General features: G+C 34.5%; 5 protein-coding genes, 2 long non-coding RNA genes and 2 pseudogenes across 11 annotated transcripts; all 9 read left to right on the forward strand.

Moving 5' to 3' along the window:
• The first annotated feature begins 9509 nt into the window (after window positions 1–9509).
• On the forward strand, window positions 9510–12978 carry LOC132803234 ((+)-neomenthol dehydrogenase-like). The gene is made up of 5 exons (XM_060815630.1): window positions 9510–9667; window positions 9792–10038; window positions 10695–10769; window positions 11607–11774; window positions 12413–12978. Exons 1-5 carry the CDS (start codon window positions 9645–9647, stop codon window positions 12788–12790), a joined length of 891 nt encoding a protein of 296 aa, XP_060671613.1. The 5' UTR covers window positions 9510–9644; the 3' UTR covers window positions 12791–12978.
• Window positions 12979–14643: 1665 nt separating this feature from the next.
• LOC132803344 (uncharacterized) lies at window positions 14644–15311 on the forward strand. Its single transcript, XR_009638494.1, has 2 exons — window positions 14644–15038; window positions 15129–15311. It is a non-coding gene; the product is annotated as an uncharacterized LOC132803344 (long non-coding RNA).
• A 2447-nt stretch (window positions 15312–17758) lies between these two features.
• On the forward strand, window positions 17759–31146 carry LOC107434738 (uncharacterized). The gene is made up of 21 exons (XM_060815460.1): window positions 17759–17913; window positions 18076–18322; window positions 18975–19049; window positions 19561–19728; window positions 20350–20724; window positions 20818–20892; window positions 20980–21030; window positions 21147–21219; window positions 21699–21750; window positions 21924–22170; window positions 22827–22892; window positions 23437–23604; window positions 24144–24518; window positions 25105–25120; window positions 25220–25365; window positions 25857–26024; window positions 27600–27697; window positions 27840–28086; window positions 29182–29256; window positions 29763–29930; window positions 30611–31146. Exons 1-21 carry the CDS (start codon window positions 17891–17893, stop codon window positions 30986–30988), a joined length of 3291 nt encoding a protein of 1096 aa, XP_060671443.1. The 5' UTR covers window positions 17759–17890; the 3' UTR covers window positions 30989–31146.
• Window positions 31147–37654: 6508 nt separating this feature from the next.
• Window positions 37655–44240, forward strand: LOC125423493 (uncharacterized). Its single transcript, XR_007242171.2, has 3 exons — window positions 37655–38353; window positions 39058–43218; window positions 43298–44240. It is a non-coding gene; the product is annotated as an uncharacterized LOC125423493 (long non-coding RNA).
• A 3936-nt stretch (window positions 44241–48176) lies between these two features.
• Window positions 48177–66627, forward strand: LOC107434737 (uncharacterized; annotated as a pseudogene).
• Window positions 66628–70500: 3873 nt separating this feature from the next.
• LOC107405162 ((+)-neomenthol dehydrogenase-like) lies at window positions 70501–73565 on the forward strand. Of its 2 annotated transcripts, none has more exons than XM_060815948.1 (5): window positions 70501–70743; window positions 70903–71107; window positions 71972–72046; window positions 72283–72453; window positions 73031–73565. In XM_060815948.1, the coding sequence occupies exons 1-5, from the start codon at window positions 70724–70726 to the stop codon at window positions 73406–73408; spliced, it is 849 nt and encodes a 282-aa protein (XP_060671931.1). In that variant the 5' UTR covers window positions 70501–70723; the 3' UTR covers window positions 73409–73565. The 2 variants fall into 2 exon arrangements, with proteins under 2 accessions (XP_060671931.1, XP_048332957.2); XM_048477000.2 differs by having other exon boundaries at window positions 70506–70743; window positions 70903–71149.
• Window positions 73566–81747: 8182 nt separating this feature from the next.
• LOC107423543 ((+)-neomenthol dehydrogenase-like) lies at window positions 81748–83602 on the forward strand. Its single transcript, XM_060815949.1, has 5 exons — window positions 81748–81821; window positions 81956–82202; window positions 82305–82379; window positions 82612–82779; window positions 83069–83602. The coding sequence occupies exons 1-5, from the start codon at window positions 81802–81804 to the stop codon at window positions 83444–83446; spliced, it is 888 nt and encodes a 295-aa protein (XP_060671932.1). The 5' UTR covers window positions 81748–81801; the 3' UTR covers window positions 83447–83602.
• Window positions 83603–84801: 1199 nt separating this feature from the next.
• LOC107423562 (DNA-directed RNA polymerases II and V subunit 8A) lies at window positions 84802–87180 on the forward strand. Of its 4 annotated transcripts, none has more exons than XM_048477892.2 (5): window positions 84802–84937; window positions 85651–85777; window positions 86007–86164; window positions 86713–86807; window positions 86904–87180. In XM_048477892.2, the coding sequence occupies exons 2-5, from the start codon at window positions 85702–85704 to the stop codon at window positions 87016–87018; spliced, it is 444 nt and encodes a 147-aa protein (XP_048333849.1). In that variant the 5' UTR covers window positions 84802–84937; window positions 85651–85701; the 3' UTR covers window positions 87019–87180. The 4 variants fall into 4 exon arrangements, with proteins under 4 accessions (XP_048333849.1, XP_048333847.1, XP_048333846.1 ...); XM_048477890.2 differs by having other exon boundaries at window positions 84802–84933; XM_048477889.2 differs by having other exon boundaries at window positions 84846–84933; window positions 85657–85777.
• Window positions 87181–117433: 30253 nt separating this feature from the next.
• On the forward strand, window positions 117434–120835 carry LOC107423546 ((+)-neomenthol dehydrogenase-like; annotated as a pseudogene).
• The last annotated feature ends 8121 nt before the right edge of the window (window positions 120836–128956 follow it).

The following is a 128956-nucleotide window of genomic DNA, read 5'->3' on the forward strand; positions in this document are numbered from 1 at the left end:
ACACGTTGATATTTATTGATAATTGGTTTCATATTACATATATATAGAACTATAAAGCATTAATTAGTCATGGATTTCTTGTACTTTAATAAAACTACTTAAATGTTATATCCTTCCCAAAAATATGATGCTATGTTCTGTTTGCTGTGTCCTGTTATTGTGGAATGGAAATTGAAAATGGTGACATTTTAAACAGCAAAATCTCAGTCAGCCATTATAGTATTAACTGAAATAAATAAATAAATAAATAAACACAGAAGAAGAAGAAAGAACGGTTATCTTTATATAAGCATTATTTTTAATTGGGTTATAAGCTCTGCTTTTTTAAGAAAACTATCAAAAAGAGAGAAATTATATCAGAGGTCCTTATAATTTCTGTAACAACTATTCTTACCATTATTGAATATGTGATGTAGGAGCTTTCAATTAAACAAGAAAAATGAATTTACCATTCACAAACAACCAGCAAAGGAAGCTGCTGGAAACTTAGCTTGGTCACTAAGCTATTTCATATGTTGGAGAAGATTAAAAAAAAATTGTCTACCCAAAAGGTGGCAAACTATTACATATATAAACCTAAAATGAAAATGGTGCATTTTAAACAATTATTCTAGAAAGATCAAAATGGTGCTGTTGTTGAGCTACTGTGTCACTGCCGAGCTACCAAGCTATGTTGCTACCATGTTGTCGAGCTGCCGAGCTATCTTGCCAAGCTGCCGAACTATGTTGCTGCCGAGTTGCCGAGCTACCGAGCTGCTGAGCTGCCGAGCTATGTTGCAGAGCTGCCAAACTATGTTGCTATTGCTCCTCCATCAATTCCTCCCCAGTGTCAGGAAACTCGTCCTGGAGTTGCAAAGAAAGAGTAGGTGAATTATCTGGTGTAAGGTATGGGCTGAGGTCTGAAACATTAAATACAGGAGAGATATGAAGGTCATCAGGGAGTTCCACATGGTATGCATTGTCTCCCACATGTTTGGTGATAGTAAAAGGACCAAGCTTGCGGGGTTGTAACTTGTTATAGGTACCAGCTGAGAATTGTTCTTTCCTCAAGTAAACCATAACCAAATCACCTTCTTTATATGTTTTTTGGCGACGGTGAGCATCTGCAGCAGCTTTATACCGAAGGTTGGCTTGTTCAATTTGGTTTTGAACATCCTAGTGAAACTGAGCATAGTTTTCGGCGAAGGTAGCAGCTCCTTGGTGATGGGGAAGTGGGAGAGACACAAGATCAATGGTGTTATTGGGCACCTTTGTGTAGACAATAGCAAAAGGTTGAAGACCAGTAGAACGGTTGACCATACTATTATAGGCAAATTCCACTTGTGGTAACATGGAATCCCATTGTTTTGGCTTATCCGAGGCCAGGCTACGAAGCATATTGCCAAAATTGTGGTTGATTACTTCAGTTTGGCCATCGGTCTATGGGTGGTATGGATTGCTGAATTGAAGCTTCGTGTCAAATTTCTTCCAGAGAACCCTCCAGAAATAGCTAACAAATTTAACATCATGATCAAATGTTATTGATTTTGGAATGCCATGCAGACGGACTATTTCACGAAAGAACAAGTGGGCAACGTAACTTGCATCAAACGCTTTCTTGCAAGGAAGAAAATGAGCCATCTTGAAGAAACGGTCAACCACAACAAAAATGGAGTCAACACGGCGGACCATCATTGGAAGGCCTAGAACAAAATCCATGGAGAGGTCTTCCCAGATGGTGGCAGGGGCTAGCAAAGGGGTGTACAGACCTGTATCTTGAGATTGGCCTTTGGTAATTTGACACATAGGGCAACGGGCAACATAGGAGGCAATTTGACCTTTCATCTTTGGCCAAAAGAAACGGTGAGTGGCAGCTGCAATTGTTTTGTCACGACCGGCATGGGCACCTAGATCGCCTAAATGAAGGTCATGTATGATGAAATCACGCAGAGAAGTTCGGCGAATGCAAAGTTGGTCTCCCTTAAACAGAAATCGCTCGGTGATGTGGTAATCCTCCATGGCATTGTGTAATTGATACTATTCCTAGATGAAAGAGAAATCTTCATCTCTTGCATACAAGTCTTTGAGATGAGCAAAATCTTCCAAATTGAACTTAAGAACAATGAGCAAGGTATATTTACAAATAAGAGCATCAGCAACTATGTTTCGATGACCTGCTTTATGGTGAAAAGGATAGTGGAATTTTTGAAGAAGTTCAAGCCAATGGGCATGTAAATCATTGAGCTTCTTTTGGAAGTTGAGATACTTAAAGGGATGGTGATCACTATGTAAAATAAAGTCTTTTTGAATCAGGTAATGTTCCCAGTGATCAAAAGCTCTAATGACAGCATACAATTCTTGCTCATAAGTGGACCATTTTTGTCTGGCAGGGCAAAGCTTCTCACTAAAGAATTCAAGTGGGTGTCCCTCTTGAGTTAGGACAGCTCCAATACCCACTTTAGATGCATCGGTCTCAACTTCAAAGATTTTATTAAAGTTTGGGAGTGCCAAAACAGGAGCATTAGTGAGCTTCTTTTTTAGCAAATTGAAACTGTCTTGCTGGGGCTGCTCCCATCGAAAGTCATTCTTATTGAGGCTAGCTGTTAGAGGAGCTGCTATGTCACTAAAATTTCGGATGAACCTCCTACAGAAAGTAGCAAGGCCATGGAAGTTGCGAAGTTCAGTGACATTTTGGGGTTAAGGCCAATCAAGAATAGCTTGAAACTTCTTTGGATCGGTGTGTATGCCTTCTTTACTTATAATGAAACCCAAAAAGAGGAGTTTATCAATGAAGAATTCACATTTTTGTATACTAAGGTACAGCTTGTTATCTCTAAGTGTTTGGAAAACTTGCTTCAGCTGAGACAAATGATCTTCCTCGGAGCAGCTATAGATTAGGATATCGTCAAAGTAGACGACCACAAAATGACCAATGAAAGGCTTTAGGACTTGATTCATGAGGCGCATGAAAGTGCTTGGGGCATTACAAAGACCAAATGGCATGACCTGCCATTCATATAAGCCTTCCTTAGTTCTGAAGGTTGTCTTCCATTCATCCCCCGCACGTATCCTTACTTGATCGTAGCCACTTTTGAGGTTAAGACGAGGGAAAATTGTGGAGACCTTAAGCTTATCTAACATATCTTCCAACCATGGGATGGGAAACCTGTATTTGATATTAATTTTATTGATTGCTCGGCTATCCACACACATCCACCATGTTTTGTCTTTCTTTGGGACCAAAAGGGTTGGAATAGCTCATGGACTAAAGCTAGGCCTGATCAAGTTCTTAGTTAGCAGATCATCCACAATTTCTTGAAGAATAGCATGCTTTTTAGGATTCATACGGTAGTGTGACAGATTTGGTAATCCAACTCCAAGTATGAGATCAATATTATGTTGAATATCTCTTAAAGGTGGCAGCTCATTTGGTAATTCATCAGGAGATAAATCACTATACTCTGTTAAGAGAGCTTGAACAGCCGGAGGAACCAGGTTGGTATTGGGAGTCTAGATATCTTTGAGGATGAGGGCTAGGATTGGAGTGGTGTGGTTGATGTGGCTTGGAAAATGGTCAACACCAGCAGTGAGGATGTGGTCTCGGGAAGGGTGGTTGGATGGTTGTTTGGCGTTGTGTTTCTTTGTAGAATTCTCAGCTTGGGAAGAAGGTGGCAAGAGAATAATCTTTTTATTATGCCAAATAAAAGAGTAAGTATTTTTCCTCCCATTATGTTGTACATCTCTATCGAACAACCATGGTCTTCTCAACAGCAAGTGACAAGCATCCATCTTAATCACATCACAATGTATGGTGTCTATGTAGTTGTTTCCAATGGAGAAAGTCAAATTGCACATTTCTTGAACCTTAATGTCTGAATCTTGCTTGACCCATCTAATTTTGTATGGCTCTGGATGTGGTTTAGTAGGTAGGTTCAAAACAGCAACCAAAGCCTTAGAAACAACATTTTCGATGATTCCCCCATCTATTATAACCTCACATATCTTGCCATTTATGGCACATTTAGTTTTAAAAAGAGTGTGTGTTTGAGTAGGAGTGTACCTTTCGGCTAAGTAGAGAATTTTCTGTAAAATGCATACAATTGGATCCCCATCAATATCTGTCCCACTAACTTTTTCAATGACCTCAATCAATTCAGCCCTGTCATGTTCATCTTCACCCCCATAATCATCCACTTCTTCATGCATGTGCATAAGTTTCTTTAGAGGACATTCACTTGACCGATGCCCCACCTGATTGCATTTGAAGCACTTAATGGGATATGGTCTAGCATATGGGTTGGTCGTTGGGTAATTGGAAGGCTTGACGGGATGGGTATTGTATGTTGGAGTCATAGGTGCCTTCCCTGCAACTTTGGCATTATAATCTTGGTGTTGTTTAAAAATGGGATTGGTAGAATTTGACACCTTAGGATGAGGGTGGTACTGCTTGGGCTTATCAGTGTAGAAGTCAGAAACTGGTTTTCAGTTGTGTGGGGGTTTGGTAGCTGAGTCTGGCACTGTCATTTGTTTCTCTACTCAGTTGGCCAAATTAACAGCAGAATTGAGGTTGGCAATTGGGCTTAGATATAGCTTTTCTTTAATTGGCTTTTGAAGACCATGTATGTACCTAGCTACTTGCTGCCTCTTTGTTTCCTGTAAATTATTGCATGAGCTAAGCCGAAAGAACTCTGTTGTATATTCATTCACTGTTCTAGTGCCTTGTTGACAACTATGATGTTGCTCATAAAGTATTTGATCATAGTCCTTAGGTAAGAAACGAGCCTTCAAGAGTTGTTTCATCCTATGCCAAGATCTAATGGGTTCCTTCCCTTCTTTCCTTCAATTAGCTTGTAATTGCTCCCACCAAGCAGAGGCACCTCCCTTGAGCTTATAAGCCACCAATTTGACCTATTGTGTCTTTGAGATATTCATGTAATCCAAGAAGGACTCAACATTGTGGATCCAATCCAAGAAACTTTCTATTTTAACTTGCCCATCAAACGTTGGTTGATCAATTTTAATTTTATAATCTGTTTCTCGGTTCAAATTGTACCTGGGTGGTTGTGGTGGTCCTGGATGACCGAAATGGTGGTTTGGAAGGAAGTCTCTAGGTCGTCGGCGAGGATTGTCAAAAAGAGTGGCTTCAATATCATCATCGAAGTCAACATTTTGTAGAGGCAACTGAAAATGATGATAATTTGCTGGAGAGTGAGGTGGTGGTGGCAGATTTGTGACTAAGGGAAATTCTGGTCGCAGTGGTGGGTGTTGTGTGGTTGGAGTTTGGTGAGCCACTGGAGGGTGACGAGCTAACTCTCTATCCCTAGATCCAGCGATGGGTGGAGTCATGGATGGCGGTGTTGAATGTTGAAGCAAGGTTTGTTGAATTACCTTCGTCAGATTTTCGATCTGCTATTCAACACCCCGTATTGCTGTCAATACAGCTTTGGTATTTTGGTCTTCACAGGTGGTCCGACTACTTCCTTCTTCAGAATTAGCCATGGCATATTTCCCGGCGATCTCGGAGCTCTGATACCAATTTGATGTAGGAGCTTTCAATTAAACAAGAAAAATGAATTTACCATTCACAAACAACCAGCAAAGGAAGCTGCTGGAAACTTAGTTTGGTCACCAAGCTATTTCATATGTTGGAGAAGATAAAAAAAAAAAATTGTCTACCCGAAAGGTGGCAAACTATTACATATATAAACCTAAAATGAAAATAGTGCATTTTAAACAATTCTTCTAGAAAGATCAAAATAGTGTTGTTGCTTAGTTACTGTGTTGCTGCCGAGCTATGTTGCTGCGGAGTTGCCGAGCTGCCGAGCTATATTGCCGAGCTGCTGAACTATGTTGCTGCCGAGTTGCCGAGCTATGTTGCCGAACTATGTTGCTGTTGTTCCTCCATCAATATGTATATCAAATTTTGAAGATTACTTGACGTCGTAAAATTATATTAGTTGACAAATTAATATAATCAAAATATTAATTTTGCTATCATTGGCATTTTAACTAGATGACATCGCCTAACATAGATAAGTAAAAAAGCTAAAATAATGACATGTATATTGGCAAATGACATCGCCTAACATAGATAAGTAAAAAAACTAAAACAATGACATGTATATTGGCACATAAAATTGGCAAATAAAGTTGATGAGTCAAGTAAACGATATAATGATTTTGTAATAGTGTTATAGAAACATAAAAAAAATAAAAATAATAAATAAATAAAAAAGAAGAAGAAGAAGAAGAAGATGTGGTTGTATCATCTATTTATACAAAGTTCTTTTGTTAAAATTTTGATAAGTGACAAATGGATGATTGGGATTTCAAAATAGCTAAATCAATTTTCCCCTGTTTAATGTTTTACTCTTTGTCTTTGCCACATAAAAATTCCTAAGATTAAAAATTTTTCCCCAGTTAAATGTTTGATATTTGTTTTTATTTTTTCCATGTAAAACTTTTTCTCCATTTATTTATTTTTAGTTAAATGCTTGAATTTTTCCCTTAAAGAAAAAGTGTGAATTTGTTTCCAATTTTCGCTAAGTTAAAATTGCTTTGCATTTAATTTTTTTCCCCCAATTTAGTTTTTGGATGATTTTATTTACACTACAAATTTTGATACTCACCTGCACTTTTAATTACTTTTTAATATTTTAAAAATATCCTTGGTTAAAACATCACAAATACCCTAAGTACATAAATGGAATAAAAATAAATTGTGGCATATAGTACAATAGAGTTTTAGAAAGGGGGTGTGTGTTGGGGTGGGAACATAAATATGGAAACAATGAAGTGTACCAATCAAGAAGGAAAAATCGACAAAAATAATTAGCAAATCGTTCACTTTAATCTTAAAAAATAACTATTTAGCTTTTTTTTTTTATTGTTTATTTGCATTTTATGTAATTTTTTTAATCTAGTTTCTTATTTTTGTTTGATCTTCATTCTATCTGTTTTTCCAATCCATTCTTTTCATCGTATATACTTTGAGGTTATTTGATATATGTACCTCAAATGGTTTGATCATGTCCAAGTTCTATATATAAAAGAAAATTATTATTTAAATGATTTCTAATATTATCTGGTATATATAGCTTAGACGAGTTAAGCACATTTAGGTTATCTATATTTGACAAAAATATAGGTTATATAATCTAAATTGAAATAACAAAATACATGAAATTGTCCGATATATATTAATTCGGACAAAATTATATCTATTCAGATTACGTATATAGGACTACCTAGTCATATTTAAATGTTATGTAATTTGAATGGAATGAAACCATCTGGTATATATAACCAGGATGAATATAATTCGTTCGGGTTAAATATACCAAATTATGCAGTTATATATAAGTTATATAATTTGGATGGAAGCACATTCGTCTGGATTAAAATAAGAAGATGATAAATTTAAACAAAAAATGAAAAAAAAAGAGAAAAAAAATAAATACATTTTGTAGATGATCTAATCTAAAAGAGATCGTTGAAGATGAAGAACACATAAACTAGTTAAACAGCTTTCTCCCACTTAAATTTATTGATGTTTTTGTAGTAAAATTGGACGGAAAAAAAAAAGAAAAAGGAAAAAGAAGAAGCAGGAAATTAACCAGTGGAGAACAAAGGAACAAGTTGATCAGTGAAAATTATTGTTCAAACTGCATAAAAAAAGAAATATTAATAAGAATTGTTGAAGATGGAGGAGATTTGGGAATTAGAACTGCAGTGTAATGTATGGATTTAATTTAAAAGATAATTAAAGGTAATCAAATGTGGTGTTTGTATTTAATTATTTGGGATAAATTAGGTATAACTGATTAGTATAAATAGTAAAAACAAAAATAAAAATTAGTTTATGCAGAATATAGTGTGGATATTTAGATCGTCACATATTAATATTTTATTAGTTAATATATTATTATAACATAATTATGAAAATGTGAATTTTGAAGTAATAAATGTAATTAAATATAAGATAATCAAACATTAACATATGACATTTGATATATATCTTCTTTTTTTTTTTTTTTTTTAAATTGACACTTGATACATATCTTGATATCTCTAATATTATTCATAAATATTACTAACCTTAGTTTTTTTTTTTTTTTTGAATTTTTTCCATTCTTAACACATCAAAATAATTTTTTTTCCAATTTAATATATGATTCTTCTATTTTGTTTTTCCCAGTTAACTGTTTGAATTTCTTTCCTTTTTGAAAAAAATAAATGTTTGAATTTTGTCCCATTTTTGCCATGTAAAAATTGCTGTCCTTTTAAATTTTTTCCCTAATTGGTTTTTTTTTTTTAAAAAAACATTTTTTCCATTCTTACCACATCAAATTAATCTTTTCCCAATTTTGTATATGATTCTTCTATTTTATTTTCCCCCAATTTAATATTTTTCCCTAATACAGTATTATTTTTTTTTTGAAGAGAATCATTTTATTTTTTCAAATTTAATTTTGCTATTTTAAAATCTCAATTAGCTATGTTTTGCTAGTTATCAATAATTTAATGAAAGGTGATCCCAAGACTGCATACTATTTTTTTTTTCCACCAAAATATTTGTCAAAAACATTTAAAAAACCACACTTGATGATATATTATTGGTTGTTATATTAATATAATTTAAATATAGATAAAAATAAATCAATTAAATATTACTATATCAATAGTCACATCATTTACTAAATAAATTTGATAAATATTTTAATTTGTTACTTTTAATAAAAGCAGATTTGGTATATGAAATACAATTAGGAATATAATAGCTATTCTATATATGTTTAACTGTTTCTTTGTCTGGTAAATTTTCAATCCAAAAAAAAAAAAATCTATTACATAGGAATACATATTATCCTATTTCAAAGATTAACCATTGCTTTTAAAAAAATCAAAATTTATATTCTTTCATTTTAAAGGTAAATATAATTATTATATTTAACATATATTTAAATTTGGATTGATTATTACATGTTAAAAATACATAAATAATCATGAAACTTCTCTTTTAATTAATATTACCAAATTTTATTTTTTAAAGAAAAATTATTTATAAATATTAAATATGAAATCTAATTCAATATATTCAATATAATAACTGAATAAATAAATAAGAATAACTATTGATTTTTCTTTTTTTAATTTTGATGAATTGGTATTTCTATTTTATACTAAATAATCTTTTGTATTCCGAATGTGCTCTAATTTTTTTTATTTGGTTTGTTTCTTTTGTTTAGCTTTCATTATTATTTTTCAAATTAGGAATTTAAAGTTAATATTATTTAATTAAAATTTTTAAAATCTTTTATGAATTTAAAAATTTAATAAAATTTTTAAAAACTCTATAAAAATTTTAAAATATTCAATGTAGATTTTTAAAAATTTTAAAAAAATCTATAAAATAGGAAAACGATATTTGAGTGTCACAATCGAAGAGTACTGCAAGCATGAAGTTTGGTTTGCACTTACGGAGACGGTTAATAAACCAGAAGAAATAAATAATAAAGATTTTGATTAAATTATTATTGGTCTCTTGCTTATGCCAACATCAACAACAAAATAAAACTTCTCTTGGCAAGCTAAGGAAAGGAAACCTCAAACTCTCTCTAGACATTCTTTTTGTTCCTCAAACGATTTAAACAACCCAATCATCAATGTCGGAAGTTTCAAAACAGAGGTTCTACTTTCTTACTCCAATGCTTCATGTTGTTTGCTTTTAACATTTCATTTTCCCCTGTTTGATTTTCCGGCTTTTCTTTTAGTTGTTAATTTGTTATTATATACTTATGGTTGGTCTTCAGGTATGCAGTAGTAACAGGGGCAAATAAGGGGATTGGATTGGAAACTGTGAAGCAGTTGGCCTCCAATGGAATCACTGTGGTATTAACAGCCAGAAATGAAAAAAGGGGTCTTGAAGCTGTTGAGAAATTGAAAGATTTTGACCTCTCTGGTCAAGTGCTTTTTCATCAGCTTGATGTTACTGACCCTGCTAGTATTGCTTCGCTGGCGCATTTCATCAAGACCCAGTTTGGGAAACTTGATATCTTGGTATATATGTTTTTTTTTTTTTTTTTTCCTTCATTGGACTTTTCTGTTTCTTGGATTTTATCTGTTCTTCGCACTCTATCATTGCATTTAATATCTATGAGAAAGAAAAAAGAAAATAAAAAATCAAATTTGATTGGTTTGTAATGTGTAAAAAAACCCCAGAACTGGTAATTTAGAGTCTATTATTGGGTATGTAAAGGCTACTTGTTCAATTATGCAACATTCTGGTTTGAGAGTTTTAATCCTAGGGCTAACATTTCTCTGTATTGGGGTTCTCTGTGATATCTGATATAAACCCACTTAATGCAACTTTAGAACTCCAAGAATCTGATATAATAAAACTAACATCTTTTGGAGTTTTGAAAACTGTAGGCTTGCTCTTTTACATGTCGTTTATGTCGCAAAATTGTTTTAAGTCTGTGTAGAGTTCTGAAATGTTAAAAGTTCCAAGCAAGATGATGCATTGAACTTGTCTAGTTTACCTATTTGGTTTCTGAACAGTAATGGTGATTGCTACAAATACGACAGCGGTTGGAAACATAACTATGGTTCTCTTATTGTCACGTTATTGTTAGATAAATGATATCTTCTGAGTTTCTATGTTTTTGTTAATATGATAAAACAAAATGATGAAATGCTGGTGGAACTCTGAACAGGTGAGCAATGCAGGGGTTGGTGGAGTGGAAGTAGATGTTGATGCATTTGTAGCATTATCCAAAGAAAATGCTGGAGTGAGTTTTTGACGATCGATTTATGCTTTAAACTTGTGATTAACATCATAAATTTTTTTTTTTTTTTTTCAAGTTTGCTATCAAGAGCTAGTAACTTGAAGGCTGCAAATTTAAAGGATGTATTCAATTTAGAATTTGAAAGATTTTAAAAATGTTTAAAAGTTTGGAGGTATTCGATTTAGATTTTAAAAGAGTGTATACAAGTTCAATGATATTCAATTCAGATTTTAATGGATTTTATAAAAATCCATTAAAATCGAAATATATTCGAATTAGAATTTTGTAGAATTCTTTTAAAGTTGAATGATATTCAAAAAATCATTGATTTTAAAAGATTTTATAAAATGATGGATTTTAATGGATTTGAAAATATTTTAACAGTGAAATTGCAAAGAAAATTGTCAATATGAAATCCAACCTTAATTTCAAAGATTTTGTTGAATTCTGATAAATTTTGATGAAATCTATGAAATTCTATTACAATCTATCAAATTTTTTAAAATCTGAATTTTTTTGTTTAGTTCTATTTTCCTTTTTTGGGCCAAGAGAATGGTTTCTTGGAAATTGAATACCATGCTAGGCATTTTAGGTTTGGGGTTATAACTAATGGCCTCGCCATAAAATGAGATTCATCCGATGGTTTATAACATCAAAATGGATTAGAACTCCCAAAAACTGTTTAAGTTTAATATACGTTTAATCAAGTATAAGCATCAATTCATGGTCGGATAAGAAAATTGGAAGGCTTTGATAGTTTATCAAAAAGGTATGTCAAATTCCTTTGTACATGTGTATATTCTCCATACTGTAATAACCTATAATCCTCTTGCTATCCAGGAGGCTCAATGGAGTAAAACAATTACTGAAACTTATGAGTTGGCAGAAGAATGCTTGCAAATAAATTATTATGGTGCAAAAAGGACAGCTGAAGCACTTATTCCTCTCCTCCAGTTTTCTGATTCTCCAAGAATTGTTTATGTTTCCTCTTCCATGGGCCAATTGCAGGTATATATGAGAATTACTTAGCATTTATTAAATAAATTATCAGTATGCCATTAACCTACTTATGCTTGAATGAATTGGATTTGAACTTTAAACCTTGAGTTGGGAATAAAGCAGATGATCTATTAAAATGTTACTGTTTCCCAGTCCTTTCAATGGTTTCCCAATTTAAATGTTATCGTACTATTATAAATTCTTTAAATGTACGCATCATTTTAATCCCCTGGACTAATCCATTTTGCTCTTTGCATTCCAAACTATAGAAACTGTTAACCAAACTATAGAAACTGTTAATACTGCCCCCATGAACTGTTGTTTATTTGTCACATTAGTCCCTGCTATGCAACTTTGTCTCATGAAGTTCACAAATTTTTTTCTTTGGTAGCACTGCTTCATATTTGTGTAATTAATTTTCTCAAATTCATCTGCTAAAATGTATGATTGGGTCGATGTGACATGGAAATAATGGTTCAACGGGGTAATGCCATAGTTTTCGTAGTTTTTAGAGCAAACTGTGTAAAAAATGCATGGGGACAAAGTGTTGTACAAAATACTCTATAAAATTGAAGATATATTTGGAACGATAAGTGTAGGAGCTGATTTAGTTTTATTTTCCTCTCATTTTTTGTTGTTTTGGCCAGCACATAAAAAATGATGAGTTAAAAGGAGTATTTAGTGATGTTGAAAGCCTTACAGAGGAGATATTAGATGAACTTTTGGCCGAGTTTCTAAAAGATTTCAAGGAGGGTTCACTAGAAGGCAAAAAATGGCCAACTTTTATGTCTGCCTATAGACTCTCAAAAGCAGCCATGAATGCCTATACAAGGATTTTGGCAAACAAGTATCCCAGCTTCCTAGTCAACTGTGTCTGCCCTGGCTATGTTAAAACCGACATAAACTTCAATGCCGGAATCTTGCCCGTAGAAGAAGGCGCTGCGAGTCCTGTGAAGTTAGCCTTGCTGCCAAATGATGGTCCTTCTGGCCTCTTCTTTCTTCGGACAGAAGTGGCATCATTTTGATATTTGGAGTCCTTTCTTAGACACATTATGTTGTTTGTGGAAGAGGGACTTTCTGATGTTGTTTTAGGCAGTATTATGAATTCACTATAGAATAAAGCATTCACAAACTTTATTATTACTGCAGCACTGCAGCAACCCAACGACAAGTCGTCTGGCTTTTTATATGTATTGTGATTGGTTTCGTATTATTTGTATGTTGGGAACCACAAAGCATTAATCATGGATTTTTTGTAATTTAATTGGGTTGAGCTCTGGTTTTTAGAAAAGAAAAACGAAAAACAAACAAACGAGAAAAAGAAAATGGTTATATCTCTATAACGATTACTTTTAATTGGGTTGAGCTCTGGTCTTTAAAGATCAATGGCAACATGACAATACCAAAAAAACTAGAGAAATTATAGAAAAAGAGTTTTAAAAGTTTTTGCACCAAGTACTCATAGGATGTTGAGTACGTACTTATAAATTTTAAAAAATGAAACTTTCACATAAATTTTGCTAGAATTTCCATTTTTCAAAGGGTGGATAGGTATTTTAGTTTCAAATGAAAATGGATAAAATTTTCAAAATTTTCACTAATATTTTTACAAAATTTTTATCAAAATTTCATCAAATATCCATATCAATCCATCTATAATTTTGTTAAAAAATCTATAATTTTTATGAAAATTTTTAAAACTTTTATGAAAATTTCTATTTAATTTATTTATGTAAAATTAATTTATCAAAAAATTAATAAATATTATTGATGTTTAACTGTCTACCTGTCTATAAATATTATAAAGTTGATACATATTATAATATAGATAAAAATATAAATATGCTTGTGAAGTAAATAATAAATATTATATTATAAATATTATGAAGTAGATAAATGTTATAAAGATGCATAAAAAATATATTTTTTGTAAATGTAGCTAAATGAATTGATAAAACATTTATCAAATGTCATCAACTAATAATTGGTAGATACTATCTCCAACTCAATCATTGATGAATAAAAATTTTTTATACAGTCAACCAATATTATATAGTGATTATTAACATAGATAAAGATGTTTCATACAAGATCCATATATTGACATACTAACAATTATATGTAAAATTATCAAGGAAATACAACTTTTAATAATTACTTTTCATATTTTGGATTTTAAAATGAAAATGAAGAAAATATCAAAAATTTTCAACAATCTAAAAAAATTATATGGTATTGAAATAACATTTTATGACATATAATATAATTCTAGTAATTATTTTGTATATCTTAATTAATAAATATTTTTATCAAATATATATTTTTTGCATTTTTTTTATTGATTATGATATATTTATAATCATTAACACTTATACATATCATTGACTAAGAAAAATATAAATTTCATTTAATACTTTTGCAATTTTTATAATTAATTTTATAACTAATTGATTGAATAAGCTAATCCAAACGTCTTAATAAAAATTTCTATTTTTTAAAATAAATTTTTATTATTTTTTATAAATTTTTATATATATTCAATAATTTTTAATATTTTCGTGAATATTTTCATATTTTGTATTCTTAATATTTCTATCGATATTAAGTTTTTGAATATTACTTGCACATAGTGTTGTAATAGTTGATAAATTAGCATAATCTAAATATACACACACACACATATATATATATATATATGATCAAGCTTCAATAAAGATGCTAATTTAAAAATATATGAATGTAGATCAAGCAACATTTTATGTGATATACATCAGCACAATATCCTTAAATTAATATTCTCATTGGAGCCTGATTATATATACTAGAGAGAGAATAGTTATTCAATCAAGATATCTTAATTTTATTTAACATCTTTAGGGATGTCAATTTGCCCCGCCCATCCCCGAAACCGCGGTGCACCGCCCCTAACGGGGCGGTTTTTCCCCGCAAAAACGGGGTGACGGGGCGGGCTTGGGCTTACTCTCTTAGACCCGAAGCGGGGATGGGCCGGGACCGGGTATTAAAGACCCCGGCCCGAACCCGGCCCGTATATATTACTTTTTTTTTTAATATTTTGAAAATTAAAATTAAACTTATTCGATTGGTTATGGGCTGAAATTAATGGTATGAAAAATTAAATTTTATATTTTTTTGTGTTTAATAATTTTTGTATTTATTGTTAACTAATTAATCTCAATTTTGTTAGCTTCATCTTCTTCACTGTATGTTGGAGCTTGTTCTTCTACTATGAGTGACATAGAAATTGATGAGGAGGTAAATTGAATTTATTTATTACAAAAAATGTTTATATTAAATTGTTTAAAATTTTTTGATATTATTTAATATTTTTGTCTATTTTTGTAGCAATTAACTCTTACGGAACATTCTTTCATGGAGACTTAAGGAAATGAGAAGTAAAACTTTATTATGTGTGCATGTGTATTTTTATAAATTTTATGTTTATGTATTTGGATTATATTATATTGTATTTTTTGAGAATGTATGTTATTAAAATTATAAATTTGAATTTTGATATCTTTTATTGTATTTTTATTATATTTTTGGTCATTTTATTTATATTTTGCTTATAGAAGAAATTTTTTTAATATAAATTTATCAAAAAAAATTATATCAATTATATGAAAAAAAACAAATGGGGAAACCGTCCCCGCACCGCCACCGATTGGGGAATCTCCGTCCCCGCCCCGCTTCTAAAAAAACGGAAAAAATTACGGGGATGGGATGAAAAATCCCATACGGGGATGGGGACGGGATTTTAAAAACCGGCCCGCCCCACCCCGTTGACATCCCTAAACATCTTCAATAACTTCCTTTGTTGTTTCTTTTGTTTACTTTTCAGTTATTATTTTTCAAATTAGAAAATTTATTATTTTATGGCAATTGGAGCTACAAAATAAATATTCTTTGGCACATAAAAGTTGATGACTCTAATAAATGCTAGAATGAATTAGTAGCAGTGCCACGGCCATCAAATAATAAAAAATCATGTGGTGTTGGTATCACTGATTTTTACAGAGACCTTCCACTAAAATTTTGATAAATGACAAAAGGAATAATATTAGACATACTAAATAAATATATTAAAATATGTAACAAATATCATATATTAATATTTAATTAATATATATTGAATTATATTTTTTTATTTAAAAATTCACTTATCTAAATTATAATAATATATTAAAATATATAACAAATATCATATATTAATATTTAATTAATATATATTGAATTATATTTTTTTATTTAAAAATTCACTTATCTATAGCTAAATTACAATAATATATTAAAATATATAACAAATATCATATATTAATATTTAATTAATATATATTGAATTATACTTCCCTATTTTAAAAATACATTTATCAGTAACCAAATTATAATAATATAATAAATAATAAAATATTAACATACGATACTTAGCATATTTCTTAGTATATTTATGTACTATCCTTAAGTTTACTTGTGACAAAAATAATTAACAGAGATTTCAAAATAACTAAATCAAATTTCCCAATTTATTTTTTTTTCCTTTTTTGCCACATAAAGATTCCTACGATAAATTTTCTTTTCCCAGTTAAATGTTCAATTTTTTTTATTCATTTTTTCCACATAAAGCTTTCTTCCCGTTAAATTTTTTTGCCAGTTAAATGTTTGAATTTCTTTCCTTTCCCAAAAAAAAAAAAAAAATGTTTGAATTTTTTTTCCCATTTTTGCCATGTAAAAATTGCTCTCCGTTTAATTTTTTTTCCCTAATTAGTTTTTTTTTCTTTGGAAAATTTTCCATTCTTACCACGTCAAAATAATCTTTTCCCAATCTTATAAATGATTCTTCTATTTTATATTTCCCCAGTTTAATATTTTTCCCTAATAAAATAATTTCTCTATTTTTTTTTTGAAGAGAATAATTTTAATTTTATTAAATTTAATTTGGCTATTTTAAAATCTCCATCAGCTATATTTTGCTAGTTATCAATAATTTAATGAAATGTGATCCCAGGACTGCATGCTTTTTTTGTTTTTTTTTCATCAAAATATTTGTCAAAGACATTTACAAAATGATACTTGATAATATATTATATGTTGTTCTATTTAATATAATTTAAATATAGATAAAAATAAATCAATTAAAAATTATATAAATAATCAAATAATTTGCTAAGTAAATTTGATTAAAATTTTAATTTATTATTTTAATAAAGGTAGGTTAAATACAAGTAAGAATAGAATAGCTATTCCATATATTTAACTGTTTCTTTGTGTCGTAAATTTTCAAATCCAAAAAAATCTATTATATAGGAATACATATTATTCTATTTTAAAGATAAACCATTGCTTTTAAAAAATTAAATATTTGTATTCTTTCAGGTAAATATATTTATCATATTTAAAATATATTTAAATTTAGAATGATTATCTATATCAAAATTATATAAATAACTATAAAATTTCTCTTTTAATTAATATTTACCAAATTTTATTTTTTTAAAGAAAAATATTTATAAATATTAAATATCAATTCTAATTCAATATTCAATATAATAATTAAATAAATCAATCAGAATAACTATTGTTTTTTTTTTCTTTTTTTTTTAAATTTCGGTGAATTGATATTCCTATTTTATACTAAATGATCTTTTGAATACCGAATGTGCTCTAAATTTTTTTGTTTAGTTTTCATTATTATTTTTGAAATTAGGAATTTTATGTTAAAGGATGTGTTTAATTAAAATCTTTAAAGACTTTAATCAATTTAAAAATTTAATAAAATTGTTAAAAACTCTGTAACAATTTTAAAATATTCAACGTAGATTTTTAAAAACTTAAAAAAAAATCTATAAAAGTAGGAAAACGATATTTGAGTGTCATAAATCGAGGAGTACTGCAAACGTGTGGTTTCGTTTGCACTTACCGATACTGTTAACAAACCAGAAAAAAAAAAAAATGATAAAGATTTTGATTAAATTATTATTAGTTTCTCTTACCTATGTCAACATCAACGACAAAATAAAACTTCTTTTGGTTGAGCCAAGGAAAGGAAACCTCAAACTCTCTCTAGACATTCTTTTGTTTCCTCAAACAATTCAAACAACCAATCATCAATGTCGGAAGCTTCAAAACAAAGGTTCTAATTTTTTACTCCAATGGTTCATGTTGTTTGCTTTTAGCATTTCATCAATTCCTTTAGCCATATTTGTAATACCCATCTTTCATTTTCCCCTGTTAGATTTTCCTGCTTTTCTTTTTGTTATTAATTTGTTATTATATACTTATGGCTGGTCTTCAGGTATGCAGTAGTAACAGGGGCAAATAAGGGGATTGGATTGGAAACTGTGAAGCAGTTGGCCTCCAATGGAATCACCGTGGTATTAACTGCCAGAGATGGAAAAAGGGGTCTTGAAGCAGTTGAGAAATTGAAAGAGTTTGACCTCTCTGGTCAAGTGCTTTTTCATCAGCTTGATGTTACTGACCCTGCTGGTATTGCTTCATTGGCGCATTTCATCAAGACCCGGTTTGGGAAACTTGATATCTTGGTATATATGATTTTTGAGTTTTTATTTATTTATTTATTTTTTCAATGAACTTTTCTGTTTCTTGGATTTTATCTGTTCTTCTCACTCTATCATTACAGTTGATATCTATGAAAAAGAAAAAAGAAAATAAAAAATCAGATTTGGTTGGTTCATAATGTGTAAAAAACCCCAAAATGGTAATTTAGAGTCTATTATTGGGTAAGGAAAGGCTACTTGTTTAATTATGCAACATTCTGGTTTGAGAGTTTTAATCCTAGGGCTAACATTTCTGTGTTGGGTTCTCTTTCATGTCTGATATAATCCCACTTAATGCAACTTTAGAACGCCAAGAATCTGATTTAATAAAACTAGCATCTTTTGGAGTTTTGAAAACTCTGGGCTTGCTCTTTTACATGTCGTTTATGTCACAACATTGTTTTTAGTCTGTGTATTGTTCGGAAATATTAAAAGTTCCAAGCAAGATTATGCATTGAACTTGTTTAGTTTACCTATTTGGTTTCTGTACAGTAATAGTGATTGCTACAAATGCAACAGCGGTTTGAAACATAACTATGGTTCTCTTATTGTCACGTTATGGTTATAAAGGATATCTTCTATGTTATTATTAATATGATAAAACAAAATGATGAAATATTGTTGGAACTTTGAACAGGTAAACAATGCAGGGGTTGGTGGAGTGGAAGTAGATCTTGATGCGTTTTTAGCATTATCCAAAGAAAATGCTGGAGTAAGTTTTTGACGAGCGATTTATGCTTTAAACTTGTGATTAATATCATATACTCTTTTTTTTTGTTTTTTTTTTTTTTTGGGTGCTTTTACCTTAGTTGGAAATCATAATTAACGTTATTCATATCAAAAGCAAGTAACTTGAATGCTGCAAGTTAAGTGCAAATGTTCTGAATTTTTCTGTTTAGTTCTGTTTTTCTTTTTCTGGCCACGGGAATGGTTTCTGGGAAATTGAATACCATGCTAGGCATTTTAGGTTTTGAGGTTATAACAAATGGCCTTGCCATTAATGAGATTCATCCGACGGTTTATAACTGTTTTATTTCAAAATGGATTAGAACTCCCAATAACTGTTTAAGTTTAATATACGTTTAATCAAGTATAAGCATCAATTCACGGTTGGATAAGAAAATTGAAAGGCTATGATAGTTTATCAAAAAGGTATGTCAAATTCCTTTGTACATGGGTACATTCTCCATACTGTAATAACGTATAATCCTCTTGCTGTCCAGGAAGCTCAATGGAGTAAAACAATGACTGAAACTTATGAGTTGGCGGAAGAATGCTTGCAAATAAACTATTATGGTGCTAAAAGGACAGCTGAAGCACTTATTCCTCTCCTCCAGTTTTCTGATTCTCCAAGAATTGTTAATGTTTCCTCTTCCATGGGCCAGTTGCAGGTATATATGAAAGTTACTTAGCATTTATTAAATAAATTATCAGTATGCCACTAACCTACTTACGCTTGAATGAAGTGGATTTTAACTTTGAACCTTGAGTTGGGAATAAAGCGGATGATCTACTAAAATGTTATTTTTTCTCAGTCCTTTTAATGGTTTCCCAATTTAAATGTTATTGGACTATGATTAATTTTTTAAATGTACGCATCACTTTAATCCCCTGGACTTTTAATCCATTTTGCTCTTTGCATTCCAAACTATAGAAACTGTTATACTGCCTCCATGAACCCTTGTTTATTTGTCACATTAGTCCCTGCTATGCAATTTTGTCTTATGAAGTTCACAAAATTTTTTCTTAGGAAAAGCACTGCTTCATATTTGTGTGATTAATTTGATCAAATTCATCTGCTAAATGTGTATGATTGGACGGCTGTGGCATGGAAATAATGGTTCAACAGGGTAATGCCATAGTTTTCGTAGTTTTGAGAGCAAAATGTGTAAAAATGCATGGGGACAAAGTGTTGTACAAAATACTCTGTAAAATTGAAGATATATTTGGAATGATAAGTGTAGGAGCTGATTTAGTTTTATTTTCCTCTCATTTTTTGTTGTTCTGGTCAGCACATAAAAAATGATGAGTTAAAAGGAGTTTTTAGTGATGTTGAAAGCCTTACAGAGGAGAGATTAGATGAACTTTTGGCAGAGTTTCTAAAAGATTTCAAGGAGGGTTCACTAGAAGGTAAAAAATGGCCAACTTTTATGTCTGCCTATAGACTCTCAAAAGCAGCCATGAATGCCTATACAAGGATTTTGGCAAACAAGTATCCCAGCTTCCGAATCAACTGTGTCTGCCCTGGCTTTGTTAAAACCGACGTAAACTTCAATACCGGAGTCTTGCCAGTCGAAGAAGGCGCTGCGAGTCCTGTGAAGTTAGCCTTGCTGCCAAATGATGGTCCTTCTGGCCTCTTCTTTCTTCGGACAGAAGAGGCATCATTTTGATCTTTGGAGTCCTTTCTTAGACACATTATGTTGTTTGTGGAAGAGGGACTTTCTGATGTTGTTTTAGGCTGTATTCTGATTTCACTGAAGAATAAAGCATTCACAAACTTTATTGTCACTACAGCACTGCTGCCACCCAACGACAAGTCGTCTAGCCGTTTATATGTATTGTGATTAGTTTCATGTTATATGTATGTGAAGAACCACAAAGCACTAATCATGGATTTTTTGTAATTTAATAAAACTTTTTAGGGGATGTATTTTCATGGAATTGAAATCGAAATTCATCAGCCAAAATTAATGGTATGTGAATTTGTGATTGATTATCATCTATAAAAATAAAATAAAAAAACGAAACACAACAAAAAGCAACAGAAAATTGTTATCTCTTTATAACCATTATTTTTATTTTTAGTTAGGCTGAGCTCTGGTTTTTGAAGATTAATAGTAACATGAGACAGCCGGAAAAGTGTGAAATTGTAGAAAAAGAAGGTTTTTATAGTTTCTGTACCAAGTACTCTTATATATGGGATTTTCAATGCGCATTGTAGTACTTAAATTTTTATTTTTCATTTTGGGGTGTGCACATACTAGTAGCTTAATAGTTGATAAATTAACATAATCTGAAGTATATATGAATAAAATATTTAGTAAAACGGTGAAGCAAATTTGGTATCTAAAATTTTACAAATAAGTCCGATCAAGCTAGTAACTTCCTGGCTGACATAATCAAGCAAGAAAAAAACAAGAAAAAGAAAATGAAAAAACAAAAAAAGGGTGTAATACAGAGTTATTTAACATCGTCAATAATTTTATATTGCCTGTTTCTTTTGTTTACTTTTTACTCTTGGTTCTTAGCAGGAGGCCCATTTTTTTATCCACCAAAAAAAAAAAAAAAAAAAATTCGTGTTAATGCATTTAGCTGCACAATGCTACAACATAGATCTCCTTTCAGTTTAACTGAGGAAAAGAAAACCTCAAAACACGAACAGCCCAATCATCAATGGCGGAGGCTACACAAAGGTTGTACTTTTTTTTTACTCTAATGGTCTATTTCAGTTTGCATTTTTAACATCTCAATCACTCTCTTAGGACATGTCTATTAACACCCATCTTTCATTTCCCCTGTTTGGTTCTCCTACTCCTTTTTTATTTATTTATTTTTTATTTTGTCATTATTTTGGTTCGTCTGTCAGGTATGCAGTAGTAACAGGGGCAAACAAGGGGATTGGATTGGAAGCTGTGAAGCAGTTGGCCTCCAATGGAATCACTGTGGTTTTAACAGCTAGAGACGAAAAGAGGGGTCTTGAAGCTGTTGACAAGTTGAAAGAGTTTGAGCTTTCTGGTCAAGTTCTTTTTCATCAGCTTGATGTTGCTGACCCAGCCAGCGTTGCTTCTTTGGCAGATTTCATCAAAACCCAGTTTGGGAAACTTGATATATTGGTAATGATTTTTTTAGGGTTGTTATTTTATTTTCTCACATCCATTGAAGTTTTCTGTTTTTGGATTTTATCTTTTCTTCTCACACTCCCAGTACGGACAATATCTATGAAAAAAAAAAAAATTGCAAATTTGATTGGTTTCTAATATGTAAACAAACCCAAAATCCAGTTTTTCCCTTATTAAGTTCTCTTTTGTTTGTTTTGGTAATTTAAAATTATTAGAGTCTATTGTTGGGTATGTAAAAGGCGATTTGTTCAATTGTTTAACATTCTGGTTTGAAAGTTTAATCTTAGGGCTATCATTTCTATCTGGGGTTCTCTATCCTATCTCATATAATCCCACTAAATGCAACTTCAGAACCCCAAGAATCTGATTTAGCAATGATAAGACTTTTGGCTTGCTCTTTGACATGCTACTCATTCCCCAATAATTTATTTATTTGCTTATTTTTTGTTGTCTCTGTAAGAGAATTCTATTGAACTTGTTATTAGTTTCTGTCTAGCAATAGTGCTAGAAACGCAAACATATTTTGAATCACAACTGTGGTTTTGTCTGTCTCTTATCCCCATATGTTTAGTTGAATTGAATTTTATGGTTATAACGTATGAATTTCTATGTTTGCTAATATGACGAAATGTTGTTGGAATTCTGAACAGGTGAACAATGCAGGGGTTGCTGGAGTCAAAGTAGATGTTTCATTGTCGTCGAAAGGAGATGCTGGAGTAAGTTTTTGGCAAGTGATTGTATGTTGAACTTGCAATGAAGATCATATGTTTCTTACTTGTTTTTGGTTGCACTGGTAATCATAATTTAGATAATTCATGTCAAGAGCAAGCAACTTGAAGGCTGCAAATTAGGCGCCAATGTGCTGAATTGTTCTGTTCAGTTCCACTTTTTTTCTTTTTTTCTTTTTTCTTTTTTTTTTTTTTTTTTTTTTTTTTTTTTTTTTTGTGTCTGTGTGTGTCTGTGTGTGTTTTGGTTTTTTTGTGGGGGGGGGGGGTGGTGTGGTTCTCATGGGGATTGAATACCATGCTAGGCATTGCAAGTTTGGGGTTCTAACTAACAGGCCTGTTCCCTGGACAAGGGAATTTTGCCAACATTTTTGATAAATCATTCAAGCTATTAATTAAGGATAAGCATCTTTTTGTGGTTGGATAAGAAAAGTGAAAGGCTATGATGGTTTATCAAAAAGGTATGTCAAATTCCTTTGTACATGGAATATTCTTTACGGCTATAATAAGATATAATTCTCTTCTTACTGTTCAGGAAGGTCACTGGAGTAAAACGATGGCTCAAACTTATGAGGTAGCAGAAGAATGCTTGGAAATAAACTATTATGGTGCTAAAAGGACAGCTCAAGCACTTATTCCTCTGCTCCAGTTTTCTGATTCTCCAAGAATTGTTAATGTCTCCTCTTCCTTTGGGCAGTTACAGGTATGAAAGTTACTTAGCCTTCCTTTAGAAATAAATTATCAGGGTGCTGTAAACCTTCTTATGCTTGAATCAAGTTACTGAATTGGATTGGATTTGAACTTTGAACCTTGAGTTGGGAAGCAAGCAGATTAACCGAGTTATAAAACTCCATAAATTTTATTTTCAATCCTCCCAAATTGGCTGACCAATTTGAGTCTTATCAAACTACTAATAATTTTAAGTTAAACAACACTTTAATCCCCTGAACTTTCATACATTTTGCACTTTGCCGTCCAACCTATAGAAACTGTCACATTGTCCCATCATCCATTGTATTTTTGTCACATTGATCCAATTATATTTGTATATTAAATCTCATCAAAATTGAGGTGAGAGTTTGGGAGCAAAATGTGTAACAAAGCATGGGGTTAAAGTGTTTATTTACCCTAGTTTTTTTGTCAGCCTTATTGAAAAATATTAACCCTTTATAAAATCGGAGCTATGTTTGGAATAAGTCGTTAGAGCTGATTCATTTTCTTTTCCTCTCATTGTTTGATCAGCACATAAAAAATGATCGGTTAAAAGGAGTTTTCAGTGATGCTGATAACCTTACAGAGGAGAGAATAGATGAGATTTTGAGAGAGTTTCTAAAAGATTTCAAGGAAGGTTCACTAGAAAGCAGAAGTTGGCCTACTTTTATGTCTGCCTATACACTCTCAAAAGCAGCCTTGAATGCCTATACAAGGGTTCTAGCCAACAAGTATCCCAGCTTCCGAATCAACTGTGTCTGCCCTGGCTATGTTAAGACCGACTTAAACTTCAATTCCGGAATCTTGCCCGTCGAAGAAGGTGCTGCAAGTCCTGTAAAGTTAGCCTTGTTGCCAAATGATGGCCCTTCTGGCCTGTTCTATATCCGGTTGGAAATGTCATCATTTTGAAATTTTGGAATCCATTTTTGAAAACATTTTTTCTATGTGGAACTTTCTGTGAATTCTCTGACAATGTTGTTTTAGGCAGTTTTCTGAAGTAGATGAGCATGTAAACCTTATGTTTATTTTCTTTTCCTTTTTTTTTTTTTTTTTTTGTTTTTTTCCCGAACTTTTATGAGGAGACTCAGATTTCAGAACAGGTTGTTTCTTAAAGGGGAGACATATATATTCTGACCTAGATTTGAACAAAACAGCAGACCAAATGCATTTTTACAAGTAATTATTGGAAGTCACGAATACTTATACAAGGTATCTAGCCAGGAAGTATCCCAGCTTCCGAATCAACTGTGTCTGCCCTGGCTATGTCAAGACCGACATCAACTTCAATTCCGGCATCTGGTCTGTCAAAGAAGGTGCTGCAAGTCCTGTGAAGTTAGCCTTGCTGCCAAAATAATGGCCCTTCTGGCCTGTACTTTATTCAGTCAGACGTGACACCATTTTGATCTTTGGAATCTGTTGTTCCATAGAATTTTTTGTTTTGTGGGAGGGATTTTCTGATAAATTTTCTCTGATGTTGTTGTGTTTTGGGCAGTATGCTGTATCTCTATGTAATTTTAGCATTTACAAACTTTATGTTGCACAAGAAAAATTTTATGTCATTTATAGCCATATGTTTACTTGAGGTGAACTCTGTGGTTATATATTAGGGAGAAAAAAATCTTCAACCGACTACTGTTACAGTTCTGTCTTTGTTAATATGCTGAAATATTGTGGGAATTCTGAGCTGGTGAACAATGCAGGGGTTAGTGGTGTGAAAGTAGATGTTTCATCATCGTTGAAAGCAGATGCTGGAGTAGGTTTTCGAAGAATGATGTAAGCGTTAAACATCATATCTTTTTCTTGTTTGCTCTTGGTTTAACTGGTAATCATAATACATATGATTCATGTCAAGAGCAAGCAACTTGAAGGCTGCAAATTAAGCTCCAATATGCTGAATTATTCTGTTCAGTTCTGTTTTTTTTCTTTCTTTTTTCCCCTTTTTTTTTTTTTTTTTTTTTTTTTTTTTTGGGTGGTCCAAGAGAATGGTCTCTTGGGAATCTAATACCATGCTAAACGTTGCAGGTTTTGGGGTTCTAACTAACAGGCCTCTTCCCTGGACAAGGGAATTTCACTAACATTTTTGATAAATCATTCAAGCTATTACTTAAGGATAAGCATCTATTCGTGGTTGGATAAGAAAATTGAAAGGCTATGATGGTTTATCAAAAAGGTATGTCAAATTCCTTTGTACATGGAGTGTTCTTTACAGCTATAATAAGATATAATTCTCTTCTTACTGTTCAGGAAGGTCATTGGAGTAAAACCATGGCTCAAACCTATGAGGTAGCGGAAGAATGCTTGCAAATAAACTATTATGGTGCTAAAAAGACAGCTGAAGCACTTATTCCTCTGATCCGGTTTTCTTATTCTCCAAGAATTGTTAATGTCTTGTCTTCCTTCGGGCAGTTACAGGTATGAAAGTTACTTAGCCTTCCTTTTGAAGTAAATTATCGGTATGCCATAAAACCTATTTATGCTTGAGTCAAGTTACTGATTTGGATTGTGTTTCAACCTTGAACCTTCAGTTGGGGAGAAAGCAGATGATCTAAGTTACAAAACACAATAAAATTTATTTCCAGTCCTCTCAATGGTTGACCAATTTGAGTCTTATCAAACTACTAATAATTTTTAAGTTAAACAGCACTTTAATCCCCTGAACTTATCACACATTTTGCTCTTTGCCTTTCTACCTAGGAAACTGTCACATTGTCCCATGAACCATTTTTTTGGGTCACATTAATCCAACTGTGTTTATTAATTTCATCAAAATTAAGATGAGAGAGTTTTTATAGGTTTGGTAGCAAAATGTGTAACAATGATTGGGGTTAAAGTGTTTATTTATCCTAATTGTTTTGTTGGGTCAGCCGTATAGAAAATTATTAACCCTACATAAAATGGGAGCTGTATTTGGAATAAGTAGTTGGAGCTTATTCGTTTTCTATTCCTCTCATGCTGGTTGTTTGACCAGCACATAAAAAATGATTGGTTAAAAGGAGTTTCAAGTGAGGTATGGAGAGAGTTTCTAAAAGATTTCAAGGAACGTTCACTAGAAAGAAAAACTGGCCTGCTTTTATGTCTGCCTATACACTTTCTAAAGCAGCCATGAATGCCTATACAAGAGTTCTAGCCACAAGTATCCCAGCTTCTGAATCAACTGTGTCTGCTCTGGCTATGTTAAGACCGATTTAAACTTCAATTCCGGAATCTTGCCTGTCAAAGAGGGTGCTGCAAGTCCTGTAAAGTTAGCCTTGCTACCAAATGATGGTCCTTCTGTCTCCAGAAAACATATGACTTTCAATATTTTTTATTATCATTTTGAAATTAGGAAATACACACACACACACAAAAAGTAATATTTTTCATTATCATTTATGAAATTATGCACAAAAAAATTCTCCGTAAATAACTAAAGGTAGTATCCAATAAAATTTTAAAATATAATAATTATTATTATTTTTCAAAACACAAAGTAGTCTCTTTCCTTGGTATGAATCATGGCATATAATATAAATCTTGCCTACGTGCAAGTGGGTGTCTTCTATTTATTTATTTTTTTTTTTTTTTTTTAAGGAGAAAAAGAAGAAGCAAATTTAATATAAATTGTCTTCAGAAAACAAAATGGAAAATTCAGTTTTCTTAACAATTCCATTGTCTCCAGAAACGTCACTTTCAAAAAATTTCTATTGTTTACTTTTTGTTGTCATTCTTTACACCAAAAAGTAAACAAAAGAAAGCAAATCTTGACGTGTACAAATCATTTTATACGTTTACTAGAAGGAAAACAATAATTGGATGTTAAAATCTTGACGCGTACAAATCATTTTATGGTGAGCAAGCACTTGCATAGAGAGCCTCCCAACCACAGAAAATAAGTAAATAAGACAAAACAAAAATAATATTTAAATATAATATAATTTTTTTTTTTCTTATACTATGTTTAAAAGAATATAAAATCTAAGGAAAAGAAACCTCAAACTCTAAATATAGTTATTCCTGATCCTTGAAACAATCCAAACTGTAAGCCAAATTCATTTAAAAAAAATCGAAACTATAACCCAAGCAACGATGTCGGGAGCTACACAGAGGTTTGTACTTTCTTGTTATTACACTGGCCCAATAACTCTCTTTAGCCATGTTTATAACACCCATCTTTTCATTCCCTTTGTTTGATTTCTTGCATTTTGGTTTTGTTTTGTTTTTAATTTCGTTATTATTCTGGTCTGTCAGGTTTGCAGTGGTAACAGGGGCAAATAAAGGGGTGGGATTGGAAGCTGTGAAGCAGTTGGCCACCAATGGAATCACCGTGGTTTTAACAGCTAGAGATGAAAAGAGAGGTCTTGAAGCTGTTGAGAAGTTGAAGGAGTTTGAGCTTTCAGGTCAAGTGCTTTTTCATCGGCTTGATGTGACTGACCCTGCTAGTGTTGCTTCTTTGGCACATTTCATCAAGACCCAATTTGGGAAACTTGATATCTTGGTATGATTTTTGAGCGGTTTTTCTTCTATTGAATGTTTCTGTTTCATGTATCTTTTCTTCTCTCTCTTTCACATGCATATAGAATCTCAAGAAAAAGAACAAATAACTGTTGATACAAAAAATCAAACGGTGAATTTGGCATCCTGTAGATCTAGCAAATAGATGACTTCATTAAAAAGCTTTTGGATGCTGATGTGGCCCTGCTCAAAGACTCTAAGTTAGAAGAGAAAATTTGGATGCCAAAGCTATTAAGGTTGTGATATCGTGCATGCCATCGTACCTTAATTGAGATGCATTATTATGAGGTTTTTCTTGAATGATCAGGAAACTGGTCCCAAACTTTAATGGGCTGAATCACAGGGTCAAATAAGGAAATTACGGGAATGATTTAATACACTCCACAATAACAACACAGATTTGATGGTCTGTAATATGCAAACAAACCCAAAATCAAGTTTTCCCTTTTAAGGGTCTCTTTTTTGTCTCTTTTTGGTAACTTTTAAATTTATTATATGGTACAAAGGCCAGTTGTTTGGTTGTTCCACGTTCTGTTGTGAAATTAAATAATTTCTGTCCTGTGTTCTCGTATATATCTGATTTACTCCCACAAGCTGCAACATCATAACCCAAGAATTTGACATGATAAAAATGATAGGATTTTGGAGTTTTGAAAACTGTAGGCGGGCCTTCTCTTTGGCTTCCAAGAAAGAAGGTTTCAACTTTAAAGGCGTATATATAGCCCATCAATTATATGCAAGATGTTAATATACATCTGAATTTTATTTTACTTTACTTTGTATGTCTTAAAGTTTTGCACTCTATTGTTTCCTCAGGTTGGAGAAACAGTTGTTTATAATGTTTTATTTCTGGTATAAGATCACTTGACATACATGTTTGTGAAACCATGTTTGATTTGGTTTTAGCTAATAACTAATTCACTAAACATTTGTTGTTGTACCATCTACTCTCGAATATTACTGAATTGTTAGATGGAAGTGTGGCTCTGCAGATTTCATTGTATTTATTAATTGTCTAATCTACTATGTTTTGTTAATATGATAAAATAATAATGATGCGTTGGAAATTCTGGAACAGGTGAACAATGCAGGGGTTTTGGGAGTGAGCGTAGATGTCGATGCATATTTATCATTGATGAAAGGAGATAATAGAGTAAGTGTTTGTTGACTGATTTAATTGACGGTATAGTTTTTGTTGTTTGAATGCAATTTGTTTGTGAATCCGTATTAACACAGTTCTAACCAAGAGTAGCAATTTCAATGCTGCAAAGTGGAAATGTGCTGACTTCTTCTGTTTTTGTTGCGTTTTTGCCAAGAGACTGGTCTCTTGGAATATGAAAACCATGCTAGGCATTGAAGGTTTTAGGGTTAGAGGTTTATAACTATAATGAGATATAATAAGAATGGTCTCTTTGGAATTAAATACCATCCTAGGCTTGAAGGTTTTTGGGTTCTAACTAACAGGCTTGTTCCATGGACATGGGAATTTCACAGACATTTTTGATAAATCATTCAGGCTATTAATGTAAACGTCCATTCACTGTTGGAGAAGAAAATTGAAAGGTTACGATGGTTTATCAAAAAGGAATATTAAATTCCTTGGTACATGGAACGTTCTTTATAACTCTTATAAGATATAATTCTCTTTGTACTGTGCAGGAACGTGATTGGAGAACAGCAACGACTCAAACTTATGAGCTAGCTGAAGAATGCTTACAGATAAATTACTATGGTCCTAAAAGGATTAATGAAGCACTTATTCCTCTTCTCCAGCTTTCTGATTCCCCAAGAATTGTTAATGTTTCCGCTTCCATGGGGAAGTTACAGGTATGGAACTTAACTTAGCCTGTAATTTCTTTAGAAAAATGGTTTTTTAATTTGCTCTGTAATTTATGTATGCTTAAATTCAGTTATTCATTTGGTTTCAATTTGAATCTTGAGTTGGTAAAGTTGCAGATGATCTATCTTACCAAACATAACAAAATTTTATACCCAGTCCTCTTAATGGTTGACCAATTTTAGTCTTTATAGAACTATGAAAAAAAATTAAGGTAAATATTTATTCCCCTAAATTTCCTTAACTACTGAAACTGACACACTGTCCCCATGAACCATTGTTTCTTAGACAAATCAGTCCAGTTATGCAATTTTGTCTTATGAATTTTGCAAGATTTGTTTTACACACTGGATAAAAATGATAATGAATTGCATAAAAAAAGTTATAAAATTTGTTGAATTATGTTTATATCATTTTCATCAAGTTTATATGTCAAAATGCAAGATTGGCTTTTTATGAAAAAGAAATAATAGTTCAGGGGGAAGAGTGTTTTCTAGTTTTGAGGACAAAATGAAAAATGCGTGGACAGTGAAGGGGGTGAAGTAATAGTTATCTCTGTTTTTCTTTTATGTCAACAAACAAACCATTGATAAAATTGAAGTTATGTTTGGAATGAATAATTTTGCTAATTTGGTTTTTTTTTTTTTTTTTGGTTCTCATGTTGTTTTAGTTTATAGAAAATGATTGGGCAAAAGGAATTTTTAGTGATGTTGAAAGCCTCACAGAGGAGAGAATAGATGAGGTTTTGAGAGAGTTCCTAAAAGATTTCAAGGAAGCTTCACTAGAATGTAAAAATTGGCCAACTTCTACCTCTGCCTACATAGTATCGAAAGCAGCCGTGAATGCTTATACAAGGATTCTAGCCAAGAAGTTTCCTAGCTTCCGAATCAACTGTGTCTGCCCTGGCTATGTCAAGTCTGACATGAACTTCAATACCGGCACCTTATCTGTCGAAGAAGGCGCTGCAAGTCCTGTGAAGTTGGCCTTGCTGCCGAATGATGGCCCTTCTGGCCTTTTCTTTTTCCGATCAGAAGTGTCATCTTTTTAAAATTTTGGGATCCATTGTTCGAGACATTTTTTTCTTTGTGGAATTTTATGTGAACTCTATGATGATGTTGTGTTATGCAGTATTCTAAATTCTCTCTTAACGAGCATGTACTTTTATGTTTTTATAAAACTTATATTAATAAGACTCGGATTCCATTACAGGTAGTTTTGTATAGTTTCAAGAGAAGACATCTATTTTCTCACAATGATGTGAACAAACACAGCATACCAAATACATTCTTAGAAGTAACTATCGGAAGCAATAAAAAATGTATGGACTCATATATATGCTTTGATTCATTGACCATGAAAAACACAAACAACAACATTAAGAATAAAGAAAACAAAAAACGCCAAAAGGTTAAGAAGAAAAGATGTACTATTATTTATCTCTGAAATTAATAGATAAATACCTTCTCTCAAAGCTCTCTCTGAGTCTTTAAAAAATTTGTGTTATCTGCATAATATGATACTAAAAACATAACACCTATTTATAGGGTTATAAGGAGTTGACATTACTTCTTTGAAGGTTTGAGGTTTATTTTCTAACAAATAAGCCATAAAATCAGGAACAAATTACTTAAAATTTTTAATTCTCTTACTACGTCTTAGTTCATCATCTTTCCCTTCATTTGTTCCAAGTTTGATTAATGGTAACCATATCCTCATGAAACTTTTTTAGTGAACTATCTATTTTTCTTATTTTGTAGAGAAAAATATTTTCAAAGAAAGATGTAGTTCTCGATTCTATAATGGTGTTGACATGTATGTTAGGAATATAAGATTTATACACCAAAAATTGATATGCACTGTTATTTTGTGCATATTAAATGAAAATACAGTCGATAGTTTTATGTCCTATTTTAACCTTTTTAGAAAAAGATTTTGCAACTTTAGCAAGGCATCCCCATATTTTCATGTACTTATATGTAGGTTTTCGACCTTTCCATAACTCATATGGTGTTTTATCTAATTTCTTATGAGGTAGCTTGTTTAGAATTTGATCAGAAGTCACTAAAGCTTCTCTCCATAAATTTTCTGGTAAACCAGATATAAGCAATAAGGAATTCATCATTTCTTTTAAAGTGCGATTTTTCTGTTCAACTACACTATTTTGTTATGGTGAATAAGGAGAGGTTGTTTGATGTATAATATCATGTTCTAAACAGAATTCCACAAAAGGTGTTTCATACTCACATCCTCTATCACTCCTCAAAGTTTTTATTTTCTTGCTTAGTTGATTTTCTACCTTATTTTTATAATATTTAAACTTTTCAATTGTCTCATTTTTGCTTCGCAATAAATAAACATAACAATATCTTATACAATCATCTATAAAAGTAATAAAATATCTTATACAATCATCTATAAAAGTAATAAAATATCTTTTTACATCTCTAGTTTGTATATATTTTAAATCCCATGTATCGATATGAATTAATTCTAGAGGTTCTGTACTCCTTTGCATATTTTGAAATGGAATTCTAGTTAATTTAGCTTCTACAAATGTTTCACATTTATGATTAGAGTCAATTACAAATTTAGGTAAAAAGTCCATGTTCATTAGTTTTTGTAGTGCATCATACTTTACATGTGCCAACCTTCCATATCATAAATTAAATGACTCCACAATATAAGTAGAAGAGTTAACTTTATTATTATTAATAGGAGGTACAATAGTCATTACATTCATTTTAAATATACTATCAGTCAAATACCCCTTTCCCATATACATTCCATTTTTAATGAGTACAAATTTATCAACCACAAAGACTAACTTAAATCCATTTTTGCTAAGCAAAGACCCAAAAATTAGGTTTTTTCTTATTTCAAGTACATGAAGAACATTGTTAAGAGTAAGTTCCTTGCAGGATGTCATATTCAGAATTATTTTTCCTTAGCCTTCATGGTGAGGACATGACTAGGAGCACCCCAAGATGGAGTCGAGAGCCACTTCAAATCTCTACAGGACCAATAACCAGGATTAGAGCAAAGAGGTTAAAAGAAACACTAAACGGTTTAATCTAGGAGATGTTCATATCTCAAGGAAGCAAGTTCATTACTGAAGATGAACCAAAATTGGTCCATATGATTGGGACAGAGGATGCCACCATGAAAGAAAGCTTAACGTATGGAATCCTACAACATGGTAATGTGGCAAGTTTTGATGACATGGATGGTGATGTGGCATCATATGGTGGCATGGCACATTTACCACATATGCGCCAATATGACATTCAAATAAGCTTGGCGGAATCTTATAGTTAGGAAACATTAAATTTCTATTTATGTCTTGATTGGATTTTGGCATGTTGCCTATTTTACTTTGTTAATTTAGTTTTATTAGGTTTTTAAATTACTTTTCTATTTTTGTTAGAGTTGACTGGTCAAGGAATTGAAGGACATTAAAATTAGGAAACTAGGATCCAAATTATATTAGGTTTCCTAAACCTAACCAACTTAGGTTTCCTAGACCTAAATTTCGGCCATATTAGTTTAGGAAAACTTTGTAATTTATTTTTGCCTATTTAAAGGCACATAAGTAATGAATAAAGGTAGATTACAATTTTGATAAAAAAGTGAGAGTGATTCTTTTGGTTCTCTAAGAACTAGATCGAACTTTCACTTTGTTTGTGGAATTTAACTTTGACTTATCAATAGGTTATTCCGCACCCTATTATGGCGTCTTCACCATACCAAGGTTCTTACCTCAAATGTAGGTAAAGGGTCGAGGTTTTCCATTGATAACTTGTAGTTAGACGGTCCAAATCAATCTTTGTTACGGGTTTAGAGGCAAGTCACTTTAGATTCGTATCACTTCAACCTTAGATGCTGAGGAATTTCCCATATAAAGATATTCTCCTATGTCCACACCATGATAAGTAATAAACATGTTCCTACTGGAATATATGTACGTACTAGCACCTGTGCGTACCCATCATTCTTTGTTATTACAGGCCAAATTTACTTTAGAAATTACAGCAACAAGGTTCATTTATTCTATGTCAATTGACAATTTATCTTCCTTTCTCATGTGTGCTTAAGATTTATTCTTCTTCTTGTTACTTGGTGCTTTCCAATTTCTACATTCATTTGCACGATGACCTTGCTTGTTGTATGCAAAGCATTCCCCTTTGAATTTCTTTGCATTCCCTTGGCTATTATTTTGCATAAGATACTTTCTCTTTTTCCCATTTTTCTGTCCACTCTCAATCATATTGGCTTTGGCTTCTAGGTAATAAGTTTTAATCTTCTTTTCAGAGCTTGAATTGTCTTTTTCAATTCTAAATCGAATAGTTAGATCTTTAAGACTCATTTCCTTACATTTATGCTTCAAATAATTCTTGAAATCTTTCTAAGAAGGTGGCAACTTTTCTATAACAATAGTAACTTGAAAAGATTCACTCAAAGTCATCTTTTCAGCATGTATTTTATGAAAAATCAATTGGATTTCTTGTACTTGGCTTATAACAATTTTAGAATCCACCATTTTGAAATCTAGAAACCTTCCAACCATAACTTTCTTTATGCCAACATCCTCAGTTTTATAATTCTTATCCAAGCATTCCCAAAGTTCTTTGGAAGTCTCAATTGGACTATACAAATTATATAGTGTGTGGTCCAAACTATTGAGGATGTAGTTCTTGCATAGAAAATCTCCATGTTTCCATGCATCCATGGCTGCTACAGTTGTCCTATCTGTTTCATTCACATTAAGGATAGGATCCTTCTTGTTCAAAAACTTTGCCGAATTCAGAGTTGTGAGATTAAAGAGCATCTTTTGTTGCCATATTCTAAAATATGAACCATTGACCTTTTTGACCTTCTCTCCATGATTTGCATGAGCAAAGATAGAATTTTGGCTTGTATTTGTCATTTGTCTGTTAATAAAAGTTACAGACCAAGTTACTTTAAAAAGTATACTTAAAAATTTTTGTACAAAATAAAGTATCCAAAATATATTAAGCAAAAGTAAAGATTCAATAATCAAAGTGTATATATATATATATATATATATTATTTTGTCAACGAAAATCAATTAATATGTAAATTCGAAACTAACAAGAAACCATTGAGGCAATAAATTTACTGCATTAACTGATATCAAGCAATAATAATATATATATATATATATATATATTATAATAAACTGAAAGTAGAACAAGTTATTGAAGTATATATATGTGTATGTATATATATATATATGGAAGTCAAACAATAATAATATATATATAAGTATGTACAAACTTATACTAGAAATAGGTTCATATATATATATATATATATATATATAATTGTTTATGGAAAGTGAATTGGATTGCCGATTGCCAATTTATTAATAAGCACTGTACTTATTTTTGATAAATGAATCGGAGAGGATGAAATAGAAATAAGATATTTAAGAATGTATATATATGTGTCAATTAAAAGAAAAACAGAGAGTAACACGTTTCAATTGCAATTCAAAGAAAACATAGTACACTTTGTTAATCAATTTAAAACTATATATGTAAAGGTGAACACAGTAAAGAAAGAATTGAATAAATTGGATGAATATTTGTATGAATAAATTAATCAATTTATTTCAGTAAAAAAAAATCAATTTAAAATCCGAACAGTATATGTAAATCTATATATAGAATCACTGATGCTTTGAATATTAAGGCTGTAATTGCGCAACTAATAGATCAATGAATAATAGAATTGAATCAGTATATTGTATACGAAATCGAAGATTCAATTAACCTATAACCATAAAATTATGACCCATAGAGTTTTAGATGTGAATAATAGATTGAATAGAATTGTATACCCAACTAAAACAATATAACAACATAGAAAATTAAACAACAGATAAAAGGAATTTAAATGAATTAATAATTACCTATGCCGTAAAGACTTATAACAAATTGTAATCAATTAAACAATTGAAAAGACCTGATTATTATATAAAGTAAGCAATATATGTGAAAAGGTGCTAGTGTATGCGAAAACAGAGTACAAGAAGCAAGAAAACATTAATGGCCAATTTGATTATTACATATACCAGAAACTAGTATTAACGCAATTCAATTTGCAATGGTAATAAATTATATTAGTAAAACCGCAACAAAGAACATGCATACAATTTAACCAAATAAAGCAACAATTTCATAAAATTTCTATGTGTGAAAACTACTGGTAAAATAATAATAAAATAAGTATAAAACTAACCAGATAGATTTCAAACACAATAATTAACAGTAGAATATAGAAAATTCTCTTAAGATTATTATCCTAAATATGATTTTTACTGCTAAATACATTAACATCAAATACACACACATAAGAAGAAGATGATGACAAAACCTGTTAAATTTTAGTCGAGGCAAAAATTTAATTCTTTGACCTTAAGATAATTTTCACCTACACGTGTGCTCAATGGTTTAATAGATGACAAATATCTCCCAGAATACAACGATTACTTTTTAAGAATAGTAGCACTTCAAATTTTCAAAAACAACGAACAGTTTTTGTATTATACTCTCTCTGTTTTATATGAATGAATGATGAAATAATGAGTATTGCTTTTCCTTCTTCTATTTTAATCGTGGAAATCATTGCTATTTATAGAAAGATTGCACACACAATGTTTCAAAATATATGAAACTGTTAAAAGTTGCTTTATTTACAATAAAAGATGACTATATACTTTGAAATCGTGTTTTTTCACTAAAATACTGTTCTTTTATTATTATTATTATTATTATTAACAAATAAAATTCCAAATGTTTTAATCAGTTTGACAACCATCTAAATAAATATTATTTATAATTTCAATTCACAAAATTCCTACAATTATAATTAAGGAAACCTATAGTTGTGAATTTTCAAAAAATAACACAAAACTAATTGTTGTGATCATTGTTGTTGTCATCATTCTACTAACAACAATTGGCATATGCATTTTCCTCAAAACGAGGAAAGCAAAGAAAAAGCTTCAAGAGTATGTAAATTCCTGATTTTTTATATTGTTAATTTCTATTTTTTAAAAAAATTTTAATCCTAAAAAAGATGCAAATATTACAAAGATAAAATACAATATAAAATTTAATTTTGTAATTATGTAAATTTTTTTCTTTCGAGTTCTAAGTTTTTTGAGATTAACAAAGTTTTGAAGGAACAAATTACAGAGAAAAAAAGAAGAAGCTGAAACCGCTTGTGGCCCCTTTTAATTTTTTTTTCTTCATATATTTAATTTTATGTCTTTTAAGGGTGTGTTTGGTACGTCGGATTGCCCAGGATTGGACGGGACTGTGTCCTAGTCTGATGTTTGGTTTGCCATTTTGAGATCGGGACAAGCTTAACCTAAGCGGTAAATTTATCCCAATCGATTGGGACACACCTAACTCATTTTTGTCCCAAACTCAAAGGAAGCCTTAGTCTGTTCTCTTGCCGAAGCGTATTGTTGCCTCGCTTGGAAAATTGAAGGAAAATCACATCTACAACTCTTAGAGAAAGAAACACGGTCGGTGAGTATGTTTTCTGCTTTGCATGTTTGTATCTGTTTTCTTCTTCCTGTGTTGTGACCTTTCTTCTTATCCTTTGAAATGAAAGGCCATCTTACTTGATTTGGAAAGGGCTTTGATTTGCAAGCAAACCCCAAATTTGCAAGGACCCAGGAAAGTGTCATCTTTCTCTTTGTGTTATGTTGTCGTGGGTGTGGATTTGAAACCCAATATCATATCTTGCCGACATATCTTAAACAAAAAATATATATATACTTAAAATTTTTACACAAAATTCTTATTTTTTTCTTTGCGTTTGGGAATTTTTTTTTTTTTTTCAATTTGTGTTTTCTTTCGGGTTGGGAAAGGGCTTCCATCTTCCTTTCTGGTTTATGTTGTCGTGGGTGTGGATTTGAAACCCACTTTTCATCTCTCACCGACATATCTAAAAAGAAAAAAAAATCCTTAGAATTTGTACCTAAATTTGTTATTTTTTTCTCTGCATTTAGGAAATTTTTTTTTCTCAATTTCTATTTTCTTTCGGGTTGGGAAAGGGCTTCCATTTGCAAGTCAATTGTCTTCCTCTCTGTATGTCATCGTGGGTGTGGATTTGAACCCCACTTTTCATCTATTGCCAACATATCTAAAAAGAAAAAAAAATCCTTAGAATTTTTACCAAAATTCTTCTTTTTTTTTTTCTCTGCGTTTAGGAAATTTTTTGTTTTGCAAATTGTGGTTTCTTTCGGGATGGGTTTATATTCGTTTGGCTTGGGCATTGTTCTTCTTCTTTTTATTTCATTGAAAATAAGGCTTTTCATTGCAGAAGATAGAAGGAGCTCGCCGAACACCTGCATCACTCGGACAAAGAAGCACGGTCGGTGAGTATGGTTCTTACCCTCCATCTCTGCAGCTCTATATAATGTTTTCTTCTTCTTCCTTCTATTTCGTGATTTTTCTTCATGTGTCGATCTTACTCAACCTGGAATTAGGCAATGAAAACTAGGAAGTAAATCCCAGAGTTGAAACCCAATTTTCTTGTTAGAGTAATAGGTTTTAGCTTAATGGATTGCATATATATATTTTTTTATTTGGTCTTGTGTGTCTGAAGTATGTGAAATGGTTCTAACTTAGTTGTGGTATTCTTTATGCTATCTTGATTTGGGTCGGTTTGATTGATTATTCTCATTTGGTGTTGATTTCACCTGTGCTTAGCGTGGTATCTCGGGATTGATTTGAATTTGGAGTGTTCGATGTTGGTTCTGTGTTTAGATATTGGAATTTCATTGCACTTCTTTTTGGGTGAATTGCGTTAGCACTGTAAGTAAACTAGAGAAGAGGAAAGATTTTTGCCTAACCTCATTACTTTCATTTTTGGGTACATGTGTGCTGTTTAGTCTGTTGAATTTCATTTTTGGCAAAATTGCATGCTGTTTAGTCTTTTGAAAGCTTTGTTCAGTGATAGTATAGCAAATATTACTCTGTTTGTTGCATGTGACAAAAGAAGTGCAAACATGATTAACTTCAGCATCTAAAGACAATTCAGTTATTGTTGTCATCTTGATGTGTGGTGTGGCTTGCACAGGTGGTATGTTACTGCTGATGAGGATTCCAAGTTAGATGCTGCTTTCATGTTATTATGACACGCGGGCTTTGTTTTATAGTGTGAAGATGGTTTTGAGTTTTATAGTTGTTATTTTCATTAGTTTGTTCTTATGATATGCTGGCTTTGTTTTCTAGTTTGAAGATGGTTTTGGCTTTTAAGTTAGCTGTTGGTTTCATTATTTCGTTCTTTTATAGTGATTTATGCAATTTTTTTCAAATATTTAGTATAGTTGGTGGGGCTTGAAAGGATGACAGGACACGTATGTGAAATCCTTCTACTGTAACTCAATGACATAGTTTAAACTTAAATTTCTATTTCCTTTACAATATCTCTAAATATATTTTTTACATTGTCACTCTTTTTAGCATAAAAAGAGTGACAAATTGCCTAGATTTGGTGAATTGTAATGTGGGTATGATATAGAATCTGCGGTTGGTGTTGCTTGCTTTTGCATTTGACCTTTTGTTCTTGGTTGCTCCCTGTCATGGTAAAATATTTGTGAATACAATGGTTATAATAAGATTTGTGGTTGTTTTACATGAAATCAATATCCTTGAATGCACCTCTCAATATTTTGGTATTGCAGAATTTTTTTCTCTAATAATCAATTGTTATAACCTTAGTATGCACGTATTAGAATGCACACTATTTTTTGAGAACCAAATATGAAAATATGAGTTAGATTGGCTTTTTACTATCCACTTGCTTTTTAGTATCCATTTGCTGGCTTTTAATTATGTATGCTTATGCTTTGCTGGAATTTTCTTCGATGCACACTTTGTAATTGTTCTGAACATCAACTGTGAAGGCTTTATTAGATTCTATTGAATATTGGAAGAATATTTATGTGAGTTTGATTGATTTGTGATTGCTTATGTAGTTTTGCCATATAGTTTGCTCTCCTTTTTATTGGCTTGCTTATCTTTAGGTAGGAAAGTAAGGAGAAAAAGCTAGGTATACTGTGTAGAACTGGTAGGTAAGAATCTTTATCTTTGATGGTATAAATGGTTGTTTTTTTGGTTTCATAATCAATTGGTTTTCTATTGCACTAATTTTGTCCAGATTGCTTTTCGCTCTGATGACTTGAAAATTATTAATTTTGCTATCTGAAATGCTAATCAGCTGATAAGTTGTATGTATAAACCTTTTCTCTACTCTGCTTCGGCAAATTGTGATGTATTTATCAAGAAGTGGATGCATGCTGTTTAACTTTAGAAATGTCTTCTTGAAGATTTTTAATTGTAACTTGTATCCTGAACGTTCATGTACTGTTCTTCTCATGATTTGATGTATGGACGTGCTTGACAAAGGAAACATACAAGTGGCAAAGTAAGAGTTTCAGATATGTGAATAGGGATGCGGATTTTTTCTATGGACTTTGTGGTTATTATGCATGGATATCAATATTATTGCATTGTTATGATTTTGCTGTGTTTTTGTGGCATATTTTGTATTGTCTTGTAATTTCTAAATTATTTCAAAAACAGAGCATTGGATTGTTTACTATTGTTTTAGGATCTGTTATGAAAGTATAAGAGTTGGGATTGGTTTTGGTATCAACTCTCTAGCTGTTGATTATGGTTGTTTGGCTAGATATACTTGTTAACCTCAGTTATTTTTATCTACTTGCATCAGAAAGGTTTTATTGGATTCTGTTGAAAATAGGGTCAATAGCTATGTAAGTTTGATTTTGTCTTGGTTACGTTGTATTTTATTTTCAATCTCTACATTTGATATTCCAAATGTAAATGTAAAATTTACTTTATTAGTTAAGATATTAATATAATTTAATAATAGAAGAATAAACTTTTAAAAAAAATGCCAATAACTAAATATAAATTTTTCATAGATTTAATCGGAATTTTCAATACAATTCTTATGCTTGAAATATGATGTTTTTAAAAATGTACCAGCTATGAATGGTACTATTTATTGAAGTTAGGACTTGGTTTCAAAATATTGAGTTGGTGAACTAAATTGTGGGTGCTAACTAGTTTATGACTATATTATTATGTTTCCATTGCATTGTGCAAAACTCTAGCTATGAATGCTATTAGTTTGGCATTTGATTTTTTTGTTTATCCCCATGCAGTTGTTCTGCATGTGGAGCTTTAAGTTAGATGCCGTGATTTTTAGTTAAGACCTACATATTTAGGAAGAAAATATTAAACGGATGATTGGTTAGATAAGACGGGTGGAAAGTAAGATGGAAGGAAAAGATAATTATAATCTAGTTGTTCTACATATGCTTATCTTTTATGCATAATACCTTTCTTTTTGTGTAGTTTAGAGCTTATCTTTTATGCATAATGCATTTCTTTTTGTGTAGTTCAGAGATTATCTTGTGATTTGGATCGGTCAGACAAAGTGGCAGTGCAATTTGTGATTGAGAAACTTCAGTCCCTGATAGCCAAAAAAGCTTGGTTAGATGAACAGTGCTTCTTAATATTGGTGTTGATAAAATGTTTTAGATTTTCTTTGTTGGTTTTACTGCTAAGTCTTTTTTCTTTGTATTTCCTTGAAGAAAATCTATTCTCGTGTTCTTAAAATCCATCTTGAAGCTTCTTATTGATGATGTTTGGCAACAATTTAAGTTTGGGAATGATGTTTCGAAAATCTCTCATGTTTGCTCATTTGGTGTTTTCCATTGGCATGCCAATAAATATCCGTTCCAAAACCAAAAAGAAAATCAACTTTATATTAAGTACACACTAAAAACGTGAACAAGCTTTGAAACTTTATTTTGAGATTTATTTAGCTAATTTTGTTTTTTTAACAATAAAGGCTTTTAAATTACATTATTGAATATAATTTTTTACTTAAGATTGAAAATTAAAAGATTTAATTTATAAGGATTATTTGTAAATGTCATTACCAATTATTGCAACCTGCCTAATCAACTAAATTTATATGGCCTTTAAACTAAATAAAAAATAGATAATTCGTTGTTCGTTTAAATGACACATGTTATCAAGAATATGCTTGCTCATACTTGAAAAATGGTAAATGAAAATCCTGGTTTGCTTCATAGTTGATATATGACAAGTGGAATTGATATTCATGCATTTTTGTTCTTGGATTTTAAGCACATAAATATAAATAAATATTAAACAAGAAATTTTAAATTGTTAATCTTTAATTCTAACTCACTACCATAATCAATTAAACAAAAAAGTATTTTAATAATGCTTCTTTATCTTTTATTCCCGGAGATGATTTTTTCTATTTCGTCCAAAGTAATTTATGTATCTCAAATTTAATATGCTTTCTATTTATTTATTATTTTATTTTTTTGGTTTTTTTTGTAATACATATGGATCGAAGAAAAGTCGCTACATTCTTTTTGTTTCCAAATGATTCACAATTAGAGTCTTTTTGTACGGATTTTATGTTGCTTTTGCTTATGTATATGTACTGGGCATATATAAGGCAAAATCTTAGAGGTTATCGGAATCAATTACCTAGGAATGCAGGATTGCGTATATCTTTTCTAAATAGTCTGTTAGACAATGATGTTAATTGTATTAGTCAGCTTAGGATGGATAAGAGAACATTTGATACTTTGTGTCAGTTATTAGACGAGGATGGATATGTTAAAAGTGATGGCATTGTTACATTGTAAGAGCAAGTGTGTATATTTCTGCACATAATTGCTCACCATACAAAGAACCGTACAATTATCACTAGATTTTTTAGATTAGGAGAGACTATGAGTCGATATTTCAATTCTGTGTTGCATGAAGTACTGCACTTACATAAAATTTTGTTGAGCCATCCAGAACCTGTATCAAATAATTGTTTGGATGATAGATGGAAGATATTTAAGGTACGTTTGTGGAATAGCTTGGTTATTAATATTATAGTTCAATTATTTGGAACATTATCTGATGTTAGTAACTTTGTTAATAACGTAGAATTGTTTGGGAACTTTAGAAGAAACTTATATTAAGGTGAATGTACCAAAAATCGATAAGCTAAGATATCGAACAAGAAATGTTGGGATAGGTACAAATGTTTTAGGTGTATGTAATCTGAGTATGGAATTTATATTTGTATTATCTGGTTGGAAAGGTTCCACTTCGGGTTCAAGAGTACTCCGAGATGCATTAAGTAGGCCAACTGGGTTAAGAGTACCAACCGGTAAGACTAATTCTCAAAATTTATATTGTATTAGTCAACATTGCATACACTAATATGAGATACGTTTTTGCTTTTTTAGGTTGTTATTACTTAGTGGATGCTGGTTACACTAATGGTGAAGGATTTCTTGCACCATATAAAGGAACAAGATATCACCTTTCTGAGTGAAGAGATGGTTGTGCATCCATAAATCACGAAGAGTATTTCAACATGAAGCATGCATCTGCTAGGAATGTCATAGAAAGATATTTTGGGGTTCTTAAAAAGCGGTAGACAATTTTAAAAAGTTCATCTTTCTATCCTATTGCAATATAAATTAAGATCATTACCACATGGTACCTTGTACATAGTCTTATTATAAGAGAAATGATAATTGATCCTGGAAAAGTTGAGTTTGATAGGAGTGAAGATGTTGACGTTCGTATCGAGGATGACATTATAGGATTGATTTCTTCCTCGAACCAATGGATTAACTGGAGAGATGATTTAGCTAAGCAAACGTTTGATGAGTGGAGATGTCGTTGTGGACATTAGTGGTCGATTGTTGTCCTTAATACTGCTGTAATTGTTTTATAATATACTATTTGTTAAACATCTTGGATCATTTGTATGAAAACCAATTTATATTATGTGCCATTGTTGTCATTCGGGAATTATTTTTTCCTATTTGCTTGTTGTTATTGTATTGTTGAAATCATAAAAATTTGTATTTCAATAGAAATGGAAGTTGGAGGTAGCAGTCATGATATCCGGGGGGTTAAATCTAAACATACATGGAGTAAAGGGGAGGAAGATGCTTTGCTGCTTATTTTAGATGAGGTTGTAGCTAGTGGGCAGTGGTTGGACACACGATCATTCAAGCCTGACACAATTACTATGATTGAGAGGCGATTGGCTGAGATATGTCCTAATTCGGGGTTGCAAGCAAATCCACACATTGAGTCAAAGCTAAAAAAGTGGAAGAAACAATATGGTATAATATACGATTTGCTAAACAAAAGTGGCTTCGGATGGAATGACTCTTTTAAATGTGTGGAAGTTGATAGCAACGAAGTTTGGAAAGCATATGTGCAGGTTTTGAAACTTTGGACATCTTCTTTCATTGAATTTTTTAACTTGATACATGAAGTTATGTTTTTCTATTGTTTACAATTAAAAGTTTGTGTTTTTATTTTCGAGTAATCCAAGTGCAAAGGAATGGAGAGGTAAACCATTTCTAATATATGAGAGGCTTGCTAATATTTTTGGAAAGGATCCAGCAACAGGACATGGAGCACAAACTTCAATTGATATGGTTAATGATTTGAATTTGGAGAGTGGAAATGAACAATTTAATGATGCGTGTTCTCCAATTTCTGTGAATAAAATACATAGTGAACGGTCCACCCGACCCAAATCAAGAGCTAAGAGAAAATCTGGGTTGAAGGATGATGACATTGTGAGCGAGTTTAGTAATGTAACAGAGAAATTGTTTGATAAATTGGCTGCAAAGTTAGATAAATCTGTAGCCAATTATCCACAATACTTAGCTATGGAGCTTGATAGGTTAGGCATATCTGTTGATGACAATCTTGAAATTTTTGACAATGAGATTGGATTCATCGAACGTTGAGGTTTTTAAGATTATTAGAACGGATATGGGCAAGATTGAATTTGCTAGAAAATTTTTAAATTACTAAGTATCGTAGTGGATCATATATTTAAGACTCTGTATGAGGGGATGATAATTATGAATACTTGGATTTGAACTTTATGGACATATGTTGTATGGTTGTTTATGGACATATGTGGTATGGTAATGGATGTTGGTATCTAATTATGCATGTAAAGACACTTTTATGAAGCATGTGTTATGTTTTAGTGTATTAATATACACTTGATTGATTTAGTTAATTGTTATTTTGTTTAATTATATTATTATATTATTATATTATGTTATAATTTGTTATAATATTCAGGAACATTGAACGGCAATGAGAAGAGTTTATGTTGTGTTTAAAGATAAACAACCAGGGATATATAATTCTTGGCCTGAATGTCATCAACAAATGCAAGGATTTAAGGATAAATTATATCAAGCCTATAATACAACTAAAGAAGCTGAAGTAGATTATGCTGAGTATGTAGAACAAATGATGAGGAATCTAAATGAGGCAAATCCAATACAACATATCACCGTACATACACGTGCCAACTTGAACAATGAGTGGCATAATGATTTTATAATCAGCTGTTTGTTTGGATTACTATCAATGGATGTATTTATTTATTTGGCATATAAGTAGATTATCGCTATAAAATCAAATATATACATTTGTATGCAGACAAGTATATGAAATCGTAGTTATCAACAAGTTCTTAATTAAATATGATAACTTTATTTATTTGTACATATGATTTAACATATTATAATATCATTTTAATTGGTTTTGAAAGTCATATATTAATGTAATTTGTGGGTGTAAAAAAAATTACAGTGTAAAGAAAAAATTACAATTACAAAATTTCATTAATTATCTTTATTTTTCATTAATTATCATTTATAAAATATTATGTTATAATTTAATTTTTATTTATTTTTAAAATTATAAATTAATATAGTTTGTGGATGTAATACAAATTTAAATTTTATATGTAAATACAAATATATCAATTTACAATATTAAATAGAATTTTATTGTAATTATATTAAATTGAATTAATATATTATTTTTTATTGTAATTATAAATCGAATTTTATAATTTTTCACTTAAAAATAGAAAAAATTATAAAATAGTTCAATCCAGTCCAATCCTACACCAAACATGGAACATTTAGTCCACCATTTAATCCGGAACTATACCAAATATAGAACTGCACTATTCTATCCTGTCTAATTCGGACATGTTTTGTTCGATCTTATCTGATCCGAACCTGTCTTGCGTACTAAACACATCCTAGAAGTTTAGAAAAGTAGTATTTGTCATTTTCGGGATGGATCGTACCTTGAGGGTGAACATGTTAATTCAATAAACTAGCATTTGAGTTAACTTTCACAAATTAAGATTTTAATTTAAAAAATAAAAAAAGTTAAATGTGCAAAATAATATTTGTCAAACAAATTTAGATCATTATTAATAAAATAAATAGTAAAATTTAAAAGTTAATTATATCCTTAAATTTCCATCCTCCTGTTTAGAACCACTATGATAAACTGGTGCTAATTTCCTTTATTTTTCCTTTATTTTTTTTTTCTCTTTTCCTTTTAATCTATTTAAGGAAAAACCAAAAAACCTTTCCTGTATCGTCTTTTCTGTTAATTTTACTTCTTCTTTTTTTTCACTTAATTTAAAACTTCCAAGGACATTGATGGGTTGGAATGTTTGCAATTCCACTTTGGCATTATAAAAGCAGCAACGGATGATTTTTCTGATGCAAAATAAGCTTGGTGAAGTTGCATTTGGAGCTGTTTACAAAGTACTGATAAGTCTCAAGAGCAAAATAATGCAATAAAGAAAATAAATTAAATTCAACAATGTTTCACTAGTGGAACTATGAAAAACTATGGGTTATCTTATAATATCATTTCATCTGAACTGTTGCAACTTTAGAACTTTTTTTCCAAAATAGTAATAATAATAATAATAATGATAATAATAATAATTCTTAAAACTTATCTTTTCATATACTTTCAGGGAAGTTTTGGGATTCTTTATTGACTTATACTTTAATGGAGTTTAGGGATATTCCATAAAGTATCTAAGTTGTCCCAGACCTTTAGTAACAAAGGAGAGATTAGATGAACTTTTGGCAGAGTTTCTAAAAGATTTTAAGAAGGGTTATCTAGAAGGCAAAAAATGGCCAACTATTATGTCTGCCTATAGACTTTCAAAAGCAGCCATGAATGCATATCCAAGGATTTTGGCAAAGAAATATCCCACCTTCCAAGTCAACTGTGTCTGCCTTGGCTATGTTAAAACCGACAAAAACTTCAATGCCGGAATCTTGCCAATAGAAGAAGGCGCCGCGAGTCCTGTGATGTTAGCCTTGCTGCCAAACGATGGTCCTTCTCGCCTCTTCTTTTTTGGGACGGAAGTGGCATCATTTTGATCTTTGGAGTCCGTTCTTAGATACATTATGTTGTTTGTGGAAGAGGGACTTTCTGATGTTGTTTTAGGCAGTATTCTGAATTCACTATCCAATAAAGCATTCACAAACTTTATTGTCACTACAGCACTGCCGCCATCCAACGACAAGTCGTCTGGCCTTTTATATGCATTGTGATTGGTTTCATGTTATATGTATGTGGGGAACCACAAAGCATTAATCATGGATTTTTTTTGTAATTTAAACTTTTTAGAGGTTGTATTTTCATGGAATTGAAATTGAAATTCATCAGCCAAAACCAATGTTATGTGAATATGTGATTGATTATCATCTATAAAAATAAAATAAAATAAAAAACAAAACAAAACAAAACAAAATGCAAAAGAAAATGTTATCTCTTTGAAAACATAATTTTTATTTTTAGTTGGGCTGAGCTCTGGCTTTTAAAGACCAATAGTAACATGAGACAATAAAAAAAAAAGTGAAATTGTAGAAAAAGAAAGTTTTTATAGTTTCTGTACCAAGTACTCTTATACAAGGGATTTTGAATAACTTCATGTAGTAGTATTTTGTTTTTTATTTTTTACTTTTTGGGTGTACACACACTATTCTCTGAATAATAGTTGATAAATTAACGTAATATAAAATATATGTGAAAAATATTTATTAAAACAGTGAGGTAAATTGTTATCTAAAATTTAACAAATAAATTGGATGAATCTAGTAACTTCCTGGCTGACATAATCAAGCGAGAAAAAACAAGAAAAAGAAAAAAGGGTGTAATACAGAGTTATTTAACATCATCGGTAACTTTATATTGCCGGTTTCTTTTGTTTACTTTTCAATTACTATATTCAAATTAAAAAAATATTTTTGACCCAAAAAAAAAAAAAAGGGAAATTTATTGGTATATTATAATTCCTGTTAATGCGTTTGGACATAGATCTTCTTTTAGTTTAGCCGAGGAAAAGAAAACCTCAAAACACAAACAGCCCAATCATCAATGGCTGAAGCTGCACAAAGGTTGTACTTCTTTGTTACTCCAATGGTCCATTTTAGTTTGCTTTTAACATCTCAATCACTCTCTTAGGACGTGTCTACTAACACCCATCTTTCATTTCCCCTGTTTGATTTTCCTACTCTTTTTTTAGTTTATTTTAATTTTATTTTTTTAATTTTTTAATTTGTTATTATTTTGGTTGGTCTGTCAGGTGTGCAGTAATAACAGGGGCAAACAAGGGGATTGGATTGGAAGCTGTGAAGCAGTTGGCCTCCAATGGAATCACTGTGGTTTTTACGGCTAGAAATGAAAAGAGGGGTCTTGAAGCTGTTGACAAGTTGAAAGAGTTTGAGCTTTCTGGTCAAGTTCTTTTTCATCAGCTTGATGTTGCTGACGCTGCCAGCGTTGCTTCTTTGGCAGATTTCATCAAAACCCAGTTTGGGAAACTTGATATATTGGTAATGATTTTTTAGGGTTGTTATTTTATCTTCTCACATCCATTGAACTTCTCTGTTTTTGGATTTTATCTTTTCTTCTCACACCCTCAGTACGGACAATATCTATGAAAAATTAAAAAAAAAAAAAAATTGCAAATTTGATTGGTTTCTAATATGTAAACAAACCCAAAATCCAGTTTTTGCCTTATTAAGTTCTCTTTTGTTTCTTTTGGTAATTTAAAATTATTAGAGTCTATTATTGGGTATGTAAAAGGCGATTTGTTCAATTGTTTAACTTTTTGGTTTGAAAGTTTAATCTTAGGGCTATCATTTCTATCTGGGGTTCTCTATCCTATCTCATATAATCCCACTAACTGCAACTTCAGAACCCCAAGAGTCTGATTTAACAATGATAAGACTTTTGGCTTGCTCTTTGACATGCTATTCATTCCACAATAATTTATTTATTTGCTTATTTTTTTGTTGTCTGTGTAAAGTTCTGCAATATTAAAGTTCCAAGCAAGAGGATTCCATTGAACTTGTTATTAGTTTCTGTCTAGCAATAGTGTTAGAAATGCAAATATATTTTGTTTCACAACTGTGGTTTTGTCTGTCTCTTATAGCCATATGTTTACTTGAAGTGAACTTTATGGTTATAATGTTTGAATTTCTATGTTTGCTAATATGATGAAATGTTGTTGGAATTCTGAACAGGTGAACAATGCAGGGGTTGCTGGAGTCAAAGTAGATGTTTCATTGTCATCGAAAGCTGCAGGAGTAAGTTTTTGACAAGTGATTATATGTTAAACTTGTAATGAAGATCATATGTTTCTTGCTTGTTTTTGGTTGCACTGGTAATCATAATTTATATGATTCATGTCAAGAGCAAGCAACTTGAAGGCTGCAAATTAAGCACCAATGTGCTGAATTGTTCTGTTCAGTTGTGTGTGTTTTCTTTTTTCTTTTTTCTTCTTTTTTGGGGGGGTGGGCGCGCAAGAGAATGGTCTCTTGGGGATTTAATACCATGCTAGGCATTGCCGGTTTGGGGTTCTAACTAACAGGCCTGTTCCCTGGACAAGGGAATTTCACCAACAGTTTTGATAAATCATTCAAGCTAGTAATTAAGGATAAGCATCTTTTTGTGGTTGGATAAGAAAATTGAGAGGCTGTGATGGTTTATCAAAAAAGTATGTCAAACTCCTTTGTACATGGAATGTTCTTTACAGCTATAATAAGATATAATTCTCTTCTTACTGTTCAGGGAGGTCACTGGCGTAAAACTATGGCTCAAACTTATGAGGTAGCGGAAGAATGCTTGCAAATAAATTATTATGGTGCTAAAAGGACAGCTGAAGCACTTATTCCTCTGCTCCAGTTTTCTGATTCTCCAAGAATTGTTAATGTCTCCTCTTCCTTTGGGCAGTTACAGGTATGAAAGTTACTTAGCCTTCCTTTAGAAATAAATTATCAGGATGCTGTAAACCTGTTTATGCTTGAATCAAGTTACTGATTTGGATTGGATTTGAACCTTGAACCTTGAGTTGGGAAGCAAGCAGATTATCCGAGTGATAGAACTCCATAAATTTTATTTTCAATCCTCTCAATGGTTGACCAATTTGAGTCTTATCAAACTACTGATAATTTTAAGTTAAACAACACTTTAATCCCCTGAACTTTCATACATTTTACGCTTTGCCTTCCAACCTATAGAAACTGTCACATTGTCCCATGATCCATTGTATTTTTTTCACATTAATCCAACTATATTTGTATATTAAATCTCATCAAAATTGAGGTGAGAGTTTGGGAGCAAAATGTGTAACAATGCATGGGGTTACAGTCTTTATTTACCCTAATTGTTTTGTCAGCCTTATGGAAAAATATTAACCCTTTATAAAATCGGAGCTATGTTTGGAATAAGTCGTTGGAGTTTATTCATTTTCTTTTCCTCTCATGTCCATTGTTTGATCAGCACATAAAAAATGATCGGTTGAAAGGAGTTTTTGGTGATGCTGAAAACCTTACAGAGGAGAGAATAGATGAGGTTTTGAGAGAGTTTCTAAAAGATTTCAAGGAAGGTTCACTAGAAAGCAAAAATTGGCCTCCTTTTATGTCTGCCTATACACTCTCAAAAGCAGCCATGAATGCCTATACAAGGGTTCTAGCCAACAAGTATCCCAGCTTCCGAATGAACTGTGTCTGCCCTGGCTATGTTAAGACCGACTTAAACTTCAATTCCGGAATCTTGCCTGTCGAAGAAGGTGCTGCAAGTCCTGTAAAGTTAGCCTTGTTGTCAAATGATGGCCCTTCTGGCCTGTTCTTTATCCGGTTGGAAGTGTCATCATTTTGAAATTTTGGAATCCATTATTCAAAACATTTTTTCTATGTAGAACTTTCTGTGAATTCTCTGACGATGTCGTTTTAGGCAGTTTTCTGAAGTAAATGAGCATGTAAACTTTTATTTTTTATTTTTTTAAAACTTTTATGAGGAGACTCATATTTAAGAACAGGTTGTTTCTTAAAGGGTTCTGACCTAGATTTGAACAAAACAGCATACCAAATGCATTTTTACAAGTAATTATTGGAAGCCAAAAAAAAAAATGTATGGACTAATATGTATGCTGTTGAAATAAATGGTCATGTCATTTATTTACCCCCGCCAAGGTCTTTTTATTACGATATTAGAAGAAAAAAAAATTAGGATGTTAGAAGGACAAATATTCCTATAGGATTGAAATTTTATTTATTTACTTATATGCATTGAGTTATATTAAAAATCTCAAATTGTAATTTAAAATTGTGAGGAAGATCAAAGTTCTCCATAAATAACTAAAACGGTAGTATCCAATAAAATTCCAAAATAAATACCACAACAATGCTAAAATATAAAAATCTTTTATATTTTCAAAAAACATAATAGGCTCTTTCTTTGGTATGAATCATGGTATATAATTAAAGGAAAAAAAAAAAAGAAAAAAAAAAAAAGCGCGTGCGCACACACACACAAAATGGGACATTCAGTTTTCTTGACAATTCTACTGTCTAAAGCAAACTTGTCACTTTCAAGAATTTTCTTTTGTTTAGTTTTCATTGTCCTTTTTGAGGTTAGGAAATTTCAAGTTGATATATGTTTACTAGAAGGAAAACAATATATAATTGAGTGTCAAAATCTTGAAAAGTACAAATCATACAGAAAATAAATAAATAAGACATAACAATAATAAGATTTAAATATAATATAAATTCTTTTACAATGGCCTGCATATTAAATCAGCTACGAATAGTCTTCTTTCGGTTAATCCAAGGAACAGAAACCTCAAACTGTTTATATATTCTTATTCTTGTTACTTAAACGATCCAAACGGTAACCCAATCAATAATGTCAGAAGCTACACAGAGGTTTGTACTTTCTTGTCACTCCAAAGGTCCATATAGTTTGCTTTGACATCTCATCCACTTCTTTTAGCCATGTCTACGACATTCGTCTTTTCATTTCCCCTGTTTTTCTGTTTTTGTCAGGTTTGCAGTTGTAACAGGAGCAAGTAAGGGGATTGGATTGGAAGCTGTGAAGCAGTTGGCCTCAACTGGAATCACTGTGGTGTTAACAGCTAGAGATGAAAAGTGAGGTCTTGGAGCTGTTGAGAAGTTGGAGTTTGAGCTTCCTGGTCAAGTTCTTTTTCATCAGCTTGATGTGGCTGACCTGCTGCCATTTCTTCTTTGGCACATTTCATCAAGGCCTAGTTTAGGAAACTTGATATCTTGGTATAGTTTTTTAGGGGTTTTTCTTCCCTAGAATTTTTCTTTTTATTGGGTTTCTCAGTCTCTCGCATCCACACAATATCTCATGAAAATAATAATAACAACACAGATTTAATGGTCTGTAATATACAAACAAACCCAAAATCCATTTTTTCCCTTCAAGGGTCTCTTTTTTGTTTCTTTTGGTAATTTTGAGTTTAATATTTGGCTATAAAGGCCACTTGTTTAGTTGTGCAACATTCTGGTGTGAAATTCAATTATTTGTGTTTCGGGTTCTCTCCCTTATCATTGGAACCTAAGAATTTGATATGATAAAAATGATAGAACCTTTGGAGTTTTGAAACTGTAGCCAGGCTTTCAAGAGGGTTTGAACTATAAAAGCATATATATAGCCCATCAACTTTATGCTAGATATTATATTATATCTTTTTTTTTTTTTTTTTTTTTTGGTTGGTGTAAAGTTCTGCACGGTATTGTTATGCAGGTTGAAGAAACAGTTGTTTATAATGCTTTATTTTTGGTGCAAGCTCACTTGACAAACATGTTTGTTAAACTGCATTTCGTTTGGTTTTAGCTAATTACTGGTTCACTAAATAGTTGTTGTTGTACCATCTAATCTTGAACCTTACTGAATTGTTTAATGGAAGCGTGGCTTTGCAGATTTCATTGCATTTGTCAGTTGTCTTATCTCTGAGTTGCTGTGTTTTGTTTATACGATAAAATAGTAATTAAATGTCAGGAGTTCTGCACAGGTGAACAATGCTGGGGTAAATGGAGTGATGGTAGATGTTGATGCATTTGACGGTATAGTTTTCGTTGTTTGATTGCAATTTATTTGTGAATCTTAATTAACATAGGTCCAACCAAGAGCTAGCAATTTCAATCTTGGAACATGAAAACCATGCTAGGCATTGCTATAATGAGATATAATGAGAATGGTCTCTTGGGAAGTTAATACCATGCTATGCATTGAAGGTTTTGGCCTTTGGGGTTCTAACTAACAGGCCTGTTCCGTGGATAAGGGAATTTCATAGACATTTTTGGTAAATCATTTAAACTGTTAATTAAGGATAAGCATCCATTCACAGTTGGATAAGAAAATTGAAAGGCTATGATGGTTTGTCAAAAAGGTATGTTAAATTCCTTCCACGTTCTTTATAACTATAATAAGTTATAATTCTCTTCATGCTGTGCAGAAAGTGAGTGGAGAAAAACAATGACTCAAACTTATGAGTTAGCTGAAGCAAGCTTGCAGATAAACTATTATGGTGCTATAAGGACAGCTGAAGCTCTTATTCCTCTTCTCTAGCTTTTTGAATCCCCAAGAATTGTTAATGTTTCCTCTACCATGGGGAAGTTGCAGGTATGGAAGCTAACTTGGTCTTTCTTTAGAAAAGTGGAATCTTACTTTGCTCTATAATCAATGTATGCTTGAAACAAGTGTTGATGGAGCTTGCTGAATTGTATATTTTGTAATGAAAAATGATGATAACTTGAGAGAAAAGAAAGTTAGAGGAGAGTAAGAACGAAGGCTCCTTGTATATTTCATTCTTTGCAATATATATATAAAACAAAATGTTTTGCTTACATCATAAATGTGATAATTGCAATTTGTTATGAAAAAACATAAATCTGTATTTTTCTCTTTCTCACACTTTCACACTGTCATCCTTCTAGTTTGTTCTATAACACGTGGCATGTGAGCCACTGTGAAGTACACCTGTAAGCCTCCTTTTGTCCATATTTGCCTTAGCCTCCATGTCAGCACAGCAGGTTATATTCCAACACTCCCCTGTAACCTCTGTGCTGAAACAACTCCAAGTTTTGCCCTCAAATAATTGAATCTATCCCTTGGTAATGATTTGGTAAATATGTCTGCAAGTTGTTCTTTGGAAGCACAATATGTCAAATCTAAATTCCATCCTGCAAGGCCTCTTTGATGAAGTTATATCGCCTGTCAATGTGCTTGGTTTTCTGGTGGAAGACTGGATTCTTAGTGATGGCAATGGCTGAGGTATTATCACAGTGGAGAGGTGTAGCTTCCACTTGCATTTCACCAAAATCTTCCAACACAAACCGAAGCCAAATTGCCTGTGCAGTTGCTTTTGAGGCACTTATGTATTTTGCCTCAGCTGTAGAAAGTGCTACACAATTTTGTTTAACCGAGGCCCATGAAAACACTCCACTTCCAAAACTAAAAGCATATCCAGATGTGCTTTTCATATCATCCACAGAACCACTCTAATCACTGTCACAATATCCTACCAAAACAATTTGTTTTCCCTTGACATATTCTATTCCATAGTCTAAGGTACCTTTGACATACCTTAATACTCTTTTTGCTATACCAAGATGCTTCTTTGTGGGACAATGCATGAACCTTGCTAGTAGACTTGCAGCAAACATGATATCTGGTCTTGTAGCTGTCAGGTATAGAAGGCTTCCCACTACCTTTCGATACATCTCTTCATCTGCAGCTCCACTTCCATCTTCCTTGCTGAGTTTCTCATTTGCAGCTAATGGTGTGAGAACTGGATTACAATCAGTTAAGCCAAACTTGTTCAGCAATGCAGAAGCATATTTCTTCTGGTGCACGAAAATACTGGACCTTGTTTGTATTGCTCCCATTCCAAGGAAATGATGTAGCAGTCCCAAGTCTGTCATTTCACACCTTTTCATCATATCTTCCTTAAACCAATGCAACATTTCATTATCATTTCCTGTTTACACTATGTCGTCAACATATATGGCTGCAATGAGTATTCCTTCTCCCCTGGTTTTTGTATAGAGAGTGGCCTCATTTTGACTCTTCTGAAAGCCACCCTCACTGAAATATGCATCAATCTCACTATACCAGGCTCGAGGGGCCTGTTTCAATCCATATAAGGCCTTGTGGAGTTTATACACTTTATCCTCATGCCCTTCAACAACAAAACCAACTGGTTGTTCTACATAGACCTCCTCTTGCAGCACACCAATTAGAAAGGCTGATTTAACATCAAGCTGGTATAATTTCCAGCTTTTGTGGGCTGCTAGAGCAATCAAGGTCCTAATAGTGTCAAGTCTTGCAACAGGGGCAAAAGTTTCATTAAAGTCCACTCCTGGTTTCTATCCATACCCTTTAGCCACTAACCTTGCCTTGTTCTTCTAAACTGAGCCATTGAGATTCAGTTTGGTCTTGTATACCCATTTGACACCAATGACAGGCTTATCTGCTGGTCTACTCACCAACTCCCAAGTTTTATTTTTCTCAATCATTTTCAACTCTTCTGTCATTGCATTGATCTAGGACTGATCTTGTGCTGCCTCATTGTAGTCTCCAGGTTCAATGATGCAATTGTTGCATTTTGCTAGAATATCAGTCAAACTCCTTCATTTGACTAGTGTATGATCAAATTCAGCATGCATTTCACTGGTTTCAGTGTGTATAGAGTTCATGCCAATGCTCCTAGGTGTACTCGAAATGTTCCTGCTGCTGCTTGTAATTTCTCTTGAATTATGCACACCTTGTGCTGATTTTCCTGGTGTATAGTAAGCATCTTCGAATGCTGAGTGCACTTCTTCTGAGGCTTTACCATCATCCTTGGTTACTGAAATTAACCTTCCTCCATCATTTCTCTTATCTTCCTTCCAATCCCATGAATTTGCTTCATCAAAGACAACATCCCTTGATAAAATCAATCTTTTAGCTATAGGATCAAATATCCTATACCCCTTCTCACAGGTTCCATAGCCAACAAAGATTCCTTTTACACTTTTGGAATCCAACTTTTGCCTTGTCTCAGCTGGCACATGAACATAACAAATGGTTCAAAAAAATTTCAAATGTCCTACACCAGGTTTTCTTCCACTGTAAGCTTCAAAAGGTGTCACTCCATTCAAAGCTTTAGTGGGGCACCTGTTTAACAGATACACAGCTGTATGAACAGCCTCTCTCCACAGATAATATGGCATTTGTTTCTCATGTAGCATGGCCTTGGCCATTTCAACAACCACTTGATTTTTTCTTTCAGCCACCCCATTCTGTTGAGGGGTGTAGGCCATGGTCATTTGCCTTTGAATTCGCTCAGATTCACAGAATTTTATAAACTCTGCAGATAGAAATTCTCCTCCTCTATCACTTCTTAAACACTTAATTTTAAAACTACTTTGCAGCTCAACCATGGCTTTGAATTTATTAAAACAGATAAAGGCTTCAGATTTGTTCCTTAGAAAGTACACCCAAACCATGCGTGTACATCATCTACAAATAACATAAAATACCTCTTTCCAGCTAGTGTCTCTGTCTGCATGGGTCCACACAAATCAGTATGAACCAGTTGTAGTGGTTGATTTGCTCTCCATGCACCATTCTTTTGGAAAACTTTTCTATGCTGCTTTCCAAATTGGCAACCTCCACAAACCTTCATTATTTCTCCAAGCTTTGGTAATCCCAAAACCATATCCTTCCTCTTTAGTTCAAGTAAGGCATTCAAATGAAGATGTCCCATTCTTTTGTGCCAGATTTCCACACTGAGTTGAGCTTGAACTCTTAATGCAACCTGCTCACTCGATGTCATAGTTAGTGGATAGCAACGATTTGTCTTTGTTTTGACTTTCACAACCAGATTATCCAATGCAGGGCCATCATACACATGACACATTCCACCACCAAATATCAAATAATAGCCATGCTCATCCATTTGACCAACACTCAACAGGTTTTCCTTCAAAACAGGTAAGTATAGTACCTCTTTGATATGTCTTTTTCCCTTGTCAGTGTCAATCACAAGTGTACCTTTCCCAGCTATGTTCTCTAGTGTTCCATTAGGCATTTGAACCCTTCCAAACAAATTTCTCTTCACATCAATCAATAAATTGATATTTCCTGTCATATGGTTGCTGCAGCCACTGTCTATGTACCATTCACTCCTTTTGCTTGAGCCACCAGTCTCACTAGCTGCATAAAACATATTCCTGTCAATTCCAGCTGATTTGTACAGTTGGCTTTCTGCACATTTCTTCCAATTGTACATTCCCTTGCCCAATGTTTGAACCTGTCACAATTATAGCATTTTGGCTTGCCTTTAAACCTACATTCCCTAAAATGGTATTTACCACAGATTTTACATTGTGGTTTTGAATTGTCCTGACTGCCTCCAACCTGCCATCTATTTCCCCCGTGAACAGTGTTTACAGCATGTGTGTTTGTCATTTGAGCTCCATGAACCCTTTGCTGAAATTTCTGTTTAGGTTCCCATTTCTTCTCTTTTGAAGACCATAACCTTTGAAACTTAGCTACATTTGCTTGTGTTACTCCCTTGTTTTGTATTTTGGAACCCACAGATAATGTAGAGAATGCTTTCTCTGTGGACTCAGTAACTTGCAGGTCAAGTCTCTGCTCTTGACTCTTCAAAATTGCAATGACTTCTTGAAAGTCCACCGATGTCAAATCCTTAGTATTTTCTATCACCAAACAGATAGGTTCATATGCTTTTGTTAAGCTGATTAATACTTTTTGAACCATTCTTTCATTTGACAGTGTTTCTCCAAACGTTTTCATCTGGTTTATTAGATCATTTAGTCTTGTAAGGTAATTAGACAGTGTTTCATCATCCTTCATCTTGGTGTATTTGAATTCTCTCCTTAAACTTTGAAATTTCACAGATCTTACCTGATCTCCACCATGGAATTCTTTGTACAAAAGCTCCCAAGCTTCTTTTGAAGTCTCTGCATGTGCTATCCTTGGGAAAATTTGGTTAGTAACAGCACCTTGAATAATCCCCAAAGCTTTTGCATCCTTCATATACAACTCCATCAGCTGTTCATCATCTTCACTTGTTGAGCCTCCTTCAGTTTCACTTTTCCCCTTCAGCTTCCCAGCAGCAATTGGAATGCCTTTCTCCACAAATTTCCAAAGCCCAAAGGATTTGAAAATGATGATCATCTTGATTCTCCAGAATTCATAGTTCTCCCCTGAAAATATTGGGGCCCTTACTTCAGGTCCAGCCATTGATGCTTTAGATCTGAAGTTCTAGCCTATACTCTTCAATCGAGCTCAGATGAGCTCTGTTTCTGTTTGTCTGTCTTTTTTTTTTTTTTTTTTTTTTTTTTTTTTTTTTAAATTAAAAACAAACACAGTGTTTACTCCCAACTCAGATTTAACCCTGCTCTGATACCATGTTGATGGAGCTTGCTGAATTGTATATTTTGTAATGAAAAATGATGATAACTTGAGAGAAAAGAAAGTTAGAGGAGAGTAAGAACGAAGGCTCCTTGTATATTTCATTCTTTGCAATATATATATATATAAAACAAAATGTTTTGCTTACATCATAAATGTAATAATTGCAATTTGTTATGAAAAAACATAAATCTGTATTTTTCTCTTTCTCACACTTTCACGCTCTCATCCTTCTAGTTTGTTCTATAACACGTGCATGTGAGCCACTGTGAAGTACACCTGTAAGCCTCCTTTTGTCCATATTTGCCTTAGCCTCCATATCAGCACAGCAGGTTATATTCCAACAACAAGTTCTTTATTTGGTTTCAATTTGAACCTTGAGTTGGTAAAAATGCAGATGATCTATGTTAAAAAGCATAACAAAATTTTATACCCAGTCCTCTCAATGGTTGACCAATTTGAGTATTTATAGAACCTTTAAAGAAGTTTTTAAGGTAAGTAACAATTTGCTCTCCTGAATTTCATAAACTACTGAAACTAACGCACTGCCCCAACAAACCATTTTTTCTTTGTCATATCAGTCCAGCTATGCAATATTGTGGTATGAATTTTGCAAAATTTGTTAGACAATGGATAAAAATGAAAATGAGTTGAATACATAAGGTTCTAAATATTACGTTTATATCATTAATTTCATCAAGATTGTATGTAAAAATGCATGATTGGATTCTTATGAAAAAGAATAATAGTTCAGGGGAGAGAGCGTTTTCTAGTTTTGGAGACAAAAGGAAAACTGTGCAACAGTTAAGGGGGTGAATTATTAGTTATCTAAATTTTAATGCCAATTTAATGGCAAAACACAAACCATTGATAAAAGTGAAAGTTATGTTTGGAATGAGTAGTTTTTGCTGATTAGTTTTTCTCTCATGTTGTTTTAGCACTTAAAAGATGATTGGGCAAAAGGAGTTTTTAGTGATGTTGAAAGCCTAACAGAGGAGAGAATAGATGAGGTTCTGGCAGAGTTCCAAAAAGATTTGAAGGAAGGGTCACTAGAAAGCAAAAACTTGCCAACTTCTTTATCTGCCTATATGGTATCAAAAGCAGCCACCAATGCTTATACAAGGTGTCTAGCAAGGAAGTATCCCAGCCTCCGAATTAACTGTGTCTGCCCTGGCTATGTCAAGACCGACATCAATTCCAATTCTGGCATCTTGTCTGTCAAAGAAGGCGCTGCAAGTCCTGTGAAGTTAGCCTTGCTGCCAAAATAATGGCCCTTCTGGCCTGTACTTTATTCAGCCAGACGTGGTACCATTTTGATCTTTGGAATATGTTGTCCCATAGAATTTTTTGTTTTGTGGGAGGGATTTTCTGATAAATTTTTTCTCTGATGTTGTTGCGTTTTGGCCAGCATGCTGTATCTCTATGTAATTTTAGCATTTGCAAACTTTATGTTGCACAATAAAAATTTTATCTGTCATTTGTAGCCATATGTTTACTGGAGGTGAACTTTATGGTTATATAATAGGGAGAAAAAAAATCTTTAACCGACTACTGTTACAGTTTATGTGATTGTTTATATGATGAAATATTGTGGGAATTCTGAGCTGGTGAACAATGCAGGGGTTAGTGGCGTGAAAGTAGATGTTTCATCATCTTTGAAAGCAGATGCTGGAGCAGGTTTTCGAAGAATGATGTAAGCGTTAAACATCGTATCTTTTTCTTGTTTGCTCTTGGTTTAATTGGTAATCATAATACATATGATTCATGTCAAGCGCAGGCAACTCAAAGGCTGCAAATTAAGCGCCAATGTGCTGAATTGTTCTGTTCAGTTCTGTTTTTTTTCTTTTTTTTCTTTTGGTCCAAGAGGATGGTCTCTTGGGAATCTAATACCATGCTAGGCGTTGCAGGTTTTGGGGTTCTAACTAACAGGCCTCTTCCCTGGACAAGGGAATTTCACTAACATTTTTGATAAATCATTCAAGCTATTAATTAAGGACAAGCATCTATTCATGGTTGGATAAGAAAATTGAAAGGCTATGATGGTTTATCAAAAAGGTATGTCAAATTCCTTTGTACATGGAGTGTTCTTTACAGCTTTAATAAGATATAATTCTCTTCTTACTGTTCAGGAAGCTCATTGGAGGAAAACCATCGCTCAAAACATATGAGGTAGCGGAGGAATGCTTGGAAATAAACTATTATGGTGCTAAAAAGGCCAGCTGAAGCACTTATTCCTCTGCTCCGGTTTTCTTATTCTCCAAGAATTGTTAATGTCTTGTCTTCCTTCGAGAAGTTACAGGTATGAAAGTTGCTTAGCCTTCCTTTTGAGGTAATTATCAGTATGCCATAAAACCTGTTTATGGTTGAATCAAGTTACTGATTTGGATTGTGTTTCAACCTTGAACCTTCAGTTGGGGAGAAAGTAGATGATCTAAGTTACAAAACACAATAAAAATTATTTCCAGTCCTCTCAATGGTTGACCAATTTGAGTCTTATCAAACTACTAATAATTTTTAAGTTAAACAGTACTTTAATCCCCTGAACTTATCACACATTTTGCTCTTTGCCTTTCTACCTAGGAAACTGTCACATCGTGCCATGAACCATTGTTTTTTTTTTTTGGTCACATTAATCTAACTGTGTTTGTATGTTTAATTTCATCACAATTAAGGTGAGAGAGTTTTTATAGGTTTGGTAGCAAAATGTGTAACAATGCTCGGGAGTAAAGTGTTTATTTACCCTAATTGTTTTGTCGGGTCAGCCTTATAGAAAATTATTAACCCTACATAAAATCAGAGCTATATTTGGAATAAGTAGTTGGAGCTTATTCGTTTTTATTCCTCTTATGCTGGTTGTTGGGAGAGTTTCTAAAAGATTTCAAGGAACGTTCACTAGAAAGAAAAACTGGCCTACTTTTGTGTCTGCCTATACACTTTCTAAAGCAGCTATGAATGCCTATACAAGAGTTCTAGCCACAAGTATCCCAGCTTCTGAATCAACTGTGTCTGCCCTGGCAATGTCAAGACCAATTTAAACTTCAATTCCGGAATCTTGCCCGTCGAAGAGGGTGATGCAAGTGCTGTAAAGTTAGCCTTGCTACCAAATGATGGTCCTTCTGGCCTCTTCTTTATCTGGTCGGAAGTTTCATCATTTTGAAATTTTGAAATCCGTTCTTTGTAACAATTTTTTTCTGTGGAACTTTGTGTGAATTCTTTGATGCTGTTGGTTTAGGCTGTATTCTGAAGTCTATTTAAAATGAGCATGTAAACCATATATGTATATATATTTTAGAACTTTTATGAAGAGAGTTCGATTTCAGAACAGGTTGTTTGTTAAAGTTTCAAGATGAGACATCGACTTTCTGACCAAGATTTGAACAAAACAGCATACCAACCAAATGCATTTTTACAGGTAATTGTTGGAAGCCATTAATAATGTAAGGACTAATATATATGCTATTGAAATAAATGGTCATGTTATTTATTCACAAAAAAAAAAGAAAAAAAGAAAGAAAAAAAAGGGAATTGTCATGTTATTAGAATATTAGAAGAAAAAAAGAAATATTAGGATATTAGAAGGACAAATAATCCTATTAGATTGAAATTTTATTTATTCATTTATCTGTATTCAGTCATACCAAAAAGCTCAAATTTATAATTTAAAATTGTGATGAAGAAAAAAATTCTCCGTAAATAACTAAACAGGCAGTATTCAATAAAACTTTAAAATATTATTTTTTATTATTATATTTTAATCAAAGAACAGAGTAGTCTTTTTCTTTGGTATGAATCATGGTACGGTGTATAATAAAAATCTTGCCCAAGTGCACTTTTCATTATTTTTCATTATTATTTGTTAAATTGGATATATTACATTGCTTATTTTTTAAGTTTTTTTTAATTATAATTAGATATTTTTATTAAATTATAAAAATATAAACACAAAAATATTCTATTATAATAAAAAAAATTTCAAAAATCTGCAGTGTAATATATTCTTTTTGAAAATAGGAATACACACATACAAAAAGTAATATTTTTCATTATCATTTATGAAATTACGCACGCACACACGCAATCAAAATGGAAAAGTCAATTTTGCTGACATTCCACTATCTCCAGAAAACTTAGAAAAAAATTCAGTTTTGTTGACATTCTAGAAATTCAGTTTTGTTGGCATTCTATTGTCTCCAGAAAACTTAGTCTTCTTTTGTGTACTTTAGAAAAAAACAAAAAATCTCCGTAAATAACTAAAAAAACAATAATTGTATGTTAAAGTCTTGATGCGTACAAATCATTTTATGGTGAGCAAGCACTTTAATAGAGAGCCACCGAAGCACAGAAAATAAGTAAATAAGACAAAACAATAATAAGATTTAAATATAATATAATTTTTTATTTTTTTATTTTTTTATACTATGCTTAAAAGAATATAAAATCCAAGGAAAGAAACCTCAAACTCTATAAATATAGTTATTCTTGATCCTTAAAACAATTCAAACTGTAAGCCAAATTCATTTAAAAAAATCGAAACTATAACCAAGGCAACAATGTCGGAAGCTACACAGAGGTTTGTACTTTCTTCTTACTACGTTGGCCCATATAGTTTTGCTTTTAACATCTCCATAACTCCCTTTAGCCATGTTTATAACACCTATCTTTTCATTCCCTTTGTTCGATTTCTTGCATTTTGGTTTTGTTTTGTTTTTAATTTTGTTATTATTCTGGTCTGTCAGGTTTGCGGTGGTAACAGGAGCAAATAAAGGGATGGGATTGGAAGCTGTGAAGCAGTTGGCCACCAATGGAATCACTGTCGTTTTAACAGCTAGAGATGAAAAGAGAGGTCTTGAAGCTGTTGAGAAGTTGAAGGAGTATGAGCTTTCAGGTCAAGTGCTTTTTCATCGGCTTGATGTGACTGACCCTGCTAGTGTTGCTTCTTTGGCACATTTCATCAAGACCCAATTTGGGAAACTTGATATCTTGGTATGATTCTTGAGGGGTTTTTCTTCTATTGAACTTTTTTGTTTCATGTATCTTTTCTTCTCACTCTTTCACATGCAAAAAATCGAACGGTGAATTTGGCATCCTCCTTCATCATAAAAAATCCTGTAGATCTAGAAAATAGAAAACATCCTTATAAAGCCTTTGGATGCTGACGTGGCCCTGCTCAAAGACTCAAGTTAGAAGAGAAAATTTGGATGCCAAGGCTATTAATGTTGTTATATCGTGTCATGCCATCGTACCTTAATTGAGATGCATTATTATGAGGTTAAGGAAACTGATCCCAAACTCTAATGGGCTGAATCACAGGGTCAAATAAGGCAATTAGGGGAATGTTTTGATACACTCCACAATAACAACACAGATTTGATAATATGCAAACAAACCCAAAATCAAGTTTTCCATTTTAAGGGTCTATTTTTTGTTTCTTTTTGGTAACTTTAAATTTATTATATGGTATAAAGGCCAGTTGTTCAGTTGTTCCACGTTCTGGTGTGAAGTTTAATAATTTCTGTCCTGTGTTCTCGTCCATATTGATTTACTCCCACAAGCTGCAATATCATAACCCCAGAATTTGATATGATAAAAATGATAGGATTTTTGGAGTTTTGAAAACTGTAGGCAGGCCTTCTCTTTGGCTTCCAAGAAAGAAGGTTTCAACTTTAGGCGTATATATAGCCCATCAATTATATGCAAGATGTAATATATATCTGAATTTTATTTTACTTTACTTTTGTATGTCTAAAGTTTTGCACTCTATTGTTTTCTCAGGTTGGAGAAATAGTTGTTTATAATGCTTTATTTCTGCTATAAGATCACTTGACAAACATGTTTGTGAAACCATGTTTGATTTGGTTTTAGCTAATAACTAATTCACTAAACATTTGTTGTTGTACCATCTACTCTTGAATATTACTGAATTGTTAGATGGAAGTGTGGCGCTGCAGATTTCATTGCATTTGTTAATTGTCTAATCTATTATGTTTTGTTAATATGATAAAATAGTAATGATGCGTTGGGAATTCTGCACAGGTGAACAATGCAGGGGTTTTTGGAGTGAGCGTAGATGTTGATGCATTTGTATTATTGATGAAAGCAGATAATAGAGTAAGTGTTTGTTGACTGATTTAATTGACGGTATAGTTTTCGTTGTTTGATTGCAATTTGTTTGTGAATCCTTATTAACACAGTTCTAACCAAGAGGTAGCAATTTCAATGCTGCAAAGTGAAAATGTGCTGACTTCTTCTGTTTTTGTTGCGTTTTTGCCAAGAGACTGGTTTCTTGGAATATGAAAACCATGATAGGCATTGAAGGTTTTTGGGTTAGAGGTTTACAACGATCATGAGATATAATAAGAATGGTCTCTTTGGAATTAAATACCATCCTAGGCTTGAAGGTTTTTGGGTTCTAACTAACAGGCTTGTTCCATGGACATGGGAATTTCACAGACATTTTTGATAAATCATTCAAGCTATTAATGTAAACATCCATTCACTGTTGGAGAAGAAAATTGAAAGGTTACGATGATTTATCAAAAAGGAATATTAAATTCCTTGGTACATGTAGCGTTCTTTATAACTTCTATAAGATATAATTCTCTTTGTACTGTGCAGGAACGTGATTGGAGAACAGCAACGACTCAAACTTATGAGCTAGCTGAAGAATGCTTGCAGATAAATTACTATGGTCCTAAAAGGATAACTGAAGCACTTATTCCTCTTCTCCAGCTTTCTGATTCCCCAAGAATTGTTAATGTTTCCTCTTCCATGGGGAAGTTACAGGTATGGAAGCTAACTTAGCCAAAAATGGTTTCTTAATTTGCTCTGTAATCTATGTACGCTTAAATTAAGTTATTCATTTCGTTTCAATTTGAACCTTGAGTTGGTAAAGTTGCAGATGATCTATGTTACCAAACATAACAAAATTTTATACCCAGTCCTTTTAATGGTTGACCAATTTTAGTCTTTATAGAACTATAAAAAATTTTTTAAGGTAAATATTTATTCCCCTGAATTCCCTTAACTACTGAAACTGACACACTGTCCCCATGAATAATTGTTTCTTAGACACATCAGTCCAGTTATGCTATTTTGTCTTATGAATTTTGCAAGATTTGAATTACACAGTGGATAAAAATGATAATAAAGTTTTAAAATTTGTTGAATTATATTTATATTTTATCAAGTTTATATGTCAAAATGCTAGATTGGATTTTTATGAAAAGGAAATAATAGTTCAGGGGAGAGAGTGTTTTCTAGTTTTGGGGACAAAATGAAAAAGGCGTGCCGTTAAGGGGGTGAAGTAATAGTTATCTCTTTTTTTCTTTTATGTCAACACACAAACCATTGATATAATTGAAGTTATGTTCGGAATGAATAGTTTTGCTAATTAGGTTTTTTTTTTTTTTTTTCTCATGTTGTTTTAGCTTTTAGAAAATGATTGGGCAAAAGGAATTTTTAGTGATGTTGAAAGCCTCACAGAGGAGAGAATAGATGAGGTTTTGAGAGAGTTCCTAAAAGATTTCAAGGAAGGTTCACTAGAATGTAAAAATTGGCCAACTTCTGCCTCCGCCTACATAGTATCGAAAGCAGCCGTGAATGCTTATACGAGGACTCTAGCCAAGAAGTTTCCTAGCTTCCGAATCAACTGTGTCTGCCCTGGCTATGTCAAGTCTGACTTCAACTTCAATACCGGCACCTTATCTGTCGAAGAAGGTGCTGCAAGTCCTGTGAAGTTGGCCTTGCTGCCAAATGATGGCCCTTCTGGCCTTTTCTTTTTCCGATCAGAAGTGTCATCTTTTTAAAATTTTGGGATCCATTGCTCGAGACATTTTTTTTCTGTGGAATTTTATGTGAACTCTTTGATGATGTGTTAGGCAGTATTCTAAATTCTCTCTTAACGGGCATGTAAACTTTTATGATTTTAGAAAACTTCTATTAATAAGACTCGGATTTCACGACAGGTTGTTTTGTATAGTTTCAAGAGAAGACATCTATTTTCTCACGATGATGTGAACAAACACAGCATACCAAATACATTCTTAGAAGTAACTACTGGAAGCAATAAAAAATGCATGGGCTCATATATATGTTGTGATTCATTGACCATGAAAAACACAAACAACAAACATTAAGAATAAAGGAAAAAAAAAAAAAAAAACACTAAAAGGTTGAGAAGAAAAGATGTACTATTATTTCTCAATGAAATTAATACATAAAACCTTCTCTCAAAGCTCTCCCTGAGTCTTTAAAATTTTTTTGTTATCTGCATAATACAAGACTGAAAACATAACACCTATTTATAGGGTTATAAAGTTGTCTTTTTTACAAACAACTTAGCTATCAAGTAAAACTTTAATGGGCTTAGCTTTGGGAGTTAAGTTGGACACCAAATTTTCTCCCTCTAGTTGTATTTCAAAAGTAATGGTCATTTATCATCTATTCCAGCTATGTTTCTGCACAGCTTCAGCTTCTTTGATATGACAACCTTTATAAACATGTCTGCTAAATTCTTCTTTGTGTGAGTCTTCACTAATTTGAGTAGTTTGTGTTCCATCACATCACGTATCCAGTGATAATGAACATGATGTATCCAGTGATAATGAATATCAATGTGCTTTGTTCGGGAATAATACATTGAGTTCTTTTTTAAATCCATAGCACTATGGCTGTCATAATGTATCTTGTAGTCATTTTGCTTGATGCCTAGTTCATTAAGTGAATGCTTTAGCCACAATATCTCATTATTGGCTTCCACTGCGACAATATACTTTGTTTTTATCTTAGATAAAGCTATATACTTCTACAATGTTGACAAAAAATGTAAAAATAACCTGAAGTTGATTTCCTACTATCAAAGTCTCCAGTCATATTTGCATTTGTATAATCTATTGGCACCTCCCCCATAACACAAGCATAGCTTTAATGTACCTTTAAGGTACCTGAGAAATCACTTGATTGCTTCTAGTGTTCTTGTCCAAGATTTGGGAGAAATCTACTCACAATACCAACTGCATAAGCAATGTCTAGTTTGGTACATACCATTACATATATCAAACTTTCCATTGTTGATGAATAGACACTGAAGCCATATCTTTTATCTCTTCTTTCACGAGGAGCTCGATCTTTTATTCAACTTAAAATTGTTTGCTAAGGGAATGTTGATTTGTTTGACCTTATCCATGTCGAATCTCTTCATCAGCTGTTCGACATACTTCTTTTGTGATGACCATAACATATTATTATTATTATTCCTGTCTCAGACTATTTGTATCCTTAAAATATATTGAGCTGGTCGTAGCACGTTCATATAAAAAGATCAATGAAGTTCACAGTTGAAAATCTTTGAATATAAATACATTAGTTTGCATAAGTCTTCTTATAGCCTTAACTCACCATAAAAGATCAAACTTCTTGTACAACTACTTAAGCCATACAAGCTTTTATTTAGCTTGCAAACAAGGTTCTCTTTCCCTAAAATCATAAAACCTTCTAGCTACTCCATATAGAATTTCTCATTTAGACCATCATGAAGAAATGTTGTCTTCACATCTAAATTGGCTATTGAATAAAAAAAAAAAACTCATATTGAAGTCATCTTCACCACTAGTGAGAAAATCTTGTGAAAGTTAATTCCTTTATTCTAAAGGAAACTTTTGACTACCAATCGGCCTTTGTATTTTACTATCTTTCCATTGCCATCTTTTTTAAGCTTGAACATCCATTTATTCTTTAGAGCTTTCTTATTTGTTAGAAGCTCAACCTACTCATAAGTATAGTTTTTCTGTATAAACTCCATATTATCTTACATTGCTTGCAGCCATCTGGTCCTTATGGGATTCAATTTCCTAGAAACTCTCTGGCTTCCCATTTTAAGCAAGAAGAATATATTGAGATTTTGGATATTTTTTTGATAGAATTCGACCTTGTTAAAATTTTCAAACCTATAAATTGTTGGTTTCAGGAGGTATACCATAACTCTTAAAAATGATTCATCCATTGACATTTTGTTTTCTAATGGTTTGATAAAAAAATCAAAGCTGCATTTAGCAAAATGGAGTCCACCAATGCATCTAGAATGGTCGAAAACATTGGATTTGACTTTTCTAGATTCAAAATTTGAATCTCAAAAAATTTGAGACAAAAGTGCAATTTTCAAAAGTTTTGCTCCAAATTGCAATACTAAAAGTTCAAGGATAAACTTGCAAGTTCCAAAAACTATAGGAGTATATTTGCAATTTTTGAAAAATTTGGGATCGTTGTTGACTTGTCAAATGATGTGGTAGATCTATTGGTGTGTCACTAATGTTCACTAATGTGTCACCATGTGGCAAACGATGTAGCGCTAACATGGTTGCTGGCATGGCACGATGACCCTATATGCACAGTTCGGCTCAACTAGCGACTTGGCTTTTATGGTTGGCGCATGCTGGCGTGTGGCAGCACATGTTACCTGTAGAAACTTTGATCAACACGTGGAGGTTTAGTTAGGGTCATTCTCTTCGTCTTAGCGAGATCTATCATCCGGTATGCTCAAATCTTTGTTTGGAGTTTGTTAGTAATAAACTCTATCTCTAAACTGGAGCTTTGATATTATTTGTTGTGATTCTTTAACCACAAAAAACACTGAAAACAAAGAAAATAAAAAACACAAAAAGATTAAGAATGAAATATGTATTATTATTTCTCTTTGAAATCAATGCATAATTTTTTTTTTCAAAACTCTCCTTCGAGTTTCTAAAAAATCTATGTTATCTGTGAGATATAAAACTAAAAGCCTAATACTTATTTATAGGTTTATAAGGTTGCATTTTTTATAAACAATTTGATTACCAAATAAACTAAACCATCATGTAAACTTAGTCAGCAAGTAAAATTCTAAATTGCTGGACTTTAGAAGTTAGACTGGACCTCACATTATATGCTGTTGAAATAAATGGTCAACATATTAGAAAATATATATATATATATATATATGTATATATAAATACATATTTGGACATTAGAAAGAAAATCATTCCTTTTAGATTGAAATTTTATTTATTTATTACATATATCCAATTACACTAAAAATCTCATATTTATAATTTAAAATTGTGAGGAATAAAAAATTCTCCATAAAAACTAAAGTGGTAGTATCCAATAGCATACTACAATATTAAATTAAAAAAAAAAAACCACAACAATGGTAAAATATATATATATATATATATATAATTTTTTTTTTTTAAACCAGAAGTCCCTTTCTTCGGTATGAATCATGGCACATAATAAAAATCTTGTTGTTGTGCAAGTGGGTATTACCCAAAAAAAAACCAAAATACAAAAAACAAAAAGCAAGAAATAAAAAGCCAAAAAAAAAAAAAAACACTAATTTTAAAATATAATTGTCTCTACCAGAAAACATATCACTTCCAATATTTTACATTATCATTTTTAAAATTAGGAAATTCCATTGCTCTGCTACCCAATATTTTGCCTTAATTTTTTTATTTTTTATTTTAAAAAATAACTCTCTCACTATTAAGGTTATGATATATAATAAAATCTAAAAATATAAAATTGCACAAACTAAAAAATTCAGTTTTCTGGATAATTCTGCTGTCTCCAGAAGACTTGTCACTTTCAAAATTTTCTTTTGTTTACTTTTCATTGTCATTTTTGAAATTAGGAAATTTCAAGTTGATATATGTTTTCTTAATAAAGAAAACAATAATTGACTGTCAAAATCTATAAAAGTACAGGTCATTTCACTATGGTGAGCACTGAGCAGCACATACATAGATAATCACCAAACCAGAATTCACAAAAAAACTAAAATAAAATAAAATAAAAGGAATCACCGAACCAGAAAATAACTAAATAAATAAGGTAAAAATTTTATCATAAAACAATGATAAGATTTAAATATAAATATAAATAATGGCCTGCATGCTAAAAATCGGGTAGGAACAGTCTTCTTTCGGTTAATCCAAGGAAAAGAAACCTCAAACTCTTCATATATACATATTTCTTGTTCCTCAAACAGTCCAAACATCAACCCAATCAAGTTATCAATAATGTCAGAAGCTACACAGAGGTTTGTGCTTTCTTGTTGCTCCATTTGTCCATACGGTTTTCCTTTAACATCTCGATCACTCCCTTATAGCAATGTCTATAGCACCCATCTTTTCATTTCATCTGATTTGTTGCTTTTTGTTTTTGTTTATTTTAATTATTTATTATTTTTGTCACTCAGGTATGCAGTAGTAACAGGGGCAAACAGGGGGATTGGCTTGGAAACTGTGAAGCAGTTGGCCTCAAATGGAATCACCGTGGTTTTAACAGCTAGAGATGAGAAGAGGGGTCTTGAAGCTGCTGAAAAGTTGAAGGAGTTTGAGCTTTCTGGTCAAGTGGTTTTTCATCAGCTTGATGTGGCTGACCCAGCTACCATTGCTTCTCTGGCAAGTTTCATCAAGACCCAATTTGGGAAACTTGATATCTTGGTATAATTTTTTATGGGTTTTTCTTCTACTGAATTTTTTCTTTTTCTTGCGTTTTATCCTTTCTTCTCATTCTTTCACATACACACAATATCTCATTTAAAAATAATAATAATAATAATAATACAGATATAATAATAATAATAATAATAATACAGATTTGATGGTCTGTAGTATGTAAACCAACCAAAAATCCAGCTTTTCCCTTCAAGGGTCTTTTTTTTTTTTTTTTGGGTAATTTCGAGTTTATAATTTGGTATGTAAAGGCCACTTCTTCGGTTGTTCAACATTCTCTGTGAAGTTTAATCATTTCTGTCACGTGTTCTCTCCGATATCTGATTTAACCCCACTAGATGCAACATCTGAACCCGAGAATTTGATATGACAACAATGATTGGATCTTTGGAGCTTTAAAACTGTAGGCAGGCTTTCTCTTTGGCTAGCAAGCTAGAGCATTTGAACTTTAAAGGTGTATATATAGGCCATCAATTATATGCTAGATATTTATTATATATATATATGTATGTATATATTTTTTGGTGTCTCTGTAAAGTTCTGCACTGTATTGTTTCCCCTGGTTGGAGATGCTTTACTTCTGGTACAAGCTACTTGACCAACTTGTTTGTTAAACCGTGTTTCCTTCAGTTTTAGCTAATAACTAATACACCAAACAGTTGTTGTTGCACGGTCTACTCTTGTATCTTACTGAATTGTTAAATGGAAATGTGGCTATGCAGATTTCATTGCATTTTTTAATTGTCTAATCTCTGACTTCTCTAACATGATAAAATGATAATATAATAAAACAATGGGAATTCTGCACAGGTGAACAATGCAGGGGTTGGTGGAGTGATAATAGATGTTGACGCATTTGTATCATTGATGGAAGCAGATCCTAGAGTAAGTTTTTGACGAGTGATTTAATTGACGGTATAGTTTACATACTTTGATTGCTGTTTATCTGTGAGTCTTAATTAACATAGTTCCAACCAAGAGCTAGCAATTTCAATGCTGAAAAGTGAAAATGTGCTGAATTCTTCTGTTTTTTGTTGTGTTTTTTGCCAAGAGAGACTGGTCTATTGGGACATGAAAACCATGCTAGGCAATGAAATACAATTTCTCTTGCTATTTTCCAGGAGGGAGGTGATTGGACAAAAGCAATGACTCAAACTTGTGAGTGCTCCGAAGAATGCTTGCAGATAAATTACTATGGTGCTAAAAGGACAGCTGAAGCACTTATTCCTCTTCTCCAGCTTTCTGATTCTCCAAGAATTGTCAATGTTTCCTCTTCCATGGGGAAGTTAGAGGTATCGAAATTAACTTAGCCTTTCTCTAGGAAAAAGTGTTTCTAAGTTTTCTCTTTAATCTATGTGTGCTTGAATCAAGTTATTCATTTGGATTTGATTTGAACCTCGAGTTGGTAAATATGCAGGTGATCTATGTGACCAAACATAAAAGAATTTGAGTCTTTATAGAACTATAAAAAATTGTTTAAGCTGAATAGCACTTTACTCCCCTGAATTTCCTAAACAGCAAAAACTTAAAAATTGCCCCCATAAACCATGGTTTCTTTGTCCTATCCACCCAGCAATGCAATTTTGCCTTATGAATTCTGCAAAATTTGTTAGACACACTGGATACAAATGAAAATAAATTGAATAAATAAGGTTCTGAATAGGGTTACGTTATGTTTATATCATTAATTTCATCAAGTTTGTATGTCAAAATGCATGATTGGATTGGTATGACAAAGAAATAATAGTTCAGGGGAAAATGAGTGTTTTTCTTGTCATTTTAATGGCAAAACACAAACCATTGATAAAATTGAAGTTATGTTTGGAATGAGTAGTTTTGCTGATTAATTTTTATCTCATGTTGTTTTAGCACTTGAGAAATGATTGGGCAAAAGGAGTTTTTAGTGATGTTGAAAGTCTCACAGAGGAGAGAATAGATGAGGTTTTGAGAGAATTTTTAAAAGATTTGAAGGAAGGTTCACTAGAAAGCAAAAACTGGCCAACTTCTCTGTCTGCCTATATAGCATCAAAAGCAGCCCTGAATGCCTATACAAGGATTTTGGCAAAGAAGTATCCCAGCTTCCGAGTCAACTGTGTCTGCCCTGGCTACGTCAAGACTGACATCAACTTCAATTCCGGCATCTTGTCTGTGGAAGAAGGCGCTGCAAGTCCTGTGAAGTTAGCCTTGCTGCCAAACGATGGCCCTTCTGGACTCTACTTTGTACGGTCAGAAGTGATACCGTTTTGATCTTTGTAGCCCCCGTTGTCTTCCTCTGAATTTTATCTGATGTTGTTGTTATTTGGGCAGTATTTTGAATTCTCTATGTAATAAAGCATTTACAAACTTTATGTTACACAAGTAGTACAATTTTAGTACTTTTATGAATAAGACAGAGAATTCATCAGAGCAGGGTGTTTCCATACTGTTTGAAGAGGAAGTATTGAGTTTACTAACAAAGATTTTAACCAGAAAATACATACCAAATGCAATGCATTGCTAGCAATAATTATTGGAAGCCACTGATAATGTATGGACAAGTATGTACATGTTTATTGCTTTGAATTGTGTCAATTGGGGTATGATTTGATGAACTGAGGCTGAAAACCATGATCAAGATGATAAAAAATTAATTTATATGGAGGGAGGTAATTGAAATAGTTTCCTCGATTATAATTAGGACACTCTATGAAAACAACAACACCGAAATCAAAAACAAACAAAAACAAATTCCTGACTTTACATTATATCGAATAATCTCAAACACACCACAGAATCGCAAAAAGCAAACCAAATTTTCAACAATCGAACTTGGATTTTATCCAACAAACCAAATATTGTCCAGACCTCAAAAAAGCCTCTGAATTTAGAATGCACCGGAAATAGATTTTTTTATCCAATAAAACAAAAATACCCAAACTTTCAACTCGTTAAGTCCTTCCGCAAACCCTAAATCAACACCAATTTTTTTTTTTTTTTTAAGTTTTTCGAAATAAAGCAAATCCAAAAGACCACCAATGCCAGCAAAAGAACACCAACCAGAAGAACCCAACAATCAAAAGAACAACCCAGAAATCCCAGATTACCTCTGACCCACCATCGAACCCAGCAACAGAACACCAATCACAACACACCCACCAATCACAGCGAGCTTGAGCATCTCCTTCCACCATGCAGCACCATCCACAAGCTTCCTATACAAATCCACATCCTCCTTCTTCACAGAATCCTAATTTCGAATTCCAAACTATCAAATTGAACGGGTTTGTATGGAATTTAGTGATCGAAGAGATGAAATGGGGTTGTTTGGCAAAAAAGCAACTAAGTGAAGAAAGCCTGATGAATGAGAAGAGGTGAGCCAGTTTGGGGGAAGGGTGATGAAGGAGAAGAGAGAAAACGGGTGAAGAAAAGAAAGAAAAAATGGGGAAACAAAAAAAAAGAAGTAAAAATATTTAATTTTGATATAAAAGTATATTAGGATTATTGAAAAATAGAAAAGTAAAATAAAAAAAATAAAGAAAGAGAGGATAAATTTCGTTAAGATCCTGCACACGTGCAAAGAACCAAATTCCCCTTTAAAGTATTAATAGGCCCTGAGACATCTTTGTTTTTTTCCAAAAACACAAGCCAAGAACCTTTTAAAAGGAGCCCGAAGTTTTCTCACCCATGAAGCTTACAAATTCTTATTGCCCAACTCACCATTAGAAGCTTGTCTGACCCATTTTAAGATTCATTTTTTTTTTAATATATATGTGCATATATGGCAAGCTTTGATTGGCCTAAACCATCTTTATCTTGCATTTTTTAATAAAATGTTTCTTTTAGAAAAATAAAAATAAACAAATGGTCATATCACCCTTTTCAAGTACTTTTTTTTTTTTTTTCCTATTTAGGTGGTTTTTACCTTTTCCAGAACTAGATTTGAATATAAAAGTCATTACTTATTTTTAGATCCTTTACCCATTGCCTGTTTGAAGGAGTCAGTGGTAAATCCCATAGGCACTTAAGCTGTATTGCAATTTTTTTGAATAAAATGTTTCTTTCAGAAAAAAGAAAAAAATTGTCATATCATTCTTTCAAGTACTTATGCTACTGTCTAGATGGTTTTCACCTTATCCAAAACTAGATTTGTAATATAGAAGTACTTGTCCTTACATCCATTACCTTGGGTTACTTTTAAGAGTCAATGGCAAATCTTGCAGGCACCTCCTATAAGGATTTTCCATTTTGGGCAAAATATCTTCCCTTTATCTTCCAAATCAAAGGACCATACATGGGGATTAAGGAATGTGGTTTTTAGCCTCTATTGCACTCTTTTTTCCTCATGACGATAAAACCCAATTCTTTCTTTTGTGCTTGAGTTTTTATTGGACAATGACCTCAACCCACCCTTTTTTTTCTATACAAAGGGACTTCCTTGCTTGTTTGAGGACTTTTTTTTTTTTTTTCCTCTTAGACCCTAGAATCATAAAAAAGCTAAAAAATTCTCTCATAAAAATCTTGTGAAACAAATTTGCTTTTGCAATAACAGAATCTCTTCCTCATAGAGAAAAGTATTTCACACCTAGTTTTACAATAATTCCGTCTATCCCCTATTTGTAGACAAGAAATTTGGCACATTTATCTACTATCAAGTATAAAATATTATCTTAAGCTCATTATAATATTGTTTTCCCTTTCATCTCTCTTTAATTTTCTCATCCTCATTGTTTACTTTATGATATTGTGAATATTAATGTGTTGAGCATTCTAAACTACTAATTTTTCTTTTTTGTTTTTAGGTCATCGATGTGAGGACTTCAAGTGGGAATATCAACAGGGCGGGTCCAATTTTTAAAATTCTATCCCTTTCCTTATGGAGAATTTTCCATCCCATCCCTGTAGTTTTTTTCATTTTTTTAGAGACAAGGCGGGAATAGGAATGGGGATTTCCCAATCAGGGATGGGACGAGGCGGTTTTTCTCGTTTATTTTCTTTTTTATAATTGACATAATTTTTTTTGAGAAATTTATATTAAAAAAATTTCTTTTATGAATAAAATGTAATTAAAGTGACTAAAATGCAATAAAAATATAATAAAATATATCAAGATCCAAATTTACAATTTTAATAAAATACATTTTTAAAAAAATATAATAGTCAAAATATATAAAATATAAAATAAAAAATAAGTAAATATATACAGGTCGGGTTCGGCCGGATTTTTTATTTTCCGATCCCAATATGACCCCAATTCGAAATTTATCCTAAACCCGTCCCATGGCCCCGATTTTTTGAGAAAAAACCTTCCCATTAGGCGTGGTGCAGCGCGATTTCGGAGTATGCCGGGCAAATTGTCATCCCCAACTTCAAGTCAACACTTCCCCTTTAACTTAGCTCACCTTCTAGCAAAGACCAGAAAAAAAGGAGGAAAAACTTGCATTTCTACACTGTCTAAGGCCCATAGTCCATCAAAAGTCCTTCCTACAACATCAAGGCCACTTCTCCAAATCTAACTTCAACAATTTGCATCTCCCAACGCTTTTGGTGTGGGCAGTGTTATCTCATTAGTGGGCAACGATAATGCCCAAAAAGTGGGTTTCAATTCTCCATTGGTGCTATGTGCGGCGATGAGGTGGCTAAGATGATGGTTTAATTGAAGACTAATTTTGGTATTTTTCAATAGGGGTAGTGTATCTAGCATTTCAATTTTTATTGTTTTTTAGGTGCTCAAGGCTATTTTTTGTATTGCATTAATGTGTATTATTATAATATTAAAATATCATTAAAATTATAATCTGTCTAACATCTTTTATAACGTGGATAAAACCACCTTTTAAACTGTTAAAACATTAATGTTGATAGCATGTTTTCAATTTTATCCAAAATTATCCATTTAGATTTTTCAAAATTATACCACAATGTTCTTCCCAAATTTTTCTTTTAAATTTGTAGCAACCAACTTTCCACTGTCCTCTCAAATCTACCTCAATCTTTATTATCATTGTTTTCTCTTCATCCTTCCTATTGTTCTCTTGTTCTCTCTTTCTTCATCCCACCCACTCTTTATCTCTAATGCTCTTGTCAAAGCTCCGATTTGCAATTCCATATGCCTCCTTGGAAGCTCTTTTCTCTTAGCATCACATTTGAGCTATTTTAGCAAGCTACAATTGATGTATCAGAATTACTATTTTCGACGAAAAGAAGTTAGCAATTGAAAATTCTTGAAAAATAAAATGATTTTAGGAAGGAAAATGGATTTGAGAAAAGATAAAAAGATATCAAGAAAGACAAAAGAGATCGACATATAAGGGATTTTAGCTTCACAATATTAGCCTTGTAATAGAATGCATCTGCTAACAATAAAATTGGGCAAATTTGTCAATTCAAACATACAAATCAAATCTATTGAAAGAGGCTTATATATTAAGGTTTCAATAAATACTTCATTATTAATATATTTTTGTATTAAGAAGTTTTGAAAGAAAAATAAACATTTCAGTTTAGACTTTTTGTATTAAATCTTTTTTAACATTTTTTTAAACAAGAATCTTATTTAATATTTATATGTACTCATCTATTCTATAATGCTAGAACAACTAAGATATTTATCAAATAATGTGGCAATATTTAATTGATTTATTATTTTTTTATTTATCTATTCATTGCATGTTTTTGTTTGAGAGCGCTTAATTTTGGAATTCTTTCAAATCCTAAAGCCAAAGAATTCTGAAGCCAACTGCTCTAAAAATGTTTCAAGATTATAAAAGTGACTAATATTACATTTGAATTATCTGCTTTTCAGTGTTATAAGAGTGACTAATATTACATTTGAATAATCCTCAATGACCAATATTACATTTGAATTTTTTCAAATATTGAAGCCAAAGAATTCTAAAGCCAACTGTTCTAAAAAGGCTTTAGGATTATAAAAATGACTAATATTACATTTGAATCATCCCTTCTTCAGCATTAAAAAAGTGACTAATATTACATTTGAATCATCCTCAGTGACTAATATTTCATTTAAATCATCTCATCTTCAGCGTTATAAGCAGCGCTATATAAATGACTAATATTACATTTGAATCATCAATTTTTCAGCTTTATAAGAGTGATTAATATTACATTTGATTCATCCCCTCTTCAGCATTATAAGAGTGATTAGTATTACATTTGAATTATTTTTTTATCTATATCTTACTAATATTATATTTGAAAATATTACATTTGAATCATCCCCTCTTCAGGGTTATAAGAATAACTGAGAGTGAATAATATAACATTTGAATCATCCTCAATGACTAATATTACATTTGATTATAAGATAGACTAGTATTACATTTGAATTATTTTTTGATCTATACTTGACTAATATTATATTTGAATCATCCCCTGATATATACCTGTACGATGTGGGATTGGACACCAAGTAATCTGGCACCGCCTATATGTGGGCAATGTCGGATTGGACATCAGATATCTTGCCAATGCCTTGCACCTGCCTACACTAGTCGTTACAACCCACTCCCTTGGGGCTCAGCATACTCATTAGGGCACTTCCGGTTGCGTATAAGCTTTGATATCATTTGTAATGTCCTACCTCTTCAGGATTATAAGAGTACTAGTATTACATTTGAATTATCTTTTGATCTATATCTGACTAATATTATATTTGAATCATCCTCTAATCTATACCTGGATAATGTGGGATTGGACATTAGGTATCTTGCTATTGCCTCGCACTCGCCCACACTGGTCGTCATAACCCACTCCGCTTAAGCTCAGCATCCTCGCTAGGACATTTTTGATTATGTACAGGTTCTGATACCATTTGTAACATTGTACCTCCATTGAGAAAATGCCACCGTACTCAATATGAGATTTTTTGTTTAGAGCTTCCTAGAAGGTAATCCATCTTAGAATTGCTCTCACCTGAGCACTGAGGAAAAGCCACTGCACTCAATGTGAGATTTTTTTGCTTGGAGCTTCCTAGGAGGATACTCATCTTAGGATTGCTCTTGCCTGAAAATGCTTAATTTCGAAGTTGTTTCAAATTCTGACGCCAACAGCTTTAAAAGAATCTCGATATTATAAAAGTGACTAATATTACATTTAAATTATTCATGATCTACACTTGGATGATGCAAGATTGGATACCAAATAACTTGCCTGTATCTCACACCCGTCCACAATAGCGGTCAGAGAAAGCTTTGAGAAAACACCGATTCCACATTCCAGCAAGAGAGCTTCGGAAGAGAAAGCTTGTTAGGTCATGACCAATAGGTTCCAATGGGTTAGTTATGTCCTTCTGTAGCAAGATTTTTGTTTTGTTTTGTTTTGTTTTTTTTTTTTTTTGGGACAACTTGTCCCCCTTCTTTTTTCCTTTTTTTGTTTTTTTGTTTTTTTTTTTTTGCTTCCAAACACTTAACTAGGACAATGGTCAATCATGATTGGCAGTTCCATGAAGCAAAAAGAATGCTATAAAATATATAAACAATAATTATCAAATGATATATTAATATATTATTAACTGATATATATATATATATATATATAATTAAAATATAAAAAATAAACTTTTAAATGAATGAAAAATAAAAATTAGTTAAATATTATCTTTTGATAAATAAATTTATTTGATCGGAAGTACATCGTTTTGATCTTTGGATCCGTTGATGGACAGATTTTTTATTTTTTATTATTATTATTATTATTATTATTTTGCTAGCTTTTGGGAGGGACTATGAATTTTCTCAGATGTTAATGTTTTGTGGACAGTATTTTGAATTCTCTATGTAATAAAGCATCAACAAACTTTATGTTACATCTTAATACGCTTTTTTTTTAGACCATTATAAATATGACAGATAATTGATCAGAGCAAAGAACATAAACAAACAGTTTGAAGAGCGAATTTTTGAAATTAGGAAATTTCAAGTTGAATGCATGTTCTCTTAAGGTGTCAAAATTATGAAACGTACAAATCATTTATGAACTGTTGGTAAGCACTTACGTAATTTTTAGGTAGTCTTCTTCTGGAATCCAAGAAGGATGCCTTTAACTTTTATAATTTACGAATTACTGCGCTTCTCTATTTGAGCCCTTAGATGAAGTGGATGGTTGAGCTTTATTTTTGTTTATTATTTTTCTAAGTATCAAAAATATATATATTAAAGTCTTTTTCTTTTTTCTTTTTAATTTTGTCACTCTTTCTTCTTCTTGAATTTTATTTTCTTTAAGCTCTCTAATTTATCTCTCTCTCTCTCTCTCTCTATCTCTCTCTCTCTCTCACCCACAGCACATTCTGGTTATTTTTGTGACAAAATTATGCCTTCATTATATATATATAAGTTTTACTATAAAAAAATCATTTTTTTTATAAAATAAAAGATTAAATATTAAATATTATTTTAAAAAGATCAACTTTACGCTTAAGTAGACAGATATAATCTGTAAATATGTTCTATGAAAAAACATCCGCTCCAATGATCCTCGATGCAACCTTCTAAAATTATATTTAATCTTATATTTTCGCTTTATTAAAACAACATAATTCCCTCTATAGCAAAACTTTATGTGTGTGTGTGTATATATATATATATATATGGTATATTTTTCTTAAACAATCCAAACAACAAGCAGATTAACAATGTGGGAAGCTACACAGAGGCCGTACTTTTGTAACTCCATTTAACAAAATAGTTTGCTTCTAACATCTCGATCACTCCCTTTAGCCTAGTTTATATCACTCATCTTCTCATTCCCTCTGTTTTTGTTTTTGTCTTTCAAGGGGATTGGATTGGAAATTGTGAAGCACGTGGCCTCAAATGGAATCACAGTGGTTTTGACAGCTAGAGATGAAAAGAGAGGCCTTGAAGCTGTTGAGAAGCTGGAGGAGTTTGGGCTTTCTGGTCAGGTGCTTTTTCATCAGCTTGATGTTGCTGACCCTCCTAGTGTTGCATCTTTAAAAAAATATTTATTTTTGATTGAAAAATAATAAATACAAATAAATATAAATATCAACTATCCACTTAACATTCACTTTATCTAAAGGCTAAAAATAGAGAAGCCCACTAATTCTTAAATTATAAAAGTTGAAGGCACCCTCCCTTGGATTCCAAAAGAAGACTACCAAAAGGTTACCTAAGTGCTTACATAAGTTCAAAAAATTATTTGTATTTTTCATAATTTTGACTTTAACCTTGAAGAGCACAATTTTGTCTGTCTTCCTTTTGAATTTTATTTACTTTAATCTCTCTAGTTTATCTTTCTTTCTCTCTCACCCACACCACATGTGGGTTATTTGTGTGACAAACTTACACCTCCATTGTTAAGTATTTTTATTCAAAATCCATCACCACCGTCGTTGTCAGCCAGGTCGTTGGTTAGCCACCAGGTGTGGGTCTGACTCCGTCAATATGTCTCACCTGGGGGCTGAAAATTGTGTTTTTTGTTTTATCCTAAAAAGAGAAATATTGTAGTTAAAACAAATTAAAAATATTGATTTTTGATATTTAAAAAAATAATTAATACAAAAAACTCTCAGCCATTTATCCATAGGTTATACAATCTAAGCATCTTATTGGAGCCTTATATTACACACACACACACACACACACAGATATGTTTCTTAAAAAATCCAAACAACAAGCAAATTAACAATGTTGGAAGCTACACAGAGGTTGTACTTTTGTAACTTCATTTAACAAAATAGTTTGCTTCTAGTACATTTCGATCACTGCCTTTAGACTAATTTATATCACTCATCTTCTCATTCCCTCTGTTTTCGTTTTTGTTTTTGTTTTTGTCTGTCAGGTTTGCAGTTGTAACAGGAGCAAATGAGGGGATTGGATTGGAAATTGTGAAGCAATTGGCCTCAAATGGAATCGCTGTGGTTTTAACAGCTAGAGATGAAAAGAGAGGTCTTGAAGCCGTAGAGAAGCTGAAGGAGTTTGAGCATTCTGGTCAAGTGCTTTTTCATCAGCATGATGTTGCTGACGCTGCTAGTGCTGCCTCTTTGTCACAATTCATCAAAACCCAGTTTGGGAAACTTGATATCTTGGTATGATGTATGAGGAATAAGTAACTATATTTTAATTTTGAGTTTCATTTGCTATCTTAATATGATACAATAAAATAACGAAACGTCGCAAACTCTGAGCAGGTGAACAATGCAGGGAATACTGGAGTGGAAGTAGATGTTGATGCATTTGAAACATTGTTGAAATCCAATACCAGAGTAAGTCTTTGTTTGATGAGTAAAATTTTGTTATTTGCTTGTGATCTATTTTGTGAATCATACACAATTAACATAGTTCAAACCAAGAGCTTCAAATTTTCTAGGCTGCAAAAGTGACAATTTTGCTATTATCTTTCTTGTGTTTCTGTTGTTATATTTAATTTAGCCAAGAAAATGGTCTTTCTCATGATAGTTATGATGACGTACGTCTAATTATCTTCTTAATGTCCAGTTTGAAGCTTGGACAAAAGCAATGACTCAAACTTACAAGTCAGCCGAAGATTGCTTCCGAATAAATTACTATGGTGCTAAAAGGACAACCGAAGCACTCCTTCCTCTTCTCCAGTTTTCTGGTTCTCCAAGAATTGTTAATGTTTCTGCTTTGAGAGGAAAATTAGAGGTGTGAAATTAAGTCACTTAGACCTCCTTTAGCAATAAAATTATTTGTATTCTCTGATAAGTTACAAAAACAAGAAAGCCATTAACAATTTTTTGGATAAATAACACTTTGCTTCTCTGAATTATCACATTTTTTTTTTTCTTTTTCTTCACTTTTCCCGCTAAACTATAAAAACCGACGTGTTGTCCCCATGAACAGTGGTTTCTTTGTCACATTGGTCCAACTATGAAGTTTAGAATAAATTATAATGTCGTTTTGCTAATTAGTTTTCCTCTGCGTGTTGTTTCAGTATGTAGAAAATGAATGGGCAAAAGGAGTACTATGTAATGCTGAAAATCTCACGGAGGATAGAATAGATGAGGTGTTGGGAGAGTTCCTAAAAGATTTGAAGGAAGGTTCACTAGAAAGCAAAAAATGGCCAACTTTTCTACCTGCTTATATACTATCAAAAGCAGTAATGAATGCCTATACAAGGATTTTGGCAAACAAGCATCCCAGCTTCAGAATCAACAGCGTTTGCCCTGGCTATGTCAGCACTGACATCAACTTCAATACCGGCGGCTTGTCTGTCGAAGAAGGTGCTTCTTATCCTGTGAAGTTAGCCTTGCTGCCAAATGATGGCCCTTCCGGCCTCTTCTTTCTTCAGTTGGAAGTGTCATCATTTTGATCTTTGTAACACCATGTCGGACACTTTTCTTGTTTGTTTGTTTTGTTTTGTTTTGTTTTTTTTTTTTTTTTCTATGATGTTGATGTTTATAAGCAGCATATAGACTTTATGTTGAAGAACTCTACTTGTATACCTTTAATGAATGAGGCAGAGTTTACCATAACAATTTTGTTTCATGTTGTTTCAAGTAAAAGATAAAGTTTTTCCTAACCAAGAAAAAGAAAATTACCAAATAATAATAAGAATATGACCAATGGTATATATGCTGTTTGAAATTAGGATTAATTTCATTGACTAGCCTATGGTTTGTCATAAATACAGATCACGACCATTACTGTCATAAATCATCATTAGTCTTCTTTCTGTTAGAATAAACTGTCAAAGGGTAAAATTGACTTGTAGTTTCTTAGATCATACTTAAAAAAACTAAAAAATGAGTAGATTGTCTTGCCTTGCTTCGCGTGAATTCCTTCTGATTGAAGCTATCTCACAAATCCCACTGTCACTCGAAAAATAATACCTCTCCTTTGCACTAATACTCTAGTTTTTTTTTCATTCTGATTTTTTTTTTGTTTTTTTTTTTCTCCTTTAGGTTCATTGGTTCTCTATAGAAAATGTTAGATTTCAATTTTTTTGGAGGTTTTCGCTTTCGTTATTCTTTTTTTAAAACTTTTATTATTATTATTTTTTTTAAGTTTGGGTTGAAACACTGATTTTCTATATAATAATTGTTAGATTTTGATTTTTTTTCTTTTGGTTGAAAAAAGGTTTTCATTTTTTTTATTTATGGGTTATTTTTATTTTTAAACCATAGTTTTTTTTTTAATTTATTTTTGATGATTTAATTGAAGTTGTGGGTTGAAACACCGGTTTTCTCTATAAAATAAACCTTAGATTTTAAATTTTTTTCCCCCTTTTTATAGTGCCTTTTGTTTCTTTCATTCTGAGATATTTTCTTCCTGAAATTTTGGGTTGAAATATTAGTTGGCTATTCAATATACCTGAGTTTTTTTTTTTTTTTTTTGGGGTGATAGAAATAAAATAAATGTTGACATGAAACTTAAAACACCAAATGCATTAAACTAATGGCCATTTTTTAATTAATGGACTCAAAAGGAAATGATTTTTTACTAATTCAAGGGTAAATTAATAAATTTATATTTTGACATCAATGCACGAGGGTAAAAGTAGTTTTCATAGGTCAAATATTAAGGGATAAAAATGCATTTTTCCCTTTTGAAATTAGTGGAGATGATTTTAGTTATTGCTTTTTAACGCGTCCCCATAAACAAAACGGCGTCGTTTCTGTACTAAAAAGACGCTTAACGAACGACGTCGTAGCTATAAAGTCCGCCCTCACATTTTCTTGGTTACCATCCCGCCTCTCCCTTTGGCCACTCAACTCTTCTTCTCCCTCTTAGCGAGCCTCCCCTGTGCCCAGCTCGGCTTGAACACCGCCAGCCACCACATCTCCTTCAGACAAAATAGTATGTGGGTTTTTCCTCTTTTTTAATATTAAATGATATATTTTCTTAATATATTTTATTGTCTGTAAATATGTTTGTTTTATATTGGTTTTTATGTTGAATATGTTTTGAATTTATCTGTCGTGGTTGCTGTGTTTTCATGGGTTTATGATTTTTGTTCTTTGTAAATTCTCATATGATTTTCTTCTTTTGTTTGCTGTTTTTATTTTTTATTTTTTGAGGGGTTTCTGTCCAGGTTTACAATGTGGGTCTGTGATTTCTGGTTTATTCCTTTTTCATTATAAGTGTAGAAAAACACACTTTTTCTGATTCAAGATACTTGCTTTAATTTGGTTATATGAACAAAAATATTTGTTAATGAAAAGTATAAAATAAAAGCTGGTAGAAAGACTATGAAAATCAGAACTTGGAGGCTGGCTCACTTGGCTTAGTCTTTGTGATTGAATATCCAGTGTAATTGTCCATTTAGCGTTTTTACAAATTTTGTCAGAATGATCAAGTGTGTTTTCTTCTGGGAATATAATGAAAAATTTATAATTTGAAGTTTCAATCTTTTGTCCAGCAGAAGGATACTTGTAATGCATGTAATTTCATCACTTTCGAAATCATAAATTGCTGATAAATTCAAAGTTGAAGACTTTATTTGGTAGAGATTTCATTACTCTCACTCATCTTTTTCTTTTTCCTTTGTTTTTTTGTCCATGACATTCTGTGTAGGTGTAGGTGTAGCTTGTAGCCCTGAATTTTCTGTTAAGGGTCAAGTTTGTTATGATGGCTGGCATCCTTTTTGATGACATTTTTACAATTGAGATTCTAAACCCGAACGGTGAAAAATTTGATAAAGGTATGTTTAGTTCTAGCATGCTGTTTCAAGTTTTTGATTGCCTTGTTTTAAAAACGACCATATGCATATGGAGAAAATATCTTAATACCCGTCTTTTGCTCTTTATTCTATATAATGTATTGATTTCACTTGGTCAACTAATGGATTTAACCTTTACGATATGCACTTTAGTCATTTTTTCTTTTCCTTTTCGGTAATTTTCCATTTACATTTTGATTTTTCCGTTTAGTTACTAGGATTGCAGCACAAAGTGAAAAGCATGGGATATTGATGAATCTAGATGTAAATACTGAGATATATCCGATGAAGAAAAAAGAGAAATTCTTGATGGTATTGTCACCCACACTTAATTGGAATGAAGCATTTTCCTCCAGTGATGATACGCAGGTAAAAATTTTCCTCTTACTAGTTATAAGATATTGTCCTATGCTTATGTCACATGTAAACGAGAATGATAAGGACCTTACCACAAAACTTACCCTTCTTTTGTTGTTTCTCTTTATCATCTTCATGAAGATTGGATTTTGTTAGTAGCAATATCTGTTGTTTAGTAATAAACTTAAATTTGTAAAACTCTTTTCAAAAGTCTTTTTTTTTTTACACAGCGACTTAACTATTTGCATGGATCATTTTCTGTCTTGTGATTTTTCATATTAATGCAATGCCTGATTACCATTACCTATTCTCATGTGTTGATGTGGATATCCCCTAAATAATAGCATTAATCAAACTGAATGAAAATTAGAATAAAGGAATTCCTTATCCCAAAAAGAACCACAATATTTTTTACAAAGAATCTGCTATAACTACATTAATTAGGTATTTTGAACTACACTTCTTGTTCTCATATGTTCTCTGGATTGCTTTCAGTGTGTTGGTGATTTTTCCATATAAGTGCAATGCCTGATAGCTTATTCACTATATTACCTTTCCAGGGCGAGCAGAAGTCTCTTGCAGACAAATTTGAATATGTCATGCATGGATTGGTGTATAAAATATCAGAAGAAGGTTCAGGATCTGACGTCAAAGCGTATGTAACATATTTGAACATGTCCTAGTCTGATAAATTTATATTTGTCTATAATTGAACATGTATTTACATATAAGACCATCACTTTTGCTTCAGGGGAATATATGCTTCATTTGGTGGACTTCAGATGTGGCTGAAGGGGGATCCAATCCATTGTACCAAGTTTAAGGTTGATCAAAAGTTGTTTCTTCTTATTAGGAAGCTGCCATGATACTTCATCAAGAAATTGAAACTTTATCACAAGGGTTTTTTTATTTTTATTTTATTTTTTTATTTTTTATTTTTTATTTTTTATTTTTTTTTTTTTTCGTTTGGCAAGTATTGTAGAAGGACCTTACTTTGAATACAGTTTCACTGTTTAACTTCATAGAAACGACATAGTTTTGCTTGGATTGGATAAAACTAGGATTGACTAATTTAATTTTTTATCTTTGGTAATAGGTTGACTAATTTGATTAATAAATTAGGAAGTGTACCACCTATAAATACAAAAATAAAAACGGTAGGTGACAATAGTTCAACACTAAACACGGCATAAAATTCGATGCGATACAATATATTGTAAATATGGTCTTCGATGGATCATAAGACTGGAGAAGAACACCCATAAGGGTTTGCATAAAAATCAAACCAAACTTATAGTTATATTATTCTTATTAGGTCCACTCCCTAAATTCAAAATTGTAGCATAAAAAACAAAGGACAGTGTACTAGACCAATACTTAACTTAAAAGAGTAGAAAACATATGTAACATATAAAATAGAAATTGGATGATCATCGAGGGTTTTGCTTAGAAATTGAGACTTCATTGACAGATTGATGGGAATGATCATCAGACTCTGTTTGAATGAAAAATCTAGGTCTTTGAGGTAATGGCAATTTAAGATGGTGCCTTGTAAGCATGGTAAGCACTGATGTCATGGTGGGTCTATCTTCTGGATTTTGTTCTACACATAGTAAGCCAAGTTGGATGCATCTAACAACTTCATCTTCTGAATAAGATTCTCTTAATGCTGGATCTATCAACTCCAAAGATTTTCCTTCCTTCCAAAGTTCCCACGCCTACAAAATTATGAACTTCATCAAATAATTTTGCATAGATGATCAGAATGTCGGCTTCAAATTCTAAATTATTATTTGAGAAAATAGTTGTATATTAGAAATTTCGAGTCATTGTGCTCATGCATACTCACATAGCTCAAGAGGTCCTCAGCACGACCTGATTGATAGAAAATGTTATTTCTTTTTCCACTTATAATCTCTATAGCTAATACCCCAAAGCTGCTAACATCTGACTTTACAGAGAATTGTCCACGCATAGTGTCACGGTTCTACATTTTATGCAGCGGAAATAGACCGTGCGGCGCCAAGATTCTCTAGTCATGGCTAGCCTTCTCACTATCTGAGTTCCTATATCGACCCATCTGATACCAATTGTACGCCCTTGAGGTTCACCGACGAGGACTATGATTGCTTCCTGGCATCACAGCTAATAGCCTAGATGCTCACCCCATCTATTTCTTTCTCATAATCATCATGGCTCATGCCGCCCTGCAAGCTAGCCCGATGGCCTCACGCCCACTCGGTAGCTTGTTACTTAATCTTATGTCAAGATCTAACCAGCAATCCAGTTCTCCGTTCGGGCCTTGGTCCATGCACATCTCGAATAGCACCCAACCCTGGAGCATGCACGCCAGCATCGTGCAAAATGCCACCCAAGGTAGCAACACAAGATCGGAAGCCCACATATGAATGTCACCCAATGGCATAGTGTCGTCCCGTCCGTGCTTATTTAGCTTCCGACCATCTTGAGTGAGGCAGAACCCGAGCCCCCGCTCACTGGCACATTTGCCACAACCTTGTAACAAAGGCCTATGTGTGTTCTTGGCATAGCCGATAGAAAACGACATAGCGAATGCTACACTTAGCCTCTGGCACAGGAGTGATGCACAATACCAGCTCGTAGCGCCTACCGGTACTGTCCTCGGGACTCCCTGTCCCTCGGAGATATAAGCCCACCTCTGTGGCACTTTATGTCCATCCCATGTCTTGCTGTCGCCCATGGGAGGCTCGCTTAGCCCAAGCTCGAAGCCGGAGCCGGGGGTCGTGGAGAGCTAGACACGGACCACCCTCCTAAAGAGCTTGTTGAGCCATTTCCTTTCTGTCAGCAACAGATATCACTTTGTGCGAGGAATCATAATGGGGTTTTCTCTAGCAAACTTTCACATCTTGGCTTGCCACTCGACATGCACCATCCTAGTGACATTTTTAAGAGATTCTCGCGGCTCGGGATCAAAGATCCCAATTTTCAAATATTTACAAAAATGCCACTAGGCCATTCCAAAGTTGCGGATCGTCACATCCTCCCCCACTTCATTATGTCGATGCCCTCATCGACGTGCCTGCTGGCTATCCTCAAGACTCCTGTACTCTGCGCAACACCTTTCATCCACATAAGCTCTTCAGGCTCAAACTCAAGATCCTGCATACTCCGTCCCTCTACCTCTGTAGAATCACCTCTATGATGACCTTCGCGTGCCCACTCTTGGACTTGGCCAAGGACCTCTTGCATGCGTTCACCCAAACTCAAGCTTTCCTCAAAACATGCACCTCCTTGTGCATAAATTAGTGCTTCGCCACGCACTTCCAGCTCCGTAAGCAGATGGTGTCCCCCTCGGACGAATTCTGTCTCTTGTATATCTTGCTGGCACCCTAGCCAGACTCATGTCCCCCTTGGACAAATGCTCTCTTCACTTGTTGGCATCCCTCTAGCCAACTTCATGTCCCTTCTTGGACGATGTTCTCTTCCGTCGTTGGCACCCAAGCCAACGCTTATTGTCCCTCTTGGACGAATGCTTTCTTCACTTGTTGGCATCACTCTAGCCAACTTCGTGTCCCTTTTTGGACGATGTTCTCTTCAGATGGTCGTTGGCATCCAAGCCAACACTTATTGTTCCTCTTGGACATATAGCTTCCCGAACTCCAAAGTAAGGCATCCACTTGCCTTCAAGGTCCTCGCGTGGACCGAATTCTACCAAATAATCTGATGGTGACATTGACCCTCTCATCGAGCACACCGTCTCCTCTCAGGTGTTGCCCCTACGTCAACTGTCGCAACGGTACCCAAACTCGAGAGTTCTTCATGTGGTAGTTCTTCTCTCTTTTGAACTCCACTTCATGCTTCTTCGGCACTCTGTTGCCGTGACGAGCTAAGTTTCCCTTCTCTTAGATCTTGTTCTCGCGCTCAAATTTCCATCCCCACGATGGTGATGTGCTAGCAATTCTCAAGCTAGCTTGCCTTCTCCAATGGCAAATTGATGCACAACATCCCTCAAGTGTGCATTTATTCTTGTGGCTTCCAACGCCAATCCCCTACGCAAGTTAGTTCTTTGCCTCAATCTTGTTCACTTTTGTATCTCGGCTCCTCCTTTGAGCCAATTTTGCCCTCTGGCAAATTTACAATACTCCACGCATGTAACACCCCGTCCCAAAGTACAACGGAAGTTTTCCGACTTTGACCGTTGACCGTTGACCTTGACTTTGACCGTTGACCAAAGGGGTCAAAAGTTGACTTTTTGTTCCGATTGGAATTCTAGGTTGACTGAGGTACCGTTACGAAGTACACGTTGGCACGAGTTCATAGACTAGTAGCACGTTGAAAACGGAGCTACGGTTTGAAAGTTATGAGCAAAACAAGTTGAGGTCCAAATTGTCCAAGGGGTGCCGGAGTTGACTTTTTATTCATGCAAAGTTGAGCTTTGACTCATGCATGGCTGTAAAGTGTTCATCGATACGAGTCCGTACATTAGTGGCACATCCGATTCGGACATGTGGTTTGAAAGTTATGGACCTGTAGAATTTTTCAAATATTGTATTATTTTAATATTATTTTTAAACATGTAACGATGTGCCACGTGTAACTTAATAAATGTGACCATGTGTCACCATGGTGAGATGCCACATGTCAACTATGCTTATTACCAAATTATTTTATTGTTATTTTATGTAATAATATTATTTAATTATTTTAATTTATTTTCTTTTTCCTTTCTTTTTCTTTTCTTTTTTCTTTTCCCCCACATGGAAAAAAAGGGGACCCAGCCCGATTCTTCTTCTTCTTCCTCCTTCTTCCTTCTCCTTCATTTTCTCTCCCTCCGGCTGTGGCCTCCAATTTCCAAAATTCGAAGTGGTTTGTGAGATGCGAAGGAATCAAGACCTGCCGAAGCTTTCCGGCCAAATTCCGGCCACCACCGGCGGAATTGGGGTCAATGGAGACCGGTAATGCGATCCTCGTTCCACAAGCTTCGATTCGGTATATTATTCGACAATTTTGGTTAACGTTTGTGTTTAACCCCCCGGGTACCGGGTATTATTTACCCGAATAAAATATTAATTTATTTGACTGTGTGTGAATTGTGTTCTAGGAGCACGGATAAGTCGTGGAATTGATCCCATGGTGGATCTTAGGTTAATTGCGTGCTCCAGGTGAGTGACACACCTTGAAAACTATTTTGGGCAATTAATTATATTTATGTTGTGTTAATTTCATATCTGGAATTTATGCTCATGTGGCGTATTTTAAATATAATCGGAAAAAATATTATTTTATATATATATTTATCCATTAATGCTAAACGAAATTTTGGGTTGTTAAGAAATTCCTGATTATTATTTTAATGTGATTTAATTGTATTTATTACGCATGAGCAATGTATTTTCATTAATTAATTGTGCGTGGTTTTTATACTATTTTTTTGGGCATAATTGGTTTAAATATTTTATGAAAATATTTGTTTAAATTGGTGGTTTAATTTTTATAATTATGCCCGTGGTATATTGTTTGTTGAACCTCGTATTACGAGAAAAATTATTGTTTTACTGTTATCGATGTTTTCATACCGCATTGTTAAAGGAAAGTATGTGGGATGGTAAATGTGCAAATTGGTATATTTTCCACGGTAATTTTGGAAAAATGGTACGATTATAATGAATTTAATAATTATTTTAGACGCACTCATACAGTATTGGTGTTCTGGTATATATGTGGTTAGCGCGCAAGTTATTATGTCTCTCGTGAGTTGCCATTGGACCGTGGGCAGGCAAGTTTGATATAGTGCACATAGCCGCCCCCCTCCTTGGCCGGGATGACGGTTTCAGCAGTGGTACTGTCGGGACGCCGAAGTGCCGTTTGCAAGTTTCTCTCTTTAATCTCCCCGCCGGTCGGTGCTCGGGACGCTAGGTATCAGAGGGCATCACTGGTATATGGTGTGGTGCGTCAAGTACAAATTTTTTCGGATAGAAATTTCAAACCCCAAAGAGTACAAAAATTATTTATTATAATTTATTACATTTTATTTATATTTGGGGTATTTATTTATTTGTTGTTTATTAAATTAATTGATCCCTTGGTTTTCGGGAAGTACGAATAACAGGTTTTGTGAAAAGGTTTTAAAAGAGGAACATTTCCAACGGAGCAAATAGTGATGGTTTTGAGAGAAAGTATTACCTTCAAATGTTTATTTATTTATTTATTTAATTGTTCGGTATTGATTACTTAAATCCTTTTAATTGTTATATTATTAATATTAAAGGTGTTTAGTAGATAGGGTCACTCACTGAGATGATTAGCATCTTACGTTTTTAAATTCCGTTCCCCTAGGTCCAGGTTGGGAGACGTTGATCGTCCGAGGCGAGCCCGACGTCTCAGTTCGTTGCCGAAAGTCCAAGAAGTATTTCTTCCCTTTTTCCTCTCCATCTTGTATTACTTCTTTATCTGTCATCATATAAATTCCATATTTATTTGTATAATGCTCTGTATACTGTATTGGACGCATTTTATTTATGCACTGAGTTGCTGTCATTCTTTGAAGTGCTGTAAATTTGTGGAATCAATTTGTAGTAACGTGGGAGGAATAAGGGGATGTTTTTAGAAGTGTGTTTTCAGTGCAGGAAATTTTTGGTAAGTCCTACTTTTAGGGGAGGTGCTGCCGGATTTTCCGTTGGAAGGTTCGGTGGTATTTCCCTGGGATCAGGACTTGTCTAGGGTTCCGGGGAGGAATCTTGGACGGGTCCTGACAACGCATCCAAGGTTCCTTCTTGAACCCAAATCTTGCCCTCCGGCAATATACCACACTCAAATTTGACCCTCTTGGTCATATAAGGATATTTTATTAGTCTCCGCTGAAACTTTCCTTCATAGTCCTTTCTCTTTCCATGCTTACATACGTCCTTTGGCGCTTCACTTTTGTGAGGTTCTGGGTTTCTCTGGATTCATCGTTGTCTGGCCCTTATCCCTCCACAAATGGCTTTCAAACTCCACAAGGCTACTTGATCATGGGCTTACTTTTGGCTCTATCCAACTCTAGCCAAAAGATTTAAGGATAAGGTATCGTCCCTCACGAACTTCTTCAGCCAGACTTCTACTTCAATGCACGCTGCCTAACTCAGATTTAGGCTTCCAAAACCGCCACTTCTTTATGCCCAAGGTGTAGGGTGTCAGCGCAATGAACACTCTCCCATTTATACCTTCGACGCCTAACTCCAGTGCTCATCCGAATTCCACCCAAGCAAACGTTTACTCTCTCACCGAACCGGCTCACTTATGGCTTCCTTATGGACTTGCACCAGAGTCTCGTGCCCACATGGCACTGACCACCATGCCCTCAAGGCTGCTGCTTCTATTGAAGTCCTTTGCCTCCACAACCGACATTTTGTGCTCATGTGCACCAATATTTCTGAGGCTACCCCAGCTCTGTGGTCTAGTTGTGCTTCCTCTGAAGCTCGTGCCTCCACGGCATTTCAACATTGGGCCTCGCATTGGTGCCTCTATGGCAACTATAATGTTGGCCCTGCTGACCTGATCTCTTGAGTTTTCGCCCACCATCATGCCTTCATGGCATGCACGATTATTGGCCCTATTGGCCTAATCTCCAATTCTTGCCTGTATTTATGCTTTAATGGCAGCTAAACTTTGGCCCTGATGGCCCCATTATTCAATGAAGCTCAACGGGAGTTTCCCTTAGACATATACCCCCGCACCCACTCGTCTTGACTTCTCATTTGCTTCGACAAGGTTGTCCTTTCTCTTGGACAAACGTGGCCTTTGCCACCCAACCGCACTGGCTTGTTCTTTCTTCCCCATTCTCTGTTGCCATCAAGACTCTTGGTCAAAATGGATCTATTTTTTATATTTTCTGTAATTCTTGAGACGAATACCCCAAAAGAAACACATGGCTAACAAGCCCTCCACTACCCAAGAGAACTGCACTACTTACGGCTTGTACTCTCATTTAACAATACATGAATTCCTTTCTGAGCACCAATCACTTATTCCAAATGCTTGTCCCATTCAAGAACTTTGCATTTGCCTCGCTGCTTGAGCATCCCAGTTAAAGTGTATTTGTATCGCACACTAGTACTCGTTTGGTGAACATCCCCACATCATATTCAAGTTGGGCATGCTGCCACAACTACCCACGCACCATGCAATAATGCCCCCTTCACAGTAGCATCGGAGTTCTATGGATCCAAGCATCACCAACCAATATCATCCGTTCCTTGGTTCGCCTATTGCAGGACAAACTGAGCTCTGATACCAACTGTCACGGTCCTATATTTTATGCAGTATAAATAGACCGTGCGGCTCCAAGACTCTCTAGTCATGGCTAGCCTTCTCACTATCCGAGTTCCTATATCGATCCATCTGATACCAATTGTACGCCCCTGAGGTTCACCGACGAGGACTATGATTGCTTCCTGGCATCACGGCTAATAACCTAGATGCTCACCCCATCTATTTCTTTCTCATAATCATCATGGCTCATGCCACCTCGCAAGCTAGCCCGATGGCCTCACGCCCACTCGGTAGCTTGTTACTCAATCTTGTGCCAAGATCTAGCCAGCAACCTAGTTCTCCATTCGGGCCTTGGCCCATGCACATCCTGAATAGCATTCGATCCTGGAGCATGCACGTCAGCATCGTGCTAACATGCCACCCAAGGTAGCAACACAAGATCGGAAGCCCACATACGAATGTCACCCAATGGCACATCGTCGCCCCGTCCGTGCCTATTTAGCTTCCGACCCTCTTGAGTGAGGCAGAACCCGAGCCCCCGCTCACTGGCACATTTTCCATAACCTTGTAACAAAGGCCTACGTGTGTTCTTGGCATAGCCGATAGAAAACGACATAGCGAATGCTACACTTAGCCTCTAGCACAGGAGTGATGCATAATACTAGCTCGTAGCGCCTACCGGTACTGTCCTCGGGACTCCCTGTCCCTCGGAGATATAAGCCCACCTCTGTGCCACTTTATGTCCGCCCCATGGCTTGTCGTCGCCCATGGGAGGCTCGCTTATCCCAAGATCGAAGCCGGAGCCGGGGGCCGTGGAGAGCCAGACACGGACCACCCCCCTAAAGAGCTTATTGAGCCATTTCCTTTCTGGCAGCAACATATATCACTTTGTGTGAGAAATCATAATGGGGTTTTCTCTAGCAAACCTTCACATCTTGGCCTGCCATTAGACATGCACCATCCTAGTGACATTCTTAAGAGATTCCCGCGGCTCGGGATTGAAGATCCCGACCTTCAAATATTTATGAAAATGCCACTAGGCCATTCCAAAGGTGTGGATCGTCACACATAGCAAATTCTGGAGACATGTAACCGCTGCAGGTAGATATTTAGCACTCATGGCTAGTTTAGCATGCAAGATTGTACTAAATTTTTTGTAAAAACTTATTAAATTTAGGGATTTTAATATAATTTTTGTACTTTCAAATGTTATTTTTTTTTTGTTTTTATTTTTTTCTGTAATGGAAATTTATTCAATTGTGTGAATCATAGCGTCAAAACTAACCATGTGAGGGCATGCATTTGTAAATAATAAAGCTATTTTCCAAATTAAAACATAGCTAATTCACTTACTATGTTCCTACAATTCTACTTGTATTTCCTCTTGTTCGATCAACTTCAAAAATCCTTGCCACACCAAAATCGGAAATTTTTGGTTCCATAGCATCTAACAATATATTCCTAGGTTTGAGATCGCGATGTACAATTCTAAAATGAGAATTTGCATGAAGATATCGAATTCCTCGTGCAATTCCCCCTATTAGCTTGTAACGTCTTGACCAATCCAATTTTTCTTTTTGCTCAGGGACAGGGTCTGCAAATTCACCAAAAATTCATGTCCAAAACAAGATATTAGGTTTAAGTAATACAAAACAAGTTAGTAAACAAATCGATCAGTTACCATGTAAAAAATAGTCGAGACTTTTGTTGGGCACAAATTCATAGACAAGTAACTTCTCTTCTCCTTCCAAGCAAAATCCCAACAATCTCACAAGATTTCTATGCTGAAGCTTGGCTACCAATACAGCCTCATTCTTAAATTCTTTTGCACCTTGCACAGAGCCTTTTGATAGCCTCTTCACAGCTATTTCTAGTCCATTTGCAAGTGTACCCTGAAAATTAATGTACTAAAACCATGTTTTAGAAATTCAAGAAGTTAAAACCAGGTGTTAGAAATTCAAGAACATAGCTTTTGAAGTGACCTAATTTAAAGATACAAACTCGTATATACCTCGTAAACTTCTCCAAATCCTCCTTGGCGTAACTTATTATTGATAGAGAAATTGCTTGTGGCGGCTTCAATTGTCGCCAAGTCAAATTGCAAGGAATCTATGGTTGCAATGTCATTCTTAGCTACAAAACCAAAACATTGTGAGATTAATTTTAATACTATAATTAAACACCAAATTACAAAAAACTTTAAAGAAAGATATCAAAGTTTAAGAAACTGTGTACAAATTAATCGGTCAGTATCATTTTCCTCCTGTTCAGCATTGTACTTCTTTTTTTCCTTTGAAAGAGTAGCCCAAGATGATAATTAATAACATTACTACATGGATACAACACTTGGTACAGCAATGGACACAGTTGTTGCTGTTGAGAGTTTACTTTTTCCTTCAAATACAAACAATAGGATTAATAATTATCTGGTATGAGTATGAAATTGATTAAAAAGGAAGATTACAATGATTAACACTCAGTCTGTTTATTTATTTATTCATTTATTCTGATAATCTTTATATTTTCAAAAATGATAGAAATATCCCTTCCAATTTTTTATTTGTTGTTGTATCACCCTTTTCATTAATTTGTACACAATATAAATATATTAAATAAAATTGTAGTTGTTATTAATTATTTTATGTTCTGGGAGTGTGAGAGTCCAAACTAAAAATTATATATTGCTTGAGAAAATCTTAATTACCCCTTCAAAGGTAGTTAAATTGTTAAGGGTGGCTCAATTTACATTATGAAGTTTAATAATCATATTATATCGCCCTCTTAATTAATTTGTACACAATATAAATATATTCAATTAAATTGTTGTTATTTTTAATTATTTTATGCTATGGAAGTGTAAGAATTCAAAGACATAATTGTATAATGTTTGAGAAAAGCTTAATTATTTCCTTAAAATAGTTCAATCATTAATAATGGTTCTATCTACACTGTAAAATTTAATAACTGTATTTGATGCGAATCCACCCAAATCCACACAATCGACAACCCGTTGGGGCGCTGACACGATACGGATGAAGACCGGGCTGATTACTAGGGCTCAAGCTAAGAGGTTTAACGACAATCTTGCTGCCTTTATCTAGGGGGTAATTCATTCTCAAAAAGGCTTGTCCATACCCGAAGATACAAGGCCTGTTTTGAGCATACAATTGGTGAAAACCGAGCAGCAGGAAATGTTTCAAATCTTCTTGAATTCACTTGATATCACTAAGAAGTCATGGGAACTGGTCAAGACCGAAGCTTTTCTGGTCATTTTAGAGGTGTGCGCATGAGAGAGAAAATGGCCGGTTTTTACTGTATTATTTGCTGGCTTTACTGTATTTTGCTTAGTTCTCTTTTTCTCTTTTCTCCAAGCAAAGGCAACGTGTAGGACTCCATAATAATTTTATTTGGCATCCTACAAAGCATATAGAAATTGATTTGGAGCTCAAATTGGTCAAACATTAGTCAAAGTCAACTTAGTCAAAAAGCTAGTATTCTAGTTTCCTAATTTGATTTCTACTTTTTATTTTAGAAAATTACCTTTACTTTTGGTTTTTATTTATTTATTTTCTAGACAAATAAGTTTAGGAAAGTCATTATTTTATTATTTTCATCATAAATTAATTAATTTCTAATTCAAAATAAGGGAATTAATTAATCCAAATTAGATTAGGAAAGGATGTGAAATTAGGCAATTTACTAATTGGATTTTATGTTGGCCGAAATTTTCTAATCCTTTTAGGGTTTTATTTTGTTCATTCAAAGCCTATTTAAAGGCTTATTTCTAATGAGAAATCAAGCTTGAATTTTATACAGAAAATTATTTGTGAGATTGAATTCTCTTTGTTCTTTTGAACACCTAAAACACCATTAATGAATGAGTGTTTTAGTTTGACTTATCAATAGGCCTTCCATCACCTATTGTAGCGTCTTCATTATATACCAAGGTTTCTAATCACAGGTTGGTTAGGGGTCAAGATGACCATTAGACCTTGAATATAATTAAATCCGAACTAATATAATACGGATTTAGGAGCAGGTCGTCCTAGATTCGTATCAATATTCATTATACACACACTCATTTTTCGTTCAATTATTACTCCTACATCAATAAATTATACCTAATTTACCAATGTGATAAATATAACTAAATACATACACTACATCTTTTTATCCTTAATTTCATTGAAATTACTGGACGCATTTCAACTGCTCTAATTACCAAATTGGTCTCCTTCCTCCCATGGCAAGTGCTTTATTCATCTTTAACATTATAATCAAACAATTTAGTCCAGTTGATTGGATTGCTTAAGACCTCCATTGATACGAGCCTTCCTTGAAAAACCAGTCATGTTTCTCTCTAATATGCACAATTCCTTGTCCAACTCTAAGTTTTGATCACCGTAATCAATTTGTTAGGGAATGGTCAGAAGTAAAGGATTCTATAATGTAGATTTAGAGGGATCAATCTATGTATCCTAAAAGAAGTTTCTAACCATCTGATTTGATTGCTTTTGTCTTCATTGATAAATCAATTAAGAGCTTAAAGAAACTGTAGGCATTTTGTACTGAACAACTTCACTTTCCTTTGAGTCTTCATGAAGTTTATGTAATCCAAATCAAATTGTAATATGAATTAAATTGTCTCTTTCCATATATGTAACTTGGACGGGTTTAATTGTATATGAAACTATTTCACTTCTACTTGAGTTTTTGTGTAACACCCCGTCCCAAATCGCACCGGAATCCGTGCACGTTGACCGAGGTTGACCGTTGACCGAAGGGGGTCAAAAGTTGACTTTTTGACTCGGTGAGAATTTTGAGTTGACTAGGGTACCGTGGCGAAGTGCCCGATGCCACGAGTTCGTAGACTGGTAGCACGTCGAAAACGGAGCTACGGTTTGAAAGTTATGGGCAAAACAAGTTGAAGTGTAAACTGTCTAAAAGGTGCCGGGAGTTGACTTTTTCTTGTGATGTAATTGTGAGTTGACTCTTGTATGGTTGTAAAGTACTCGTCGATACGAGTTCATAGACTAGCGGCACGCTTAAATCGGGCATGTGGTTAAAAAGTTATGGACGTTTGAAGTTTACCGAATACCGTATTATTTTAATGTTTTTGGGTCATGAACAGTGAAATGCCACGTGTCAGCTTCTGAGTGGTCCACGTGGCATGAACAGTGTCATGCAGGGTTTTAATTTTGAAAAACTCTCGGGGAAGAGAGAGAAAGAGAGAGAAGAGAGAGAAAGAGAGAGAGGAGAGAGAAAGAGAGAGAGAGAGGACCCGCCGGCCGCCGGTCATTTTCACGTTTTTCCGGCCTAGTTACTGTACACGCGCCGGCCAGCCAGATTGCCCACCTCATTTCCGGCAAAACCTCCAAATTTCACGGCGAACGGCCGCCGGACGAGCCCGGATCGGACGTCCGAAGTTTGGCGGCGATTTTTCCCCCTCCACCGCCGGCCACCGCGAATCGGCACTATTCCGGCCGATATACAGTACACGCGCCATACACCCAGCATCCTCTCCTCAAGTCCGGCCTACCCACCAAAAATCACGGCCATCGGACCACCGACGCGCCGGGATCGGAGCGTTTTCCGGCGAGGGGTCGAAAATCTTCAAACGGTGATTTCTCCGCCATCCGACCTCCGTTTTGCTCACCGTCGGTCCCGTTGGATTGCGCTCCTCACGATCTACAAATCTGCAAAATGTCACAGCAAACGGCCACCGCCGGAAAATACTATTCCGGCGACGGTTGCCGGTGACCGCGGCGGCCCGCCGGAAAATACTGTTCCGGCGAGTACCCGAAATTTCCGGCCAGCTCCAGTCCGCAGTGTTCGACCTCCTGAACCCAAATCCGACTTCCGTTTCCACCAATTCGCGACGATTTGGGAGAATTGCGGAGCCGAAACCCGAAAAGCTTCCCGATAAAATTCAAACCCCGTCGGGTACGATCATCGAAAATTAAGACCGGATCTGTGATTAGCATCACTCGAGCTTCGATTCGGTATATAACTCGTAAATTCTAGATATCGTTTGTGTTTTGACCCCCCGGGTACCGGGTATTATTTACCCGAATAAAATATTAATTTATTTGACTGTCTGTGAATTTTGTTCTAGGAGCACCGGTGAGTCGTAGAATTGATCCCGTAGTGGATCATGGGTTAATTGCGTGCTCAAGGTGAGTGACCCACCTTTGAAATTAATTTTGGGAATTTAATTGGTGAATATATTATGTGTGATTTAAATATTTGGAATTTAATTTCTATGTGCCAAATATTTATTTGGAATATTGTGGAATTAATTGTGAAATTATTGGATTTAAGAAAATGTGCATTTTAAAAATTTATGCCATGTGAAATTATTTTATGGTTTTGAGGATTTTGAAATTGGTGTGGTTTTAATAGTAAATTGGGCATGATTTGATTTTCAAATATTTCAAGGAAAATATTTGGTTATGTTGGTGATTTCAATTTTTATAAAATATGCCCATGGAATATTATGAGATTTGATTTTGATATTTCGAGAAATTATTTATGCTTGGAAAAAATGTGGATATTTGAATTGATGGATTTGGGAGTTGGTGGATTTGGAAAATCATGGAATTTATGGTATGGATTATAAGGAAATTGTGGAGAATTTCCCGGTTCAAGCGGATGGATTATGCCCGCTATGCTTATGAAAAATGTGAAATTTGTTTTATGATTTAAATTTATGGATTTTATAATTTTTAGATGCACCGTGCACGTACTGGTGTTCTGATTATGTGATATGGTTAGTGTGCACACGGTTGTGATTAGCGCGCAGGTGGGTGTGAGTAGCGCGCGGTTGATATTATGAGGGTGTCCTGTGGATGCCATCGGAGAGGGCGGCCACTCCCCTTTGGCCGGGACACCAGGTTAGCAGCGGCGCTGTGGGACGCCACGCGACCGTATGCCGGTTTCTCTCTATAACCTCCTGTCTGGCGGTACCTTGGGACGCTGGGTACTGTTGGCGCCACTGGTATATAGTGGGTGCATCAAATGATTTTCAGAACTGTGTTTTAAAAATAAAATGTTTGGAAACTGAATTGGAATTAAAAATATAATTGTTACCGCTTCTGGTATTTAATTGATGTCTTGGTTTTCGAGGAATATGAATAAAGGGTTTTGTGAAAAGGTTTTAAAAGGGGAACCTTTCCAACTGAGAGAATTGTAAGGGTTTTGAGAGAAAATATTATTTCCAAATAATTATTATTTATATACTTATTACTGTGATATTATATGGTATAGTAGTAGGGTCGCTCACTGAGATGATTAGCATCTCACACTCTTAAATTCCGTTCCTCTAGGTACCAGGTTGTCGGTGTTCATCCAGAGCGGACTTGATCTTCATCGCTGTTTTACTTCGTGAAGTACCCTGTTCGTCTTTATTGCAGTTGTACTATTTCTTTCATTCTTGTTGTATTTATTATGCACTGGATTACTGTATTTATTTCGAAGTGCTGAAAATTGTGGAACCAATTTGTAGTATTGTAGGAGGAATAAGGGGATATTTTTGAAGTGTGTTTTCAGTGCAGGTAAATTTATGGTAAGTAAATCCCTTAGGGGAGGTGCTGCCGGATTTTCCGTTGGAAGGTTCGGTGGTATTTCCCTGGGATCAGGGCTTGTCTAGGGTTCCGGGGAGGAATTCTGGACGGGTCCTGACAGTTGGTATCAGAGCTCTAGGTTCTAGTATTCCTAAGGGACTGTGCATTGTTGTGTGTCCCATCCGTGTCTAATCTCTCGTTTTACCCGCGTGAAAGCGTTCTTTCCGTTTGTCTCGAAGTAAATTCGTTGCTCGAGTTTGAATAACTCTAATCTTCGAGGGTGTCAATTAGGATCATCTAGCCTAACGGGAAATTCCTATGGCCTAGTCGATGGTCGAGGATGCCTTTTCTTTTTGAAGGTCAAGCTTATCATCGTGAATGGTATCCGTTTCGTTCATGGAGAAGAAGGATGATTGCCTAAGGATGTGTGTCGATCGATTTCAAGGCGTCAAAATATTTTCCCGATCGATTATCAAAATTTAAATGCTTTTCAAAGTGGTATTTGAAATTAAAGGTGTTTTATTCAAGTATTTTTGGTTTGTGTTCATACATGTATCTGTATGTTATATTGTTTGATATTATACTGCACCATATGGAGGCGGCGAACCAATGTGGTCCATGTAGAGCTAGCCCCATGATCATGTTGCCTACGAGCCCGGGGAATTGGACGGCCAATATAGGCAACCACCCTGGTTTGTATTGGTAGCAGAGTGTCGGCGACAGTTGGAATCATGGATTACGTAGCATGTAGAAGGTGTCGTACGTACCTCCATTACAAGCGTGCATATTTTATTTTATGCTATGGATTTTAAGATATGATTTTCAATGTGGAGTTTTAACAATTGCCTATGCAAGTTAGGTATATTTGAAAAATATATTTTATTATTTGTTTTATGTTATGGTTTTTCCAAGAGCGACTTAAGGGTTAAGTATCGCCAGTCGAGAATCCAAAGCAGGGTATCGTTGAGTTCAAAAAGGAGATCTTAAAGGAAGTACGCGATTCAAAGTATGCGATACACCCCAAGGGTACCAAGACGTATGGAATGCTCACTGGATGACATGGTGGTTTGGCACGATAAAGGAAGTTGCAAGATCCGAATAAAGGTACTTAGGTCACCGATAAGTAAAAGTAGGGAGATGTAAACATGGATTTCGTGCTTAAACTATCATTCACAAAGAGAAGGTACGACAGCGTTTAGAGAATCAAGCAAGCTCCGGATAGCGACTAAAGTTCTACTTGGTGGTTGATGAGGTTAATGAGATGAGGATGATTCCTTAGGCATGGTTGGATGTTTAAGCATGGTTATTTTTCATTCTAGAAGCTAAGATCTTGATATCTTATTTCCTTGGAGATTTAAGGTTCGTATTGATGGTGCTTCATCGATTCAAGGTGGTTGATATTGTTGGTGATAATTTACAATGATAAGGAGTATGATTTTTGGGACGGAGTTAGAATTTAAGAAGTGTGGAATACTTTATTGGGTTAAGGATCTAGTGATTTATTCATAGTATTGGTGGTGATGCTAGAATTAAGATTTAAATTTCTTATTGCTTGAGGTGTGGATTCATGGAATCTATTTGAAATGGGGGAAACTTAGGGTTTTCAAGAATGGTATTTGGATGTTGAGAATTTTATTCATGACCTTGATGAATTTAGTTAAAAGAAAGATTGATGTTTGTCGAGGTTAAGACTATTGGTTAATCAATGAGGAGCAAGGGTTTTATAATTGTAAGTACTAGGAGGGTAATCGAAGACAAGTGAATTAATCTCAACCTTAACTTGGTGATACCAGTATTTGAGGAAATTAGACTTAAGTTCTAATCTTACCTTTTGGATTGCTGATCGAGTTACGAGAGTTGGTTGTTGGTTTAAGGATGCATGCTTCAGGAGTTCTCATGGCTAGCTTCCGGGTATGACCGGTGTTGGTGGATCGTATAGTAGAGACCCAAATGGAAGATCCTAAGTTGAGGACAATTAAGGGCAAGGTACAAGAAGGTCTTGATCCGGAATTTTCCATAAGGAGGGATGGAGCCCTCGTGTATAAAGGACGACTTTGTGTTCCGGATATTCCAGGACTCAAGAAGGAGATTTTAGAGGAGGCGCACAGCTCGATGTATGCGATGCATCCTGGGAGTACCAAGATGTACCGGACGCTTGTTAAGTATTATTGGTGGATTGGTATGAAGAGAGAAGTGGCAGACTTCGTATCAAAGTGTTTGATTTGTCAACAAGTGAAAGCAGAAAGACAGAAGCCTTCGGGACTACTCCAACCTTTACCGATTCCCGTGTGGAAGTGGGAAGAACTCAACATGGACTTCGTATTCAAGCTTCCTTCCACACCTAGAAGGTACGACGGCATTTGGGTAATCATTGATCGTCTCACCAAGTCGGCACACTTCCTACCGGTACGAGAACGTTTTTCACCCGAGAAGTTAGCCCAGTTGTTCGTTCAAGGCATACGTGGGATCAGTTCAAGATGGCCTTCTCTACTGAGTTTTGTCCTCCTACCTACCGTGAAGCAAGAAGGAGAGAGTTAGAGGAACTACGACAGGGGAACATGACAGTGATCGAGTACGAGAGGAGTCTCCGAGAACTATCAGAATTCTGCATGCACCTGATTCCCGACGATCACACGAAGAAGGTGAGGTCCATAGACGGATTGAAAGAGAGTATCGGCTACACCCTTTCTGGATCAGTACATCCCACCTATCAGTCCGCCAGGGATGCAGCGCTCGAGCTAGAGAGACAGGAGGAGATACACAGACCCTCAAGGCGCAGATCTTTCGAAGGTTCGTATAGCAAAGTACCTCGACAGGGGGCAGCTAAGAAGAGCCATAGCTCAGGCTCAGACAGTGATGGGTTAAGCCCACGAGGCAGATTCCAGAGGAGAGATAGTTATCGTATGCCCCAGCCAGCTCGCCATTCGATCAGTGTGGATACAAGCTCGTATCAGCAGTCACGCATTAGTTCTCCACGGATTTGTCCACTTTGTAGGGGGAATCATTCTAGGCAGTGTCAGATGGATGGTTTATGCTTTCGGTGTGGGCAGCCAGGTCACATAAGGAGGGATTGCCCTTATGGTAGTGGCAGTGTGCTAGAAGCAGGTCGACGGACACAGCATACAAGGGTATTTCCAGGACAGAGTTCCCAGGGGAGTCAGCCAGTAGGAGTTTCTTCGGGATCAGTCCAGCCGTCTGCAGGATCGAGTCGAGGTAGAGGAAGGAGACCCCAACAGACAAGTCAAGGCCGGGTGTTTGCTATGACGCAGCAGGGAGCCAGGACTACGCCCGACGATTTGACAGATCAAGTGATGGAAGCAGACCTGATCCTGTTGGATCTATCCGGACTTGAAGTAGTGTTGGGCATGGATTGGTTGGCAAGGAACTACTTAGTCGAGGAAGCGACATGGGAGCCCGAAGCGCAGGTGCGTGATCAGAACCCTTGTTTGTTCCAGTGATGCGCGGAAATTTCGAGGATGAAATTTTTGTAAGGGGGGAAGGCTGTAACACCCCGTCCCAAATCGCACCGGAATCCGTGCACGTTGACCGAGGTTGACCGTTGACCGAAGGGGGTCAAAAGTTGACTTTTTGACTCGGTGAGAATTTTGAGTTGACTAGGGTACCGTGGCGAAGTGCCCGATGCCACGAGTTCGTAGACTGGTAGCACGTCGAAAACGGAGCTACGGTTTGAAAGTTATGGGCAAAACAAGTTGAAGTGTAAACTGTCTAAAAGGTGCCGGGAGTTGACTTTTTCTTGTGATGTAATTGTGAGTTGACTCTTGTATGGTTGTAAAGTACTCGTCGATACGAGTTCATAGACTAGCGGCACGCTTAAATCGGGCATGTGGTTAAAAAGTTATGGACGTTTGAAGTTTACCGAATACCGTATTATTTTAATGTTTTTGGGTCGTGAACAGTGAAATGCCACGTGTCAGCTTCTGAGTGGTCCACGTGGCATGAACAGTGTCATGCAGGGTTTTAATTTTGAAAAACTCTCGGGGAAGAGAGAGAAAGAGAGAGAAGAGAGAGAAAGAGAGAGAGGAGAGAGAAAGAGAGAGAGAGAGGACCCGCCGGCCGCCGGTCATTTTCACGTTTTTCCGGCCTAGTTACTGTACACGCGCCGGCCAGCCAGATTGCCCACCTCATTTCCGGCAAAACCTCCAAATTTCACGGCGAACGGCCGCCGGACGAGCCCGGATCGGACGTCCGAAGTTTGGCGGCGATTTTTCCCCCTCCACCGCCGGCCACCGCGAATCGGCACTATTCCGGCCGATATACAGTACACGCGCCATACACCCAGCATCCTCTCCTCAAGTCCGGCCTACCCACCAAAAATCACGGCCATCGGACCACCGACGCGCCGGGATCGGAGCGTTTTCCGGCGAGGGGTCGAAAATCTTCAAACGGTGATTTCTCCGCCATCCGACCTCCGTTTTGCTCACCGTCGGTCCCGTTGGATTGCGCTCCTCACGATCTACAAATCTGCAAAATGTCACAGCAAACGGCCACCGCCGGAAAATACTGTTCCGGCGACGGTTGCCGGTGACCGCGGCGGCCCGCCGGAAAATACTGTTCCGGCGAGTACCCGAAATTTCCGGCCAGCTCCAGTCCGCAGTGTTCGACCTCCTGAACCCAAATCCGACTTCCGTTTCCACCAATTCGCGACGGTTTGGGAGAATTGCGGAGCCGAAACCCGAAAAGCTTCCCGATAAAATTCAAACCCCGTCGGGTACGATCATCGAAAATTAAGACCGGATCTGTGATTAGCATCACTCGAGCTTCGATTCGGTATATAACTCGTAAATTCTAGATATCGTTTGTGTTTTGACCCCCCGGGTACCGGGTATTATTTACCCGAATAAAATATTAATTTATTTGACTGTCTGTGAATTTTGTTCTAGGAGCACCGGTGAGTCGTAGAATTGATCCCGTAGTGGATCATGGGTTAATTGCGTGCTCAAGGTGAGTGACCCACCTTTGAAATTAATTTTGGGAATTTAATTGGTGAATATTATGTGTGATTTAAATATTTGGAATTTAATTTCTATGTGCCAAATATTTATTTGGAATATTGTGGAATTAATTGTGAAATTATTGGATTTAAGAAAATGTGCATTTTACAAATTTATGCCATGTGAAATTATTTTATGGTTTTGAGGATTTTGAAATTGGTGTGGTTTTAATAGTAAATTGGGCATGATTTGATTTTCAAATATTTCAAGGAAAATATTTGGTTATGTTGGTGATTTCAATTTTTATAAAATATGCCCATGGAATATTATGAGATTTGATTTTGATATTTCGAGAAATTATTTATGCTTGGAAAAAATGTGGATATTTGAATTGATGGATTTGGGAGTTGGTGGATTTGGAAAATCATGGAATTTATGGTATGGATTATAAGGAAATTGTGGAGAATTTCCCGGTTCAAGCGGATGGATTATGCCCGCTATGCTTATGAAAAATGTGAAATTTGTTTTATGATTTAAATTTATGGATTTTATAATTTTTAGATGCACCGTGCACGTACTGGTGTTCTGATTATGTGATATGGTTAGTGTGCACACGGTTGTGATTAGCGCGCAGGTGGGTGTGAGTAGCGCGCGGTTGATATTATGAGGGTGTCCTGTGGATGCCATCGGAGAGGGCGGCCACTCCCCTTTGGCCGGGACACCAGGTTAGCAGCGGCGCTGTGGGACGCCACGCGACCGTATGCCGGTTTCTCTCTATAACCTCCTGTCTGGCGGTACCTTGGGACGCTGGGTACTGTTGGCGCCACTGGTATATAGTGGGTGCATCAAATGATTTTCAGAACTGTGTTTTAAAAATAAAATGTTTGGAAACTGAATTGGAATTAAAAATATAATTGTTACCGCTTCTGGTATTTAATTGATGTCTTGGTTTTCGAGGAATATGAATAAAGGGTTTTGTGAAAAGGTTTTAAAAGGGGAACCTTTCCAACTGAGAGAATTGTAAGGGTTTTGAGAGAAAATATTATTTCCAAATAATTATTATTTATATACTTATTACTGTGATATTATATGGTATAGTAGTAGGGTCGCTCACTGAGATGATTAGCATCTCACACTCTTAAATTCCGTTCCTCTAGGTACCAGGTTGTCGGTGTTCATCCAGAGCGGACTTGATCTTCATCGCTGTTTTACTTCGTGAAGTACCCTGTTCGTCTTTATTGCAGTTGTACTATTTCTTTCATTCTTGTTGTATTTATTATGCACTGGATTACTGTATTTATTTCGAAGTGCTGAAAATTGTGGAACCAATTTGTAGTATTGTAGGAGGAATAAGGGGATATTTTTGAAGTGTGTTTTCAGTGCAGGTAAATTTATGGTAAGTAAATCCCTTAGGGGAGGTGCTGCCGGATTTTCCGTTGGAAGGTTCGGTGGTATTTCCCTGGGATCAGGGCTTGTCTAGGGTTCCGGGGAGGAATTCTGGACGGGTCCTGACAGTTGGTATCAGAGCTCTAGGTTCTAGTATTCCTAAGGGACTGTGCATTGTTGTGTGTCCCATCCGTGTCTAATCTCTCGTTTTACCCGCGTGAAAGCGTTCTTTCCGTTTGTCTCGAAGTAAATTCGTTGCTCGAGTTTGAATAACTCTAATCTTCGAGGGTGTCAATTAGGATCATCTAGCCTAACGGGAAATTCCTATGGCCTAGTCGATGGTCGAGGATGCCTTTTCTTTTTGAAGGTCAAGCTTATCATCGTGAATGGTATCCGTTTCGTTCATGGAGAAGAAGGATGATTGCCTAAGGATGTGTGTCGATCGATTTCAAGGCGTCAAAATATTTTCCCGATCGATTATCAAAATTTAAATGCTTTTCAAAGTGGTATTTGAAATTAAAGGTGTTTTATTCAAGTATTTTTGGTTTGTGTTCATACATGTATCTGTATGTTATATTGTTTGATATTATACTGCACCATATGGAGGCGGCGAACCAATGTGGTCCATGTAGAGCTAGCCCCATGATCATGTTGCCTACGAGCCCGGGGAATTGGACGGCCAATATAGGCAACCACCCTGGTTTGTATTGGTAGCAGAGTGTCGGCGACAGTTGGAATCATGGATTACGTAGCATGTAGAAGGTGTCGTACGTACCTCCATTACAAGCGTGCATATTTTATTTTATGCTATGGATTTTAAGATATGATTTTCAATGTGGAGTTTTAACAATTGCCTATGCAAGTTAGGTATATTTGAAAAATATATTTTATTATTTGTTTTATGTTATGGTTTTTCCAAGAGCGACTTAAGGGTTAAGTATCGCCAGTCGAGAATCCAAAGCAGGGTATCGTTGAGTTCAAAAAGGAGATCTTAAAGGAAGTACGCGATTCAAAGTATGCGATACACCCCAAGGGTACCAAGACGTATGGAATGCTCACTGGATGACATGGTGGTTTGGCACGATAAAGGAAGTTGCAAGATCCGAATAAAGGTACTTAGGTCACCGATAAGTAAAAGTAGGGAGATGTAAACATGGATTTCGTGCTTAAACTATCATTCACAAAGAGAAGGTACGACAGCGTTTAGAGAATCAAGCAAGCTCCGGATAGCGACTAAAGTTCTACTTGGTGGTTGATGAGGTTAATGAGATGAGGATGATTCCTTAGGCATGGTTGGATGTTTAAGCATGGTTATTTTTCATTCTAGAAGCTAAGATCTTGATATCTTATTTCCTTGGAGATTTAAGGTTCGTATTGATGGTGCTTCATCGATTCAAGGTGGTTGATATTGTTGGTGATAATTTACAATGATAAGGAGTATGATTTTTGGGACGGAGTTAGAATTTAAGAAGTGTGGAATACTTTATTGGGTTAAGGATCTAGTGATTTGTTCATAGTATTGGTGGTGATGCTAGAATTAAGATTTAAATTTCTTATTGCTTGAGGTGTGGATTCATGGAATCTATTTGAAATGGGGGAAACTTAGGGTTTTCAAGAATGGTATTTGGATGTTGAGAATTTTATTCATGACCTTGATGAATTTAGTTAAAAGAAAGATTGATGTTTGTCGAGGTTAAGACTATTGGTTAATCAATGAGGAGCAAGGGTTTTATAATTGTAAGTACTAGGAGGGTAATCGAAGACAAGTGAATTAATCTCAACCTTAACTTGGTGATACCAGTATTTGAGGAAATTAGACTTAAGTTCTAATCTTACCTTTTGGATTGCTGATCGAGTTACGAGAGTTGGTTGTTGGTTTAAGGATGCATGCTTCAGGAGTTCTCATGGCTAGCTTCCGGGTATGACCGGTGTTGGTGGATCGTATAGTAGAGACCCAAATGGAAGATCCTAAGTTGAGGACAATTAAGGGCAAGGTACAAGAAGGTCTTGATCCGGAATTTTCCATAAGGAGGGATGGAGCCCTCGTGTATAAAGGACGACTTTGTGTTCCGGATATTCCAGGACTCAAGAAGGAGATTTTAGAGGAGGCGCACAGCTCGATGTATGCGATGCATCCTGGGAGTACCAAGATGTACCGGACGCTTGTTAAGTATTATTGGTGGATTGGTATGAAGAGAGAAGTGGCAGACTTCGTATCAAAGTGTTTGATTTGTCAACAAGTGAAAGCAGAAAGACAGAAGCCTTCGGGACTACTCCAACCTTTACCGATTCCCGTGTGGAAGTGGGAAGAACTCAACATGGACTTCGTATTCAAGCTTCCTTCCACACCTAGAAGGTACGACGGCATTTGGGTAATCATTGATCGTCTCACCAAGTCGGCACACTTCCTACCGGTACGAGAACGTTTTTCACCCGAGAAGTTAGCCCAGTTGTTCGTTCAAGGCATACGTGGGATCAGTTCAAGATGGCCTTCTCTACTGAGTTTTGTCCTCCTACCTACCGTGAAGCAAGAAGGAGAGAGTTCGAGGAACTACGACAGGGGAACATGACAGTGATCGAGTACGAGAGGAGTCTCCGAGAACTATCAGAATTCTGCATGCACCTGATTCCCGACGATCACACGAAGAAGGTGAGGTCCATAGACGGATTGAAAGAGAGTATCGGCTACACCCTTTCTGGATCAGTACATCCCACCTATCAGTCCGCCAGGGATGCAGCGCTCGAGCTAGAGAGACAGGAGGAGATACACAGACCCTCAAGGCGCAGATCTTTCGAAGGTTCGTATAGCAAAGTACCTCGACAGGGGGCAGCTAAGAAGAGCCATAGCTCAGGCTCAGACAGTGATGGGTTAAGCCCACGAGGCAGATTCCAGAGGAGAGATAGTTATCGTATGCCCCAGCCAGCTCGCCATTCGATCAGTGTGGATACAAGCTCGTATCAGCAGTCACGCATTAGTTCTCCACGGATTTGTCCACTTTGTAGGGGGAATCATTCTAGGCAGTGTCAGATGGATGGTTTATGCTTTCGGTGTGGGCAGCCAGGTCACATAAGGAGGGATTGCCCTTATGGTAGTGGCAGTGTGCTAGAAGCAGGTCGACGGACACAGCATACAAGGGTATTTCCAGGACAGAGTTCCCAGGGGAGTCAGCCAGTAGGAGTTTCTTCGGGATCAGTCCAGCCGTCTGCAGGATCGAGTCGAGGTAGAGGAAGGAGACCCCAACAGACAAGTCAAGGCCGGGTGTTTGCTATGACGCAGCAGGGAGCCAGGACTACGCCCGACGATTTGACAGATCAAGTGATGGAAGCAGACCTGATCCTGTTGGATCTATCCGGACTTGAAGTAGTGTTGGGCATGGATTGGTTGGCAAGGAACTACTTAGTCGAGGAAGCGACATGGGAGCCCGAAGCGCAGGTGCGTGATCAGAACCCTTGTTTGTTCCAGTGACGCGCGGAAATTTCGAGGACGAAATTTTTGTAAGGGGGGAAGGCTGTAACACCCCGTCCCAAATCGCACCGGAATCCGTGCACGTTGACCGAGGTTGACCGTTGACCGAAGGGGGTCAAAAGTTGACTTTTTGACTCGGTGAGAATTTTGAGTTGACTAGGGTACCGTGGCGAAGTGCCCGATGCCACGAGTTCGTAGACTGGTAGCACGTCGAAAACGGAGCTACGGTTTGAAAGTTATGGGCAAAACAAGTTGAAGTGTAAACTGTCTAAAAGGTGCCGGGAGTTGACTTTTTCTTGTGATGTAATTGTGAGTTGACTCTTGTATGGTTGTAAAGTACTCGTCGATACGAGTTCATAGACTAGCGGCACGCTTAAATCGGGCATGTGGTTAAAAAGTTATGGACATTTGAAGTTTACCGAATACCGTATTATTTTAATGTTTTTGGGTCGTGAACAGTGAAATGCCACGTGTCAGCTTCTGAGTGGTCCACGTGGCATGAACAGTGTCATGCAGGGTTTTAATTTTGAAAAACTCTCGGGGAAGAGAGAGAAAGAGAGAGAAGAGAGAGAAAGAGAGAGAGGAGAGAGAAAGAGAGAGAGAGAGGACCCACCGGCCGCCGGTCATTTTCACGTTTTTCCGGCCTAGTTACTGTACACGCGCCGGCCAGCCAGATTGCCCACCTCATTTCCGGCAAAACCTCCAAATTTCACGGCGAACGGCCGCCGGACGAGCCCGGATCGGACGTCCGAAGTTTGGCGGCGATTTTTCCCCGGCGACGGTTGCCGGTGACCGCTGCGGCCCGCCGGAAAATACTGTTCCGGCGAGTACCCGAAAATTCCGGCCAGCTCCAGTCCGCAGTGTTCGACCTCCTGAACCCAAATCCGACTTCCGTTTCCACCAATTCGCGACGGTTTGGGAGAATTGCGGAGCCGAAACCCGAAAAGCTTCCCGATAAAATTCAAACCCCGTCGGGTACGATCATCGAAAATTAAGACCGGATCTGTGATTAGCATCACTCGAGCTTCGATTCGGTATATAACTCGTAAATTCTAGATATCGTTTGTGTTTTGACCCCCCGGGTACCGGGTATTATTTACCCGAATAAAATATTAATTTATTTGACTGTCTGTGAATTTTGTTCTAGGAGCACCGGTGAGTCGTAGAATTGATCCCGTAGTGGATCATGGGTTAATTGCGTGCTCAAGGTGAGTGACCCACCTTTGAAATTAATTTTGGGAATTTAATTGGTGAATATATTATGTGTGATTTAAATATTTGGAATTTAATTTCTATGTGCCAAATATTTATTTGGAATATTGTGGAATTAATTGTGAAATTATTGGATTTAAGAAAATGTGCATTTTACAAATTTATGCCATGTGAAATTATTTTATGGTTTTGAGGATTTTGAAATTGGTGTGGTTTTAATAGTAAATTGGGCATGATTTGATTTTCAAATATTTCAAGAAAAATATTTGGTTATGTTGGTGATTTCAATTTTTATAAAATATGCCCATGGAATATTATGAGATTTGATTTTGATATTTCGAGAAATTATTTATGCTTGGAAAAAATGTGGATATTTGAATTGATGGATTTGGGAGTTGGTGGATTTGGAAAATCATGGAATTTATGGTATGGATTATAAGGAAATTGTGGAGAATTTCCCGGTTCAAGCGGATGGATTATGCCCGCTATGCTTATGAAAAATGTGAAATTTGTTTTATGATTTAAATTTATGGATTTTATAATTTTTAGATGCACCGTGCACGTACTGGTGTTCTGATTATGTGATATGGTTAGTGTGCACACGGTTGTGATTAGCGCGCAGGTGGGTGTGAGTAGCGCGCGGTTGATATTATGAGGGTGTCCTGTGGATGCCATCGGAGAGGGCGGCCACTCCCCTTTGGCCGGGACACCAGGTTAGCAGCGGCGCTGTGGGACGCCACGCGACCGTATGCCGGTTTCTCTCTATAACCTCCTGTCTGGCGGTACCTTGGGACGCTGGGTACTGTTGGCGCCACTGGTATATAGTGGGTGCATCAAATGATTTTCAGAACTGTGTTTTAAAAATAAAATGTTTGGAAACTGAATTGGAATTAAAAATATAATTGTTACCGCTTCTGGTATTTAATTGATGTCTTGGTTTTCGAGGAATATGAATAAAGGGTTTTGTGAAAAGGTTTTAAAAGGGGAACCTTTCCAACTGAGAGAATTGTAAGGGTTTTGAGAGAAAATATTAATTCCAAATAATTATTATTTATATACTTATTACTGTGATATTATATGGTATAGTAGTAGGGTCGCTCACTGAGATGATTAGCATCTCACACTCTTAAATTCCGTTCCTCTAGGTACCAGGTTGTCGGTGTTCATCCAGAGCGGACTTGATCTTCATCGCTGTTTTACTTCGTGAAGTACCCTGTTCGTCTTTATTGCAGTTGTACTATTTCTTTCATTCTTGTTGTATTTATTATGCACTGGATTACTGTATTTATTTCGAAGTGCTGAAAATTGTGGAACCAATTTGTAGTATTGTAGGAGGAATAAGGGGATATTTTTGAAGTGTGTTTTCAGTGCAGGTAAATTTATGGTAAGTAAATCCCTTAGGGGAGGTGCTGCCGGATTTTCCGTTGGAAGGTTCGGTGGTATTTCCCTGGGATCAGGGCTTGTCTAGGGTTCCGGGGAGGAATTCTGGACGGGTCCTGACATTTTGCCTAACTTATATAATCGAGACCAAGTTGTTTTCTTTTATATATATAATTCAGATGAGTTTAAAATGATTTTAAAGTTTCGGTTGGTTTATAAAATCCTCATAATATATATAATGCTGATTTGTTTTTGGTTTTTAAAGTAATGTGAGAAGAAAAGAGAGAACTAAAATTAAAAATTAGATAAAAAAAATGCGAAGAAAACAAATAAATCATAAAAGAAAGCTAAATATTAACAATTCAAAATTGAAAGAAATGATTTGTCAATTATTTTTCTCTATCTTTTCCTTTTGATTTTTAAATTCTATTGTCTTCATTATTAGTTTTTCAAAAACTCTATAGTAATGTAGGTAGTTTTTTATTTTTTATTTTTATTTTCTTAAGTGCTTAGGAGCATTTATGACCTTTTATCAAAAGATATTTCTGATAGATAAAAAATAACTAAAAATGTAGTAACGTTTGTGAATAATTAAAAATGTAGATAGATTATTAAATTTAGTTGAATTTGCATGTAAAATCATTAGTAAAAGAAATATTTAAATATACATGTGGTATTAAAAATAAAATAAAATAATAAATTTCAATGATTTTATTTGTACCCTAAAAATAAAATAAAAAAATTGGTAGATAAACAAATAAACTAGAGTGCCAAACATAGAGCGTGTTAACGTAATTTGACATTGATGAAAAGCGTATTGGAATATCCTACCTGAAAGAATGAGGGCAAGGTTAATCAAAAGAAAACAAGGTATGAAGGATTGAAATTGATTTGGAGTGAAGGTGTATCTCGGCTTTGATGTAATAAGCTGCTGAAAATTTGTAACAAGACCGGTTTTAGTGTTCTCTTGGTTTCAAATGGAAACTACGGTATATTTCTCCAAAATTCAATATATTCATTCATTGAACTGTAATACATATTTATAGCATACAAAATAGGTGTGAAAGCACACCATGACCGCTTTTAAGGACCAATACAAATAAATCCTTCATGGTGAAGTAGCCCTCGTGCATGATGACACATGTCCTTCCATGCATTGGTTGAGAGAAAGGCTGAATGGTGAAGCTCCATGTCACCATCCTTGTCACCAAGGTGCTTTCCATGTCATTTGTGTGCTTGGTTTTTCTTAAACCCTAATTTTGGCTAGTATACTTCAAACAACATATTTTCTGCTTTTTTGCTTTCAAACACTTCATTAGGACTATGGTCAATCATGATCTGGCAGTCCCATGAAACAAAAAGAACGCTATAAAATATATAAACAATAATATCATAAGTATTAAAATATTGATAAAATATATTTATCAAATGATATATTATTATATTATTATATTATTAATTGATATATAAATATAATTAAAATATAGAAAATAAACTTTTAAATTAATGAAAAATAAAAATTAATTAAATATTATTTTTTGATAAATAAATTTTATTTAATAAGAAGTGACATCGTTTTGATCTTTGGATCCGTTGTTGGACAGATCTTTTTTTTTTTTTTTTTTTTTTTTTTTGGTGCTTGCTTTTGGGCGGGACTATGAATTTTCTCAGATGTTAATGTTTTTTGGACAATATTTTGAATTCTCTGTGTAATAAAGCATCAACAAACTTTATGTTACATCGTCGTACGCTTTTTTTTGGAACATTATAAATAAGACAGATAATTGGTGAGCAAAGAACATCAACAAATAGTTTGAAGAGGAAATTTTTGAAATTGGGAAATTTCAAGTTGGATGCATCTTCACTTAAGGTGTCAAAATTATGAAACGTACAATTCATTTATGAACCATTTACGTAATCTTTAGGTAGTCTTCTTCTGGAATCCAAGGAAGGATGCCTTTAAGTTTTATAATTTACGAATTACTCGGCTTCTCTATTTTGAGCCCTTAGATGAATTGGATGATTGAGCTTTATTTTTCTTTATTATTTTTCTAAATATAAAAAATATATATTAAAGTCTTTTTCTTTTTTCTTTTTAATTTTGTCACTCTTTCTTCCTCTTGAATTTTATTTCCTTTAAACTCTCTAATTTATCTCTCTCTCTCTCTCACCCACAACACATTTTGATTATTTTTGTGACAAAATTGTACCTTCATTGTTAAGTATTTTTATGGAAATATTTTATCTATATCTTTTGAAATTTACATTAGTTTTGATTTAATTTTTAAAATTTTAAAAATTATAATTGATATTTTTTTAAAAAATAAAAAGAATTTTTTTAAAAAAATATTAATAAAATAACGAAAAAAATAAAAACTATTTAAAATTAAATAAAAATAAATGATATTTTTAAAATCATCAAAATTCAATTTTTATTTGAACCAAATATATAAAAAAAAATTAACCCTATTTTTCTTTAAAATCCATCACCATGCTACTTCATGGGATTTAAGCAGAAGCCCACAGATTTCTCTGGGTTATGATCGCTGACCCACTGTCGTTGTCATTCAGGTCATTCGTTAGTCGCCAGGTTTAGGTCTCACTCCTCCCCCGATGGGTCTCCTTTGGGGGCTGAAAATTGTGTTTTTGTTTTATTCCAAAAAAGATAAATATTGTATTTTAAAAAACAAAATTAAAAATATTGATTTTTGATATTTAAAAAATTAATTAATACAAAAACACTCTACCCATCCACTTAATAACCCATTTATCTTTAAGTTTTACAACCTAAACATTTTATTGGAGCCTTATATTATATATATATATATATATATATATAAGTTTTACCGTAAAAATAATCGAATTATTTTATAAAATAAAAAATTTAATATTAAATATTATTTTAAAAAGGTCAATTTCACACTTAAATAGGCAGATATAATCTGTAAATATGTTTCGGTGAAAAAAATCCGCTCCAATGGTTTTCAATTCAACCTTCTAAAATTATATTTAGTCTTATATTTTCACTTACAAAAACAGCATAATTCTCTCTATAATAGAACCTTATATATATATATATATATATAGTCTTTCTATGATCAGGTCCAACAATAAGCAGATTAACCATATCGGAAGCTACAAAGTGGCTGCACTTTTGTAACTCCATTTAACAAAATAGTTTACTTCTATCATCTTGATCACTCCCTTTAGCCTAGTTTATATCACTCATCTTCTCATTCCCTTTGTTTTTGTTTTTGTTTTTTAGGTTTGCAGTTGTAACAGGAGCAAATAAGGGGATTGGATTGGAAATTGTGAATCATGTGGCCTCAAATGGAATCACTGTGATTTTAACAGCTAGAGATGAAAAGAGAGGTCTTGAAGCTGTAGAGAAGTTGAAGGAGTTTGGGCTTTATGATCAAGTGCTTTTTCAACAGCTTGATGTTGCTGACCCTGCCAGTGTTGCCTCTTTAAAAATATATTTATTTTTTATATTTAAAAAATAATAAATACAAATAAATATAAGTATCAACAATCCACTTAACATTCACTTGATCTAAAGGCTAAAAATAGAGAAGCCCACTAATTCTTAAATTATAAAAGTTAAAGGCATCCGCCCTTGGATTCCAAAAGAAGACTACCAAAGATTACCTAAGTGCTTACATAAGTTCATAAAATTATTTGTATTTTTCATAATTTTGACTTTAACCTTGGAAAGCACAATTTTATCTGTCTTCCTTTTGAATTTTATTTACTTTAATCTCTCTAATTTATCTTTCTTTCTCTCTCACCCACAGCACATGTGGGTTATTTGAGTATTGCTATATGTCACCAGTGGTGATTGTCACCATCCTACATGGCAGTGGGTTCAATGTTAAAATAGCTTTTATATATATATATATATGGGATCCACTACCATGTAAACTTTTTTTATCCATATATATACATGGATCCACTGCCACGTAGGATGGTGACAGACACCACTGGTGACAAATAACATTATTCGGGTTATTTTTGTGACAAACTTACACCTCCATTGTTAAGTATTTTTATTCAAAATCCATCACCACCGTCGTTGTCAGCTAGGTCGTTCGTTAGCCACTAGGTGTGGTCTCGCTCCATCAATGGGTCTCACTCCTTCCACAATGGGTCTCACCTGGGGGGCTGAAAATTGTGTTTTTATTTTATCCTCAAAAGAGAAATATTGTAGTTAAAAACAAAATTAAAAATATTGATTTTTGATATTTAAAAAAAAAAAACTAATGCAAAAAACTCTCAGCCATTTATCCATAGGTTATACAACTGAAGCATCTTATTGGAGCCTTATATTATATATATACACACACATATGTTTCTTAAAAATTCCAAACAACAAGCAAATTAACAATGCCAGAAGCTATACATAGGTTGTCTTTTGTAACTTCATTTAACAAAATAGTTTGCTTCTAACATTTCAATCACTCCCTTTAGCCTAATTTACATCACTCATCTTCTCATTCCCTCTGTTTTCATTTTTGTTTTTGTTTTTGTCTGTCAAGTTTGCAATTGTAACAGGAGCAAATAAGGGGATTGGATTGGAAATTGTGAAGCAATTGGCCACAAATGGAATTGCTGTGGTTTTAACAGCTAGAGATTAAAAGAGAGGTCTTGAAGCTGTAGAGAAGCTGAAGGAGTTTGAGCTTTCTGGTCAAGTGCATTTTCATCAGCTTGATATTGCTGACGCTACTAGTGTTGCCTCTTTGTCACATTTCATCAAAACCCAGTTTGGGAAACTTGATATCTTGGTATGATGTATGAGGAATAAAGAACTATCTTTCAATTTTGAGTTTTGATTGTTATCTTAATATGATACAATAAAATAGCAAAATGTCGCAAATTCTGAACAGGTGAACAATGCCGAGAATAGTGGAGTGGAAGTAGATGATGATGCATTTGAATCATTGTTGAAATCCAATACCAGAGTAAGTCTTGTTTGATGAGTAAAATTTTGTTGTTAGCCTGTTATCTATTTTGTGAATCATGTACAATTAACATAGTTTAAACCAAGAGCTACATATTTTCTAGGCTGTAAAAGTGACAATTTTGCTGTTGTGTTTTTGTTGTTGTTATATTTAATTTAGCCAAGAAAATGGCCTTTCTCATGATAGTTATGATGAGATCTAATTATCTTCTTAATGTCCAGTTTGAAGCTTGGACAAAAGTAATGACTCAAACTTACAAGTTAGCTGAAGATTGCTTCAGAATAAATTACTGTGGTGCTAAAAGGACAACCATAGCACTCCTTCCTCTTCTTCAGTTTTCTGGTTCTCCAAGAATTGTTAATGTTTCTGCTTTGAGAGGAAAATTAGAGGTGTGAAATTAAGTCACTTAGACCTCCTTTAGAAATAAAATTATTTGTATGCTCTGATATTTACTTATGCTTGAAACAATTAGTTACTCATTTGGATTTGATTTGAACCTTGAGATGTGGTTTTAAAAAAAAAAAAAAAAAGCAGATGATCTAAGTTACAAAACAAGAAAGCCATTAACAATTTTTTGGATAAATAACACTTTACTACTCTAAATTATCACATTTTTTTTCTGCACTTTTCCAGCTAAACTATAAGAACCGACGTGTAATCTCCATGAATAGTTGTTTCTTTGTCACATTGGTCCAACTATGCAGTTTAGAATAAATTATAAAGTAGTTTTGGTAATTAGTTTCACTCTGCTTGTTGTTTCAGTACGTAGAAAATGAATGAGCAAAAGGAGTACTAAATGATGTTGAAAACCTCACAGAGGAGAGAATATAGGAGGTATTGGGAGAGTTTCTAAAAGATTTGAAGGAAGGTTCACTAGAAAGCAAAAAGTGGCCAACTTTTCTACCTGCTTATATATTATCAAAAGCAGCAATGAATGCCGACACAAGGATTTTGGTAGACAAGCATCCCAGCTTCAGAATCAACAGCGTTTACCCTGGCTATGTTAGTACTGACATCAACTTCAATACCGACAACTTGTCTGTCGAAGAAGGTGATGAGGACATGACCAGGAGTACCTCAAGATGGAGTCTAGAGCCACTTCAAATCTCAATGGGATCAATAACCAGGGCTAGAGCAAAGAGGTTTAGAAGCACTAAATGGTTTAATCTAGGAGGTGTTCACATCTCAAAGACGCAAGTCCATTATTGAAGATGAACCAAAATTGGTCCATATGATTAGGATGTTGGAAGCCAACATGAAAAAGAGCTTAACGCATGGAATCCTACAACATGGTGATGTGGTAAGTTTTGATCACATGGATGGTGATGTGGCATCATATGGTGACATGGCATTTTTGCCACGTGGGGCATCGAACTAAGCTTGGCCGAATTTAATAATTAGAAAACATTAATTTTTATTTATGTCTTGATTGGATTTTTGCATGTTGCCTACTTTACAATTCCAATTTAGTTTTATTAGGTTTTTAAATTATTTTCCTATTTTTGTTAGAGTTGACTGGTCAAGGAATTAAAGGCCATTCAAATTAGGAAACCAGGAGCCAAATTGGATTTCCTAAATCTAATCAAAGTAGGTTTCCTAAACCTAACCAAATAAGGTTTCCTAAACCTAAATTAGCTTTGTAATTTATTTTGCTTATTTAAAGGCATATAAATGATGAATAAAGGGGATATTACAATTTTGATTTTAAAAGTGAGAGTGATTCTATTGGCTCTCTAAGAACTAGATCGAACTTTTCAAACTTTGTTTTTGGGTTCAAATTTGACTTATTAATAGGGTTTTCCCCATCCTATTGTGGCATCTTCACCATACCAAGGCTCTTACCTCAAATATAGATGAAGGATCGAGGTCTTCCATTGATAACTTGTAGTTAGAAGGTCCAAATCAATCCTTGTTACAGGTTTAGAGGCAAGTCACTCTAGGTTCATATCAATTTGGTATCAGAGCAAGTTTCTAATTACAGGTTTGATCTATCTATTTTTTTTTCCTTCTTCTGTTTCTTTTTTTTTTTTTTTTTTTGCGATTTTTAGCATTAGGTTAGAAATTACATCTTTGATTGCTTTTGTTGTTCTTTGCGTTTGAGTTGCTGCGTTTTTCTTTGCAATTTTTTTTTTTTGTGTTCTTCATTCATTTTGATTAGATCTTATCCAAAAAAAATTATTTGTTGTTCAAACCGGTCAGGCATAATCCAAAAGCTTATTCGTTAGTCGATTCTTCAATGACCTAGTGTTGTTTTTGTTGAAGTTTGGAGCGTTTGGTGTTGCTACTTGTTGATATGATTGTTCTTACTGTTTGAAAAGAAAAAAAAAAAAACGAGTATGAATTCGTCTTTAAATTTTTTCTTGTTTTTGTGGTTTGTGGCATTGAATTATTAAAATTTCAAGAGAAAACAGGTAGTAAAAATTTTTTGGTTGATTTGAGGAGCACATAAAACAAGCCAAAATCAATACCCAAAAAAAGGTTTGGTGATTATTCATTCCACTTTGCAAATCTCGTTCCAATTTGTTCTTAACATTCTAGTTTCTTTTGTTTGTGCCAAATTTCTTGTTGAAAATAAAATCTATCATCGTTGCCTTTTTTCTTTTTACTTTTCGCTCTATTTGTCTTCTTAGCCTTATTTTCATAACTGTTTGGTAGGTCTATTTGGATTGTAACTTGCTAGTTTGATTTTATTTTCATAACTGTTTGGTACGTCTATTTGGATTGTTACATGCTAGTTTGATTTAGTTTGAAATTAGTTTGCAAAGAACCAAATAGAATTCCTAGAATGGTAAAAGGCAAGAGAGGTGAGAATTATAGAGGGTAAAAGCTGAACTATAACTAGAGTACAAACACGAGTGAATTGAGATCTTGAATTTAGCTGTGATGTCCTTTTTTTTTTTTCTTTTTTTTTTTTTACTAACAGGTTTTGCAGGAAAAAATCATGTCACAAGACAAAAGCAAAGAAAGCATGGAAGGAACTCCAGGTGTGGCTAATTCAAAGCTATACATTCAAGCTTTGATGGGAGAACTTCAAAGAGCATTATGGTTGGAGATTGGGCAGATCTATGATAGGTTGGATAGGATGGAATCATCAATCCAAACTCCGTAACAATGACCACCACAAAGGTTCACTCATGGTCATGGTAGAGGAAAAAATTCTCCAAGGGGGAAAAATTTGGAACGAATAGGAGATGACTATGAGGAAGAAGAAAAAGACATTGGTTCGGGTACCAACCAATACCGTGGGAGAGAGAGATTAAATCGAGGCAATGATTATGGAGGAATTAAGATGAAAACACCCCCATTTCAAGGTAAAAGTGACCCAAAAGCTCATCTTGAATGGGAGAAGAGGATTGAGATTGTATTCGATTGTCTGAACTATTCGAAGTCTAAAAATGTTAAATTAGTCGCAAATGAATTCACGAACTATGCTATTGGACGGTGGGACAAAGAAACACTTTCTAAGAGCCGAGTGGGACAAAGACCTATAGATACATGGGAGGAGATGAAGGCTTTGATGAGGGAGCATTTCGTATCTAGCCATTACTATAGGAGCATTTTTCAGAAGCTACAAAGGTTATCTCAAGGAAGTAGGAGTATGGAGGACTATTATAAGGAGATGGAAATCTTTATGATGAGGGCTAATGTTGAGGAGGATAGGGAGTCTACTATGGCACGTTTCTTGGCTGGTTTGAATAGGAAAATAGAAAATTAAGTAGATTTACATCATTATGTGGAGATTGGGGAGATGTTACACATGGCTATCAAAGTAGAGCAACAACTCAAGAGCAGGGGTACCAAAAGACCTATTATTGCTCAAAACACTTGGAAAGACAAGCCCATCCACATGGAAACCCATCCGCCCAAGTTTGGAGATAAAGCCACCACACGGCCTAAATTCAAAGCTAAGGCCGAACCATCCTCATCCAAGAAATTAAGTAAATCAAATTCATCTTCAACTAGAAATCGAGATATCATGTGCTTTAAATGTCAAGGCAGGGGTCATATTCCAAGTTAATGTTCAAATAAGAGGGTCATAGTGATTCGAGAAAGTGGAGAAATTAAATTTGAAAAGGAAGAGTCAGATAATGAATCCATGCCACCATTGGATGACGTTGGTGATGAAGATGAAGATGATTATAAGTATCCAGTTCGTGGAGAATTATCATTGGTTGCTAGGAAAGCTCTAACTGTATACAAAGATGAAAAGGAAATGCAACAAGAGAACATCTTTCATACTAGATGCAAAGTCAAGGATAAGGTATGTAGTATGATTATTGATAGTGGAAGTTGCACTAACGTTGCTAGTGTTACTATGGTTGAAAAACTAGATTTACCCACTATGAAGCATCCAGAACCATATAGCTACAATGGCTTAATGATTGTGGAGAGTTGAAGGTGAACAAGCAAGTGAATGTTGCATTCTCTATTGGTGATTATGAAGATGAGATTATTTGTGATGTGGTGCCAATGCAAGCTGGCCATTTGCTTTTGGGATGACCCTGGCAATTTGATAGAGATACTAACCATTATGGTCACACTAATGGGATTGTCTTTAACTTCAAGGGTAAACGAGTGGTGTTTATGCCAATGACTCCTAAACAGGTTTTTGATGATCAATTGGCTCTACAAAGGAGGAGAGAAGCTTAACAACAACAAAATGAAGCTGTTTCCAACAACCAATAGAAGAAAAAGAGTGGTGAGGCTGAGAGTGTGAGAGAAAAAGAAAAGAAAAAGAGTGCAAAGAAAAAAGAAAGTTTTTATGCAAAACAGAGTGAAGTAAAGGAGGTTTTGTATTGTAAAAAGCCTATGATTATAATGATGTAGAAAGAAGTATATATGAATCATTTAACTAACCTTGATGAATCTGTTTTACCAAGTTCTATTGTCTCTCTTTTGTAGGAGTTCAATGATGTATTTCCCAAGGAGATTCCAAGTGGGTTACAACCATTAAGGCAATCGAACCTTGTAAGATTATTTTTGTTCTCCAATAATCAATACAATTGTCTAAGGAGTTTGATTCATTTGGCGCATATTTTGTTTTATTTCTTTGAACTGTTACAAGTTTGAAGTGGCACGCTCGCAAATTTAGGAGACGATAGATTGTTGGAAATATTCCAACATTATTCCAACATATCTTTTTGGCACGTCCAATGGAACACACATAAAATTTCAACCGAGAACAATGGTTCAGACTCGATCAAGGTCTGTAAATTTTGACACCTGTAACAACAACAAAGAGGAAGAAGTTGGCAAGACTCTCAACTCGATGGAGATGTCCACCCAGGAGTCAATATGTGCTATGAGCTACCTCGAGATCTAAAGGATGGTAAAAGAAAGATGGAAGTGTTCCAAGAAACCCAACAATGATTCTAGGAGACCCAGCAACATCATATGGAAGGCATTATGGATTTCTTGCATTAACAATTGCAGGTTTCTCAAGCCTCATTGAGTAAGGCCATTTATTAGCCAAGAAGAGCAGGTGCAGGCCTTTTCGGCTGTACCTGAAGGTAACACATAAAGGACTGAGTATCAACTGTTCTAGAGAAAACAAACAGAAATGACGGAAGGACAGTCGTGAGAGAACGACAACCTTATATTCTCCCACCAGCTCGGAACCAAATTCATGGTGGAGCTAAGGTCAGAATGTTAGAAATGGCTGGGAAAAACAGGTTGTACTGGCCCCTCATGCCATACCACATGCAGTGTGGGCTTTTCAAGCTGCACCTTATGGCATACAAGACCCTCAGGCCGTAAATAATGTTAACGGAGGAAGAGCAGACTTTCAAGCCCATGTTTTCCCACTTGTCCGAAATCAAGGTCATGGTGGGGGGCATGCTGAACAATTTGGCCAAAACTTTTTGTATGGCCAAAATGAAGACCATCACCACCACGTCGACTACCACAGCCCGGCATGGAGATATGGACATAATATTTGAAACTGGATGAACAACGGCCATGGAATGGATAGGGAGGCCGTTGAGACCATCATCCAGGAGATGATTGACCCCGGCATTCAAAAGAGTTGGTCGACCATCTTACAAAAGGCCTTACCCCGAGGCCATTGATCGGATAGAATTTCCAAGGGGATTCAGATTTCCTGAATTTACTTTGTTTTCAAGTGAAGAGAATCAATCCATTGTGGAGCACATAGGTCGCTTCACTATCCAGTGTGGAGAAGCTATAGCCAATGAGTATTCAAAGCTCCACTTATTTGCAAACTTTTTGATAGGTTTTGCTTTCTCATGGTACATTAATCTGCAACCAAATTTGACTCATACTTGGCAAGTATTAGAGCAAAAATTCCATGGACAATTTTATAGAATTGACCCGGAGATCTCCATGGCTAATTTGTTGCATTTGCATCAGATGGAAGGTGAATCAGTTGAGAACTTTATTGTTCGGTTCAAAAGGGCAATGATCAGAGGTCATTTAGATATACCAAAAAGAGAGTTTATCAAGCTAGCTTAGAGCAGACTGAGTTATAAGCTGCAGAAGAAGTTTGAGGAGATGGAGCTTCATGATGTGTTCGAGTTAATCTCTCGAGCATCTAGATACGAAAGTATTTTAAAGTAAAAGTATTAGAGGAAGAACTTATCGCAGGGATCATACTACAGAGACCCAAATACAGAGATTTATTCGGTCAAAACTGAAGACCAAGGAATTGAGGATGCTTCCGCCAAAATTGATGCTACTGAGGTAGTGGCCACTAGGCCATATGTAAGTAAAGCTTTAGCTAGACCAACAAGGAGCCAAAGGATTCCTCAATTGGTCATGGATACAAAAAAGAATCGGCTCGAGCCAGAGAAGGTTTACAATTTTGACATATCCAAAGCCGACCAAATTTTTGACCATCTATTGGTTGACAAGGTAATTAAATTACCTGACGACCATGTTTTACCCACAGTTGAAGAAACTATAAAGAAGCCATACTGTAAGTGGCATGGTATGTGGACGCATCAAACTGTCCACTGTGTGGTGTTTCGAAATGCAATCCAAGCACTAATCGACAAGGCCACCTAGAAGTTTCCAGAAAAAGGAAAGGATGTAATGGAGGTTGATAGCAATCCTTTCCCATCGGTCGAAGTGGATATGATTTTGGCCAACATTTATGATTTGACCAAACTTAAAATTAAGGTCGATCTAGGACAACCTTCATCTGGCAGAGTATGGAAAAGGTAGAATAGACCAAAAAGGAAGTATTCGGCCAAAAAGGCTAAACGACCCACCAAAGTGCTTTGTACCCACTGCAAGCATAGAGTTGATGATGGGAAGAAGTAACCTTTAGAGATATGTGAGCAAAATGTATCACCACAAGAGAATTACGGACCTCATAGTCGAAAGTGAGTGTTCTAATGCCTAGGACCAAAGCTGTAAGATGGGCATTGGAAGCCAAACCATCAACACTTGGGGGGGGGGGGGGGGCAATTTGACTCCAAGCTCTAGGTTACATTTTCAAAAGATAATGGAACAAGATTAGTTTCTCATAAAATTGAAAAGCCAATGACATTATTACAAAAATAGGCCACTGGTACCGTGCGGGATATAAGCATTATCAGCCGCTTACTAGGACTCAAAAGAGATGAATGCAAAGGCAACATGCTGCGGTAAGGAAACTTGTAGAAAAAGTAAAGGCTCACGAGAAGGCTGCTGGAAAAAGGCTAGTGACAGTATTAACCAGTGACAATATTAACTCAGCCTGAAAATCAGAAAGATGATAATATATTGAAGGAATTGGAGTTACACCTTTGAGGTATGGAGGGTAGGCCAGAGGGTTTGAAGAAGATGGCAGAAGTCATGGCTAAAAATGCCATTGTCTCATCAGGAGCTGGTCCTTCTGGAGTGAAGAAGCAACCTATGGTATAGGTTAGGAAATAAAGGGCTGAAGTTATCCTATGCATAAAAAAAGTTTAAATGACGACCTTATGAAAGAAGACATGATTGATTCTTTGACCAATAAGAAGTTGAAAGTCAAATTTGGAACCATGGATGAAGTGGCTTGTAATATGATCGTTATCTTATCATTAGCATTTAAAGCTCACCCTAACCAAGTGAGTGTGATGGAAGGGGATGTTCTGGAAGACAGAGGTGTTAAGGTAGAGATTATAGAGGACATTGAGCCTCTAAGGAAAGAGTTAGCTCATTCTTGGGCTCAAGAGATGACTTTGAAGAAGCGTGTAGAAAGAATGGCACAACATTTGAAACCACTCTATATTAATGCTTATTTTGATGGCATGCCTATAAATAGAGTTTTGTGGGACAATGGAGCCACGATCAATATTTTTCCTGCTTCCATGTTGGCTAAGTTATCCAAAAGCGAACATGACCTTATCCCAACCTAGTTGACAGTTAGGACCTTCCAAAGAGGAATCACAAAGGCAAAAGGTGCTCTTTTGGTAGAGATTACTATGGGGGACAAGTCTATCATGACTGTATGTTTTAGCGTGGAATCCAAATCCTGCTATAATGCTTTACTTGGTTGTGATTAGATCCATGTGGGTTTGTGTGTGCATCATTCCTGCATTAAGTTTTGTGGTTTTGGAATGGCGAGGAGGTTAAGGTTGTTCAGGCCGATAGTCGACCTTCTTAGTTAGTGCCAATGCAGTTGAAGCTTGGTCCTATGAGGATGAAGTCAGTCTCGTTCAATTTTTTGGCAGTGATAAACAAGGTTGCCTTGTAGGGGTTACGGCTTGGAAAGATATCAAAGGGTTGTGCAAGGTAGCAAAAGAGCTTGAGGATGAGCTGGCTCGACTGACAGTAGCCCAGATATCAGAGGTTAACATAAATAGTTCTTAATGAATATATGCCAAAAAGAGGAAGAAAAGATGGTGGCAGTTCAAACCACCATTAAGAAGTTAATGGCGTATATGGTAGAAAAGAAGTTGGAAGTTAATTCGGTTGTTAACTTGGTCAAATGTATTATGGAGGATGATTCCAGTCTTGATGATAAGTCCATTTTCGATGAGATTCAGTTGGCGCCAGTTAAAATGGATGACTCTAAGGTTGAGGTTCAGGATCCACTAATAAAAGTAAACTTAGGCATTGATGAGGATCCTCGGGCAACGTTTGTAAGTGGCTGATTGGAAACTGATTTATAAGACAAAATTATTGAACTTTTGAAAGAGTCCAAAGATTGTTTTGCATGGGACTATCATGAGATGCTTGGCTTGGATGGAAAATTAGGAGAATATCATTTACCAATCAAGGAAGGATTTTGGCCACATAAACAACCACCAAGGAAGATATCACCAGAGGTCACATTTAAGGTGAAAAAAGAAATTGAGAGGTTGTCAAGGCCGACTTCATCAGGACAGCTCGATATGTAGAGTGATTACCTAATGTAGTCCCAGTGGTGAAGAAGAATGAAAAGCTAAGAATTTGTATTGATTTTCGAAATTTGAATTTGGCTATACCCAAAGATGAGTATCCTATGCCAGTAGCAATTTACTTGTAGATGGAGTAGCTAAGCATGTAATTCTTTCAATCATGGATGGACATTCTAGATATAATTAGATTTTCATCACTGAAAAGGATGTGCCAAAGACAACTTTTAGGTGTCTAGGTGTAATAAGCACATTCAAATGGGTTGTCATGCCATTTGTCTGAAGAATGAAGGAGCTACATACCAAAGAGCAATGAATACAATCTTCCATGATATG

Source organism: Ziziphus jujuba, chromosome 3 (assembly GCF_031755915.1).
Source record: "Ziziphus jujuba cultivar Dongzao chromosome 3, ASM3175591v1".
NCBI lineage: Eukaryota > Viridiplantae > Streptophyta > Magnoliopsida > Rosales > Rhamnaceae > Ziziphus > Ziziphus jujuba.

Bases quoted from the DNA above. Each gene is read 5' to 3' on its own strand.
- LOC132803234 (XM_060815630.1), top strand. From the start codon at position 9,645: ATGTCGGAAGTTTCAAAACAGAG. The intron at 10,770-11,606 runs GTGAGTTTTTGA...CTTGCTATCCAG, and splicing joins TATCCAAAGAAAATGCTGGA to GAGGCTCAATGGAGTAAAAC. The intron at 11,775-12,412 runs GTATATATGAGA...TGTTTTGGCCAG, and splicing joins CTTCCATGGGCCAATTGCAG to CACATAAAAAATGATGAGTT.
- LOC107434738 (XM_060815460.1), top strand. From the start codon at position 17,891: ATGTCGGAAGCTTCAAAACAAAG. The intron at 18,323-18,974 runs GTATATATGATT...AACTTTGAACAG, and splicing joins TTGGGAAACTTGATATCTTG to GTAAACAATGCAGGGGTTGG. The intron at 22,171-22,826 runs GTAATGATTTTT...AATTCTGAACAG, and splicing joins TTGGGAAACTTGATATATTG to GTGAACAATGCAGGGGTTGC.
- LOC107405162 (XM_048477000.2), top strand. From the start codon at position 70,724: ATGTCAGAAGCTACACAGAG. The intron at 72,047-72,282 runs GTAAGTTTTTGA...GCTATTTTCCAG, and splicing joins TGATGGAAGCAGATCCTAGA to GAGGGAGGTGATTGGACAAA. The intron at 72,454-73,030 runs GTATCGAAATTA...ATGTTGTTTTAG, and splicing joins CTTCCATGGGGAAGTTAGAG to CACTTGAGAAATGATTGGGC.
- LOC107423543 (XM_060815949.1), top strand. From the start codon at position 81,802: ATGTTGGAAGCTACACAGAG. The intron at 82,203-82,304 runs GTATGATGTATG...AACTCTGAGCAG, and splicing joins TTGGGAAACTTGATATCTTG to GTGAACAATGCAGGGAATAC. The intron at 82,780-83,068 runs GTGTGAAATTAA...GTGTTGTTTCAG, and splicing joins CTTTGAGAGGAAAATTAGAG to TATGTAGAAAATGAATGGGC.
- LOC107423562 (XM_048477892.2), top strand. From the start codon at position 85,702: ATGATGGCTGGCATCCTTTTTGATGACATTTTTACAATTGAGATTCTA. The intron at 85,778-86,006 runs GTATGTTTAGTT...TTTTCCGTTTAG, and splicing joins CGGTGAAAAATTTGATAAAG to TTACTAGGATTGCAGCACAA. The intron at 86,165-86,712 runs GTAAAAATTTTC...TTACCTTTCCAG, and splicing joins CCTCCAGTGATGATACGCAG to GGCGAGCAGAAGTCTCTTGC.